The following is a 144,179-nucleotide window of genomic DNA, read 5'->3' as shown; positions in this document are numbered from 1 at the left end:
AGTACAGGGCCATACCTACAGACATACACTTCCAAATCTGCAAACCAACCCACCACCCTCCTTAGGCCCTACAGTGACTAGGCATGCTTACTGACATCATGTGGGACATGCTGTAGCAACCTGACTGATATGTGAGCCACTATGAGTCACATCACAACTCTTGTGGCTTCTGAAGGGTAAACTCCTTAGGCATGAATAGACCAACATATTCACACTCTGTGAGAATGACTCTCTGCATACAGTCCCAACAGGCTACTGCTAGACTACAATCTTCAACATTACACATGGGTAATAATGAAGGAACTGGCATGATGGGTACAGAAAGTGTCTAGCCTGTCCATGTGTGGACATTTGCAATGACAAATACAGACTCATGCCATTTCAGGGGTTGATGTTCTGTGTCATGTACCTGGACCTCAGAACACGCTTTTGAACATATGTGTCGTCCATCCTACAGAGGTGGCATCCAACAAGCGAAGGCATGTATTGTCCATTTTCTGCTATGTAACCAAGCTACAGAGTCACATATCATGGTCTCCCAGAAATCAACACACTGTCTGCAATGTTGAAATGTAATTTCATGAAATAAGCCTGCACAGGACAAATGTGACCTGTGTGAAGGTGACAACAGGGCTGTGGGGGTAAGGGACCTTTCATGAGTCAAACACACACATTGACAATGATGCTAAGTGCACACGTGTAAAAGATCAGTTACTCACCCCTATACCCATTTCTAATCTGATCAAAGGAATTAAGCATTCTGGGCAGCATATTACACCAGAGCCTCCTATTGGCCACATGGCAGGATCTGCTAGAGTACAGAGGGGGCAGTGCCACAGTGACTCCACCCCAGCCTAGATTAGGACTATACTGAGAGATACATGTGACATGCCATGGTCTCTACAGGCTAAGCAGAGAGAACCTAAATGGCACTACATTCCCATCACTTCCATGCATGACAGTCCATCATGTAGCCAACAGCTAATTGCTATGTGGTGTGTGTGGCAACATGAAGGGCAGAGAGAGTGATGGCATGCCTAACAAACCATAGTCTAGCAACTGCAGATATGTGAAGAAATCTCTGTGGCAACATACACATATCTCTCATTACTCAAAACTGACATATACAACATGCATACTCAGCTCATGCTGCCATGCACATACATGTTGTCTCAGATATACAGCAATCGTGAGGAAAGAGATGTTAGTGCATGGCTGTAATGTTACCTCACCTTGTTATGAGCATCCAACACAAAGATGATCTAGTTGCATCAAAAACACACACAATAATGTGAATTACCTCAACCAGCCATACCTGCACATTGACCCTCCCATTGAAGCTACACAGACTGCACCTACAGGCAAATGAGTAGTCAGTCTGGCACATATGAACACTATCTAGCCTGTGAGGACAGAAGGGATGGTGAAGTACAGGGAAAAGTGTGCACATGAGGCACTTACCAGCTCCTCTGGTGCACCATAGAGCTGTTCATACAGGGGTAGGACCCATTGATTAGCCTTTGGGGCCCTATCACCTGCTGGACATGGCATGATTGCTCCCAGAGGCAGTACACAGCTGCTCGGTAATGGAGGTCTTGCTGGCAGCAGTGTCAGGAGTCAAGTGAGAGAACCTTCAGAACATGGCGGTTACATTCACCATGTACAAGCTCGTCACCGCCAGCAAATGCAGCCATTGACTCACGACCGCCAATGGAAGCAATGTTAGTCTATGGCTGTGTCTACCTACAGCCATGACCACTTCTTCTGGCGGTCGCAACCGCTTCCGAATGTCCAGTGGAGTAGGTCAGGCTTCAAATACTGCATCACTCCTCCGAAAAAGTTTTTTTGAACACACAAGCATGCCTATTGTGTCATGTATGTCCTAAAACTCAAACACCATTGTAATATGTTGCAGGGCACAGATGGCAATTTACATTGGGACACAGTCCACCCCGTCAAAGGTCATTTTTGCTCTCAGGACATCCAGTCACATTCTGAGTGGCATTTGTGATGCACATATTTGTTTTAGGTCCAGATACATGATATATACACGTGTGGCAAATCAAGAGGGTAACATCTGTGATGTGTACTGTTTGCTAAGTCTATCCCTTCCTCATTACCTTGTCACATTTTATCCTTGACATGCATCACAATGACTAATGTCAGAACTCATTTCTTGTCATATGTAGGTACCAAGGGAGAGGAAGAATGCAGCTACCACCTGTCTACCGTCCACTGCTAGACCTTTAGACCATGAAGGAAAGACACATCATCTTCCTGTATTGTCTGAATTGGCAAACAATAGTGTACTTTTGTCGTCAGTTGGAGCCAGATCTGATGCCAGCTATTCGTAATCCAACCAGCATACCACCCATTGCGCAAGTCATGTCACTGTAGCCCGAGTGTCCATCCAAGACACTGTGGCCCAAACTGGTGGTACGTCCCAACCTATGTTCAATCTGGTATTGAAGTATGTCCTCTCAGCAATGTTGAAACACCTGGACAGCTACATTCAGTTTCCACGACGTGAGGACTTAGCCTATGTGAAGGTTGACTTTTATGGTTTTGCATGCAACCCACATATAGTGGGGGCTATTGATGGCACAGATGTTGGTTTGGTACCACAGCATACCAATGAACAAGTATATTGCAACCAAAAGAACTTCCATTCCATCAGTGTTCGAGTTGTATGTTTAGCGTTATCCGGGTTCAGTCCATGATGCCTTCATTATGCGGAACAGCAATATCCCCCAGCTGATGTCACGACTGTACCCAGAGAGGACCTGGCTAGTTGAGTGTTTGCATTGTCTGGTGCAAACATTATGAAAAGAGGGACTCATTGTTGCACATATGTGCCATTCCTTAACAGGAGACTCTGCGTACCCAAACTGTTCTTGGTTGTTGATCCAAATTCGCTAAGGGAAATTCACTTCAATGAAGCCCATTTAAGAACAAGGTGGATAGTGGAGTGGGCTTGTGGGCTCCTGAAAACCAGATTTAGGTGTGTGGGTCAGACTGGTAGAGCTCTCCTCTACTCACCCGGAAAAGTTTGTGAGATCATTGTGGCCTGCTGCATGCTCCACAAGAGTGCCCTGAGGAGGAATATCCCATACATATCAGAGGACGGACAGCCTGCAGTGCCACCGGGTGAGACTCATGAAATGCCCGGTGAGGATGACAGTGGTGAAGAGGCAGGAGCTGACCTACGGGAAGATCTCATGAATAACTACTTTTCCTGAGTATAAATATGCCATGTAATGTAATGACTCTGACTGTACGAAGGACTGTAGTTTTCAGAATGAGTAGAGTGTGTTGGCATAATACTGGGGAGCTAATGCTCAGCAATATTGAGCTAAAGGGTGCTACATCAAAGTGGAACATATTCCCACTTTGATGTAGCTGCTTTGTTTGTGTCAATCTCATCGCAATGTACCTTCATTTGCAGATGCTTGCTAATGAATTGTGTAATAGGTATGTTTTCAAATCTATAATCCCTGTTTTGTCTTTGTGCAGATACCTTCAGCATGACATCCTCATGTGGGCATTTCAGAGTTGTGACATTGGAAGGTATCTGATGCTGTTCTGACATAGGAAGTGGACATGGATTGTTCTAGGTAATGTAGGTCACAGATTTGGGTGTATGAGACCTGTGCCAAGTCAGTTTGGACGGTGTTTGGGTGGAACGTTGTACTTGTGGTGGGCTGATTGCATCATGTGTGTGATTATGTGGGCACCAAATATATTGTCATCAAGCGCAAGCCAGGCATTCACCTTTCACGTAGTCTAAACACTCTTTTTGTATGACCTGTTTATAGCTGTTGATATGTTTCATCATTGCAGGCCACCTTGCATGTGCCACAACACTAATATATGTTTGTGTCATTCCACCAGATGCTTGGTCATTTGAATATGATGAACCTGTGATTGGGGACTGTTGTACTGCCCTCTATCTATATCTTGGTTTATGTGATGGTGGATTACTTGGTTTGGGTATGTGATAAGGCTCAAGCTAGTGACACAATTCACTTCTCTGTTTGCCTATTCTACAGGACTATGTCTGACAAGGGTCTTCCTTCTGTGGTCTGGGGGACTGTACCTCTGTATATCTACCTTAACACAATATGAGTTAGCCATTTTTGTCCCAGACAGCCCAGTAATATGAACAGTCTATGTGCTGCACAATGAAATAAAGGCCCATATTTATACTTTTTGACGCAAAACTGCGCTAACGCAGTTTTGCGTCAAAAATTTTTGCGCCGTCTAACGCCATTTGGATGCGCCGTGCGGGCGTCAAATTTATACTTTGACGTACGGCGGCGCAACCAACAGGTGGGCGTCAGGATATTGTGACGCACACAGCGGCGTCAAGTCGTAAGGAAAAACCACGTAAAGGCGACGCACATCACCGTGGGCCGATTTACGACAGCGCAATCGTGAAAGCGCTGGTTTTTCTCACGCAATTGCGTCAAATTCTAGCGCGAAAACTGCAGTGTTACCAGAGAGCCAACATGGATCCCAGTGGACACAACAGAGCCCAGGATGATGACAGCAGACCAGGAACCAGCCAAGAGGTCCCACAAACAAACCAGGATAACCAAAAAAAGAAAAGAAAGTGTCGCTTCAGTGAAGAGGAGCAGGAAATCCTGGTGAGAGAGGTGACGGAACACCAGCACCAACTTTTCATTACATCCAAATTGCCACTCAGTAGGAGAGAGGCCATATGGAAGCAAATAGTGGACAAGATCAACAGTGTGGCTGAAGAAAGCCGCACAGTCACTGAGTGTAAGAAACGCTGGCATGACTGTAAACGCAGGACCAAAGAGAAAATGGCCAGGAACAGGAAGGCAGCAATGCAGACTGGAGGTGGGAGTCCAGCACAACAGGAGGCCCTGGACCACATGGAGGAGATGGTTGCAGCCGCCATCCCCGAGGAGATCGTCACAGGGATTCAAGGGCAGGACAGTGCAGACTACCAAGACACAATGCACATGCAGGGTAAGTCGCATGGGGAATTATAATGCACTAATGTTAACTGCAACCAGGGGGGGAATACCTACTACACAATGCATGTAAGTCAGCATATACATAGAGTGGCATGGGTAAAGGAGCACAGTAGGGGGGCATGCCTAGCACACACTGAAGCTGGGGCACCACCAAACACAGCAACAAGTACAGCCCCATGGGGACATCCTGTAAGTACAACAATAGAGCCAAGGGAAAGCAGCGACAGGTAGGAAGGCCACTACAGCAAACTCACATCCAGGCACTTGTTTTGTAAAATCTATCCTACAGCAACTAGGTCCCTATCAGTAACCCAGTAGGCAAAGCAACAACTGCAATGTAACTGCCACAACACCTTACAATAACGCCTCTCATCTCTGTGCAGCTACAGTACCAAATGGCAGCAACCTCCCCATGGAATATACATACACAAATTAGGGGGTGACATTGACATCCGCAACAAGTCAGTGTAAAAATACAAACGCACCAGTACACTCAAATGCCCAATGTCCATACCTGACACATACATAAGCCAAAGTAAACAGCAATAGGACCCACACAGCACCAACCACACACACATGCTGCATACGTCAGGGTCCCTCACATGCCTGGATAACAAGGCTACATCACTAATGTCATACTGCTCAGACAACACCTGAGGAGGAGACATAGGCAACTGGTCACTCAAACACACCTGCAAAGTCTGACAAACAAATCGGACCTTCATACGATAAACAGGCTTATACAATCAAACACACATGACCCACCTTCATCTTCAAACATCAACAATGTTTACATCCACACCACATCCAAACATGAACATGCATAGGAAATGGCACGGAACATGTACACTGCATGCAATGTGAATCAAAAGTGAATGGGGCAGGTCCTGAGAGGCAAGTGTGTTGGCAGGGCACTCACAACACCCACAGTCAGTCAATGTGTATTCTGGCAAGTGTAATGTATACTTTGCGCATTAGCCTCAGGCTGTAGGCCTTTCTGCACCTTACCCTGAATGTACTCTTACGCATATGCTCACATCTAAGAGCCTCTGAGCACTTTGCACTACATGCTTCTCATTGGCCTTCCTATCAGGAAATATACCAAATAGCCAGTCCTAGGGTGTTGTTAATAAGTCCAATCACACTGTTTTGCCTACATCTGCACTGGAGTGTGCCAGAACAGATACACTCTGTGCCCCAGTCAAGGATACAGTCTGGTACTTTGCGGATAGATGGGGTAGGGGTTCTGATTTGCCATTCCTGCGTAGGGAAACTATCTCATCACCATGACTTATGACTTATAAAATCACTTCCTTGTCCCAAGACACACAAGAGGGAGTCTCCAAACAGAGAAACACCAGACGCTGCCTGCCTTGCTGCAGATGCAAAACCAGATCACAGGCCATTGCTCAGATATGACGGATGAAGTCTCCCCAGTGATTCAGACAGGCAGGCTAGAAGCTTAACATGCTGTGCTATAAATAGAACAAGCAGAGGGAGAGTACAAACTGTTAGGCACCATGATAGCTTTCGACCAATGTCTTACTCTCCTGCTGACTATTTCAAGTCTACCATGTTGAAGTATTTGGGTTATTGTGGCTCACACCTAAATATAGACAAGTCAGTTGTTCAAAGAGATCATCATATGAAACAAATACTGTCTTTGACTTTTGTGTATGAGTTCATACTGGAAAAGAGTGAAGATGTTGGGATCTGAGTGACCACAACTTCCCTGAAAAGTTCCAAAGATGTCATGCGCTCGGATGTATAATCATTCCTTTGCTGTGGGAGACATGAGCCAATGCTAGTTAGCTAGAGCAAAATGAAAGAATCAGGGTGACAGAGTCAATTAAAAGTGGGTCAGACTCAGTCCATCACACCATTAGCTATCCTGCTGCCTCGTAAGCAAGTCAGCTCAGGTCGGATAATGAGAACACACCCTCGAAAATGTCTCTACATAAGAATAGTTAATCACGGAGGGACTAGTAGGACACAAAGATGCCTATTCACAAAATGTTACAAAGCAACACCTAGCGGCAATTAGGCAGACAAGTCTGGTAGCTCCACATCACACATGTGACACACAGGTGGGCCATAGGCCTACAACAATGCCCATATGAAGGACAGCAGATACCCAGAAAAAAACAGACACCAAAGATAAGGCATCCAAACGCCTGTAACTGTTTGCAAACTTGTTACAACACAGACACACTAATTGTACCCTGTTTCATTGCAGAGGAACATGGATCTCCTGCCGATATGCCTGACCCTGATTTCCCTGATGACATCAATGACGACCCCATCAACCTCTCCCCACAAACCCTCAACATGGTCTTAGGAAGCCTCCAAACCCCACCTTCAGTCCCAAGGAGGAGCCCAGAAGAAGCAGCCACCCCAGTAGACCCACCTGCCACCCCAAATGTAATACCTGCCAGCTCCAACACAGCTGAGGACTCCGACGACACTGGAACCAGCTTTGAAAGAACCGTCGTTGGGGTCCAGCGGGAGCTGGCCAAGGAGGTGCGGGTGGGGATGCAAACTATGGCAGCCAGCCTTGAGAGGGTGCGTTCGTGCATGATCCCTCCTGCTGATCAGACAGCTGTGATGCAAGCACTAACATCGCACATGCAGGAACTTGTAGAAACACAAAAGCAAATCGCCACAGCTGTCATCCAGTTGACGGAACAACTAAGAATGCAAGCCAGTCAACGGGTGCACGAATGCAACATCGAACCCCTCAGGGCTGACCTGGCTGCCTACCATCGGGATGTGGCTGCCATTCTGAGAAACCAGCAGGCCCTCCTTGCTGCAGTATTGCCCTTCCTAAGTCCACAGGGACTAGCCCCCGGGATGTCTGCCTCCATGTCTTCTAACACTGAGGTGTGTGTTGCCCCTTCACAACCAACAACAACAAGGACAGAGGAGGCAACACACACATCAGAAGAAGAAGACGTGGAACAGATAACCTTCACACGGAGGAGTACCCGGAAGCCCTAGTCCCTGCACCATGGCCTACTCTGACCAAGGTCCTGCGTTTAGTCAAAGCCCAGTTTCTGAACACCTACACTCAATGACTGTTTGGCAATCCACTGTTTGACTTGTCCACATTGCCAGTGAATGTCTCTCTCCTACAATTTGGTAATCCTGTCCCTCTGCACTGACACCTTCTATAGGCTCACCAAGAAATGATGCCCCAGAACGGACTCAGCCAAAATGTTGAATGGACAATTTGCACTACAACACCTGTAAATAAATCGCACTTGCTCACCTATTGTGTCTCTGTGTCATTTCACACTTCAACTGTGCAGTACCTAACTCCAAAGTGGCTGTGTGGCAACCCTGTTGAATCTCTATACTACTGTCCTGATGTCATATATTCAGATCCATCTGTGCATTGGCCAGGATTGCATCATAGCCCTACCATACTGAGGGAAATAACTGAGGAAGGAACTAAGCACACACAATCATGCTGTGTTGGTCAGAATGATGCACCATCTATCGCTATTCCAGAGAGCAAATGGTGTCTGGGAAATGTAGGCTCCATGCAAGACTTAAATAAGAATGGATGCCGCTTAATGTAATGAATCGTGTACAAATCACACTGCATTAACTTCCCTTACAGAGTAGGCTTCCATGAAGGAAATTCATGCTGCTTCAGTACACACATGATGTAGCTCAGCAATGAAAGCAGCAATACATGAGTGTGAACAACTCCTCATCTACAAAGATCTCCCTGAGCTTCACACTGCTGTCCGACCTAACAATTAACCCACATTGACATGTAATGAAGCACTCTTTGTGAAGTTGGACACATATCATAACAAAAGCTTGGTGTACAATGCACACTACCAATGGGGAGTCTCCCAATTTGAGGATACTTAACAAGTGAGCACACGGGTAGATGGGATGTTAAACATCCATTCCCAGGGGATGCTGAGCATAGGACACAAATGTCACACTAAATCATTCTGCAACATGGATGTCAAGGCCATGATAAAGTAGCACCTAACGCATCAAGTAAAGGGTTAACAAAATATTTATTTATATCTAGTACTACAAGAGGCAACTAAGGGAAAGGTACACCTACACTAATCTAACCTGACTACTAATAACCCACAACTGTCCCTATCTAACCTAAGCTAAACTTACTCTACACATGTAACGAAACGATCTAAACATCAACCCCCCACCCACCATTATGAGACAGGACACATGCAGGACAAAACATACTAACCTACACACATACTACACTATCCTAAACAAGCAGATATTTTTTTTTTTATTTTTATTTTTTAATTTTTTTTTTTGTTTTGTTTTATTATACATGAATCCCAACATTGCCCCCCACCCACCCACCCACACACAAATATTTGAGAAAAATAACAAGGACCCCCCACCCTCTTCCCTAACACTAACTAAGCTACATACCTATCCTAATCCTAATACTAATCCCCAAAGCCCAACTAACAGGAGAAAAAAAGGAAAGAGGTGAGAGGGGAGGGATAAAAGTTTAAGAGGGCAAACGAACTAGACGTTTGCACTCCTTAGTGTGCGCCTGATGTCGCGGACCCGGGTCTTTACATAGTTCATGTCATCAGTCAGGTTGTCCACCTTCCTCAAAAGTTTGTCCACTTTCTGGGACAATGCCTGGAAGGCTGCAGGGTCCACGGGAGGGTCTGTGGGGAGGGTTTGTGTGCCAGCAGAGGTCGAGCTAGTGGCAGCTGTTGGTGGGACATGTGACTGTCCTGCTGCCAGCACACGGCTGGGTCCAGGTCGTGCTGCATGCGGCGGGTCCATGGCAGCCGAAGTAGATGGGACCACTGGGCCAGACCTGGTGGCTGTGTCGTTGGTGACTGTAGGTGGCACACTTGTTGGAGGCTGTGGTGTGGCCCACCACGCCCCGGAGGCCCTTTCGGAGTGATACCTGCGGCCCATCCGCCGATACCCAGACTGCACCTGCAGGATGTGCCTGTAACGGATGGCACGCCGCTCAAAATGGATGCGATCGGCCGCCCTCATGTTAGCAGCTGTGAAGAGAAAAGGCAGATATTTACCTTTGGCTTTGCATTGGGTGGGATAGCACAATGGGTTATTTGTACATTACTAGAAATGTATAGGTTGCAGCAATTGTCACAACATAGTTCACAGAAGGGCTCAGAGGAAGTACATGTGAAGCATGCGTTCATAAGGGCATATCACACCTAGAATATCCAGGTCTCTACATGATGGATGACATCACCCTACACTACTCATCCTAATCATCCCTACGGTTTTGTACATCATGGCTGCACCTCTTCCGCATACTTACTTCACTACATATGTCACTATATGTGATAACTATCACACTCCTCACTCTAAGCCATCTGGAATTGGTTGTGTGCTAAGATTGAACCAATGGGCTATAACCCAATGTCTACACTAGGGACCAGATGTAGGAAGATGGGAAATGGGACGAACAATCTGCAATGCAGAATGGGGTATCTGACACCGTCTGTGAGTTGCTATGGGGTTGCTAAGAGCCACCTCATTTACATCAATGATGTGGGTTGCAAGTTGCTCCACCTTTGCAACTATGGGCACTCACGGGGATGGAGGCCTGCTGGGAACAGCAGACCTCCATGTCCGTGACCGCTTGGAAATAACGCAGAACATGTTCCCCAAGTGTAGGCCGTTTACCTCAACGGGAAATGAGCAGCACTTAGAAATAAATTACGACAATTTCAATATTGAATAATTTAAGGCACTTAGGCCCGTATTTATATTTGTTGTTGCGCCGCATTTGCGTCACTTGTTGACGCAAAAGCCGCGCAAACTTGCAAATTCCAATTGTAATTTGTAAGTTTGCGCCGTTTTGGCGTCAAAAAGCTGGGCAAATGTGGTGCAAAAAAATTATAAATACGGGCCGCAGTGGTCCCAAGGACCACTGCCTGTTTTGTACAGGATTATTTTGGTACACTCGGAAAGGTGATGGGTTACAATGGGGACCCCTTACTGCTAGCAAGTGGGTTACCATCCACTTAAAGTGGATGATAACTGCGACTCACTTAGCAACCACAAACTCCATTGCAAATGGACTTGCATACCACTGTCAGTTGCAAATAGGACTGGAAAAAGCCTTCATATTTAGGATTAGGAATAAAATCTCCCATATATTTTCATGATCACCTAATACATTTCGGAATAGGAAACAGATGTTTGCAACTCACACACAATAATTATGAGTTTATCAACTTGTACACAGTTTGGCACATCTGGCCCTAGGTTCTGACTCACGACACAAAAGGTGTCAAGTAAGTGTGAGATACTGGTTGCTACAGTCCAAGGTAGCCTGTTTCACATTAACATCCCAGTCGTTGAGGGTGGTGTGGGAAGAACAACCACCAATCCCATGTGAAATGCACACCCAGGAGTGTATTGAACGTTCACCAAGTATGTGCCTTCACACACAAGACCTATGAATGGCTAGCAACACGTTGGACTTAGGCAAACATTGTGACATCCATGGACCACACATGTCACAATGATATGACTTTTGCCAACATGACATACTATCAGTGAGGCATGTTTTACTACACACACAGAGGAGGTGGAACACCCATTCTCATGATTCAACAGAACACATAGGCCATTGCACTCAAGTCACACACACTCCTAGTTCAGCTTGTGTAAGTACATGCCCCCGGAAGATCCAACCTACAGTGTGCACAGTCCATCCTCAACTAGGAAGATGCACTTTTCATCACAGCCATGTGCCTAAGCTATATGGGAGAATGTCAGTCTGATATGCAGACTCAGTTCATGTCAAGTCCCCGACCAAGTCTTACTTTGACCAGTGTATTCTAAGTAACTCATCCCATTCCCCATTGCGGCCCAACTGTAATGTCCTACAGCCCCTCAATCTCAGAGATGGCTAGGTGTTGCTTAACAGAAACATAAGTCCAATTTGATATCACACTAACACGACAATGGCAATGAACGGCCAGCGCATCACATCATGATTTCTCTTGAACACACAGTAGTCCATTTTGCGTCATTGGCAAATAAATATATCAAATAGCACTCAGGCAACACTCACTGTAGGTATCGGGGTCGTCGAAGTGTGCCACCTCTCCCACGGTGTAAGGCTCTGGTCCACCTGTAAAGCATGACAGGAAGAATGTACTCAGACTGGGTGGACTGACAAAATAATTCTGTTACAATGACACTGTGAGAATATGACATGGTAATGATACACTTTCACACATGCTCATACTGCATGGATGAGTTTGTATTCAACATTAACATTGGATGATTCTCCTGCTACAGTTACACACCCTACTACACACATGCAGTGGCCAGGACAGTCAGGTGTCGTCCAAGTTTACTCACAATAATTATGCCCCGACAATATTGTTATCCAAACATCTCAGCATGTGCATTCCAGAGAGACATCCAGACACTTGTTCCATGAGGACTGCATGACCACTCACAGTCAAACAGCCTATGTGGACATGTTCAACACACAGCAACCACACACACATGTGACATATCTGTGGAAAACATATCTGACTTCATGTGACGTGTATAAAACACACATGTATATCATCATCATGGGATTCAAATCAGATTTCGAGCGATGGGGTCTACATATGTAGGTATGTTGTTTCGACATGACTTACTCATTGCCCATTATGACATGTAGAGTACAAATAGAGCCATTAACGTGTTGCTTGTCTGACACAAATGCTACACTACATTACATACAGCTACAGCCATCTGGTATGTGTAGAACAACTGAGCCATCTGACTGCTAGCATAGGTCTTCATACACATTGTGCAACACGTACACATTAGGGCACATATGTAAACATTAGTAAGGCAGCATTTGCATCATTGCATCACGCAGAGATGGGCCACACCTGCCAAATACAGATATATGTATTAAGTTTCTGCTGTTTGAGGGAGAAAAAGTGTAGCCAATTTGGGGATATCAATATATATTGACAAGGGCCTAGGTTTCCCTAGCATTACACATAGGCAGCTCCTTATCTAGCAGATTGGGTAACATTCATCACATGTTCACACACAGATTACTATCATGTCCATGTAATTGATTGCTACTCACCAACAGGGCCACCAATCCTGACTCCCAGGTGGTCCAGCAGGTCCTGTTCCCTCGTGATCAGATCGGCCCAGCGGTGTTTCAACTGATGGACATTCCGCATGGTCCCATGGACCCGGACCATGTGATGGCGCACCTTCTCCCAGCGAATTTTCCAGGCCTCCGTGTGATACCCCTGTATCACACGGCCCCCAGCCTCCAGCATCAGCGGGAGGAAATGGCACACTAGCCAGATAAATCCCCCCAATTCATCTTCGCCCATCCTGGACAGGCGAGGCCTCCCTGACATTATGACTGATGACTAACAGAAAAAATAAAGTAGGAAATGGGGAAAGGTAGAGGTGTGAAGTTAAGAAAAGGAGAAAATAGCCCAACTAACCCCAATAACTACCCTAGCCACAACAGACTCCCACAGACAATACAAACAAATACAGGAATGGACAAAACTAGACTTAACAGACTGAGACAATGATACACAACAATATTAGACTGAACAAAGTACAAAAGACAAGCTACACAGGACAACAAAGCAGTAATTCACAGGACAACACTCTTCACTGAACCACACAGTCTAGACAAATCTGAGACTGAAAATTGAAAGTGAAAGTCAACTTCCAATACAGATTTGGCAAACAGGATATCCTATTACATCACTTCCTGCATAAAATGGCCGCCGTTTTTTAATCGCGGTTTGCGTCGTATTTTCACGCATACATAATTTCACGTCATTTTTTATGACGCATAATATTGCACATGCTGCTGAGTGTAAAAATATGATATGAATATTAATATTTATTTACTGTACGAGATGTCAAAAAATATGTGCATGTTGCGTCATTTTTTCCGACGCATACATGATGGGCGTCATATTTTATCCACCTACAGGAGTGCTAATGCTGCTGAGTGAAAAAATATGATATGAATATTAATATTCATTTACTGTACGAGATGTCCGAAAATATGTGCATGTTGCGTCATTTTTTCCGACGCATACATGATGGGCGTCATATTTTATCCACCTACAGGAGTGCTAATGCTGCTGAGTGAAAAAATATGATATGAATATTAATATTCATTTACTGTACGAGATGTACGAAAATATGTGCATGTTGCGTCATTTTTTCCGACGCATACAAGATGGGCGTCATATTTTTGAAACGTACAGGAATGCACAAGCTGCTGAGTCAAATCTGAAATATGATGTAACTTATATTTTGCTGTCTAAATCTGTGAAATTTTTGTATACATTCAGATTTGACTCTGCATTCTGTGCACTCATGTACGTGACCAAAATATGACACCCATGCTGTATGCGTAGAATTATGATCAAATCTTTTTGTTACGTCTTCATGTTTTTAACTTGGGGAAGGTGATTTGTCAGGGTCAAACGGGGCAATGTGATACACATTTGTGTTTGGATATGCCACATGTCCATTGTTGTATGTATGGCAGGCATTCACACAGTAATGGTGTGGATACGTTACATAATGTCTTTTCCATATTTGTCAACATATTTGTGGCAATTGCTGATGGCTGTTTGGAAATGATGGATGGGATACCATGATGTATTCCTTCTCCAAATTTGGTCCACACTTATGATGGTGATGCTTTTATCTGGAGTCCTAACAGGGAGTGCAATGGTCACTTACAGTTATTATGGGGCTAACCATGTCCTAGCCTCATTTTGTGTTTGTGCTTTGTGTTCTACTCTTGACATGTAGGCCACACATGTACCTTATGCATGTGTTTGGCTCACAAGTACAGGATTTGTGTATGTTTGTGGGACCGTAGAAGTGGACTTAGGCCCCCAGCACCCTAGGATTTGACCATCCTGATTAGTTACAGTATCCATGGCTTGGCTTAATATTTTATGGGAAACCTGCAGCAGCAGGCTAATGTAAGGCCATATGGTATGTATGACTGTTGACCATTCATTCATCTCATTAGCCCATTAGAAGTTTGCAGTAATGATGATTTTGAGCTGACATGCCTACCATTTCCCAATGACTATGTTTGGAAGACTCTGAGCGTTCCTGATGTTCTGGGGAATATTCTTTAGTGGGTGTCTGTGTCCCTTTCTGCATTAACTGGTTAAGTGGCATGTCACATTCTTCCTGCTAGGTTCAAACTGGGACCCGACTGTGATGGTCTACTTTCAATAATTTGGTTGATTGTATGACATATGTGTACATGTGTGTTGGTATGTGGATCCACTATCACCTGTCTGGGTGTATGTTGTCACTGTGACATCCAGGTCTCCTCCTGAGTTAGTGGCAGCTAATGTTGTCCCAATTGTGTTTTGCTCATATCACCCACTGGAGAGAAGCCATTGATGACATGGTGACGTACACATGGATGGTCCCACCCTGTCTCTGACCACATGTGATGTGACTTTCACATGATCTACTTTTTTTGTCTGGGTGCAAGACTGTCTCAGGTGTTTTGATGTAGCATGTGGATTTGCCACATTTGTACTCATGTGGGCCTCTGTGTATGGCAATGTATCATGTCACATCCTACCCTCTGTGCATACAATTGAAATGTTCTTTTTTGTTGTGATGATTGTTATGGCATTGTTGGTCAAGGAGACCACATTCTTCGTCAGCATTTTATAAGTAAAGGTGCTCAGTAATGCATGGACCAAAGCATGATGTGGTGTTTGATATCTGTGTTTATTTACAATAGTGTAATACAGGTGATTATTATACATTAAGCAAAAAAATTATTTACAAGCTGCTGGCGCCTACGCTGTCCTGCTGCCGTGTTGGGTTGTCCCCCCTCCTGTTGCGGCCCAGCATCCTCCTCTTCGTCATCCTCAGGCATGCCTGGGTCCAGTTCAAGGAGGGGAATGTTCCTCTGGACACATATATTGTGCAATATGGCACAAGTGAGGATGATTTTGCACACCATCTCTGGGGAATAGAGTAGGCTCCCGCCAGTGATGTCAAGGCAGCGGAACCTAGACTTTAGGATCTCAAAGGTCCTCTCCACAATGCTGCGGGTCCTCTTGTGGGCGTCATTGTATGCCCGCTCTGCAGCAGTGATTGGGTTCCCGAATGGTGTCATCACCCAAGGCTGGATGCCATACCCCTGATCAGCTGAAAGAGAAAGAGAATGGATTGAATTAGATGTAGGAGGCAGTGTTGTACGGATCTTTGATGGCTGTAGTTGTCTTGTGTTGTCTGTGACTCTTTTGTGTACTAATGTTCCAACCTATGGTTGTTATTGAAAACTTTGCTTTGATATATTTTCCCTTGGCTGAGCAAGTGTTTGTTGGCTAACCGTTTGTCAGAAGGACTGTTTTTGTTGTTGCAGTAGAGTGTTCCCTCCCTAGCATTGTGACTAGTGATACAGTTGTCTGTGTGTCCTCACTGGGGGTGTGATGTTAGTTCCATGCCGAGTTAAAACGTGAAAGTGTATTTGACACCTTCATGTGTATGAGCCCAGGCCATCCCATACCTTTTGACTTATGCATTGTATTAGTGTACAGGTTATTTTGAGACTTCCAATCTGTAAAGTGACATTTGGCCAACCACACTCATTGATGTCTTCACATTAGGCTGTGGATTAAATTCCAATGTGTGACAGGTTAAATGTTGACTTCTGACACATGGCTAGTGATGTGAGTACCTCAGTGTGTTCCTGGCTAGGTGTTGCTATTGTGGTGTATGTGTTGTTTGTCCTAGAGGGTTTGTGTGCGGTGTGTGTATGGGTTTGTTTTTTGTCCTTACCAACAAGTAGTCCATTGCCATAGCGTCCATCCTGGAAGTGTTGGTTGATGGTGGAGTGACGGAAGATGAATGCGTCATGTACACTCCCAGGATATTTGGCCACGATGTTGGTGATCAGTCCTTGGTGATCGACTATGGCCTGCACGTTGATTGAATGTGTGTGCTTCCTGTTGCGGTAGAGGTGTTCTGAATCAGCAGGTGGCACAAGGCGTACGTGTGTGCAGTCGATTGCACCAAGGACGTGCGGGAAGCCACTGATGGCGTAGAACCCCTGTTTAATTTCCTGCTGCTTCTGCAGTGTGTTAGGGAAGCAGATGTGGCGGGGTGTCAGGCGAATGATGGCATCCAGGACTTTAGGCAGGAATGCAGAGAATGATGGTTGGGATATTCCACCAACCAGGGCACCAGTTGTCTGAAAGGAGCCACTTGCCAGCAGGTGTAGTACGGCAAGCAGCTTTGTTTCAGTTGGGATAGTGCGGGGTGTCACTAAAGTGGGGGCCAACTGTTGTTCGATATTTGCCAGCAGCTGCTGAATGGCCTGCCAGTTCAACCGGTACCTCTGGATGATGTCCCGTTCCCTGAGGCCATGCAGGGTTGTTCTTGGGCGGAATATCCTGTCCTGCCTTCTGCGCTGTCTTTGGGGTCCCTGCTGTTGTTGTTGTAGCTGCTGTTGTTGCTGCAGGGCTCTGCGTCTACGTGCACGTTGAAGAAAAAGCACCTCCATAGCTCCCTGTTGCTGCTCTGCTGCTCTGTTGTTTGTTCTGTGTGTTCTGCTTAAGTACAGGTGTGTTTGCCCCATTTTAACGCCTGCCCTGACCCAGGCGTTAAAATTTAACGCTATTCGTGCTTTGCGTCATTTTTTTGAGCCGCCTACGGCCCGGGAGACATTTTTGCCCGGAAGCATAAATACGACGCACCGCTGTATGCGTGGGTTTTTGGACGGGAACGCCTACCCTGCATGTCATTAACGCAGGGCGGGGTGCCGCTTCCAAAAACTCACGCACATAGCGCCATTCCCCTTGTGCGCCGCATCGGGCGTCAGGGTATAAATATGGGGCATCGTTTGCGCTGAATGTGCGTCAAAATTTTTGACGCACATTCGGCGCAACCGGAGTATAAATATGGCCCAAAGTATTTGGTGTGGCCAGACACCTGTAGCAATGTGTTTGTGTGTGTTGGTTGTAATCCTTAGCAGGACACTGTACCTGTAACACATCCCTACTTGCACTAGTATCTTGTGTCTTTATCAATTCCTTCACATGGCAACAATTGAAACAGAAGCAAGCAGACACAAACTTTGTTATAAGTGGTATTTATTAAGAATGTGTGCATAGAATAATAATAAGGGACATGACGGAACAGGAAAGTGAAGGGTTCAGTAATGGTGGAAGAAATCTTTGCAGTATATGCCACAGCATAGTAAGTCCAAAGTCATGTGTACTCCTCCCATAGGGAATGTAAGGTGGCTGTAGAACAGTCAACAGAGTGCATATGTGGCACACAAAGGAGTTCTTTCAGGAAGAGGTCAGTTGCTAGCAGTGGTCGCTGTCTGGCCATCTGCACTTTCTGGATTCTTAGCTGGACATCCCCTCTTGTGTGGGGAGGTGCTGCAGCTACAGAAGCTGGGATGTCTGGGGCGAGTTCTTCCCATGATGGAGCCTGCCTTACAGTGGTTGGCACTGATGACATAGGGCCTGGTATTGCTGCGCCTAAACAAAAAGGGGTAGAGTGTTGCTGACAATCCCTGATCAGGGTACTGCTAATGTCCCTCAACACCCCTGTTAGGGAGGCCAGGTTGGTATTCCTATTAATGTCCCTCTGCAGCTGCTTCGTCTCCCGGAGTTTGGGCGTAACAGGCCCATCATGCCTTGGGACTCCTGATTGACCCCCAAGACTTGGCTGATAGTGCCTGGCCAGGAGCATCCCCAATGGCCTCAACCCGGTGGCCCACAACATCCCTCCCATTAACCTTACCCTCATGAGCCTGTGCCCTTGCCACAGGGTGCATCCTAATTCTACTTCCAGGACCATCATTGTTCAAGGTGTTGTGCTGCGACTCAGGATCCTGGACTGGGGGGGCACTAGATGGTTGTCACTGTCCTAGGGACACAGGTTGGGGAGCAAGTGGCTGCCTGGGAGGTCGAGCCAACCGGGCTGGGAGGTTTTGATATGGGCACAGTGAGACTCACTGTAGGGGTGTGACCAGGTTGTCCACGGGGTTTGCATTCAGGTCACTCCCCTGGTTCCCAACACTAGACAAGTTCGATCCTTCCAGGTGAGTAAACTTCCTTTGAGAGTTGACAGAGAAGGGTATCTGGACAAGTGTACACAGGGCTGGTGTTTGGAGGTGGAGAGTCAGAGCCTCCTGGACTTAGCAGTCGTGTCACTCCTGCTACTTCATACACTTGAGAACTGTTATCCCCCAGGTGTGTATACTTCTTTTGTGATTTCCTGAAAAAGAGTCTTTTGAGGAGAGGCACGGGACTGGTAGTTGGAGTGACAGTTAGAGACCCTCCTGTGAGTTGCAGTCATGTAAATCCCTGTACTATATACACTGTACAAATGGTATCCTCCCAGGTGAGTACACTTCAATTGAGAGTTAAGGCACAGGGGTCCTTGGACACATGAACACTGTGTTGGTGTTTGGTTTCCTAGAAACAGGGCCTCCTGGCATTAGCAGTCATGTAACTCCACGTACTGCACACACTATATAAATAGTTTCCTCCTAGGTGAGTACACTTCAATAGGGAGTTGAGACACTGGGGTCTTTTGAGGGGAGAACACTGGTCTGCTGTTTGGAGTTAGAGGGACAGTACCTGCTGTGAGTTGCAGTCCTGTCACTCTCACTACTCCCCAATACTTGGCAAATGTTATCCCCCCAGGTCAATAAACTTAATTTTGTAATTGACAAACAGTTGTCTTTAGAGAAGAGAACACTGTGCTGGTGTTTGTAGTTACAGATACAGGGCCTGCTGTAAGCTGCAGTCATGTCACTCACTCTAGTACACGCACTTGACCACTGTTCTCCTCCTAGTGAGCACACGAAATTGAGAATTCAGTAACAGATGTATTTGAGCAAGTGACCACTGGCCTGGTGTTTGGAGTAACAGTAACAGTGCTTCCTCGCCTTTCCAGTTATGTCAATCCCTGTACTAGACTCAGCATACAAATGTTATCCTCCCTGGTGAGTACACTTAACATGGTCTGACTGGCTGAGTGGAGTAACAGTAACAGTGCCTCCTGGCCTTTGCAGTCATGTCAGTCCCCATACGACACACTGTAAACAAATGTTATCCTCCCAGGTGAGTACACTTCAATTGGGAGTTGACAAACAGTGGTCTTTCTAGCAGTGGACACTTGGCTGGCTGGGTGGAGTAACAGTAACAGTGCCTCCTGGCATTAGCAGTCATGTTAGTCCCCGTACTAGACACAGTATACACATGTTACCCTCCCAGGTGAGTACACTTCAATTGGGAGTTGATAAACAGGGATCTTTGTAGCAGAGGACCCTGGACTGGCTGAGTGGAGTTACAGCAACAGTGCCTCCTGGCCTTGGCAGTCAGGTCAGTCCCTGTGCTACACACAGTATACAAATTGTATCCTCCCAGGTAACTAGACTTCAATTGAGATTTGACAAGCAAGGATCTTTGGAGAATGAAACACTGGTTTACTTTTTGGAGTTATGGGACAGTGGGTGCTGGGACTTGTAGTCATGTTGTTCCCCAGGTGAGTTTACTTCAATTGTGAGATGCCAGACAGGGGCCTTTGGACAGGTGGACACTGTGCTGGTGAGTGGAGTGGCAGTCAAGGAGGCAAAGGGTGTGCAGAGAGCATGCATGGCATTGCAATTTGGTGACATTTTTCTTGTTGAACTTACCAGACTCCACTCCCCCAAGTATTCCTGTCAACCCCTCAGGATGAAGGATAGGCAAGACCTTATCCTTCCAGGTGACCGTGACTTACTTAAGAGGGGTAGTGCAAAGGGTGTGACTGGACAAAAGTGTGTGCATTGAGGCACTTCCTAAGATTAAATGCACTGTGCCCTGCTCATTATAATTGTTGCAGGACACCGTATGTATGTGCAGGTCTGAAGCTTAATCAGCATTAATATAAATCTTTGTGTGTGTGGGCTAGAGGGAACAATATTCCTACATGTAAGATATTGATAAGCTGTTGGTATGCTATGAATCTGCCAAACTATCCTTTTGCATGCACGTGATGTTTGTTCTTCTGGAAAAGCTATAAATACATTAATAAAAAACATAGGGCCAGATGTAGCAAGGGGTTTTATCCATTCTGTGTCTATGGGAAAATGTGTTCATACATATGGCCCATAGACACTTGTTACTAAGATGCATCTAACCAAACTGAAGGGGGACTATTCACAAACAAGGGAGTAAAGCTACACATGGATATTTAAATCTAGATCTAAGTGTAATTTCAATACTTCGTGCTATTCACAAAATCCTATTAGAATCTCAATGGAAAGTATGATACCAGTCCCTCTGCACGGAGTTCTCCATGGCACAGAACTCCACACATGGGGGGATGGAATCCCCTTTGTAAATATTTTCCCTGTGGAGAAATACTTTCCCCTACACTCCCACCAAATTTGGGGTGATTCATTTCCATTCCTTTTCTGGAAAGGGATCTATGCCACCCTTTGGCTGGAGTAAATATTCTACCTTTTTGAAACGTTTGTGAATGCATACAAACCTACTTCGTTGTGGGTGTACACAAACCTCTATTATGTTGTTATATTGATTTGTATACTGCACTAATCACCCAAGAGGGTACACAGGTGCTTGGGCAGGTATATAGGTTTATGGAACCCAAGGTACTAATACAAAGAGCCAGGTCTTAAGCTTCTTGCGGAAATCCTCTCAGCCTAACTCTGACATGGACCACTCAGGAATGCCCTGAATCCCACCTTCTGGGTAGGATTTACAGGTGTAGAGATCTTCACACTAGTTAGGAGATCTCCGCATCCATAAAAGGGGTTATGCCAGATGCAAATGCGGTAAATTTGGTTGTAAACTATTTGCCCTCTGGGGTGCAAGAAAAGTAAAGTTGACAGCTATGCTCTGAAATTGACACTGCGATTGGCAGCAGCCAGCATAACTTTGATTCTTTTTCATTAAAATGTATTTTTCATGGAACGTACTGTTTTCCTAGGTTCAGTGGCAAACTTCACAACTATAAAGTTTTGTTTGAAGATGGCAGTAATTCACTTTGTCTCAAAGATGACAGCTTCCTACTGAAATTCAATGGAAATTTTAGAGAAGTTGATAATGAGAAATCATTTTTGGAAAATTGTTCATGTAGAGAGCACTTGTGGCCAATTATTTTGTTTTTTAGTACAGTACATAAGTGTTGTTCCAGATGACATTCAAGGTGGAACAAATTATAGTGTACTTTATCTCATCTCTTTTCAGTCCTCATCTACTAATACCACACCTGCAGATCTGTCAATAATAGCAAAAGCTTACGGCTCCTCACCTCACCTGTTACTTTTCAGCATGGTTTGTGCCTCAACATTTTCAGTTTCCTGACTAGCCCTCTCTCACATATGTCTGCCTCAGTTGGGATGAAACAGCACCTGAAGGATACAGTGGTGGTACAGCATAATCAAGTCTGTTTAGTTCTTTTTTAATGTCTCTATATTCTTAGGGAAATACAACTAAGCTTTTCATCCAGAGCAATTTTAATATTTTCCTCTATGTACTCCTGCACCATCTAAAAAGTCGGCATTAGTTGGTGTTTTCAAACCACGTTTGAAACTTTGAACTTTACTGATTGTAAGAAATTGGGTTATTAGCTGTGCAGGATGTGAGGCCTATGCAAGTAATATGTCCACAATTACCCCCTTACTGGTAAATGAGAATACCATTGTAGTGCTTGACTTTCTCAGGGTAGCAATGCAGAGCTGTCTAAGGCCTACTCAGGCAAGGTGGTGTGTGCTAGTAAACACCATTCACTGGCATGCAATATTAACACTCAATAAATGATTGTCCAGTCTGTGCTTTCTCTTTGAAAAAGGAAAAGTATATTTATTAAACACACACTACTAAATACTAAGCACCATTTTGCAAATAAATACATCGGGCAGATTGAAAATCCCTTAGGTGACATTCTGCCATCACACTTGACCCCTAAAGGGTCATTACTCCCAAAACCACAGTACCCTTCTCACACCTACACCAAATAGAGCATTATAATATATGAGGGAGGTATCAATTTAAATAAAGTAGGCCCCTTGGCAACAGCCTTCCTCCTGCTTCCCCCATGCAGGAACATTCTCCTTGTGCCCCTCCTGCAGGAAGCAGGCATGTTTCTTCTGGTTCCTGTGGTCTCGGACCCATGACTGCTCTTCGGGACCTGCAAAGGGGTCCTGGACCCCACTGATGAATAGGCCTGCCTGAGGGATGGGGTCACTGGGCTTAAAAGGATTCTCACCAATAAATAATTAATAAATAAATAATTACCCAACGATGCACCGACCGCCAGGCATTGGCCAACCCCAGGGATATTTTCAAGAAGATGCGGCAGAGTCTCACGTACTCCTGCAGGGGTTCAAAGGTCAAAATCCTTTAAGGAAGGATTCTCCAGACCCATTGGGCTGATTTTAACTATCTTGTACTCATTTTGCTCCTGCTGGCGAGTCCCGGAGCCTCTACAACTGGCCACCTGGTCTCAAAAACACTGTGCAGGGAGCTGGTTCCACTGACTTCCTGCAGCAGCTTTTCTCCTGGTCTTTGTCTCTGGTGCTTTTCTCCTCCTTCTGGGGGGCAGAAGTCCAGACCTTCCCCCAACTGTTGGCATTGTTGCAGTCCAGGTCCAGAGTCCAAAAAACAACAGCTCTCTCTCCCTTGAGTTTTTTAATTGGGGGTGACCACATCACCCCCTCTACCCTGTTGCAAGCCTCCTGCAGAGCATGCTAGGATAATTCAAGATGGCGCCATCAACTGGTCACTGTATACAACTCATCTGTGAACATGGACATTTACTTTTAAGGTTTACATTTCCTGGTAGTCAAAAACTCCTAAATTCATTTTTCACGACTATGGGGCCCACCCCTTCTATAGAATAACATTATGGATTCCTTATTACATTTAATAAGCTGTTATTCCTAATTGAGAGCACGTAGGTATCTCATATTTGGTACCTATGAAATTGCAATGATAAACCCTCTTCAAAGGTAAAGTTGGAATTTTCGTTACAATTTTGATAATGTCAGTTTTAGAAAGTTTGCATCTTCCTGCCCTCAGCGCTTTTGTGCCTGCAGCCTGTCTTGGGTCACATGACTGGGTGTGGCTGACAGTTAGACTTTGTGATTTCCTCCCAGTCACCATCTGCTGGCAGGATTAGGGATGGAGCTGAGCACAGTCCCATTTACAGCTGAATAGCCTGTGCTCTGCCTTCATACAAAGGGCCTAACGACTTTGTATCACCACTGTGCCAGCTTGGAGCCTGGTGAGTCAAGAAATTCCATGCACTTCAAAGAACCTTCCAGAAGCTTATCCCACCTTATCAAAGAAGGGCACAAGAGTACAAAAATAGGATCTTCAGATCCACTCTTCAGTTTAATACTGGACCTGCAGAAGGACTCGAAGAGGACTGCCTGCTGTTGTGACCCTGTGTGCCCCCTGCTAGACTGCTGTTGTACATGGAAAGACTGTTTTGCTGCCTGGAGTCTGCTTTGAACACTCAGAGCCCAGACTTGCTATTGAGCCTTGCATCTTCACTTGAACCCAGGACTACCAGAAGAGTCTTCATAGGCTAGTGTGCTGGCCTCCTGTTCAGAGCTACATGGACATAGAAGGCTCCCACCATCTTGAGCCCACACCTGGACCCAGCTTGAATGAGTCCTGAACCCCTAAGAGGTGTCCCACCAGTCCTGGACCCTTGGTTGTTGTGCTAAAGGTATCCGTATGGCCAATTTCCAAAACTGAGTACCTAGACAAAATTTAGCCAAGAAGTGCTATGAGAACCAGAAGGAGACTGAAACCAACATGCTTGCCTATCTGCCCGAGGTACATTGCTGACCGGATTGACTTTGCAGTTTCTCCCGTTACGTTCTTCTCTGCAGCAGCAAATCTGTTTCAGCGGTCCTTCGCCTGAGAGGTATCCGACCTTGTGGTACTATCTTTGGCTACCGCAGTCTGCTTTGTGCTGCTGGAGTTTTTCAACTTCCATTTTGGTGACTAAGTCCAAACGTAGAAACCGCTGCTTTGACCCAAGGCCATCCGACGTCGAAGTTACCTCCTTGGACATTTTCTGCAGCCTTGCCCCACTGAACTTTATTTTCTCTGACATTTTCCTTCAAGAATGTTTCTAAGTCTGAAGGTGAGTGCTGACCAGGCCTAATCCACTTCTTGTATCCGAACCAAGCTCAACTGCATTCGGCCTTAACTTTTGACTTTGACCTGGTCCTGCGTGACTAGATGTCTGCCGTTGGTGCTTTGGTCTTTTAGGCGCTATTTTGAACCTTAAACTTTAAAAATCTATAATTATGGTTCTACTGACTGGATTTTTGTCATTATGGTGTCAAATAGTTTATTAACATTTACTCTATTTTTCAAAATTTGTAATGTTTTTTCCTTGGGTTATGTTTTAACTTTATTACTGCTTATGTGCTGCATAAACACTTTACATAGTGCATCTAAGTTAAGCTTGGCTGATTTTTGTGCCAAGTTAATTTGGTTAAGTACAGGTCAAATTGGTGACTTTTTGTGGTTCACTCGGAAGGGATTGTGGCTGTTACTTTACCAGGGCTCACACCCCAGTGACCCAAAAAGCAAAACATCTGGACATACTACCTGAGCGGTACCCAATTGCAGCACTAATCAACTAGTGGTGCCTGAAAATACAGGTAGGCAGGTAGGCCTGAGGCTGAGCTGCCTTCTTCTTCAGGCACCTAAGCTAACTGATAGTTACTAATAAGCCAGATGTGTGGTGGTGTAGCTGCCATTGACCTCTGCGGATGCTAATCAAAAGGACATCTCTCCAGTTCTTTACGTTTAATGTTAAAGCTTTTCTGTTTCTTGAACTGAAACTATTTAATTTTCATGAAACAGAAAACCCGAAACATAGTATGCTCAGTTTTTTTGCTTCTTGGACCACCTGGTTTGGATTTTCCAAAGGGTTGAGTGTGATATTGCTATAAAATATTTGCCTCAACAAATGAAAGTGAATACGTTCGAGGGTTTCGACCACATGGGTCATAAAAGTGCATAGCAAATACAAAAAATAAATAAATAAATAAAGAATAAAATCATTACAATAAATTTATATAAAGAGTAAAAACCTGAAGACCTGAATACTCCTCATAAGCATTTGTAATTTCATCCACCACCACTCTATCCTCTTAGCTCACTATTTCAGGTTCGATTTCATCTCTGCTTTTTCTTTTTGTCACTGCTTTTCAGTCTTTCTCTTCCTCCTTTTGCCCCCTTGTTTGTTTTTCTCTGTCTAGCCGTGGGAGAAAGTCTGTTACGGAAAAAGAATTCTCGTTCCTCAAAATTTTGTACAGGTGGGTTAAACTTGTAACTATTATGTCAAATTAATCCTTTTGCTGCTGGGCCGTCCCCCCACATATTAAGCCTATTTTTGGCTATTTTGGATATTTCGCTCTTAGTCCTTCATAACGTTTTTTTCCACATAAGCTATCTATGCCAATTTATTTTCCAACTTTCAGTGGTTCCCAAAGGTATCCAGGGTTTGAGGTTTCCCCTTGAGGAGACTGAGAAATTAGCCAAAATATTGAACATTTTCATTTTTTGGGTAAAATGTGATGCAGTGTCTGCTTTTTCCTGCAAATGGCATCAATGAAAGGTTTGCAGTGCTAAAATCACTATCTTTCTGGCTTTCAGGAACAGGCAGACTTGACTCAGAAAAACTCATTTTTTACCACAGTTTTGGCATTTTACTGGAAGGTAGCCCTTTTTTCTATTTTTTGTGCTTTCAACCTCCTTCCAGTTTGTGGTGGAAATGGATGTGAAATCCACGGTGATCTCAGAAAGCTGTACATTTCTGAAAATAGACAAAGTGCTCAATTCAACAAGGGGTCATTTGTGTAGATACTTCAAGATTTGCTCAAAGAAACTGTGTTGAGATAAAAAAAAGAATTGAAAATTAGTAGGAAAAAACGTCCATTTGTGACAAAGTTTTCATTTGTAACTTTTCGTCATGATGGCCGATTTACAAAAACAATGTACCATTACATCTGCTAGACCCTTTTGGTTGTGAGAATAAATAGGGTTTCTGGGTTTTTGAAGAACTCGAGGTACCGAGAGTCAAACACTGAGTTGTACCTTGTAATGGTTTGTCATTGTATTCTGGGTATAGAGCAATTCACATGGTAAAATATAAAGAATGAGACATAGGTATCAAGGGGACATGTATTTCCAAGATGGACACAAGATATGGAGTTTAGGAGTAGTGATTATTTGCACATCTCTGAACTTGCGAGTACCCACACTAGCATGTGAATTAGAGGGCATTTCTCAAAATGCCTTCTTTCCCACACAGTGGTTTACATTTCAAAGGTACAAATGTCGAGAAATACAATTAGAAATAATACTTGCTCTAGTATTATGTGTTCTCCTAAGTCTCCCAATAAAAATGGTACCACACCTGTGTGGGTAGGCCTAGTGTCTGCAATAAGAAAGGACCCAAAACGCAACATGGACACATCACATTTTTCCCGGAAAACTGACCCTTTTTTACGACGTTCCTAGCTGTGGATTTTGGACCATGGGTCATCCGGCACCAAGTGAAACCTAGCAAAACTGCATAACTTTGAAAACTAGACACCTTAGAGAATCTGGGGTGGGGTGACCTGTGTGGCTTCTGCCAGGTACTCAGAAGCCCTTGCAAACCCCAAACTTTGACTGATAAAACACATTTTCCTCACATTTCTGTGATGAGAAGTTCTGGAATCTGCAGGGAGCAACTAATTTCCTACCATTCCTCGAAGTCTCTCGATAAAAATGGTACCTCACTTGCATGGTTAGGGCTAGTGGCCACGACATGAAAGGTGCCAAAACGCAACATGGACACATCACATTTTTCCATCAAAAACTGACTTTTTTTTTTGCAATGTGCCTAGCTGTAGATTTTGTACCCTTGCTCAGACGGCACCTAGGGAAACCTAGCAAACCTGCACATTTTTTAAAACTAGACTAGGTAAATCGAGGGTGGGGTGATTTGTGTTCCTCCCACCAGGTTTTCCTACCCAGAAGCCCTTGCATACTTCAGACTTTGACTAAAATACACATTTTCCTCACATTTCTCTGATGGGAAGTTCTGGAATCAGCAGGAATCCACAAAATTTCCTCCATTCAGCATTCTTATCCCAATAAAAATTCTGCCCCACATGTGTAGCTAGGCCTAGTGCCCGCAACAGAGACATATCAACAAGGTCAATGAGTGACCCTTTGGGATGACTCTCATTTATATTAATTTGATCAGTTCCAAGTGGGGCAGAAGTTGTATTGGGACAAAAGGGGAAACACTGGGTGGTAGGAATTGTCTGAGTTCCATATAAATCTGGAAGCTTATGTCACAGAAATACAAGAACATGTGCAACTTTTGTCAGATTTTGAGGCTTGCAGCATATTCTGGGCAAGAAAACTTTAAGGAATCCATGAAAGGCACACCACCCTGTAATCCCCTGGGTGTCTAGCTTTCAGAAATATCTAAGTTTGGTAGGAGTGGCTGTGGGGCTGGTGAACCAAGGCCCAAAACTGCAGGCAAAAGCCAGTGCACACACACCACCAGCCAAGCATCAGTCCACACATACTGCCAGGCAAATACCAGTTCACGCACACCGCCAGCCAAGCGCCAGTTAACACACACCGCCTGCCAAACACCAGTCCACACATATTGCCATCACATTTTTTAACAAAAAAGAAAACAAAAAACAATTTGAAAGAGACTAAAAAGCAACTACAACTACAAAGACAACAGGTCTAACTAAATACATCAAACTACCACCAACAATAAAACTGAACAAAATATTTAAAATGATACAGGCCAGCCAGTTCACTTTTATCCTCACGGATGATCCAAATTCTTGAGTTGAATGTGGTCCGATTTAAAACATGCAGGAACACATAGATCAGGATTAGAAGGACACTCTGGGCAGTACATATGGCTCTTATTTTGCACACCTCTTCGGACACAGACTCTACATCTCCTACAAGGAGAGTTTTTTTCGGGTGTGGGAGGGATGTAATCAGGGAAGTGGCGATCTTTCAATTTAGCCACATCCTCCATCACTCCAACTCTAGGAACACTTGCATGCTCAACTACAACGAGATTCTCTACTACAGACTGCTGAAACTGAACAAAAGTCATCTTTGAATCTGGAGAACAATCCTTGAGTACAACAAAAGCATTGAAGGTTGCCAAATGAAACAAATGTACAGCCAATTTCCTATAACAAATGTATACCTTATGAGCATCCCTGTAGGGCTCCAACCTTTGATCTACTCTATCTACACCACCCATCTGCTGATTGCAGTCTAAAATGCACACAGGTTTGTGCACTTCAGTAACCTGACCCCAAACAGCCACAGGTGAATTACTTTTGTCATGAATAATTGTCTGTATGTGGACATCTCTCCTGTCAGAAAATTTCACAGCAGCAAGATCAGCACTAGAGAAGGCACTGTACTGTCCCCTGTGAAGTTGTTTTCACATATAAGCTCTATAGGGTAACCCTTACAGTAAGAGCAGATTGGTCCACATGGAACAGTTTCCACAATTCCTTGAACAGTTGAACACCAGTATGTAAGTTATCTACGTATAAACGGTGACCTTTGTTAAAAAAAAACTCTAACAAGTTCCTACACAATTTTCTTACTGACTCCAAAAGTGGACAGACAGCCAGTGCCGTCGCATGCAGTACTGCTTTGAGGGAAGCCTTAAGAACATTTGGAAGACCGGAAAGATTTGCATCTGAAGGTTAAGCAAGTTGAGGAAAAAACATGGATTTGATGTTCTCATGACAGCTGACTTACAATCCAGAGGCTGAAGGATTTGTTATCCACTTCTGTTTTTTTAACAAGGTGTTGGTAAGTAGGGGATATAATTTGGGGATAAGATTTTCAGACAGGCTTGGTTATCATCTGCATACAGTTGATAAAGGATTCCAATGTTACAGCAACTCTCTCCAAGTGGTTCTAAATATCGGTTAAACAGGGTACCATGCATGTACCATAAAAGCGGATGTGCCTGCTGACTCTCATGTGTCTCAACTAGGCTCACGTAGTGGGTGCATGCTCTTTTTTCTATTGCACATTTGAAAGAAAAAAGAAAGAAAAATAAAAATACAAATCCTGCCGGGGAAGTTTGGCCAAGGATTAGACCGAGGCGGAGTTTGCGTAGCCGTGCTATGCGGAACTCTGCAAAGTCGTAAAAAAACTCCATTGCACTACGCGGAGTTTCACTAGCGGGTGGAGTTTCTTGACACGTTTGTTCACATGATGTTTAACGTCACTGGCAACGCAGAGTACGCCCTCGCATTACACTTCTCGCGTGAACAGCACCCTGCAGTTTGCATGGGCGCGGCCATCTTCTTTTTTGCTAGTTATGGTGCTGTGGCCTAGTTTTATATCTCTCTATATCTTTTCCATATCACACTTTTAAAACCTATTTTCCCCAGTTTCTGTTTAATATATTATCTTTTCTCTGTGTGTTTTTATATTTTAACTCTTTTCCTAATTTTTGTTGTGTTTTTTGCAACTTTTTTACTTTTTTTTTTTTTTTTTGCTTTACGTTCCTTTTTCGCCTTCTTTCTTTCTTATTTATTCCCCCCAAGTCCCTAGCATCATGGCAAAGCAGGGCAGCAGCAGCACCATGCCTCCAACCGCCACTGTCAGCCACCTTTCTTGTGGGCGGTGGTGACTTGAAGGGGTATAGCCCCCGCCATATTTTCTGAGGTGGAGGTGGCTGCTTGGTGTTTCATGTGCAAAGCCACCTCCCCTCCACCTTGGCAGCAGGCGGCAGCCCGAATCTGGATACAGCCTCCGGGAGCACCAGCAACACTGGAGAGGGTGTGCCGGGGTGCGGCTGCAGGTCTGGGGTCCCGCACATCCAGCAAAAGATAACACAACGGTGGGCAAATATCATGGACCGAGAAATGGACCTGCCAGGCCTAGAGGTTGCAGGGCTCAGTGAGTAATAATTAATTACTAGTTGTGTTCAATGCGCATAGTTTCTTCCCAAACAGCAAGCATGCTGCTCACATGCAGGCAAGTTAATTTTATGTTTCAAATATAATATTATGTGACCGTCATCTAGACAGGTGCTCAACACTACCTAATTGTACTTGTTTTTGGCGCTTGCTAGGGCTGATTAAGAAGTAATGCAGATACTCCTCCTGTGCCCTGTCTAAGATAGCCATAGTTAATATTAGTATTAGTGAGTTAGCATGTTCTCTCACTTCTCTGTGCCTTTATTTTTTGTAGCTCCTACAGTGCCAACTGCAAAGACTTTTCCCAGTGATGTTTAGTAGATTGGCATGCACGCATCTAATCTTTGCATTGAGAGATTGAGAATGAGATGAGAACTGTGGAAATCATTCATTGCAATTTATTAGCAATTCCAAAATGTACTTTAGGAAATTTGGAATAGGGTGGCCCATGATACTAGTATTATTATTATAAAGGCACTTCAAACCTCTGATGTAGAAATGTTACTGCGTTTGCCTTTTCCTTTAAAAAATAATATTCATGGAGAGATTATTTATTTACAGCGCCACTAATATTTTCTAATTTTCTTCTTACATCATCTAGCATCCAGGGGCAGGAAGAGGGCTGGTGAGAGAGGTGAAGGTGCCCCTCCACAAGTGATGTGGCAGATGGTTCTGCTGGCCCCAGTAAGTCCTCCTGTTGTTGTTAATATTAATATTATTTCTTTAACTTTTACCGCCCCACATTTAGAATTATTTTCTCCCTTTTTACTGTGCCTGTCTCCTACTTTTTTCCCAACTCCACTTTGATTTATCTGTTTCATAAATTCTTCTTATCCCTGCATTATCGTATTTACTTAAATTCTATGGTTCAAGTTTCTTTACTTCAAACTGTCTGGCTGTACTACTCTATCTGTAGCTTCCTTTCTTCTGCTTTGTCATTGAGCTTTCCCTCTCCCCTTATATATCTTATCTTGTGGAGTGGTGTTAAATCTCAGAGAACCCATGTAATGATGATTGCATGCCCATTTAAAGTATTCTATGTATGTTTTGTGAGAAGGCTTTCTTTTTCTTGCTGCAGCTCAATCATTTAAAAAAAGGAAAAAAATATGTTTTTGAACATGGTGATGTAATTGTTTGTACCCTGCAATGTTGTGTATGTATTATTATTATACCAGCAGTTGATGACCGAGCACCATGGTTGGCAGTATGAGGAGGATGGCCCCATTGCTTTAGCCCACTAAGACCATATGTCCTTCATTGAACAATTCTTGCACCCTTTTATTTCTCTCGAAAAACTCAGATTCATCAATAGCTAGTTCTGCCCTTCCATTACCAAAAGTTTCTTTTTTGCTTGACTTCCTGGCTTTTAAAAAATTGCCAACTAACAAAATGCATACCTGATATTTTAATAGAAGAGACGTTTGTAATCGAAATATAGTGATGTATTGCAGTTGTATTTTGTCATAAAAAAAAACTATGGGGGGAGGCGTATCTGGTGCCTAAATTGTGTGATTTTTTTCTAGCCACAACTACCACCAGTGCCAGGGCCAGCAGTGCCAACGCAGACGCAGCTGCGGGAGTGGATGAGAGGGGAGTCTCAACGGCAGCAGCGGCAGCAGCGGCAGGCAGTCGTAAGTCCTATTGATTGCTTAATGACAATTAGTAATATAGTCACTGCAAGGGTGAGTGTTGTTGACTCACTCATCACCACCCTGCTATAGTAGATGCAGCAGGAGTTAAGTATTAATGGCCTCTTCTATCTGCAACTCAGCAGACTAAGGTTCATAAAGTGAACTTGAACTATGATGTGTTTTGGAAAATTGAAAGAAGGATGAAAGGAGAATAGGTGAAAGGATGTGTGGATGAAAGGGTCCATAATGATCGTATAGGTGGGTGATGAGGATGATAGGATACATGGGTGGGTGAAGGATGGATGGAAGGGTATACGGGTGAAAGGATTCCTGCCCAGGTAGGTGAAAGGGTATGGATGAAAGGTTTACATGCCTGGATGGGTGAACAGACTCCTCGGGTGGGTTGGATGTCTTGGATGGGTGAATGGGTGAAAGGGTACATGGGTGGGTATTGGGTAAATGGATGTTGGTGAGAGTTTAGATGAGAGACATGTTTGGAATGTGGATGGTTTTAAATGGTGAAGGACTGGATGAGAGAATGTAAAGCTTAAATGGTGTGTATCAAAGCCAAGAGTGAAGAATGAGATTACTAGAACACATTTGCAATGATGAATAGATAAAAGCTTTGAATGAAGAAACGAGGGAGCTCTACCAGAAAGGGGCATTCTTCTCACCTACTTTACTTGCTTGGAATGGTTTTAATCAAGTGTTTGATTCAACAGGTTGGATGGTATTTCAGAATATTCCCTTCACTCACAGTATTTTTTAAGCGAAGCAGGTAATATGTATCCCAGCATCCATTAACCATCACCTCCCTCCCTCGATATGGCCTTTCCCCAGTGCCACCATGATCACCTAACAGCTGCAAGGTTCAATTCGGCTGGATCGGCATTGCAATTTTGGCTATGCAATGTGCGTCTGCATGCTTAAGTTAAGTTAATGTGTCAAACACTTTTCAATGCATGGCAATGCAGAAACGAGGTGTGTTTCCCGTCCCTCCCAGTGCCCACTGGGTCAGTCGCTTCCTAGTACTTCACTCCTTTCATCGTTCTTAAGTTCTGTCCCAGCCTTTCGAATAATTTGAAAAATCCAATCTTTGCTTGCGCTACATTTTTCTAGCCAAGTGATATAAATCTAATTCATTACGGCTCGCATAATGGATTTACTTCCGTTCACATTTTTCCCTTTCAACATTTGCCAACCACAGTGGGTCACACTACTAGCCAAACCTTAGGCACATGATGATGATGAGGAATTAACTGATCGGTAAAGTTTGTACTCTACCTACCCATCCTAATCCCCTCTACCTCACCCTGCACTTGAGTAAGTTAAGAAGATTTTTTTCCTTACTTTAAAGCAAATGTATATTTTTGAAAAAAAGAAGTTATTACAAAGTGTGGTGGACGAGGGTCATGATGAGGACAGTAAGTAAAGTGGTCCTTGATGTTCCTGATTGTGATAGTCTGTGACGAATGAGCCAAACAAAATCTATTTATATATATCCCATTCCTTACTCCTTTCCCTGTACTGCAGTGCATCGCTTTTCCTACTGTCTACATATGGCAGACAGGATGTCTGCATGATTGATTTTAGTAAACTATGTGGCGTGTTTCATTCTCAGTATTCAATGGCCTTGTAGTCTGGGTACAATTGAAAGGCATTTATTTAAGATAAGAACATAGCCATTGGAATAAGATAATTTTCTAGTACAGCTGCCCCAGCTGCAGACAGTAGGGAGTACGGATGGGGCACCAGCTGAACTGACAATGCCGCCATTAATCTAGCACAACAGGAGAGAGAAGAATACTTGTACTCCATAGCAAATAATGGCTGTCACCCTAATCACCTTAAAACTGAATGGCCTGAGGTGACCAGCAAATGTACTGCTACTGTGCCATTACACTACATGATTTTAACCAGTTCTGTGCCGCGGACGTAATGGTTACGTCCTGCAGCACAGTGCTGCTTTGCCCAGGACGTAACCATTACGTCCTGGGCACCCAGCCCAGAGGGAGCGCAACCCCCCCACCCCCCCTGTGATGTCAGCGTGCGAGCGCGTGCTGACAATCACAGAGCCTCCCCATGATCGGAAAGAGAAATGCTTTGCATTTCTCTTCCAATCACGTGGGGGAGGCCGAGAGAGGAATGTATTTCCTTCCCTTTGAAGTCTCTCTCTGCGTTTTGCCAGCCGGATTGAAAGCAATCCGGCTGTCAAAACGCCCACTAGACACCAGGGTTACCTTTTTTATTTATGCAACTCACATAAGGGAGCGACCCCTTGGGCAAGGGTCGCTCCCAGGAGGGGCATTTTTTTTTAAGGCATTTTCTGCCCCCAGGGGGGGCAGAAATGGGGACCCCCTGGGGGGCACCAAGGATTTTTTTTTTTTTTTTTTTAGTTGTGGGGTGTGAACCCTTAGGCAAGGGTCGCTCCCATAGGGGGCAAATTATATTTAGGCCATTTCTGCCCCCCTGGGGGGGCAGATTGGCCTATTTTTATGAGGCCAATCTGCCCCCAAGGGGGGCAGAAACCACTAGACACCACGGAGTTTTTTTTTTGTTCGTGAATTTCACGTAAGGGGAGCGACCCCTTAGGCAAGGGTCGCTCCCATAGGAGGCAAATCATATTTAGGCCATTTGTGCCCCCCTGGGGGGCAGATTGGCCTATTTTAATTAGGCCAATCTGCCCCCAAGGGGGGCAGAAACCACTAGGCACCAGGGATTTTTTTTCTTGTTGTTCTTTTACAGATGGGGAGCGACCCCTTAGGCAAAGGTCGCTCCTCTGGAGGGGCAAATTGTATTTAGGCCATTTCTGCCCGCTTTGGGGGCAGATCGGCCGATTTTAGGTCAATCTGCCTCCAAGGGGGGCAGAAACCACTAGGCACCAGGGATCTTTTTTTTTGCGCCATCACGCAAGGGGAGCGACCCCGTAGGCAAGGGTCGCTCCCCGGGGGGTGTGGGGGGAGCAAATTTATTTTAGGCCATTTCTGCCCCCCCTGGGGGCAGATCGGCCTATTGGTATTAGGCTGATCTGCCCCCAGGGGGGGCAGAAACTGCTAGGCGCCGGGGCACTTTTTTTTTTTTTTTTGTTTGTTTGTTTTTTTTAGAGATGGGGAGCGACCCCTTAGGCAAGGGTCGCTCACCTGGAGGGGCAAATTGTATTTAGGCCATTTCTGCCGGCTTTGGGGGCAGATCGGCCGATTTTAGGTCAATCTGCCCCCAAGGGGTGCAGAAACCACTAGGCACCAGGGATTTTTTTTTTGCACCGTCACGCAAGGGGAGCGACCTTGTAGGCAAGGGTCGCTCCATGGGGGGGTTGGGGGGGCAAATTTATTTTAGGCCATTTCTGCCTCCCCTGGGTCAGATCGGCCTATTGGTATTAGGCCGATCTGCCCCCAGGGGGGGCAGAAACCTCTAGGCTCCAGGGCAGATTTTTTTTTTTTTTTAGAGATGGGGAGCGACCCCTTAGGCAAGGGTCACTCCCCTGGAGGGGCAAATTGTATTTAGGCCATTTCTGCCCGCTTTGGGGCCAGATCGGCCGATTTTAGGTCAATCAGCCTCCCAGGGGGGCAGAAACCACTAGGCACCAGGGATCTTTTTTTTTGCGCCGTCATGCAAGGGGAGCGACCCCGTAGGCAAGGGTCGCTCCCCAGGGGGTGGGGGGAGCAAATTTATTTTAGGCCATTTCTGCCCCCCCTGGGGGCAGATCGGCCTATTGGTATTAGGCCGATCTGCCCCCAAGGGGGGCAGAAACCTCTAGCCGCCAGGGCAGATTGGTTTTTTTTTTTTTTTAGAGATGGGGAGCGACCCCTTAGGCAAGGGTCGCTCCCCTGGAGGGGCAAATTGTATTTAGGCCATTTCTGCCCGCTTTGTGGGCAGATCGGCCGATTTTAGGTCAATATGCAAAACCACTAGGCACCAGGGATCTTTTTTTTTGCGCCGTCACGGAAGGGGAGCGACCCCATAGGCAAGGGTCACTCCCCGGGGGGGCGGGGGAAGCAAATTTATTTTAGGACATTTCTGCCCCCCCGGGGGCAGATCGGCCTATTGGTATTAGGCCGATCTGCCCCCAGGGGGGGCAGAATCCTCTAGGCGCCAGGGCAGATTATTATTATTATTATTTTTTTTTTTAGAGATGGGGAGCGACCCCTTAGGCAAGGGTCGCTCCCCTGGAGGGGCAAATTGTATTTAGGCCATTTCTGTCCGTTTTGTGGGCAGATCGGCCGATTTTAGGTCAATCTGCCTCCAAGGGGGGCAGAAACCACTAGGCACGAAGGGATCTTTTTTTTTGCGCCGTCACGCAAGGGGAGCGACCCCGTAGGCAAGGGTCGCTCCCCAGGGGATAGGGGGAGCAAATTTATTTTAGGCCATTTCTGCCCCCCCGGGGCCTATTGTTATTAGGCGATCTGGCCCGGGGGGGGTAGAAAACTCTAGGCGCCAGGGCAAATTTTTTTTGTGGTTTTTTTTTTGTTTGTTTGTTTTTTTTAGAGATGGGGAGCGACCCCTTAGGCAAGGGTCGCTCCCCTGGAGGGGCAAATTGTATTTAGACCATTTCTGCCCCCCTTGGGGGCAAATCGGATGATTTTAGGTGAATCTGCCCCCAAGGGGGGCAGAAACCACTTGGCACTGGGGATCTTTTTTTTTGCACCGTCACGCAAGGGGAGCGACCCCGTAGGCAAGGGTCGCTCCCGGGGGAATTGGGGGGGCAAATTTATTTTAGGCCATTTCTGCCCCCCCTGTGGCCGGCTGAGCTAGAGGCCAAAATCCACAGGTAGGCACTTTGCAAAAAACACCTCTGTTTTCTGTGAAAAAATGTGATGTGTCCACGTTGTGTTTTGGGCCATTTCCTTTCGTGGGCGCTAGTCCCACCCACTCAAGTGAGGTACCATTTTTATCAGGAGACTTGGGGGAACGCTGGGTGGAAGGACATTTGTGGCTCCTCTCAGATTCCAGAACTTTCTGTCACCGAAATGAAAGGAAAAAGTGTTTTTTTGGCCAAATTCTGAGGTTTGCAAAGGATTCTGGGTAACAGAACCTGATCAGAACCCCACAAGTCACCCCATCTTGGATTCCCCTAGGTGTCTAGTTTTCAGAAATGTGCTGGTTTGCTAGGTTTCCCCAGGTGCCGGCTGAGCTAGAGGCCAAAATCCACAGGTAGGCACTGTTTTCTGTGAAAAAATGTGATGTGTCCATGTTGTGTTGTGGGCCATTTCCTTTCGTGGGCGCTAGGCCTACCCACACAAGTGAGGTACCATTTCTATCGGGAGACTTGGGGGAACGCTGGGTGGAAGGAAATTTGTGGCTCCTCTCAGATTCCAGAACTTTCTGTCACCGAAATGTGAGGAAAATGTGTTTATTTTAGCCAAATTTTGAGGTTTGCAAAGTATTCTGGGTAACAGAACCTGGTCAGAGCCCCACAAGTCACCCCATCTTATATTCCCCTAGGTCTCTAGTTTTAAAAAATGAACAGGTTTGATAGGTTTCCCTAGGTGCCGGCTGAGCTAGGGGCCAAAATCTACAGGTAGGCACGTTGCAAAAAACACCTCTGTTTTTTGTAAAAAAATTGGGATGTGTCCAAGTTGTGTTTTGGGCCATTTCCTTTCGTGGGCGCTAGGCCTACCCACACAAGTGAGGTACCATTTTTATCGGGAGACTTGGGGGAACGCTGGGTGGAAGGAAATTTGTGGCGCCTCTCAGATTCCAGAACTTTCTGTCACCGAAATGTGAGGAAAATGTGTTTTTTTAGCCAAATTTTGAGGTTTGCAAAGGATTCTGGGTAACAGAACCTGGTCAGAGCCCCACAAGTCACCCCATCTTGGATTCCCCTAGGTCTCTAGTTTTAGAAAATGAGCTGGTTTGGTAGGTTTCCCTAGGTGCCGGCTGAGCTAGGGACCAAAATCTACAGGTAGGCACTTTGCAAATAACACCTCTGTTTTCTGTAAAAAAAATGGGATGTGTCCACGTTGTGTTTTGGGCCATTTCCTTTCGTGGGCGCTAGGCCTCCCCACACAAGTGAGGTACCATTTTTATCGGGAGACTTGGGGGAACGCTGGGTGGAAGGAAATTTGTGGCTCCTCTCAGATTCCAGAACTTTCTGTCACCGAAATGTGAGGAAAATGTGTTTTTTTTAGCCAAATTTTGAGGTTTGCAAAGGATTCTGGGTAACAGAACCTGGTCAGAGCCCCACAAGTCACCCCATCTTGGATTTCCCTAGGTCTCTAGTTTTCGAAAATGTGCTGGTTTGGTAGGTTTCCCTAGGTGCCGGCTGAGCTAGAGGCCAAAATCTACAGGTAGGCACTTTGCAAAAAACACCTCTGTTTTCTTTTAAAAAATGTGATGTGTCCACGTTGCGTTTTGGGGCATTTCCTGTCGCGGGCGCTAGGCCTACCCACACAAGTGAGGTATCATTTTTATCAGGAGACTTGGGGGAACATAGATTAGCAAAACAAGTGTTATTGCCCCTTGTCTTTCTCTACATTTTTTCCTTCAAAATATCAGAAAGTTTGTAAAAAAGACATCTATTTGAGAAATGCCCTGTAATTCACATGCTTGTATGGTCACCCCGGAATTCAGAGATGTGCAAATAACCACTGCTCCTCAACACCTTATCTTGTGCCCATTTTGGAAATACAAAGGTTTTCTTGATAGCTATTTTTCACTCTTTATATTTCAGCAAATGAATTGCTGTATACCCGGTATAGAATGAAAACGCACTGCAGGGTGCAGCTCATTTATTGGCTCTGGGTACCTAGGGTTCTTGATGAACCTACAAGCCCTATATATCCCCGCAACCAGAGGAGTCCAGCAGACGTAACGGTATATTGCTTTCATAAATCTGACATTGCAGGAAAAAGTTACAGAGTAAAACGTAGAGAAAAATTGCTGTTTTTTTACCTCAATTTCAATATTTTTCTTTTTCAGTTGTTATTTTCTGTGGGAAACCCTTGTAGGATCTACACAAATGACCCCTGAATTCAGAATTTGGTCTACTTTTCAGAAATGTTTAAGTTTCTGGGATCCAGCATCGGTTTCACGCCCATTTCTGTCACTGACTGGAAGGAGGCTGAAAGCACAAAAAATGGTAAAAATGGGGTATGTCCCAGTAAAATGCCAGATTTGTGTTGAAAAATTGGGTTTTCTGATTCAAGTCTGCCTGTTCCTGAAAGCTGGGAAGCTGGTCATTTTAGCACCATAAACCCTTTGTTGATGCCATTTTCAGGGAAAAAAACACAAGCCATCTTCTGCAGCCATTTTTTCCCATTTTTTTGAAAAAAACGAAATTTTCACTGTATTTTGGCTAATTTCTTGGCCTCCTTCTGGGGAACCCACAAAGTCTGGGTACCTCTAGAATCCCTAGGATGTTGGAAAAAAAGGACGCAAATTTGGCATGGGTAGCTTATGTGAACAAAACGTTATGAGGGCCTAAGCGCGAACTGCCCCAAATAGGCAAAAAAAGGCTCGGCACAGGAGGGGGAAAAGGCCTGGCAGCAAAGGGGTTAAAGAAGTGTTTTGCTCAGAGCATTATTTACAATTTCTCTTTTTTCTTTCTTGATATAGCTATTCCTGCTGATCCACCATGACGGCAGGAAATAGCAGCATAGTTGCGGTGGCAGAAGCTGGAGGCCATACGGGCCGAGTATCAGGGGCCGGTAGTCCTCCAGGAGGAGGAGGCAGCAGCAGCAGCAGTCGCTGCCAATACTCAGGGCCCCAGCCAGCCCCCAGCACCTCCATCCCAACAACACCAACGCCGCAGTTTCAGGGCAGCCTGCTGCCACACCACAGCTGCTGCCCCTCCCCGGACACTGTTTTCCAACAACGCATCCTTTGTAGGCTGGCACTATTAGAGGCTCGGGAGGCATGCATGGAGGGGCTCCTCACAAGAATCCTGCCCCACTTCTAGTGCCCCTTTTTAATCTTTTATTTTGGTGGGTGGGACTTGTTGTGGGTGGAAATTGTGGGAATGGGTTTTTGGGCTCAGGGCTTTTCAAATTTGTTTTGTGTTATATGGACAATTGGGACATTGATTGGGGAAAGGGACATTTGTTTGGGGATAGGTGTGGGCCAGTTTTGGGTAGAATGGGTGGGTATTTATTTATTTTTTAGGGACAGGGAGAATACATATTTATATACATTTGTTTATGCTTAAAATCTTTTTGGGGGTGTTTTACTTTGCACTGCTGCCTTTACGCAATGTGTTTTTCAAATCTGCTGATAGTGCATTCCTTTTAGCGCAGTTTGTTTTAAACTCTGCTGATAGTGTATTACAATTAATTATGCAGATAGGTACCCTTGTCCCAATACTCTCCTAGTCAATGCAGTACATTCTGTAAAATTTGACCCATAGGAGTGGGGCAGAGAGATTTATCTTTGCCAATTATATTGCCTAAACTAAAAGTACAACAACGCTCCATAATTCTCTTACCTGAGTAGATGAAGCGAGGGCTGCATGGTTTCTCAAGGTACCTTGGTGGTGTAGTAGTAGCATGCTAGCACACTAACTGTGAAGACATCGGAAGTGAGGTCCTACTCCAACTAGATTAACTCAAATGAAGATCCTGTACACTGAGTTGGTGTTGCTTCCACTATATCCAGCCCACAAAGTGTGTGATTAATCAATGGTGTAAATTATTAAGTAACACCTCCATAAATCACACAGCCCGAGGGAACAGGATTAGGGATTTGATGAATGGATGGGAAAGGGATTTGGAGAAAGGTGCAAGAAAAAGACAAACACTACACAAACACAATATTCATCTGGGAAATGATCAGCAGCCTGTTGTGAGAGGAATAGAAAAAATGAATATGTATGACACAGTTAACTTTACATTCCGTCAGCCCCAGTGAGACCCAAGTTGTTATATATCTAAAAATGTTCAGTCACCTACGTTTGCAAAATAGTACATACAATTAATGGTGGGATGAAACTAACACACACAGTTCTAAAAAAAGACTATTGAAAGAAAAATGATAATAGTCTGTGTTGCCAAATTGAGTGGTGTATCTCCATTCTTCTTGGATTGCTCCATAAATCTTCTTGGATGCCTGCTTGAAGTGGTCCGATGAGGTAAGCATGAGTGGTGCAGGAGAAGAGAAGGCCTGCGGATTGTAATACAGAAATGATTACCATGATATTGCAGAATCAAGAAGGACTGAATGGAAGGTAAGCTTCATGAGGAGTAGTGTACCAAGAGGACACCGAGCTGGCAGAACAAGAGCAAAGACCTTCGCAATAATTCATTTTATGACTGATGTGCCATCACTGAATTAAGTGAGAACATTTACAACAACCAAAAATCACAAGTGGCTGCATGTATTGGGATAATCAAACTCCCAACTGTCATGATCATCAAAACATTTAGCCTACAGCACGTGCATAATATAACATCATCCATCACATGTCTGTCTCTTCCAGTTACCTACAACAACAGGCCCCCAACCAAACAACATAGTTTCAAGTTTGAGCAAGCCAGCACACGCCACGCAGTAGCATTACATTTCCGAAATCAATAAATCGACGCGCCTCTCATCACCAGTCCACAGATTGGAGTAGGCCTCTTAGACTCATCATCATCCATGTTGATTTCTATGAAGTTGATAACTTCCTTCTTCTGGCAGTTGTTTAAGTTGTCAGAGCTGTGAGTCCTTCCATCATCATCCAGGCTCTGATTAAAGATTATTATGTCTAACTCCATACTAACTGCTCCTGAGAGTCAGTCTCCAGATCCAATAGAGATAGAGCGACCTGTAGCGCATAGATGTGTTTATCAACAAGAGAAACATTGAGTAGTTTTTTTTTTCTAGACTACATTTTTGTTTGTTAGCTTAATGGACTGGGTCAGGTCTTCTTTGAGAAATGTGAACCAGAAATCAAAGCACCAGAAAACAAAGCAGTGTGAAAATGCTGGCAAACAAATTTCACTAAGTGTCAAAGGGGAAGGAAAAAACATCACCTTCAGGAAAAATATATCACCCATTATTAGGCCACCAACACTGTAAATCAATCACAACACGAACACAAGCATGCGTAATAATATAGTTAAACAATAAACACCCACTCTCACTATCTGCTACTATTAGACATGAGTCACATGAACTATCTCAACATTGAAACAGGTATCCCTCATATTACTCATTGGGGCATATATCATTACTTACCTGTTCCAATCAAGCATAGTGGCACATTGCTGATCCTCTTTGATTCACAAAACGAAACACACATTGGCCAGTAAGTTGTAGATCAAATATCTGGGGCAGTCCTGCAAGAGGACAAAAAGGAAGGGTAGGCACAGAATGGAGGCAGGCATTGCCTCTCAAATCTCCTTTAAGTGATTTTGGGGGTGGGGTGTTCTTCAATGAACACTAGTCCAATTCAAATCCGGCCATACATGAGCCTTAAACAGTTGGGGTTCATTAGTCATTTAGATAGAAACAATATAAAATAAAAATATTCCCCCAGCTAGCTATATATAGAAGAAAGTAGAAAGTTCTATGGTGCCCCAGGTCTAGTCAGAGAAGTAGGGTTCGTCCTCATACTCAGGTAGTTCGCCCAGATGTTGGTCAGCTAACAGACTACCATGACCTGAGTCTAACCAATCACCCTCATCCACCTCCTGATGTACTTCAGGTATGCTGTATTTCGAGTTATAAAGTACTGATTCATTTTTATCATGGTCAATCTTTCAAGGTTTTGGGGCAAGAGACGTGTCCTTCTCACTGTGACAACTGCACCAGCTGCACTGAACACACACTCAGTAGACACACTGGCTACAGGGCAACCAGATACTTTATTGCCAGACTGCTGAGCACTAGCCATTGGTGCCTTTTCCCATACCAATAAACCAATGGGTTTTGATCCAGATAGACCTCCGTTGTGTCATTCAGGTAGGCCTGGACCATCCTCTCAATAGTCATTGGTGCTCCACCTTGCTGACCTCTTTTGCCTTCGCCTCTGCAGTGGACTTAAGCCCTGCCTTCAGAAAATAATCAAATGCAGATTTTGGGGCTGCTGCTCCTGTTTCTGTTGTTGTTGCTGGTGTTGATTTTGGCTGCTGTGAGCCACTGCACTGTCCGTAGGCCCTATGGAAGTTGTAGGCTGCACCTCAGAACTTCTGCCCATGAGTAGGCCTCTAATTTCCAGCTGTTCTTTTTCTAGGTCTCTGGCTTGCTCAGTACTCCACGTCTTGTCGATTCAAACATCCCGTCCAAAAAAAGAATAAAAGTGGTCAGTGATTGTTTGTATTGTGGGTCAAGAATTGTGGCTAGGATGTAATCTTTGGATTAAACAATGGTGGTCATTATGGCATTGGCAGTAAATGCCCCTTACTGCCGCGGTGACGGGCGCCAACATACTGTTGTGGAGACGAACATCTGTTCACCATATTATCACGCACACACTAAACCGACAGAATACTGCCACAAACACAAATCCGCCAGACCAAAGGTCAGTGTTAAAGTGTCGGTACGAACACCCATACTGTTATGCCAAAAAAACAACACCCACCAAATTATGACCCACGAATCACCACTGCGGACATTCAACAGCAGTAAACCATTGGCGGTACACACTGGCGCAGTATGAATGGCCACCCAAATACAAAACAACACAACATTGGCCAAAACTAAAATCACACACCTGACACTCATACACACACCACACACACCCATCCACACCACTATAAAACACACACCCACATTACACACAACCCTTTGCCAACACGAAAAGACTGCAATAGCTAGCCATGCAAATCACAACTACAACTACACACACCACAACCACCCATACATCCGTCATGCACTCCACATCCCACACCGCACCACATTACTCAACACCCTCTGCACAAGACACACCACACAACACCCATGACCCCACTAAGGCACCCCCGTTTCACAGATGAGGAGTTGTGGGTCATGGTGGAGGAAACAGTCAGGGTAGAGCCACAGCTGTTTGGAGCAAAGGTACAGCAAATCTCCATTGCCAGGAAGATGGAGCTGTGGTGGAGAATCGTGGACAGGGTGAACGCTGTGGGACAGCATCCAAGAACAAGGGACGACATCAGGAAGAGGTGGAACGACCTACGGGGAAAGGTAAATTCCGTGGCAGCAAGGCACCAGCTCGCCATCCAGAGGAATGGCGGTGGACCTCCACCTCCTCCCCCACAGCTGACAGCATGGGAGGAGCAAGTCATGGCAATCCTGCATCCTGAGGGACTCACTGGAATAGCCACCCCATAACTGCATGCAATCTCACCCCCTCACCCTGACTCCCATCACTCCACTCCATCCCATACAGTGCACCTTCACATGTGACTAACCCCAATGCCAAGCCCTGCATGCCATACCAATGCATGTACAGCCCTCCGAGCCCTGCATGTACACCCATAACCAAAGCATGCACAGCATGGAGAACTAATAATCCCACAATACATCATCATACACAAAGGAGGCAGGGCAACAGCAATGATATTGGGGAAGCTAGGGATGTACAATATGTCACAGACATGAAGCATAATGCATTACTTACATCCCCACAGGTGCCCCAACCAATCCCAGCGGGGAGGAGGCCCTACGACTATCCAGTCCCCCAACAGAAGATGCCCCCGTGATGACAGCAACTCTGGACTTCTGGATCTGGATGAACCACCTGGCCCATCAGGAACCATTCATCAGTCGGCCACCCCAGCCCACTCCCAGTCTACCACAGAGCCTCCCCCCTCAGTATCCAACACCACAGCACCCACCCAACGTCCCACACCTCTGTCCCCAGGACACGTCAATCAGCAGTGTGCTCACCTGTTCAGGGACCCCAGTCCACACCTCATAGCCAAGACAATCAGGGTCCTGGGGTCAGTGGCAGTGGGCACACCGTTCAGGGGACACAGGCACAGGGGTACAGGGACACTCAGAGTACAGCTGTGCGCCAGGGGGAGGACAGGCCCAGGGAACCGACTCTCCAGGAGGCACTCATTAATGTCCTGGGGGCTTACCAACAGTCCAAGGACAAGATGGGCCAGATTCTTAATAACATGCAGGAGAACAAGCAGCTGCCGAGGTACACCATCAAGAGATCAGGGAAGAATTGCAGGCCCTCAACACCACCATGGTCTCCATAGCAGGGGTGCTGGCTGATATGGCCAACATCATGAGGTGATGTAAAGCACACCAGCGGGCCCCTTCCACTAGCCAGTCATCTGAACAGCCCAGCACATCTCCTGCAGCTAGTGGACAGGAGGCCCTGCCACAGGACCCACAGGCCACCAGCACCCCTCCCCCTGCAGAATGTGAACCACCCCACAAATGTTCCCTGTGATCCAGACAAATGCCAGAGACACTTGCCAAGGCCAAAACCACAGCCAGGAAATGAGACCCTCCTGAATGTCCACCTTGTATTCCACTCTGTCACCTTGTCCACTTTGAATTGCCATTGCTCCCCTTCCTATGACCTCTTGGACACTGGACCTGTGCTACAAACAGACTGGACCAATACCCTGGACTTTCCTCTACCATCCCCCATTCCATTGCACTATTCCTTCTATTATTTGCACTACATTAAACAGTTCAGGGGGCACAGGCACAGGGGTACAGGGACACTCGGAGGACAGCTGTGCGCCAGGGGGAGGACAGGCCAGGGAACCGACTCTCCAGGAGGCACTCATTAATGTCCTGGGGGCTTACCAACAATCCAAGGACAAGATGGGCCAGATTCTTAACAACATGCAGGAGAAAGAGCGGCTGCCGAGGTACACCATCAAGAGATCAGGGAAGAATTGCAGGCCCTCAACACCACCATGGTCTCCATAGCAGGGGTGCTGGCTGATATGGCCAACATCATGAGGGAATGTACAGCACACCAGCGGGCCCCTTCCACTAGCCAGTCAACTGAATAGCCCACCACATCTGCTGCAGCTAAGGGTCAGGAGGCCCTGCCACAGGACCCACAGGCCACCAGCACCCCTCCCCCTGCAGAAGGTGAACCACCCCGCAAATGTTCCCTGTGACCCAGACAGATGCCAGAGACACTTGCCAAGACCAAGACCACCACCAGGAAATGAGACCCTCCTGAATGTCTACCTTGTATTCCACTGTGTCACATTGTCCACTTTGAACTGCCATTGCTCCCCTACCTATGGCCTCTTGGACACTGGACCTGTGCTGCAAACAGACTGGACCAATACCCTGGACTTTCCTCTACCATCACCCCATTCCATTGCACTATTCCTTCTACTAATTGCACTACATTAAACAGTCTTGAACACAAATTGAGTGATAGTGCTTTATGTGATGAAAATGTGCACTTATGATAACAGTGACATCATGTGCAATTGACATGAACTTTGGTATAGTATACAAATGTTGAGCTGTAGCTGTCTGTAGCCATGGCATCAGTGCCCAGTAGTAATAACACCAATATCTCCAAATAGAGAATACATAGGTGACAGTCAGCTGCGATGCAAAGGAAGTGACTGCCATCCTGCTACAGCCACACTGAAAACATAAATAATTAGAGGAATGGTCAGTTCCACTGTCTTACCTGTGTGTCATTGGAAGTACTGCTGTATTACTGATGTTATGTTGTCCACATCTTCATCCTCTGCCTCCTCATCCTCACTGTCCGCAGGGTCCACTGCTGCCACAGGTGCATTTCCAATCTCCTCGTCCTACAGATATGGCACATGTCGTCTGAGGGTTGGTTGTGCAACATGCAGCATACTACAGCTTTCTGGCACACCTTCCCAGGGGAGTAGCACAGGGATCCACCTGTCAGATGGAGGCATCTGAACCTGGCCTTCAGGAGGCCGAAGGTACGTTGTATGATTCGCCTGGTTCGCACATGTGCATCATTATACTGATTCTCAGCCCCTGTCCTGGCATTCCTCTCAGGGGTCAGGAGCCAAGACAGGTTTGAGTAGCTAGAGTCACCTGCAAGAAATGAGCGACAAACATTAGCCTTACACAATGGTATGGGGGATGACTCCAGAAGGCAAACACTGATATATCTTGGGTGGTGACTCAGGGTCAACTAACAGCCCCACCTGTGCCTCTGTAATTGTGCCATCACATTTGGGATGCTGCTATTGCTCAGGACGAAGGTGTCATGCACCGACCCAGGATACTTGGCAGTGACGTGGGAGAAGTACTGGTCCGCCAGGCACACCATTTGCACATTTGGTGAGTGGAAACTATTCCGATTCCTGAACACCTGTTCATTGTGGCAGGGGGACCAATGCAATATGTGTTCCGTCAATCGCCCCAATAATATTAGGAATATGTCCCATTGCATTGAATCCAGCCTTCACAGTGGCCAAATCTTCCACTTGGGGGAAAGCGATGTAGCTGCACATGTGTTGACTAAGGCAGACAAAACCCTTGCCAGCACTATTGAGAACATTGGCTGTGACATTTCTTCTGCCAAGCCCACTGTGGCTTGGAAAGAACCAGTTGCCAGGAAATGGAGCTCTGATAGAACTTGCACAAGAGGGGGGATCCCAGTGGGATGACCGATAGCTGATATCAGATCAGGCTCCAATTGAGTACACAGCTCTGTGATTGTGGCCCTGACCAGTCTATAATTTAGTATTATATGCCTCTCATCCAGTGTAGCCAAGTCCACAAGGGGTCTGTAAACGGGGGCTTGCCTCCTCCTTCTCCTATTCCTCCGAAGTAGTAGGTATTTAAGGGACACAAGAGTGAGAATGGTGGCACAAACTGAACAATGGAACCACCACCCCAGTGCAATTGAACATGTATCTAATCGGACAATGTGAATAGCAATGTATGTATAATTCACAGCAATGATGCAGTTTCCAATTTCTGATTGTTGTCCACCACCATGAAATGGCGACCGCCTATCCCGTAAGTATGGACAGGTGGAAGTGATGTAACTCCGCCGCCGTTGGTCGTCATGGCGGAAGGTAGTCTTGCACCACCGTGCTATTCCTCATTGGCTAACATGGGGCTCTATGGAGTACAGCATTCAATGAGGATCACCGGCAGGGGTGACGGTGTACACAGCTGCGGACGTGACCGCCATTTTCTATCTATAACCTCACTTGATTCCTGACTTTCCACAGGACAACACATACACTGCGTGTCTGCTGTGACCTGTGTCTGGATCCTGCCATGGCTCTTGTGACCGGGGAAAAGGCCCCTGCCTTCACTTTGGAGGAGTTAGAGCGCTTGGTGGATTGGGTCCTACCCCTGTATGGACAGTTGTATGGGCCTCCAGACCAACAGGTGAGTACACCATGGGGACGATGCATGCAACAAGGTGTGGGGTATGCCTGGTGGTAGTGTACATGCAGGGCTCCAGGTGATGTGGGTGCCAATGGAGATGGACATGTCATTTGTGGGCCATGTGTGTGACAGGCCGGATTGTATGGTTAATGGTGTTCTCCTGTCTGTATTACCTCTGCAGGTCAGTGCCCATCAGAAGAAGGGATTGTGGTGTGCCATTGCTGAGAGGCTGGGCCCGGAAGACCGTGGGGAGCCAGCTGGGGATGGCCTCCCAACGAGGGTGGGGTGCCCGTCGGAACCTGACCCCCTGATGGCCCGCATAATGGCGGTGGCCTACCCAGCTCTGGATAGGCACTTGAGGGCAGGACAGCAGCCACAAGGGGATGAGTACAGTGAGCGTGACAACTATTTTTGTTGGCTGCCATGGGATCCTGCTGGTGGGTTTCAGTTAGTGGGTGCCCCTTGATGCCAGTTTAGGCATTGCTGCGTGGTCCAGCACAAGGTAAATGGGTGTGTAGCAAAATCTTGTATTCCAGCTAGGTGGCATTCCAGGTCAGGCAGGGCTCAGTGGGTCCCAGGAGGGGTGCAGTTGGCGGTGGTTGACTCACATCTTGCTGTGGTACCTAGCCAATGTGTAGGAAAATGGCTCCCTGTTACAGTTACCCCCCACTTTTTGCCTGATATTGATGCTGACTTGACTGAGAAGTGTGCTGGGACCCTGCTAACCAGGCCCCAGCACCGAGTTCTTTCACTTAAAATGTACCATTGTTTCCACAACTGGCACACCCCTGGCACACAGATAAGTGCCTTGTAAAAGGTACCAGTGGTACCAAGGGCCCTGTGACCAGGGAAGGTCTCTAAGGGCTGCTGCATGTGTTGTGCCACCCTTAGGGACTCCTCACCTAACACATGCGCACTGCCATTGCAGATTGTGTCTGTTGGTACGGAGAAAAAGGCAAAGTCGACATGGCATTCCTCTCTGGGTGCCATGCACACAAAATACTGCCTGTGGCATAGGTAAACTTCTCAGAATAATAAACCCACACTGATGCCAGTGTTGGATTTATTAAAAAATAAAGAGATGCCCCCTGTATTTTACCCAATCCTTCAGTGCAGGACTGACTGGTCTGTGCCAGCCTGCTGCTGAGAGACGAGTTTCTGACCCCCTGGGGTGAGGGCCTTTGTGCCCTCTGAGGCCAGAAACAAAGCCTGCTCTGGGAAGAGGTCCTTCACACCTCCCCCCAGCAGGAACTGTAACACCTAGCAGTGAGCCTCAAAGGCTCAGGCTTTGTGTTACAATGCCCCAGGGCACTCCAGCTAGTGGAGATGCCCATACCCTGGACACAGCCCCCACTTTTGGCGGCAAGTCCAGGGGAGATAATGAGAAAAACAAGGAGGAGTCACCCACCAGTCAGGACAGCCCCTAAAGTGTCCTGAGCTGAGGTGACCCCTGCCTTTAGAAATCTTCCATCTTGATTTTGGAGGATTCCCCCAATAGGAATAGGGATGTGCCCCACTCCCCTCAGGGAGGAGGCACAAAGAGGGTGTAGCCACTCTCCCGGACAGTAGCCATTGGCTACAGCCCTCCTGACCTAAACACACCCCTAAATTTTGTATTTAGTGGCACCCAAGACCCCAGGAAATCAGATTCCTGCAATCTGAAACAAGAAGAAGGACTGCTGACCTACAAGCCCTGCAGAGACGACGGAAGACTACAACTGTTTGGCCCCAGTCCTACCAGCCTGACTCGAAAACCTGCAAACAGTAACGCATCCAACAGGGACCAGCAACCTCTGAAGCCTCAGAGGACTGCCCTGAATCCCAGGACCAAGAAACTCCAGTGAACAGCGGCTCTGCTCAACAACTAGCAACCTTCTTGCAACTTTTCTACAACTTTCAAAGACTTCACTCTTCCTGCCAGAAGCGTGAGACTTCACACTCTGCACCCGACGCCCCGGCTCGAGATCCAGAAAACAAACACCACAGGGAGGACTCCCCGGTGACTGCGATGCCGTGAGTAGCCCGAGATGACCCCCCTGGAGCCCCACAGCGACGCCTGTAGAGAGAATCCAGAGGCTCCCCCTGACCACGACTGCCTCTAACAAGGGACCCGACGCCTGGACCAAGCACTGGACCCGCAGCCCCCAGGACCAGAAGGAACCAAACGTCAGTGCAGGAGTGACCCCCAGGTGACCCTCTGCCTAGCCCAGGTGGTGGCTGGCCCAAGAAGCCCCCCTGTGCCCTACCTGCACTGCTAGAGTGACCCACAGGTCCCTCCATTGATTCCTACCTGAAACCCACGCCTGCTTTGCACACTGCACCTGGCTGCCCCTGTGCCGCTGAGGGTGTGTTTTGTGTGCCTACTTGTGTCCCCCCCAGTGTTCTACAAAACCCCCCTGGTCTGCCCCCGAGGACGCGGGTACTTACCTGCTGGCAGACTGGAACTGGAGCACCCCCGTTTTCCATAGGCACCTATGTGTTTTGGGCAACTATTTGACCTCTGCACCTCGGCCCTGAACTGCTGGTGTGGTAACTTTGGGGTTGCCTTGAACCCCCAACGGTGGGCAGCCTATGCCCAGGAACTGAGACTTGAAAGTGTCTTACTTACCTCACAATCTAACCAATACTTACCTCTCCCAGGAACTGTTGATTTTTGCACTGTCTACTTTTAAAATAGCATATTGTCATTTTAACAAAAACTGTATATGATATTGCTCTAATTCAAAGTTCCTAACTTACCTGTGTGGAGTACCTTGCATTTTATGTATTTACTTCAAATCTTGAACTTGTGGTTCTGTAGTGTGGTTAGTTTTACGTATTCATTGCGCTTTAGCTTCAGGCTTTAGGCCTTTGTGCACTTTGCCCTGAATATATTTTATTCATTTGCTGACAGCTTAGAGCCTCTGTGCACTTTGCTCTATATGCTTTTTATTAGGCTTCGTACTGTTATTTTTCAAATAACCAGTTCTACGGTGTTGTTTTTTATTCATATCACACTGTTTTGCCTACTTCAGCACTGGCGTTCTCCATAACATATTTACTCTGTGCCTCAGTCAAGGATACAGTCTGGTACATTGCCGATAGACATGGTAGGAGTTTAGACTTGGCATTCCTGCGTAGGGACATTTTGTGATCACGATGACATGTTAGTTATAAAATCACTTCCTTGTCCCAATACACGCAAGAGGGAGATTCCGACCAGGGAACCACAACTAGACGCTGACTGCCTCGTTGCAGATGCTGAACCAAGATCACAGGTCTTTACTCAGGTATGAGGGCTGATGTCTCCACAGTGATTCTAATAGGCAAGCTAGCAGCTTAACATGCTGTGCTCTAAATAGAACAAGCAGAGGGAGAGTAGAAACTGTTAGACAATATGATAGCTTTGTTCTTATGTTTTACTCTCCTGGTGACTATTTCAATCCTACTGTGTTGTATCGTTCTGGTTATGGCGGCTCACGCCTTAATGTCTAAAATACAGTTGTTTTATTAAAAACATTATATAAAACTTATACTGTCTTTGTCATTTGTATATGAGATCATATTGGAAATAAGAGAGTTGGTTTGGATCTGAGTAACCACGACTTCCCTGAGAAGTTCCAAAGATGTCATGCGCTCGGCTGCCGAATCATTCCTTCCACATGGGAGAAATGAGGCACTGCTAGTTAGCCGGAGCAAAAACCGGATTTAGGGTGACAGAGTTCTTTACACGTGGGTCAGACTCAGTCCCCCACACCGTTATAGATCCTGCTACCTAGAAATCCAGTAGTCTCATTTAGAATAATGAGAGCCCACGCGACATGGCGCCGCCAACGTTTGGTCTGGCTCTAATGATTAGGTCTGACTGACTCTCTTGGTCTCATATATATTTTGACTCCTCGGTTCCGTATACGGAGACGTCCGTGGGGCAGAGGGTTTCCGCCGCCGCGGCATAGGTGCTTCCTATTGCTTAGTGGTTGGTTGTTCAAGCTTGAACTTTGAAAGGAAAAACCCCGATATTGGTGTGCCTTCTCTGACCTGAAGCTATTTTTGATAAAAATGGCGAATCCTAATGTAGTCAATATAGCAATTAATATGCGTCACCCGCTCACGGGACATCTGTTGACACATGGACTGACAGTCCAGGGGGGTCCAGTCACTTTTGTGGTGGACGCCCATGCAGCCTATAGAACGGAACTTTTTTTTTCTTGGGTCGGATTTCCAGCAGTGGATGGGGGAACATATACTTTTCACAAATACACTGTTGCGAATGTCCCTGGACAATACAGGGCTTACGCTTATTTAGAAATACCTCTATCTTATCAAGAACACCATAATTGGCTTGATGGCGCCCTCCCACACTCAGTAGCACAAGTTAGGTTAGGTCCCCTGAGTAATGATGGTCCTACCTGTCCTTTATTGGCTACATACACACCTCATCCTGCGGTTGCTCAATTGGCAGTGGTTGAAGTTCGTCGTTTATATACGGAATTAACAGCTACATATAGACGGCTAGTTCAGTTTGTCATGCAGACACTAAATACGAATGCAGCGCGTGCTGCTCCAGCGCACCCACAGGCTGTGGTTCCGGGTATTAATCCGGCCACTGTGCACTCAGTTATGGGTAAAGTACCGGCTAAACGAGAGGAGACTCCATTTTGGCTGGCACAAAAAATTAATACGCTGGAAGCAGTATTTTCCCATACGGGACCTCAGGATAAACATAGAATTTTTACAATGTGTTTGCCGTACGGGATGGTTCCTCCGGTGGACCTTTGTAATACCTGGGGCACGGTGTTTGCCGCGCTCTACACTACGGCACACGGTACACCGACATTAGCTAATTTACCGGACGTACTTAAACAGATTCAGGATGAATATGGGGCTGCCCCTGCCTTAGATTTGGGCATGCAGTTGCTGGGCAATTTTGCCACAGTTTCTTCTATTATTTTGAGTAATCTCAAAGGAGAGGCAGTAGCACTAGCAGTGCGAATGCGTCTTCGGGATGTTCCGCTGCTTAATCAGGAGCGGGAGCTTCAGAGAATAATAGCGGAAACATATTCTAGTATTGGTCGTGATAGCCTGGGGGCTAGACCACAAAAACCCCAGTTACAGGGTAAAAATAATAAAGATAATGCTAAACAGCAACAACCTGAGGGTTCGAAAAAGCGCTGGGAAAAGAAACAGCAAACACCGAAGAAAGATGTGGGCAGTCTCCGCAAACGGAGACCCCACAGAATAAGTATAATCTCAGGAATAGGGATACTTTGAAGACGCCTGATAGATATCAATATACTGATACACGCCAATCTCGTTCCTTTCAGGACTCCTCGGAAAAGAGAAGTGAGAGAGGTTGGCGGTCAGAGCGGAGGACGGAGTACGTGAAACCGAGACAGGATTCACAATGCTCAGCGGAGGTTTCTATTAAACAAGAAGAGAAACCGCTGCAACAAAAACAGCAATTTAAAAAGAAGAAAGTGGCAGCAGTCTCAGTTAGACATGCCGCTCAAGAAGAGAGTTCTCTTGACGAACAAGACATGGGCGTTAGCACTGTTAGACAGTGCGGCAGAGGTCACAATAGTTCGCCGGAGTCTTCTAGAGCATCTGGAGGTGAAAGCAACTGATGACTTCATACAAGTCGAGACGGCGGATATGTGAGTCTCTGATCCTGATAGAGTATATGAAGTGACTCTGCGATTGGAAGGGGACATTGACCGTATTATAAACGCCATTTTTTGGGACCATGTGGTAAAATCATATGATGTTCTGCTGGCCGAACAAGATTGGCCACCTGACTTTGTTCGCCACTGTCCGGTTGGGGAGGAGGTTATTACACCTTCCTTCTCACCACTTGTTCCGAGAGAACTAGCGGAGTCCTATAGTAAATCATGGGCTCTAGCACAGGATCCCGCCTTGTATAGAAATAACGTGGTGTGGGACAGACAATCACCTTATCATGTAATTCCGATAAAGGGAGAACCTCAGCCGCAACCGCAGTATCCTATCAAATTTGAAGCAAGGGCATTGATTAGAAAAATTATTACGCAACTGGAGTATCAGGGTGTACTTGAGCCCTGTGTCTCGCCGATGAATAATCCCTTATTTCCGGTTGCTAAACCGGACCATTCATATAGGATCGTGGTGGATTATAGACATTTGAATAGTCATACACGCACATATGCAATACAGAATTCACACAGCGCAGGACTTATGAATAATATAGTGCGTAAAAAATACAAGACAACATTAGATATCTCGAATGGATTTTTCTGCCAGAATATAGCGCCCGAGAGTCGGGACTATACCTGTTTCAGTGCGTTTGGCTCTCAGAATTTTTTTTGTCGTTTGCCTCAGGGGTATAAGAATAGCCCAGGACTGTTTTCGGCTCGTGTAACTGAAATACTGCATGAGTTCGACCCTGAAGCATTATCATATGTTGATGACATATATCTGACAGACGATGAGATTCTGCAACATCTAAGGCGTGTATCGCGCATTGTTGTGGGGTTTGCTGATATTGGCTATAAGTTTAATTTTAAGAAATCGAAGATTGCCTTCCTCAGCGTCATTTTCCTGGGATATGAGTTGTCGAGTGAGGGCAAGAGCTTAGCGCCACATTTTTGGGAGAAATTTTCTTTATTGCAGCCTCCTAATACGGTTCGGAAGCTCCAGTCATTGTTGGGGTTTCTGAATTTTGGCAGAACTTGCATTCCTGATTATGCGAAGCGTATAAAACCCTTATACGAGTTGATTCGTCCGAATTTTTCGAGTAAATTTTGGACGATTGAACATACACACATACTACGGGAATTACAAAGTGATCTCTTAGCAGTTAAACACTTACACACACGGGACAATAAGACACATTTAGTCATCAGGGTGATACCTGGGGCTGTTGGGTTTACTTATGTCACCTTTAATGAGGGGGAGACAGTCCCGATTGCATACAAGTCTCACTTGTATTCTGCTGCAGAACAACGTTTTGCACAGACTGAGAAAATTCTCACAGCAGTACAGATGGCTGTTATTAAAGAAAGACCGCTGGCCCAGCGTCAACGCATCGTTGTTGTTTCCCCAATTCCGGCCTTAGAGGCAGTTACAAAAGCGAGTGTTCCAAATTCGAAAGCTTTACACCCGCGATGGATACAATGGGCTACGTCTTTGACAGCCACTGATGTAGATTATGTATTTGACCCTAAACTGCAGACTCAAGAATTTCTTCAATATGAAATGGAATACCCTATTCCTGCTGGTACGTTGCCTATTGACCAATATCAAGTGGTCATGTATACCGATGGCTCTGCGCAACCAGCGGTTGGGACTAAACAACAGTATTCTGCTGCATGTGCGGTGGTGAGCGGCACTATGAAGGGGGAAGTGTTCTGCCCCGACATACTTATACTAAAACCTTGGGAGATTGCACGGCGCAGCTGGCTGAGCTCAAAGCTCTATTGTTAGCATTGGAGCACGCGGATCCGGCAACTTTAACCTTGCTGGTCTGTGACTCCTACTACTGCGTTCAGTCTTTCAATGAATATCTACACTATTGGAAGATGAATGGGTTCAGAGATTCTAAAGGCAACACCATTAAACATAAAATGTTGTGGGGTAAGGTTGCGGATCTGAAGGAAACGCTTCCTAAAGTCCATGTTGTGCATACACTTGGACACCAGCGTGTTGGAATACACGTTGCTGGGAATACTTTGGCTGATGAAGCCGCGAAATCGGCAGTGGCTGTCGCCACTGTGGCCGCAGTGACTCGTTCGAGTACCAAACCAGACACAGAAATTTTGGCTGCCATAAAGGCTACGGTTGATGGCATGCCCTTTCCTAAAGGATTTCCTTCGAAATATAGTTACTGCTTGAATGGTGCGCTGAATGCTACTGTTACAATTCCAGGCATTGGTGTGCGTGAAATTCCCAATAAAATTGAGAGACCTCGATTGATTTCTGCAGCACATGAGGGGGTGGCTTCTGCACAAGCTGGAGTTGCTGCCACGATTTCACTTTTACAGGCTCGTTACTGGTGGCCTGGTCTCTATAAAGAGACGAAGCAATATGTCCTTTGTTGTGACGTTTGTTAACAAATTAAAACATCGTCGGCTAGACGCCCGCAGCAGACGCCCCTTCTGATTTCTAATAGACCATTACAGTGTGTGTACTTGGATCATTGTGGTCCGCTGACACCAGATAGTGCATACAAATATATATTGGTTGCTGTAGATTCGTGCTCCAGATTTGTGTGGGTCTGGCCGCAACGCTCGGCTGACGCTCAAACTGTTATTAAAGATTTGCGTATCTTTGTCGTTATATTTGCAGTTGCGGCTTTTCATTCGGACCAGGGCCCTGCTTTTGCCTCTAAGGCATTCAGGGACACCATGGCTTCGTTGGGGGTCCAACTCCAATTCTCGTCTCCATTTCATCCCGAGGGAAATTCTGTCGTGGAGTGTTTAAATCGTGATTTAAAGCAGTCCTTAACGGCCAGAGTTATAGGTACGGGTCGTGGTTGGCTAGCCCACCTATATGGAGTACAGAGAGCACTTAATAACTTGCCTAGAAGGTCACTGGGGGGTCGTACTTCATATGAGTGCCTGTTTGGAACACGAATGTATGTTCCTGATCTAGATGGTCCTGGTGTGGAGGCGGCAGATACGCCCTTTGACATAAATGATTGTGTCACTGTTTTGCAGGATTTACAACAATTCCGTGAAGATAACTCTTCTGCCAGTGCTGCCTCCTCAGGAATTAAGGATGAGCCAGTGACACCTACTGGTTGGATACCCAGGATTGGGGATCTAGTGCATGAAAAGGTCGCAGTTAAAAAATAATTTGGTCCTTCTTATCGAGAACCTGTCCCTGTGTTGGGGGTGAGCGGCACGAGAACTGTGATTTTACCGCCGCTGCGAGGGGCCAAAGGAAATCGCTTTGTTTCCATTGATAATGTCAAGTTACAACATGTGGCCGATTCTGCACAGCAGACCAAGAGGGACACCCAGTAGTTCCGGAATCCCTCTTACTACTGGGGATGAAGTCCAGCTGCAGGTGATTTTCACCGACACTGTTTCCTCTCCGAGCTTGGGGAGGGTGGATGATGATCTTGCGATTGTTCCACCGACGGCGATTAATATGGAATCTTTTGATCAAATTGCTGTACGTTCTACTGACGTTTCTGAACATGTGGTTTATAGCGTGCCACGGCGAGAGCCTCCATCTGCTTCTTTGTTCACTGTTGCACCTTTTGCTAGAACTGCTTCTGGCTGCTTCAACGACGCTGATAATGATGTGTCCGGTTCCTCGTCCTCGATGTCTTCTGTCCACGGTCCACGACGGCTGCTGGGTTGGCTTAAACGCACATATTTTGTTTTTCCTTGGAACTATTTTTGGCTGTTTTTGGCTGTGATGACTCTTTTATTATGGTTGGGATTTGTGGTTACTTTTTTCTGATAATACATGGTCATTTTCTTCCTGATCGATCTGACATTGAGCACGTGGAGACTGTGTTAAAACCGCATTTTTCGTCTCATATGGTTCGAAGAGACTTGTCCACTGTAAACATTTCTGCAATACCGGTTCCGGATGGAATTGTGTGATAAAGTAATGTTTGATATATATGGTCCCACTGAATTGATTCAAATACCGTATGTCCTCAAATTATCAATGAATGATATTGTTATACCTGGCATTGTTTCTGATAATTGGGATGTGAAGACAGTAGATTCTATGCTAACGGATTTGCAATATTATACTGTCTATGACGATGAAGATGCTTACCAATTTAGAGATAATCATGGTGACATGTTTTGCTACAACTATTATGGACACCATTTTATTCATAAAGCTAGTAGCCCTAAGCCCATGCTTAATTATGTGCAATGGGAACATTGCTCAACTCCTCCACAAGGGAGTTCGAAAACATATTATGATAAATTTGCATATTTTTCTGGGCATGATCAACGGAATGCTAAGTCCTACTATTTTAAAGTTGCACCGTATTCTAATAAGCAAATGTTATTGACCGATACTAAATTACTGTATTCAAATTTGTTTGTATCTAAACTTTCGGTCGAGGGGTATGAATACTGGTTTAAAACTGTTGACTTAAAAAGTGTTTGGGGTTCGAAAAATTGGCAAATGCAAGGCAGGGACACGTTATTTAGAGCATGTATTATCCCTGTGCAGATGATTTTCCTCAATGACACAGTACAACAGACTAGCTGTTTGGGCTTAGCGACAATTAGGGAGTTGACTTTGCCTAGTATACCTGTCCCTTCTAAATTAACAAATTGGCAGCACTATGTGAATGCTACTTTTAGTGACTTTACACATTGGGTCCAGAATGGTACGCTTAACACTTCATCGTTACATCCAGGCGGGTGGTTATTATGGCCTGTAGACACTAATGTGTGTCATCAATGTTTTGTCACCTCTTCACGGGGGTTCAGGACGAGTAGGGCAGACCCTCGTTACGTATCACCAGAACATGCTGATATTATAACTACATACAGTGTGGGGAAGCTTTGTCAGCAATGGTTGAAGTCATCCACGCTGGATGCAGTTAAGTCACATCTCACGTTACTGTCTAATGATACTGATTTACAAGATTTTTTGTCAGGTCCCAAAGTACCACGGAAGAAAAGGTTCTTATACGAGGTTTATAATGAGATTTGGAAGCTTTCACAACAAGAGGCTGCAGCCCGGTTGAGGCAGATTGATCAGGAAAATCTGATGCAGACTTTGTCTGTTGTGATAATGGCATGCATACCCTTTCTGACGGTGTTTACATGATTTACAGCATTGTTTCCTCTGCCATTTACATTATTAAATCGGACATGTCTTCTTTATATCATGGGCAGAGTCAGACGCGGTCCATCATGCAGCTGGGTTGGACTCTTCAGACCTTGAAGGCGGGTCGCGTTCCATGGCAGCACGTTCGTGCCAGAGAGATCTTTCTCTCTTTTAATTTGACTCGTCAACAACAACTGATGGCTAAAAAGGAGGCGACATATGTTATGTTAAATATTGAGAAATTAGAGAAACTGCCTTTCACAGTAGCTGAGATTCCGTCAGCTGAATGGTTGATTCATGGGGTTATTAATTTGCCTATCTCTACTTTGTAATTTACTTTGTGTTTCAAGCACATTCCGGTGGGTAGATATGAACTATTGGGAGACAGTTACATACACGAGGTGTGGGACCTTCCCTTTCAGTACAGATGTGTTAATGGTTTGAAGGAGGTTTTTCTTAGCGAATGCGAAGCTTCTGTCAGCCATTCAATGGTTTGTAAACAGCTGTCCTTGCACGGGGCGTGTAACGCTTCGATTGCTAACTTAGCTTGTTATCTGAAGGGAGTTCCAGTCCCGGTTATTAAAAACACTTTCCAGGTACTTTCTAACGGCAGTTACATTGTTCTTAACAGCGAACGCTGCTGTGGCATGCGTGCCGGAATAGTTTACATCGTCGTTGTCAACAAGGCCGTTACGTGCTGCGGGAATGTGTTGTTTCCCCCCACTCAATTTAGGGAGGTAGCGGACATCTGGCCTCATATTGCTACTTCCAAGGTTGATTTCGACAAGTTGAGTCGGCTAAAAGCTTTATTGTTTCAAAAGCATGTGGCCCTTACATCTGCTAGCGAGACCTGCGCACTTCAGGTGGCAAGGTCATCGGCGGAGATACAGTCCCTTTTGAATACTAACTTTCCGAATCACTTCGGTGAACTTGTGGGACGTATATTTAATGCATCCAGCACTGCTGGTATTGCACATTTTTTCAAAGTCGTTGGTGTTGGTTTTGCTCATACCTTCTCTTCCATATTCGGTTTGATACCTTCGGCTATACATTCTATTTTCGGAAGCATTTTTGAGGGTTTCCCGATTACTTTGGCTTTACTGGCTGGAGTCTTGCTGTTGTTGCTATTTTTTCGCAATGGCTGTCCCGTCAATACGAGATCCTGTATTGCTGCTCCCGTCAGCGCGGCTGTGTCGTGAACGCATGATTCAGCATTTTGGAGCGACACTCCTGGGACATTTGGAGTGTGACTGGTCTCTGTCATTCAGACCGGTTTTGGATTGTGTGCAACCCATGTTTCGATGCCTTTGGTGCTCGTTTGAACATGCACTGGCTCTCTGTCTCTCATTGCAGCGCCCTCCAATGGTCGACACTGATCTGTTGATGTTCCCGATTAGGGCTCATTCCCAGACTTGTGCATTACGGATGCGCTTGCTTCGTGAGGCGGTTTATGAGATTCCCTTCCTGGAGGAAGATGGTATTGTCTCTTTCATAGGCCCTGCACGGGGTGCCGCCCTGAATGGTTTTGGGGCTTTGGATCACACCTGCTCCATGGTACTTTGTGGCGTGGATCTTCCGATATTGACATGTATCGAAGTGGAGGAACTCCTGTGTTCTATTGCTTTATCTGACGATTGGATTTTTACGAAATTTACACTATATTGAATTTGGCTTTATGATCACATGTTACCTAAATTTATGACTTTGTTGTCTTCTCACCTTGTCGAAATAATTGTTTTAGGTATTGTTTATATTTAGGGCATCCTTTTATATTATTGGAACCACTTGCTACCGACAAGGGGAGGGTGTAGTGTGGTTAGTTTTACGTATTCATTGCGCTTTAGCTTCAGGCTTTAGGCCTTTGTGCACTTTGACCTGAATATATTTTATTCATTTGCTGACAGCTTAGAGCCTCTGTGCACTTTGCTCTATATGCTTTTTATTAGGCTTCGTACTGTTATTTTTCAAATAACCAGTTCTACGGTGTTGTTTTTTATTCATATCACACTGTTTTGCCTACTTCAGCACTGGAGTTCTCCATAACATATTTACTCTGTGCCTCAGTCAAGGATACAGTCTGGTACATTGCCGATAGACGTGGTAGGAGTTTAGACTTGGCATTCCTGCGTAGGGACATTTTGTGATCACAATGACATGTTAGTTATAAAATCACTTCCTTGTCCCAATACACGCAAGAGGGAGATTCCGACCAGGGAACCACAACTAGACGCTGACTGCCTCGTTGCAGATGCTGAACCAAGATCACAGGTCTTTGCTCAGGTATGAGGGCTGATGTCTCCACAGTGATTCTAATAGGCAAGCTAGAAGCTTAACATGCTGTGCTCTAAATAGAACAAGCAGAGGGAGAGTAGAAACTGTTAGACAATATGATAGCTTTGTTCTTATGTTTTACTCTCCTGGTGACTATTTCAATCCTACTGTGTTGTATAGTTCTGGTTATTGCGGCTCACGCCTTAATATCTAAAATACAGTTGTTTTTATTAAAAACATTATATAAAACTTATACTGTCTTTGTCATTTGTATATGAGATCATATTGGAAATAAGAGAGTTGGTTTGGATCTGAGTAACCACGACTTCCCTGAGAAGTGCCAAAGATGTCATGCGCTCGGCTGCCGAATCATTCCTTCCACATGGGAGAAATGAGGCACTGCTAGTTAGCCGGAGCAAAAACCAGATTTAGGGTGACAGAGTTCTTTACACGTGGGTCAGGCTCAGTCCCCCACACCGTTATAGATCCTGCTACCTAGAAATCCAGTAGTCTCATTTAGAATAATGAGAGCCCACGCGACAGTTCTAAAAATAAATGAAGAAAATATATTTTTCTATATAAAATCTATTGGCCTGGAGTTAAGTCTTTGAGTGTGTGTTCCTCATTTATTGCCTGTGTGTGTACAACAAATGTTTAACACTACCCTCTGATAAGCCTACTGCTCGACCACACTACCACAAAATAGAGCATTAGAATTATCTAATTTTGCCACTATCTTACCTCTAAGGGGAACCCTTGGACTCTGGCAACACTATCTCTTACTTTGAGATAGTATATACAGAGCCAACTTCCTACATTGGTGGATCAGCTGTGGGGCCTAAGACTTTGCATTTGCTGGACTAGTCAGCCAATACCTGATCACACGACTAAACTCCAAAAATTGTCATTAGAAACTGATTTTTGAAATTTGAGCTATTTTTCTAAATTATCAAAAGTCCTGCCAGGGCCTTGTGTAAGTCCCTGTTAGCATTTCTTTTAGAGTTTAAAAGTTTGTAAAAGTTTGGATTTAAGTTCTAGAAGTAGTTTTTAGATTCTTAAAAAGTTATCTCAACTTTTAGAGTGATAATGTCTAGCACAGATGAGATGGTGGTGGAACTCAGCCTCACCCCTTACCTGCATCTAAGGATGTCAGAGTTAAGGACTCTCTGGAAGCTAAAAAAGATAAAAACTGGGTCCAACCCTACCAAAGTAAAGCTCCAGGAGCTTTTGGCAGAGTTCAAAAGGGATCACCCCTCTGAAGATAATCCTTCAGATGGGGAACTTAGTGAACAGGAGGATGAATCCCCCCCCCGTCCTAATTAGGGAGAACAGGGTCCCTCAAACCCTGACTCTTCAAATCATAATAAGAGAGACTAGTTCTTCCACAGGGGAGACCAGTACATCTGGAAGCATTGAGGGCAGCCTCAATGAAGATGGACTCCTGTTAGCCAGGATGGCTAAAAGATTGGCTTTGGAGAAGCAGCTCCTAGCCATAGAAAGGGAAAGACAAGAGGTGAGTTTAGCTCTCATCAATGGTGGCAGCAACTTAAATAGGGTCAGAGAAAACACTGACATCCTAAAAATCCCCAAAGGGATTGTAACAAAATATGAAGATGGTGATGACATCACCAAGTGGTTCACAGCTTCTGAGAGGGCTTGTGCAACCAGAAAAGTAAACAGATCTCACTGGGGAGTTCTCCTTTGGGAAATGTTCACTGGAAAGTGTCGGGATAGACTCCTCACACCCTCTGGTAAAGATTCAGAATCCTATGACCTCATGAAGGCTACCCTGATTGAGGGCTTTGGATTCTCCACTGAAGAGTACAGGATTAGGTTCAGGGGGGCTCAAAAATCCTAGAGCCAGACCTGGGTTGATTTTTTAGACTACTCAATGAAAACACTGGATGGTTGGATAACTGGAAATGAAGTGCATGACTATGTTGGGCTTTATAATTTGTTTATGAAAAACACATTTTAAGTAACTGCTTCAATGAAAAGTTGCATCAATATCTGGTAGACCTAGGTCCAATTTCTCCCCAAGAATTGGGAAAGAAGGCAGACCACTGGGTCAAGACTAGGGTAACCAAAACTCCACTGGGGGTGACCAAAAGAAAGGAGTTACAAAGCCTCCCCAGGAGAAAGTGGGTGACACTAGAAACAAAGAAAAAGAGTCCTCTGTAGGCCCCCAAAAACCAGACCAGCTGGGTGGGCCCCAAGACACAACCCAAAACAAAGGTGGGTACCAGGGTAAGAACTGGGATGCCACTAAGTCATGGTGCCAAAACTGTAGACAGACAGGGCACCACACCAAGGACACTTCGTGTCCCAAAAGCAAACCCCCTAGCAAAATCCCAGGGGTAACCAGTCTAGCCATTGGAGATGACTCCTCAGATGAGGAGGTCTTCATAGCCTTCAAATGGAAAAAGGGCCCAACAGGTGAGTTGGAGATTCCAGAGGGAAGTAGACACTTCCACCACCTACTGGTGAATGGAATCCCAGCCACTGCCCTGAGAGACACTTGTGCCAGTCACACTATTGTGCATGACAGGCTGGTGTTCTCAAACCAGTACATCCCAGGTGAGACTGCCAGAGTAAGAGTTAGCCCAGACAGGGTCACTGATAGGCCTGTGGCTTTTGTGCCCATAGAAGTTGGTGGGACGTTTAGCTGGAGAAAGGTGATAGTCAGTACAGACCCCCCCCTTGATTGCCTCCTTGGAAATGACTACCCAGAGGTTAGTCAGAGACCAAGAGAGGAACTGGTCCAGTGCCAGTTCTCTCCCAAGGATTCTGGAGGTGCTGCCCCTGCAGTTACTGCAAGTAGGCCCCAGAGGAAAAAGAAAAGAAAACAGTGTAGGAAAGGTGGACAACCTTTAGCCAAGGTTCCAACAAGCCAAGGAGATTCTGCTCCAGTAGGGGAGAACTCCAAAAGTGGCACTGGTAAAGTCCAACCTGACCCACAAAAAGTCCTGGCTAGTCAGGCAACTGTTAAACCTGAGTGGGTGGCTCCTCAGTTAATAGAAGAAAGAGTGGAAGAAGGGTGTTTACTACAAGATGTAGTAACCCCCCACTCTAACACAGCAGACAGGCACCCTGAACCCAAAGAAGCCTGTAACTTAGCCCCTTCCCTTGTAGGTGAAGAGCTAAAGGTGTGGTTCTGGGCACTGACAGCTGTCAGTGTCCTCTGCTGGGTGTTATCCTTTATGGCTGCACTATCCTTGGCATGATGGTCTGACCCCATGTCAAATAGCAAGTTAGGCCCCCTGATCCTGTTGGTCATGGTGGGGTTACTCCAGCTCTGGGTAACCTCTTTGGGTAAGCTAGGGGTGACCCTGGCTAAGATAAGATTAGCAGAGGTGGATATCTCTAACCCCAAAATAGAGAGAATGGGTGAAGACATTAACAACACAGACCAGAGGCAATTCAGACTAGGTCCTATCACTGTGGAAGTGGGTCTGTTCCCCAGAGGGAATGACCTGAACAGGAGGATGTAAGGCAGAGTACGCCCTGCAACAAACCCGCCTGTTTTCCCTACTCTTCCTCGCCTGACAGACTAGGAAGACTCTCCCAGCTTTGGCTGAGTCTCCTGGCCTGTGGGCTGGGGAGGCTTGTGTAGGAAAATGGCTCCCTGTTGCAGTTACCCCCCACTTTTTGCCTGATATTGATGCTGACTTGACTGAGAAGTGTGCTGGGACCCTGCTAACCTGGCCCCAGCACCGGTGTTCTTTCACTTAAAATGTACCATTGTTTCTACAACTGGCACTCCCCTGGTACACAGATAAGTACCTTGTAAAAGGTACCAGTGGTACCAAGGGCCCTATGACCAGGGAAGGTCTCTAAGGGCTGCAGCATGTGTTCTTCCACCCTTATGGACCCCTCACCTAACACATGCACACTGCCATTGCAGATTGTGTCTGTTGGTACGGAGAAAAAGGCAAAGTCGACATGGCATCCCCCTCAGGGTGTCATGCACACAAAATACTGCCTGTGGCATAGGTAAGTCACCCCTCTAGCAGGCCTTACAGCCCTAAGGCAGGGTGCACTATACCACAGGTGAGGGCATAGCTACATGAGTAATATGTCCCTACAGTGTCTAATTCTATTCTTAGACATTGTAAGTACATGGTGGCCGTATTAAGTATATGGTCTGGGAGTTTGTCAAAACGAACTCCACAGCTCCATAATGGCTACACTGAATACTGGGAAGTTTGGTATCAAACTTCTCAGAATAATAAATCCACACTGACGCCAGTGTTGGATTTATTAAAAAATGCACACAGAGGGCATCTTAGAGATGCCCCTGTATTTTACCCAATCCTTCAGTGCAGGACTGACTGGTCTGTGCCAGCCTGCTGCTGAGAGACAAGTTTCTGAACCCCTGGGGTGAGGGCCTTTGTGCCCTCTGAGGCCAGAAACAAAGCCTGCTCTGGGTGGAGGTCCTTCACACCTCCCCCTGCAGGAACTGTAACACCTAGCAGTGAGCCTCAAAGGCTCAGGCTTCGTGTTACAATGCCCCAGGGCACTCCAGCTAGTGGAGATGCCCATACCCTGGACACAGCCCCCACTTTTGGTGGCAAGTCCAGGGGAGATAATGAGAAAAACAAGGAGGAGTCACTCACCAGTCAGTACAGCCCCTAAGGTGTCCTGAGCTGAGGTGACCCCCGTCTTTAGAAATCCTCCATCTTGATTTTGGAGGATTCTCCTAATATGAGAAGGGATGTGCCCCCCTCCCCTCAGGGAGGAGGCACAAAGAGGGTGTAGCCACCCTCCAGGACAGTAGCCATTGGCTACTGCCCTCCTGACCTAAACACACCCCTAAATTTAGTATTTAGGGGCACACAAGAACCCAGGAAATCATATTCCTGCAACCTGAAACAAGAAGAAGGACTGCTGACCTACAAGCCCTGCAGAGACGACGGAAGACGACAACTGCTTTGGCCCCAGCCCTATCAGCCTGTCTCCTGACTCGAAAACCTGCAACCAGCGACGCATCCAACAGGGACTAGCGACCTCTAAAGCCTCAGAGGACTGCCCTGAATCACAGGACCAAGAAACTACAGTGACCAGCGGCTCTACTCAACAACTAGCAACCTTCTTGCAACTTTTCTACAACTTTCAAAGACTTCACTCTTCCTGCTGGAAGCGTGAGACTTTACACTCTGCACCCGACGCCCCCGGCTCGAGATCCAGAAAACAAACACCACAGGGAGGACTCCCCAGTAACTGCGATGCCGTGAGTAGCCCGATACAACCCCCCTGGATCCCCACAGCGACGCCTGCAGAGAGAATCCAGAGGCTCCCCATGACCACGACTGCCTGTAACATGGGACCTGACGCCTGGACCAAGCACTACTCCCGCAGCCCCAGGACCAGAAGGAACCAAACTTCAGTGCAGGAGTGACCCCCAGGTGACCCTCTGCCTAGCCCAGGTGGTGGCTGGCCAGAGAACCCCCCTGTGCCCTGCCTGCACCACTAGAGTGACCCCCGGGTCCCTCCATTGATTCCTATTCAAAACCCGACGCCTGCTTTGCACACTGCACCCGGCCGCCCCTGTGCCGCTGAGGGTGTGTTTTGTGTGCCAACTTGTGCCCCCCCAGTGCTCTACAAAACCCCCCTGGTGTGCCCCCCGAGGACGTGGGTACTTACCTGCTGGCAGACTGGAACCGGAGCACCCCTATTCTCCATAGGCGCCTATGTGTTTTGGGCAACTCTTTGACCTCTGCACCTGACCGGCCCTGAGCTGCTGGTGTGGTAACTTTGGGGTTGCCTTGAACCCCCAACGGTGGGCACCCTATGCCCAGGAACTGAGACTTGTAAGTGTCTTACTTACCTCACAATCTGACCAATACTTACCTCCCCCAGGAAATACTGATTTTTGCACCGTCTACTTTTAAAATAGCTTATTGCCATTTTAACAAAAACTGTATATGATATTGCTCTAATTCAAAGTTCCTAACCCTACCTGTGTGGAGTACCTTGCATTTTATGCATTTACTTCAAATCTTGAACTTGTGGTTCTAAAATAAATTAAGAAAAGATATTTTTCTATATAAAATCTATTGGCCTGGAGTTAAGTCTTTGAGTGTGTGTTCCTCATTTATTGCCTGTGTGTGTACAACAAATGCTTAACACTACTCTCTTATAAGCCTACTGCTCAACCACACTACCACAAAATAGAGCATTAGAATTATCTAATTTTGCCACTATCTTACCTCTAGGGGGAACCCTTGGGCTCTGTGCACACTATGGGGGTCATTCTGACCCTGGCGGTAATTACCGCCATGGCGGAGGTCGGCGGTAGCACCGCCAACAGGCTGGCGGTGCACCGCTGGGCATTCTGACTGCGGCGGTTCAGCCGCGGCCAGAAACGGAAAGTCGGCGGTGTCCCGCCGACTTTCCGCTGCCCTTGAGAATCCTCCATGGCGGCGGAGCGCGCTCCGCCGCCATGGGGATTCTGACACCCCCTACCGCCATCCAGTTCCTGCCGGTTCTCCCGCCGGGAACAGGATGGCGGTAGGGGGTGCCGCGGGGCCCCCGTAAGAGGGCCCCAAAAGGAATTTCAGTGTCTGCCTAGCAGACACTGAGATTCGCGACGGGTGCAACTGCACCCGTCGCACCTTCCCACTCCGCCGGCTCAATTCTGAGCCGGCGTCCTCGTGGGAAGGGTGTTTCCCGCTGGGCTGGCGGGCGGACTTTCGGCGGTCGCCCGCCAGCCCAGTGGGAAAGCCAGAATGACCGCCGCGGTCTTTTGACCGCGGAGCGGTCTTTCGGCGCGAACCGCGTGGCGGGCGGCGACCGCCGTCCGCCGCGGTCAGAATCACCCCCTATATCTTACTTTGAGATAGTATATACAGAGCCAACTTCCTACACAATGGAATTCCAGTGCGATGCATAGTGCCCAATCGTGATCCCTGTGTGTGATGGTAATGTGTATGCCATCTGTGGTTTTGGTGCTGTAATTGACCCAGTGCTCCTTTTTTCTCTCCCTCCCGATTTTCTTCTGTCATCCTGGCCATGTGTGCAATAGCATCATCTGAGGGAGAAGCCGAGGGCACCAGCGACTGAGGGAGCTGCATCCTACAGGACCCAGGAGGCAGAGTCCACCAAAGCCGAGGAGACCAGTGGGACGGAGGGCGAGGGGAGCACCACAACGGAGACAGGAGGTGACAACACTGACTCTGATTCCTCCTCCGATGGGAGATCCCTGGTGGTGGTGGACACCTCTGGAACCATCCCAGCATCAGGTACAGCCACCACCCCCCGTACCAGCACTGCCCTCCCAGTAGCCCCCCACCAAGTTGCCGGTGCCCGCTCACCCAGAAGGGTGGGCATCTCCTTTGCCCCAGGCACCTCAGGCCCTGCCCCAGTCAACCTTGCTGCTCTCAGTGAGGAGGCTATTGACCTCTTGAGTTTCATCTCTGTAGGGCAGTCAACCATAGTGAATGCCATCCAGCGGTTGGCATCACAGATGCAGCAATGCAATCCATTCCTGGAGGGAATCCGCGGTGGCTTGGCAGCCCTGCAGAGATCGTTTCAGGCTCTGGTCTCCTCTCTGATGGCAGCCAGAGTCCCTGTTCCTACTGTCCCTCCTCCAACTACCACTTCCCAGTCCCAGTCTCCTCAACCCCAACCCATCCCATTCACACATACAGACAAGCAAGCACACAAAACATCAGACAAGAGTAGCACAGTCAAACACAGGCAGCACACTTTAGGTCACAAGCACTCACACAAATAACAGACAGTTGCACACACAACCACATCCACTGCCTCCACTGTCTGACCCTCCGCACCTGCATGCACTGCATCAACAGCCACCAACACCATCACCACATCATGCAGCACACACGCCTCACTTGCAGACACCTCCACATCCATCCACCCGTCCCCTTTGTCCTCTCCCACCCTGTCTACCCCCTCCTAAGAAACACAAACTCACGCACTCAGACTCCCAACAGCCATCCACCTCACACATGCACACTGTCCATGCACCTGCACCCAAGTCCAGCAGACGTACACCTCCGACAACCACTCCCTCAACCTCCACTCCCATCCCTCCTCCCACATCCCACCCCAGCGTACCTAAGAAACTTTTCCTTGCCCATCTTGACCTCTTCCCTCCTCCTCCACCCCCGTCCTGTCCGTAAAAGCAGAGTTTCAAAGCCCCAGCACAGCACCTCAGCCAAACAGTCTGCCACTGCTCCCATCAAATCCTCAGAAAGGGAGGACTAAGGTGGTGAAAACCAAGGGACTGGAGACGGGGACAGTGGAGGCACCTCCTAGTCCTGGAGGCAAGAAAGGGAAGGTTCCCACTCCACCACCCAAGAAAGGGAAGGTACCCACTCCACCAGCCCAGAAAGGGAAGGTTCCCACTCCACCAGCAAAGAGAGGCAAGAGGCTCCCTCCACCAGCAGTGGGCAAGGAGCCCTCACCTCCAGCAGAGGGCATATAGGCTACCCACCAGAGACAATTGGGCAAGGAGCCCACTCCAGAACCAGTGAGAACGTTCCCCACTTCAGAGACTGTGGCCTTACACTCCCCAACAGGGACAATTGGGCAAGGAGCCACCTCCAGAACCAGCGGGCATGTTCCCCACTTCAGATACTGTGGCCTTACACTCCCCACCAGGGGCAATTGTGCAAGGAGCCCCCTCCAGAACCAGTGGGCATGTTCCCCACTTCAGAGACTGTGGCCTTACACTCCCCACCAGGGACAATTGGGCAAGTAGCCCCCTCCAAAACCAGTAGGCATATTCCCCACTTCAGAAACTGTGGCTTTACACTCCCCTCCAGAACCAGTGGGCATGTTACCCACTTCACCTGATGTGCCCCCATCCCCCATTCCCCATTCCCCCTGAGGTGCCTGCCCATTTCCAACATGATGCCCCTGCACAGTGGAGTCCGGATAATGTCAGGAGTCAAGTTGGGCCTTGGACTGTGCCCTGTGGCCATGTGGGCCTTTTGTACCTTGGACTGGCCATTGGCCCTTTCTGAACATTGATGGATGCTTTTGTTTTCGCATGGACAATATGGTGGCTGTTGGCATCAAATAACAGTGTCACAAAAACCTCAATGTGGTCCTTATTTTAATTAGACGTGGGTCCTGTGACATTGTTTTTACTCTGCAGCTGATTGTGTGTATGGTGTGTGTTGTGTGTGTGTGTGTGTGTCACTCTCCTTTTCTACCTTCCCTCCCTTGTGTGCTAGGCGGCTGAACTCACGGTCTTCGTCTTCGCCGACGATGGTGTTCCAGAAGGACCATGGCATAGAAGAGCATCGGGAAGACTTAAAGTTCTGATTCCATGGCGGTGGCGGTCTCCTTTGTGTCTCTGATGGTGAGTCTTTCCTTTTCTAAGCAGTGTTTCTGGCAGGCTTTTGATGACATTGGTACCGCCCCAGAAATTGTGGCGGTTTGCTATGTCATAATATGGTGGGAGGTACCTTGTCTTCCACCTGGCTGTTAATGGCTACTGCCGTGGTCAGTGGTGTTAACGGTCTGGTGGCTGGTGTTGTACATTGGCTGTCTATGGGAGGGATCATCGCCACTTTAACAGTTACTGTCAATGTCATAATGAGGGCCAATGTCTCTTTGCACCCTTGTATTTACAGATGAGCAAAGGATTGAGCTCACTGCCAACTCCTGCGCATCTGTTTTTTCATCCACACCTGCATACATTTCAGACACCTCCTTTAGCTGTTTCTGCAGCATATGCACCACTGGGATAGCTTGGTCCACAGTACAGTCCTCCTTTCTGACTTCTCATGTGAAAATTTCAAAAGGAAGCAGCATCTCTGACCCCATTGGGCCATCTCAATGATCATGCCTTTCTCAGTAGCATCTCCTCTTTGCATGACATATTCATTGATCGGTCTGTACTGCTCAAACAGATGTTGCAAAATGTAATAAGTTGAATTCCAACATGTTGGCACCTCCTGTTTGATGGCTTTAACTGGCATTTTATTATCACCCTGGACAATCCTCAACAGCTTGCAGGCTTTAAAAGAATGGCTAAAATGAGTGCAGATTCTTCTGCACGTGGACAGTAACTTGCTGACTCGGGATTCTTTTTTAAGAAAGTCCTGTACAATGATATTAATGCAGTGCACCAAACACAGGACCCTGAAATAGCCACCATCTGACATGCCCTTAACTATATTACTGCCATTGTCTGTGGCAACAAATCCAATGTTAAGCCCTCTGGGGCGCAGCCATTCAAAGACATTGTTGTTAACGTCATCCAAGATGTTTGCAGATGTATAGGATTTCTGCATGGCGAACCTAGCTGCTAATGCATGCTTCCGAGCACCATTAAAAATGCAGATATAATTTCTCTAACCTCCACAAAAGAGATCCAGTGTGCAGTGATGCACATGTAATCAGTGGCTTGGCAACTGGTCCACATGTCTGTCGTCAGTTGGATGGTCTGGACAGTACTCTGCTGCAAAGCTTGTCCAACCAATTCCGGTACATCGTGATGTAGCGCTGAAACAGTAACTCTGGCGAAACAGGTCTGGCTGTTTCGGGCAGATGGCCACCACAAATTCTAGAAAACCCACTCCTTCCATGAAAGAAAAAGGAAGGAGGTCCAACGCGAAAATTTTGGCCAGCTTCACATTGTACAAACGTGCCATTGGGTGGTTGCGTTCATACTGCCCCGCCTGCCCTAAACATGGTAGTAATAGTAGCCTGGATTTTTTTCTTTACTGTTTCCACTGATGCAGGCGACTTCAAAGTAGAAGGTGGTAGTAGGCTCAATGTGCGTCTCAGGGGGGCAGCCACTGTATGTTCTTGCCTTGGTGTTTCAACCTGACTCTGAGCCTTCCTGTGCCATTGCGATGTTGCTGATGTGGGTGAAGATACTACTGCACTGCCAGGGACAGGCCTGATTTGTGTAACGAAAATGTCACCCTCTTCTTAACCTTCACCTTCCACCATGATCGGATCAGATTCTCTGCTTTCAACACCTTCACCAACACCACTTGCAGGCTTTTGGCCGCTAAGGTTCGTCTCCCAGCGAATTGCATGGTGTTTTCTCAAATGGGTTGTTTGGCCTCCTGTTCCATAGTTTGTACCAAGCTTACCCCGACAGACACTTACTCGGCAAATAGAGCATACAGCAATGCTTGTCTCCTATGCCCTAACCGTAGAGAAGTCCCAAACTGGGGAGGTCAACTTTCTAACACTGGGGCCACTGCCAATGTCTGAAGAAGTGGAGGTAGGTGGATGTTATTTAGATGACGTTTGCCTCTCTGAAGTACCTTCTTCTACTGAGGTGGCTGTGGATGTATGAAGCAGCTGGGGTCTGGTAAATATGGAAGCTAGTGGAGGTGGTGGTATCTGTGCCCCATACCTTTGAGCAGGTTGAGAAGATGGGGTAATGTTTGACTCTACTGGGGCTGGGCTAACATCCATGATGACTGGCTCATCGTCAGACCCGTCATCCTCCTCTTCTTCATCAATAACTCTAAGGCTTTCAGGAACCTTCTTTTTCACTCCTTGCCTCTCCTGGTGTGTCTCAGATGACTGAGATGGCATCCAAGTGGGATCTTGATCATCAGAAGGGGGGCTTGAAGAGGAGATCTGGAAGACAGTGGATCTTGTGAAAGAGGGCCTTCTTCGGCTTCTTCAGCATGAAGCTCAACATCCTTATGTGCTCCTACTTTGGGAGGAACTGCTATTGCTGACTGCGGCTGTTGTTGTCCACTGGCCTGAGTTTCCAGCAACGATTGGTTACTACTTTGAGAAGGAGATAAGTCCAATTGAACTTCACTGCTCGTTGGCGTTCCTGTTATTAGTGAGGCTGCCTCTATGCCAGACATGGGCTTAGGCGTAGTTTGGAATGGGGCCGTTGATGCAGGAGTGCTGCTCCCAGCTTGCTCCCCAGAGGCTGGTGAGGCAGGCACACGTTTTTGCCTAAAAAAGGTCTGGGGGCGACATACCAGTGGTGGGAAGCTCCTTTTTATCACTGGCCGCTTTCTTGGTAACAGCTCTCTTTGGGGCCATCTTGAAGCTGTCAGTTGGCAGTAGCACTTAGCTTCACAAGCTGAAGAGATGTCTGTGTGGTCGTGAGTGTGGTCACATGTCACATTGTGCACAGGCCTGTGTACCTAGCTGTGGCCTAGCAGTACTGTGGGTGATGTCTCTTTCTCTTCGTGCACCTAAAAGTAAACATGCAAGAAGGATCGGTCAAACGTGGTATTGTTGCAGTTGCATTAGAAGTACAAACAATATCATTTAATGGTTACTTAGCTTATAAATAATTATGAAATAATACAGTGTATCCATTCCTAAAACCACACCAACATTAACTTTCATTATCATGTACACTCATGAAGGATAAGAAAGAGCAACAACTACAACATACAGAATGTAACTGTTAGCTTTATGTGCATCAGGTTGGCATGTGCCACTCAGGGAGGTGCTGGTGACAAATGGAATAATCATTGACTAATGTAATGTAGTGCAACTGCACACCTATGGCAGACATCGAGCTAATTGAGAAAATGTAATAAAAATAAAAATAATGGGGAAAAAACAAAAATGTAATTTATTTATTTTTAAATCTAAAACCAAGATTTTTTTTTAAATTACATATTATTATACTATTGTTATGAAATTAAATTAAATAAAGTTTGTGAAGCAAATTATTACACAAAAATATAGTATTCAATTGCTGATGTACTAGGGGAAAGGTACCGCCATGAAAACACACAGGGATTTGGGAGACAAGGAGTGACCCAGGTGAAAAATGCAAACAAATAGTATATAATAAAATACAAATCACTGCTCATACAGTACATTTAGTAATAAGCATTGACCTACTAGGCCATACAAAATGGCCGCTAGCCAGATGGGGTTCGAAATGGGGTCTTTGGTTGGCAGTCAGGTTACCCCCTGCCCAAGCAAGGACCCTCACTCTGGTCAGGGTAAGTCACACACAATCCAAATTATCCTGTGCCCACCCTCTGGTAGCTTGGCACTGAGCAGTCAGGCTTAACTTAGAAGGCAATGTGTAAAGTATTTGTGCAATAAATCATGCAATAACACAATATAGCACCACAAAAATACACCACACAGTGGTCAGAAAAATATATAATATTTATATGGATATTTGCAGGTCAAAACAATCAAAGATGCAATAAGTAAATGTAGAGATATCACTGAAAAGTGATATAAAGTGTCTTAAGTCTTTTAAAAGCAAACAAAGTCTCTTTTTAGCACAAAGTACCTGGTTCTCGTGAAAAATCACCGCAATGGGCCGCAGAGGAGGAGAAGTGTGGAAACAAAGGGGGTGTGCGTCGATTTCTCGGGCCGCACACGGTGATGTGTCGTTTCATTTCCACGCAGGGTCGGCTGTGCGTCGATTTCCGGCACTCGGTTATGGATCCTCTTCAGGTTGCGGGGTTTTCAGACGCTCCGGGGTCTGTGCGTGGAATACTGGGCTTGTGGAGCATAGTCACAAGCACTGCGTCGTTCCGGTGGGCGTTGCGTGGAAATTTCTCCCGCACTGCAGGCGCTGTGTCAATTTCCCCTCTGGAAGTCAGGCCGTGTCGTCCCAGGTCGGCTGTGCGTCAAAGTTCCGGTCGCAATGCAGGCGCCGCGTCGATCTTCTCCTTGCAAAGCCGGGGTGTGTCGGTCCGGCACGGCGTGCGGTGAATTTCTCACCGCAGGGCAGGCTGTGCGTCGTTTTCAGCAAGCTGTGCATTGAATTTTCGCCGCACAAGGAGTCCAGTTGCAAGAGAGAAGTCTTTTTGGTCCTGAGATTTCAGGGAACAGGAGGCAAGCTCTATCCAAGCCCATGGAGAGCACTTCTTCACCACAGCCAGGGAGCAGCAAGGCAGCAGTCCTCCACAGAAAGCAGTCTGGTGAGTCCTTTGGGCAGCCAGGCAGTTCTTCTTGGCAGGATGCAGGTTCTGGTTACAAGTTTCTTCTCCAGGAAGTGTCTGAGTTGGAAGGGGCAGAGGCCCTGTTTAAATACCCAAATGTGCCTTTGAAGTGGGGGAGACTTCAAAGAGTGTCTTAGAAGTGCACCAGGTCCCATTTCAGTTCAATTCTGTCTGCCAGGGTCCCAGTAGGGGGCGTGGCAGTCCTTTGTGTGAGAGCAGGCCCTCCACCCTCCCAGTCCAGGAAGACCCATTCAAAATGCAGATGTATGCAAGTGAGGCTGAGTATCCTGTGTTTGCGGTGTGTCTGAGTGAATGCACAAGGAGCTGTCAACTAAACCCAGCCAGACGTGGATTGTAAGGCACAGAAAGATTTAAGTGCAGAGAAATGCTCACTTTCTAAAGTGATATTTCTAAAATAGTAATATTAAATCCAACTTCACCAGTCAGCAGGATTTTATATCACCATTCTGGCCACACTAAATATGACCTTCTCACTCCTTTCAGATCAGCAGCTACCACTCAAACAATATATGAGGACAGCCCCAATGTTAGCCTATGAAGGGAGCAGGCCTCACAGCAGTGTAAAAATGAATTTGGGAGTTTTACACTACCAGGACATGTAAACTACATAGGTACATGTCCTGCCTTTTGTCTACACAGCACCCTGTCATATGGGTTACCTTGGGCATACCTTAGGGGTGCCTTATTTGTAAAAAAAGGGGAGTTTTTATGCTTGGCAAGTACTTTTAAATGCCAAGTCGAATTGGCAGTGAAACTGCACACACAGGCCTTGCAATGGCAGGCCTGAGACAAGGTTAAGGGGCTACTTAAGTGGGTGGCACAACCAGTGCTGCAGGCCCACTAGTAGAATTTAATCTACAGGCCCTGGGCACATATAGTGCACAGTACTAGGGATTTATAAGTAAATTAAATAGTGTTAACAATGTTACAATGTTTAAAGGGAGAGAGCATATGCACTTTAGCACTGGTTAGCAGTGGTAAAGTGTGCAGAGTCTAAAAACCAGTAAAAACAGTGTCCAAAAAGTTGAGGGAGGCAGGCAAAAAGTTAGGGGTGACCACCCTAAGGCTGTCAGGTCTAACAGATGGTCAAACAACAACCAGCAAGGAGGCATGGCCACCAAAACAAAGAACACATGCAGGCCTGAAAGCACACTCACTGCCTACACAAAATAGCCGCCAGTCACACAGTCAAACAACAACCAGCAAGGAGGCATGGTCACCACAACAAAGAAGAAAACATGCAGGACTACTGGCTGCCTACGAAAATGGTCACCAGCCACATGGTCAAACAACAAGCAGGATGAATAGAAAACAAAAAACACATATAGGTATATTACTATCATTTACTATACAAAAAGGGCCCCTGGCCACATGGCATGGGGAACAAAGACAAATGGTGGCCTACGACAAACACTGGGCCTACAGCTGAAAGGACTATTGCATTAGCAGACTAGGCCACGTAACATTAACATAGTGAATTAAATGAATATTGCAAATTTATAATACAATACATGGAGAAAATGTAGTGAACTGTAAACATTTTTCCTTTGTTGAACAAAAATTAGAAGTAAAACTATAACTAGGCCCCAAATGCAGGCCATCCACCACAATAAATTCTAAAAATTGAATAAAAGTACGAGATAAATCCTGGTGCATGCCATTTATCAAACAAACAAGTTGTACAACACCCTTATACAAGTCTTTTATAAACTCACTTGTGAAATCTCAAATAAAACAAAGTCGTTAAATCCAATGATACATTCAGGAAACAAAGAAAGTGATCCTTCCAGCTGGAAATACGAGTGAAAAGTCACAAGAAGATGGACAAAGCACTGGGAGGAGCCTGCTGGTCAGGAACAGGAAGTTGGAGACTGTGGGGCACTTCCTGTTGTTGAAAAAAGAAATGTAAAAGTACTCCTCGCAAATGAATCAACGCGAACGGTCCACTAGAGAATATTTTTAAATCAAAGCTGTAGAATTTAGCTGCTTCAGCTTCATCAGGTTGCAGCCACAGTTGATCATACTCACTCATGCTTGCCTACGTCACAAAAGACATGCCAGAAGTTGCTGGTGCAGTGCTAAATCTCGTGGGCAGGTAAAAAAATCTTGTTTGTGCTTGCGAGTGACCGGAAGTCTCTTGTCTCGCTTCCCGTGCGCAAAAATTGACATTAGGTGCGCCAACGGTGGGAAAAACAGAAAAAAACTCTGCTACATTGCGGAGTAGGGAGTCTATCGGCAACTCCGGTTTCTTTGCGGAACGCGGAGTTGCAGAATTCCGCAAACTCTACCAGCGGAGTTTTTCACCCGAGCCAACCAAGGATGCTCAGGGTGGAATAGCGATTGTTGAAACCTATAATTAGTGCCCTAGTCTTACAAGTGAAGTAACACGACCACTGAGGGGTTATTGTACTAGGAAAATAATAAGTACCACAGTGGAATTTATGAACATATAACTGGGAGTCGGAATTACCGACTCCGCCAGTAATTCCACATTTCTAAGTGAACCTTTATGGTCAAACTCATGAGCTGGATTTTCCGAAGTTACCGGTGCATAAAAATCAGGCCATTCCCTAAACTACTCAAAAATGATGGTCTAAATATATGTGTCTGTGGCCGAGACATAAACGTTGCTTTTTGCAACGGGGGGTGGGTGTGCGTGTGTGTACATCAATCAGTATATGTAAATTACATTATTATCAAATCTCATTTTTTAAGGAAATGTATACATTATAAAATAGTGCTGTGGGTCTGTGAATACATGGATGTGTATACCTGTGTAGCATAAACTGCGATAGATTAACAGCGGTATGGAGAAAAAGTCAAAGAATGTTTCAAATACATTCAACCTGTTCCTTGCGCTATCGGAAAAAACACAAGCGATGTTCTCACTCGGAGGGGTATTAATTTATTTTATACTCAACTGTGAGCGAGCTGCTCAAGTGTTTTGTGAATTGATTAGCTTTCCATACTGCTAGAAGAGCTATCAATAGCATATGCTGTTTAATTGTGGAGAAAATGGACATTTCGTTTCCGGTTCATGAGGGAAGTATTGATTGATGCACATAAATGTAGCTTAAATGGTACACAGTGCCTGAAGCCAAATTAACTCTGATGTGACTGACGTGGATTACAAAAATAAATCAATTCTGTGAAATCTAGTAGCATGCCTTCTGGAAGAGTCAAGACACAGACTTAGGACCAAGGAAAATGTAGGCCAATATTTAAAGAATAATAAGTAAAGGAACAGGATTAACACGAGCGTACTTTAGGATAACAGTTGTTTGATTCAGCTAAGAGTAGAAATAGAAAGAAACATACACAATCTTTTTTAACTTGCCTTTACTTTAAGAATAAAAATATGCCCTTAAGGCCTTTTCTCCAATAAATAAATTGGCAGGTGTGTTTTGGGTCTGATAAATCAGTGGATTGAAGCAGCTGGTTCAGGGATTTGGGTTTGAACCCATCGTCCGAGCTGTGAATCCAGGCCCACTCATTACATATGTATGTATATATGTTGCATACATATAGTGCAAACCTAGCCGATAGTCAACAGAGCGCTGTACAGGGGCAAAGGTACCGTTAAGGTGTGAGAAGAGGGGTAGCTGGATTGTGGCTGTATCACGATGTAGCGTTTTTTAAAGAGGTGAGTCTTCAGGACTAGCGTTCTTAAAAGAGGTGAGTCTTCATGTCTTTCCTAAATTGTAGCAGGACTGGGACACTCCTGGCCTTAGGTTCAGAGATGAAGAAGGTTTGTTTCCATGTTTTTTCTTATTTTTGTCTGCACTTCTTCGTCTATAGTCTGATAGTGTCCTCATTGCTGTGTGTGAAGACCCACCAGCAATGGTGTGCTTGCCAGCCAAGGGAACAGAGGTACCAGTCATGATGTCTTTGTAGCTTCGGGAACTGGTTTTGCATATGGTGCACAGGTTGCTTTTTCAATGAGCTTTTCGGATGAAGGGTACATGAGTGATGAGCTGGTAGAAGACCAGGTTGTCAGTATCTAGAATGGGTTTATTCTGGAGTCTGAGGAGCTTCAGGTACAATACATTGCTTGAGAATGGTGAACAATAGTGAACAGGAGTAGGAGAGCTTCTGCAGAGGGGGCTTTGAAGAAGGATGAGAGCAACAGGCTATTTTGCTTTGTGGTGATTTAGAGGGATTTGAGGATGCCCACAAGTTCTTTGCTAGTGTATGGTTTGAAGGGTGACCAATATGGCATGCAGCAGGTGGAGGTGAGAGGAGAAGTAGGTTTAGTGTTGTCAATGTGCTCACAAATTTTCTATATTTCTCACTGAGGAAGTGGTTGATGACATTGTGCTTGTCAAAGGAGTGTGAGATAGGAGGGTTTGTCAAGAAACTGATGCACACTTGCTCAATGAGTGTCTTGGCTTTGGCTGATGTTATACGCTGCCTGTATGTTGTAAAGAGGGACTTGAGTAGCGTAAAGATTTCTGAATTGCTTCATTTGTAAATGTTCTTACTTTTCATTGTAACCTCAAAAGGGAGGAAACACATGTCTTCAAAATTCATAATAAATCTTTTATTTTTATAATCATGGTTCTAAAGGATATTTTGTGTCTAAAGTCTACAGTTCTTTGCCCGTCATATCTATTTTTTAACTTTATGTATTTTATTTATGAAATTCAAATCATAGAACCTAGAGAATGAACATGTGTTTCACAGCTGTATTTCACTTCCTTCAAGCTCCACATAAGTGTAAGTGCAGTTAACTTCAAATGTGAGGGAATGTAGGATATAGATTCTCAAAATGTCCATGATACATCATTTTTGTTTGATGAAAAGGAAAATGTTCCCTGTGTTTGTGACCAAAAAATTGAATTAGTTGTTTTTTGGGCTGGCGAGCGCAGGGAACTTTTCCAATCATGATTATAAGAATAAAAGACTTTAGGTGCTTTCTCCTTTTTTTGATGAGTTTTGTAAAAAGTTTTTGGGTTATTATGGGATGTGCGAGTGCACCTTTCAGCTCCTGCGCTAAGTCTCTGTTCCCCATTTGAAAACCAATTCTTTCTTTGCTGATTAAAACATTGCCAAATTACTCTCAGAAGTTACTAAGGGCATTATTGAGAGTTTGGCAGATAGTGTATTGTGGCATAAACGTGGCGGAGTATCCTGTCTTTCAAACTCTTTGTTTGGCTGTTCTGGCCACAGTTAGGTGAACCGTCATGCTTTTACTGACGGAGGTGCTTCTCACCCCGCCTTGGAAGCCATACACAAGTGGCACCACTGATGACGGACTATTTGTCTACGTTGCTCAGACCATGCATCCAATTTAGCGCACACTCTCTGACTATATTTTTTCCTGTTCAAGACTGCCAGAGAAAGCCTTTCCTCAAGGGTGCTGGTGGGCTGAATTTCAGCCCAAACCTGGGATATGAAAAGAGAGGAGAATCAACACTATAGATCAAGAACATTGTAACCTGAAGTCCAGAAATAAAAACTCCACTATCAAATAACCCAAAAGAGTAATAAGTCTTGCAGTCTTCCAACATTCAAAATCTTTTTTAACAAACATTAATAATTATTTCATTCTCAGTACAATATTTCAGCACTTCAAACTGCCATTACAATCCTACTGGGGTATAATAACACAGCACTGTTGAACAAATTTTGGGGTAGATCTCTAGTCAGTAAATAGATGATATGACATGTCAAGCAAAAAGAGGGCAAAAAGAATGGGCAAGAGTGCTGACTTGCTTCAGGCCATTAGATGTTTTAACACAGTCAGTTAAATCACCCTTTACTGCCATGGTTCATTACACATGGAAGAATACCAAAAGACTCAAGTTTTGCCAGAGAATGCAAAGATCCACCAAATGAAATGTGCTTTGGAAGTTCACAAATCAAGATTAAATGTTAACATCTAATATGGACTTCTGCATCTTACTGTATACAAAAATTGTCTGGTACTCAAGCCAGTATTGAAGACGGCTCGTTCCATGGGTAGAGATTTAGATTGCAGAACCTATTCTTTTAATATTTGCAGGAAGAAATGCCTAAAAATATTTGCTTTTGCTTTGAGATCCTATAAATAATATTACTCTGTAAGAGCCAGGGCTTAATCTACTGCCTTTTTAAATTTCAGTTTGGTGACAGAAGCCCCCAGGTCAAAAGGCATTAAACTTGTGCATTAAATATACTCAAGTAATGGGAGGAAGGTTTGTGCCCAGCACAGCAGAAGGGGTTGTACTTAATTAGGTTTGAGAGTCCTTTTGGTCCAGGGTCTTAACTGGTATTACTGGTACTACCACTATTAGAATAGATTACTTCTTTGAGGGTCCATTAGTCAATTTACGAGCAAGGTTCTTCTTGTGATGATAATAAATATTAGGATATATTGCAATGGCCTTCCCTCCATATAATATGTTTTTTTTTAAAGTCACACTCCTGTTCAGGAACGTGCATATCTGTGTTAGGTGGTCATTACAACCCTGGCGGTCGGTGTTAAAGCAGCGGTAAGACCGCCAACAGGCCGGCGGTAAAAAATTTGCATTTACGACTGTGGCGGAAACCGCCAACATAGACAGCCACTTTAACACACCGACCGCCGCAGCGGTACAAACAAACAGCGCGGCGGTCACCGCCAACAGACAGGCGGAGGACAAAGTACCGCCCACAGTATCACAACAGGCCAATCCGCCACCTTTTCCAGGGTGGATTCACCGCAGATAAAAACACGGCGGAAACAGGATTCCGAAGGGAAAACGCTCACCTCTACACACCCCACGAGGAACTAGGACACCATGGAGCCGGAACTCCAAATTCTCCCTGCGATAGTCTTCCTGCTCCTCTACCAGGAGCACAAACGCCGGCGGCGAAGACCACGGTGAGTACTGCACCTACGACACAGGGGAGGGGAGAGGGAAAAAACAGGAACACACACTCGCAACAACCCCACCCCCCCCCCTCACCCACCACAACACACACACTTATCCATATTGATACATCACAGTTACACCCCCACAACCCCCCCCCCCCCGGAAGAATGCAAAGAGAAAAGAAAATGAGTGTAACCATTGTAATCTATAAAAATCAAGTAGGCAAAATATATATATATATATATATATATATATATATTTATATATATATATACACCATTAACAAAATTTACACCAAGCATAGTAGTCCAGGTAGTGCTCCAATTAAGTCTGTGGAACACTGGGCCCACACGGTATGGGCGAGGCCCACACAAGATCCCCGACCATGACGGAGAGAACACTGCAGGGGCATCAGATAGCAAGAAAACAGGCACCTGAGGGGGAAGGAAAGGGGGGGGCACCTCAGCCGGTTGAGTGCACAATGCCAAATCCACGAGGGGGCCACATGCCCACTGTTCAATCCTGGGGAGTGCAAAGCCACAGTCTCTCAAGCCTCTACAGTGGGTGGGTTGCCCACTGTTCAATCCTGGGGAATGCAAAGCCACAGTCTCTCAAGTCTCAACAGTGGGTGGGTTGCCCACTGTTCCATCCTGGGGAGTGCAAAGCCACAGTCTCTCAAGTCTCTACAGTGGGTGGTTTGCCCACTGTTCAATCCTGGGGAGTGCAAAGCTACAGTCTCTCAAGTCTCTACAGTGGGTGGGTTGCCCAGTGCTATATCCTGGAGAGTGCAAAGCCACAGTCTCTCAAGTGGATGACAGTCTTCACTGGTTCTGGAGGGGGCATGGTGCCCAGAGTGCTTCATCCTGCTAAGGACAGAGGTAGTGGATGACAGTCTTCACTGGTTCTGGAAGGGGCATGGTGCCCAGAGTGCTTCATCCTGCTAAGGACAGAGGTAGTGGATGGATATCTCCACTGGTTCTGGAGGGGGCATGGTGCCCAGAGTGCTTCATCCTGCTAAGGACAGAGGTAGTGGATGACAGTCTCCACTGGTTCTGGAAGGGGCATGGTGCCCAGAGTGCTTCATTCTGCCCGTGACGGACTCAGTAGCGTCAGTGCCCTTGGCGGTCATGGGCCAGCGTTGCTTGAGACGGCGGTGCCCTGTTCAGCAGTGGTTGAGACGGCAGTGCCCTGTTCAGCGGTGCTTGGAGCGGCAGGCTCCTTTGCAGTGACTCAGCTGCTGACCGTCCTTCATGGCCCAGCGGGGCTTGTGCTGGCGGTCCTCTCTGTCCCAGCGAGGATGACAGCTGTGGCCTCCTGGGCAGCAGGGCTGGTGCTGGCGGTGGCCTCCTGGGCAGCAGGGCTGGTGGCGGTGGCCTCCTGGGCAGCTGGGCTTGTGCTGGCGGTGGTCTCCTGGGCAGCAGGGCTGGTGGCGGTGTCCTCCTGGGCAGCGGGGATGATGGTGGTCTTCTCCGCCGTGCTGCTCTTCCCAGACTTGCTGAGTTTCTTGTGCCCCTTCCCCACCTTGGAAGGTGTCGCAGCTGACTCCACACTCCCACCTGTACCCCTGGGAGCGGCTTTGGTGGCTGGAGTCTTCCCCCTCTCCCGCCAGGCACTGGCCAACTTCTGATGCTTGACAGGTGGGGGACTGTCTGTGCTGTGGCTCCGTGCCACACTGGCTGCCCTGGTGGCTGGTGCACTCCAGATTCCGGTGACTACAGGCACCACTGGTCCCGGAGATGTTGTGGCTGAGGTGCTAGTTCGGGACCTAGGAGACGGACGGGGTGTGGGAGGTGTGGGAAAGAGGTCAAGGTTGGACAGGAAAAGTTTCTTGGAGACACTGGGACGGGTAGCTGGAGGGGGTATGGGAGTGGAGGAAGAGGTTGTGGTTGTAGGAGGTGTTCGTTTGCTGATTTTGGGTGAAGGTGCATGCGCTGGAGGCTGTCGTGAGGTGGATGGCTGTTGGGTGGGTGTGTGCCTGCGTTTGTGTATCTTGGGAGGGGCGTCACAGACACACTGGGAGAGGACACAGGGGACGTATGAATGGTAGTGGAGGTGGTGGCTGCACGTGAGCGGGGTGTGGTGCAGGTGTGAGTGTAGACGAGACTGGGAGGGAGGAGGGAGACGAGGAGGAGGGGGACACAGTGGAGGCAGTGGATGTTGGTGTGTCTGCATGTGTGTGATGCTTGCGTGAGTGCCTGTGGGATGTGCAGTGCTTATGTTTGCCTGAGCTTCCCTTGTGTGTTGACGTGTGTGCATGCTGGTCTAGAGGTGTGCTTGGGATAGGCTGGGGTACAGGGTATTGGGTCTGGGTGGAGGAAGTTGGAGGGGGGAGGCTAGAGACAGGGACAATGGCTGCCATCAGTGCTGAGGCCAGAGTCTGAAAAGCTCGCTGAAGGGCCGCCTGACCAGAATGAATACCCTCCAGGAATGCATTTGTTTGTTGCAACTGCCTTTCTACACCCTGGATGGCATTCAAAATGGTAGACTGCCCAACAGTGAGGGACCTTAGGAGGTCAATGGCCTCCTCACTGAGGGCAGCAGGGGTGACTGGGGCGGGGCCTGAGGTGCCTGGGGCGAAGGTGATGCCCACCATCCCGGGTGAGCGGGCACGGGGCAAAGGCTGAGGGGCTGCTGGGAGGGCGGTGCTGGAAGGGGGGGTGGCGGCTGTACCTGTAGATGGGGGGCACAGATGTTGCCGCCACCACAAGGGAGCTCCCATCAGAGGACGAGTCTGTGTCACTGGTCTCAGCTCCTGTCCCCACCGTGGAGCTCCCCTCACCCTCCGTCCCACTGGTGAAGTCTGATTCCGTAGTGTGGCCCTCCATGGCTATGTGGGATGCAGCCCCCTTGTGCTCCGGTGCCACAGCTCCTCCGCCTGATGATGCTAATGCACACAAGAACAGGGAGACCACAAAAAGGGGGGAGGGTGACAGAACAAAGACATGTTGAGTGCATGCATTACCGCTACCGTTGGCAGACACGACAGACACAGAAGCCCACTGCACTATGCCGCGCTCTTGGGCTCCACTGTTCAATTCCTGGGAAATGGCCTACTAGGCTATGGATGACATCTGCACACATGGCTGACACAGGTGCATGACTAGGTGTAGTTGGCACTCTACAGAGGTGCGGTGGGGTGCCACATGGCCTGCCTTACGGAGGGACCTTGCCTACGGAACTCGCCCTGGCCTAGGGAAACCCACAGACCACCTCCCCCACCCAGACCCCTCCACTGCGCACAAAATCAGCAGAATGAGAGTGTACTCACCCCCTTGTGGCTGCTGTGATGCCCTCAAGCGCCCATCCAACTCCGGGTACGCCACCGCCAGGATCCTGAACATCAGGGGGGTCATGGTGCGACGGGCACCCCTCCCACGTTGGGAGGCCATCCCCAGCTGAGCCTCCGCCGCCTTCTTGCTCCAGCGGCGAATGTCCTCCCATCTTTTCCAGCAGTGGGTGCTCTGTCTGTGGTAGACCCCCAGGGTCCGGACGTCCTTGGCAATGGCACGCCAAATATATTTTTTCTGGTGGGCGCTGACCTACATGATTTGTACAGTGGGAAGAGAAACTTATTACCAACTGCACCGTCACTTTCATTGGCCCCCATCCCTACCCTTGGCATGTGGCACATGCACTCACCGTCGTTTCATGCACGCCGCATTCTCCCCCCTTCCTTCTTACATCCACCCCTCTCCACACAGGCATAGCCCATACCGCATGCTCCCAGTGTACTTACCTGTTTGTCTGGAGGACCGTAGAGTAGCGTGTACTGGGGGAGGACCCCAGCCACGAGTTTCTCCAACTCCTCCAATGTGAAGGCAGGGGCCCTTTCCCCAGACACTCGAGCCATTGTCTCTTCCAGACCGAGGTCACAGCAGCACTTGCAGTGTAGGTCCTCTCCTGTCGAAGATAAGGTATCGAGTGATTGAAGTGATAGAAAATGGCGGTCACGTCCGCGGCGGTGCGTACCGTCACCGCCGGCGTACATCGTCATTGGTTCCTGGGACCCATAGGGACCAATGTTAACCAATGCAGCATTGCGCCGTGGACTTCGACCGCCTACCACGACGGTGTACAACGCCAGCGCAGTTACCTCACATCCCATTGTCCCACATTACAGGTCAGGCAGTCGCCATTTCAGGGGCCCACATGGCTTCATTTTCAACTGCGTCACACATACCTAGGCCCGGACTCAACACACATACAGGCCACTTTTTGAGTATGAATGGTGTTCTGTGTAAGCTGGGGGTACGTACCTCTGAGTAGTTTGACTCTGTGCTCGCTGTTGTCCTTCATAGGCACCGTCCGCTGAGACATGTGAGGAGATGGCGCATCCTCCGGTGTACCGACCGTTGGTGGACCTGTCGACAATGGAGGAAAGACATATGATCATCACATACCAGCTTGACCGTGCCAAAATCCAGGAACTGTGTACCCAGTTGGAGCCAGACCTGATGTCAGCTATCCGCCATCACACAGGAATTCCCCCTCAAGTGCAGGTGCTGTCAGTGCTCCATTTCCTTGCAAGTGGGTCATTTCAAACAACAGTGGCCATAGCATCAGGGATGTCCCAGCCTATGTTTTCCAATGTTTTGTCCAGTGAAAGGTGATTTCTATGCCCTGGGACATATCCCCAACATCATAGGTGCCACTGATGGGACACATGTGGCTTTGCCCCACCCCCCCCCCCACAGGAGTGAACAGGTGTACAGAAACCAGAAGAGTTACCATTCGATGAATGTACAGATGGTATGTTTGGCCGACCAGTACATATCCCATGTGAATGCCAAGTTCCCTGGCGGAATAGCAGCATCCCTTATGTGATGCGTCAACTCCAGAGGCACCGTGTGTGGCTATTAGGTGAGCACCTGGAAGCTAGTCAGTGGGAATGGTTGTGTGGGTCTGGGGATATCCCTCCAGGTTAGTGTGTGTCTAACAGTTGTCCCTCACTATTTGCAGGTGACTCTGGTTACCCCAACCTGTCATGGCTACTGACCCCAGTGAGGAATCCCAGCACAAGGGCAGAGGAACGCTACAATGAGGCCCATGGGCGAACTAGGAGGGTGATCAAGCGGACCTTCGGCCTCCTGAAGGCCAGGTTCAGGTGCCTCCATATGACAGGTGGATCCCTATTCTACTCACCAAAGAAGGTGTGCCAGATCATCGTGGCCTGCTGTATGCTTCACAACTTGGCTTTGCGACGACAGGTGCCTTTTCTGCAGGAGGATGGTCCAGATGGCAGTGTTATTGCAGCTGTGGAGCCTGTGGACAGTGAAGACGAGGAAGCAGAAGAAGAAGACATGGACAACAGGGACTCAGTGATCCAGCAATATTTCCAGTGAAACACAGGTAAGAATACAAACCTGCCTACTACATGTACTTAAACACTACTACCTCTCTACTGTCTGTCGTTTTCACCCAGTGTATGGTCACTGAGTTGTCACTTTCCCTTACGATTTCACAGATGTGGGTCCCACTGTGTGACATCTGCTTTGATTCCTCATGGACTAGAGCTGTGTGACATAGGTATGTTGACATTACAAATGAAAGAGCTTTTTGCCACAGTAATTGCTAATACAGTATTCCGAAATCACAGACTGACTCCAGATTGTTTTGTGCTTTAATGGTGTTTACTTTAGTGCTCAAAATTGAAAGGGGTAGCAAAATAGTGAGGGGTGATGGCGGGGGAATGTCCATGGCAGGGTCTAGTCTATTAGTCTCACAGGTGCATTGCCCAAATGGGCATTGGAAGTGGAGCTGGGGCAGGTTAAGGATGGATAGGGTGACACAGTGGGACAGTAGGATGACAATCAGGGTGGTCTCATTTCTTGGCGGGGGTCTTGGCATCGTTCTCTGTCTTTGTCCTGGATCTCAGGGACCGCTTGCGGGGTGGTTCTCCCTCTGCAGGGGGTGGGGTGCTGCTGTGGTGGTCCTGTGGCGGTGCCTCCTGTCCACTAGCGCCGGCGGAGGTGGTGGGCAGTTCATCGTCCAGGCTAGTGTCAGGGGCCCCTTGTAGTGCCACAGTGTCCCTCCTGGTGTTGAGTACTTCCTTCAGCACCCCTACGATGGTTCCCAGGGTGGAATTGATGGATCTGAGTTCCTCCCTGAAGCCCAAATACTGTTCCTCCTGCAGGTGCTGGGTCTCCTGAAACTTGGCCAGTACCGTTGCCATCGTCTCCTGGGAGTGGTGGTATGCTCCCATGATGTTGGAGAGGGCCTCGTGGAGAGTGGGTTCCCTGGGCCTGTCCGCCCCCTGTCGCACAGCAGCCCTCCCTGTTCCCCTGTGTTCCTGGGCCTCTGTCCCCTGGACCGTGTGCCCACTACCACTGCCCCCAGGTCCCTGTTGTTGTTGGGGTGGTGGGTTAGCCTGGGTTCCCTGTAGTGGTGGACACACAGCTGATTAACGTGTCCTGGGGACGGAGGTATGGGCGCGCTGGGTGGGTGCTGTGTTGGTGTTTCCAGAGGGGGGAAGCTCTGTGGTGGCCTGTGACTGGGTGAGGGGAACCGACTGTCCCGAGGTCCCCGATGGGCCGGGCTGGTCATCTAGATCCAGTTGGACAGAGGTGCTGTCATCACTGTGGGCCTCTTCTGTTGGTGGTGTGGACATGTGTGGACCCTCCTGTCCGGTGATGTTGGGTAGGGGTCCTGCAGGGGTATAAAAGGATGTTTATTACATCTGTGTGTGCCACAGTTTGCAATGGGTGGGTGACCGTGTACTCCAGTGCTTTCATTCCTGTGTGGGACCTTGTGTAATGATGGTTTAGGGGGGTGTATGGGTATGTGCAGTGGCCATGCTTTAGTGATGGGTGTCCATGCTTTGTTGTTGCATGCAGGGCTTGGGGTTAGGATGTGTGGTTTGTGATATTGGGACATTTGTGAGGAGTTAGAGTGATGTGGGTGAGGGTGAGGGTGGGGGTATGTGCTGGCATGCAGGTAGGGTGGGGGATGTAATAGTTAAGATTTGACTTACCAGAGTCCATTCCTCCACCTACTCCTGCAAGGCCCTCAGGATGCAGAATCGCCAAGACCTGCTCCTCCAATGTTGTTAGTTGTGGGGGAGCAGGTGCGGGTCCGCCGCCAGTCCGCTGAACCGCAAGGTGGTGTCTTGAGACCACGGAAAGCACCTTCCCCCGTAGGTCGTTCCACCTCTTCCTGATGTCCTCCCGATTTCTTGGGTGCTGTCCCACTGCGTTGACCCTGTCCACTATTCTTCGCCATAGCTTCATCTTCCTTGCAATTGAGGTGTGCTGCACCTGTGATCCGACTAGCTGTGGCTCTAGCCGGACGATTTCCTCCAACATGACCCTGAGCTCCTCCTCTGAGAACCTGGGGTGCCTTTGCTGTGCCATGGGGTGGTGTAGGTGATGTGTGGGGTGGTGTGTGGGGTGATAAGTGTGCTGACATGTAGTGGTGTGTAGTGTGAGGTGCGTGGAAGTTATGTGGGTGATGGTGTTGTGTGCCTGTGGATGCTGGTATTGTTGATGGTGGTGTCTCTCTCCTGCCTTCATTCGTGATTTTTGGTCATAGGGGTTTGTGGGTTATGTGGGTGTGTGTTTTATATTGTATTGGGTGTGTGGTAGTGGTGTGTGTATGTGTATCAGGTGTGTGTATTTCGAATTGTCCAATGTGGCTGTGTTTTGTATATGTGTGTGTATTTTGAGCGTGGCAGTGTGTACCGCAATGGAATACCGCCGTTGAAAGACCGCCGCGTGGATTCGTGTGTCGTGATAGTGTGGGCGTATTTCTGTTGCCGTGACGGTGGAGTTTTTTTTTCTCGCCAGTTTATCACTGACCTTTGGTGTGGCAGACTTGTGTGGGTGTCTGAATTTTGGCGGATTCCGTGCTGTGGGTCATAATAGCTGTGGCGGTTTTCCGCGGCCACGGCGGTGTGTTGGCGGTCTTCTGCATGGCGGTATGCAACTTTTACCGCCAATGTTGTAATGACTGCCTTAGTCCTTTGGCTAAGTTTCCTTTATTTACATCTGTGTACACTTCTTCATCCATCATACTACTGAGCATGGGTTCCCATAACGCTATACCTGCACCTCGGTGGTCCTCCAACACAACATGGAAACACTTCCCACATAGTATCAAAAAAAGACAACATTCTCCCAGCCACCTATACACCCTCTATGTTATAGCATGCTGTCCGTGTAGGCAAGTGCCTCAGTGCCTCAAACGGGGTAGATTTTGCAATGCAATAAAATACAACACCAAGGCATATCTGAGTGCCTCAAGAACACACTTACTGTTTAAATTACAGGCTGACCCCCTTATTTCATTCACTTTGCATGTTGAGTGTGGCTTCATATCTAGCACACATCAGATATGTGTGTTTGTAGTAATATATATATATATATATATATATATATATATATATATATATTTATATATATATATATATTCAAATCAGAAGCGCAGTAGGATCTTCAAGATAGCTTTATTGTCACGAACTCCTCACATGCCATCTGCCTCTCACAACTCCAACATTCTAAGGTAAGCTCCCGGTTAGTCCATTCACCTTGAGATTCCAAGGTGACTCAGGAGTGTACCATTATTGAAATATAAGTATACATATACTTACAATGGAAGATTGTTCTTAACACTTTTATATAATGATAACAAGGATGTAAACATTGGTTACTTATAACAAGAGTTGATAAATGGGGTTGACTTCATGTTCATTCCACATTATAAGATATGTGTTTATACACTATGCTTACAACAGTGTTACTCTAAATGGTCTTCCCTTATAGATATATTTCAGTTGTTCCTGGTCCCAAAATATCAGCGGCACATACCTGCTCAAGTTGAGTGAGATGCTTTTTGTCATTTTGCCCAAAGGAGTCCTTTCTCTTTGCTGCCAGAGGCCATTTTCCACCGCCCAGGCAATAATCTCCACCACTCACTGTTAAGGCTGTCAGCACAGGTAGACCTCTGCTGGCCATGGAACCCCACCTTCTTGTTCTATCCACCTTGTCTCTCCTGGGGTCTAGATGGGTCCCTTCATTTTGTGAAATGTAATATGTCCTATGTTCAGTTTCCCACCTGGATTCCTGTGGGATTTGAAAATATCTGAGTGCCCATTGTCTCATTCTGGCGGTAAGCTGTAATTGTTTTCTGAAACAGTTTCAGGATTGCCTGGGTCCTGACTTTCCAGCTCCTTTCGGTTGAAGGCACTTCTTGCATTACTACTTCCTGTCTGGCTAGTCTTTTGGTTGTATTCTATTAATTCTATTGTAGAATGGGACTTGTCTCAGTGGTCCTGCAAGCGCCTCGACAACATTGATGAATCACGCTGCTTTGACCAAAGAGGTACACGACCTACAACCAGGGCTGACTCAACCTCAGGCTGCACTGGCCAAACAAATACAACAATGACAGGCCAAGCTCAACAGGGCACGAGGTCGCCCCTTCCTGGAACACGTGTCCCCATCTAGTTTCAAATGTCGAGCTTTCTTTGACACCCCCAGAAAGGTTTCATTGAGATCCTGGCAATTTAAAAAAAATATTTTTACCTAATGTATACATCATTTTTTACGCTTTTATTTAAAACACCTGAATATTCTTTCGTCTTTTCTATTTAAAAACGCAGCTACATGTGCCAGTCCATTACAGAAAACTAACGATCCGTTGCACTGGTGTTTTGCACTTCCGCCATTTGAGATAGATTTTGACACCGTCACCGGGTGCAGGCTTCAGATCTAGAATGTTTACAGATAATGCACGGCAACGTGAGTCAGTTAATCTACTTGGTTAAAGTGAAGCATTTAGCAGCTGAGTAGCCACAGTGCGGAGGCTCTCAAAGAATCATTCAATATTATATTCGCTACATTAAGCTTTAGCCGGCACATTGCCGCCATTTCAGATTTGTTTCTGCAAATAATTAGCATCGATGAGGGTGGCATGAGAAAAAATCAAGAGTCTGAGACCTGTCCTTTTCATTCTGATATCCTGCAATCTTGGCCACACATGCCTTCCCAAAAGCTCGTACAAATAGAAGGCACCAGGGAGCCTTTGTCTAAGGCAGAGGAAGAACAACGGTGCCTACTAATGTCTGTTTACAAATGAGGAGCACTGCTACCAGTTGCCTGTGTGGCATTTTTACATATTTGGATTTCCGTAATGCTTTAAGTGTGACATCAGTATAACAAAACACTTACGTCCACGGAATTAGTTTAATTTAAGAAAATACCTCTAGAAGGAGCCTGGAAATAAATGCAACAATCCTGAAGTGCTTACATGAAGTTATTAACCAAGTTTTCTTTTTTTTTTACAAGAGAGGACAAGCTACATATTAACCATAGCACGTAGGTAGTACCGCTTATTAATTAAACTTTCATTGAGCTGCAATATTTACACTCTTAGGTACCTATTCAAATGTATCTTGTGAAACGATTTTTAGGGACAGTTCCTCCTTAATACCTATCTTCTCAGCATACTGTAAATACCAAGCATGCATAGGTCCATACTGTTGGAAAGTACCATCTTTTTGGCATGTTACCCCCAATTTCTGCCTGTTGTCAGTGTGTTTGACTGTATCACAGCGATCCTGCTAACCAGGACCCCAGTGCTTATGCGCTCTCGAAACTGGACGAAGGAAAGGGGAGTGACCACTCCCCTGTCCATCACCACTCCAGGGGTGGTACCCAGAGCTCCTCCAGAGTGTCGCTGGGTTTTGCCATCTTGGATTCCAAGGTGGTAGGGCACTCTGGGAGCATCTGAGTGGTCAGTGCCAGAAGGTGATGTCAGAGCCCTCCCCTGATAGGTGCTCACCTGTGTAGCTGACCAACCCCCCCCTTTCAGGGCTATTTAGGGTCTCTTCTCTGGGTGTTTCCTCAGATTGGGATTGCAAGACTCCAGCAGGAATCCTCTGCATCCTTTACTTCATCTTCCACCAGCGAAACTGCATCTGGACCCTCCAGGAACTCTACAAACTGCAACAAAGAAGCATTGACGACTTCAGCAACATTGTAGCTTCAGCTCCTGCCAGCAACTGCAACTGTTTCTAGGTCGTGCATCCTCCGATGACTGCCTGTCTTCAGTCTGCACCAGAAGAAGAGAAGGAATCTCTCTTGAAGTGAAGGAGTCACTTCCCTGCTTCAGCTGGCACCCCTCTGCAGCGACGACCGGTGTTGTGGGTCCCCTCTCCTGATGATGAGCATGGATCCAGCAACACAGGTGGAGGACTGAAGTGACCCCGACTGTTCCAACTTGCAGCTGTCCAGCTTTGGTGGAGGTAAGAGCTTGCTTCCCTACGCAAGACAGTACCCCCATGCACTGTGAGATTCACAGTTGCCAAGGCTTGTGTGCGACCTTCCACAAAGTTCTTCATGCACAGCACAACTTAGGCCCCCAGCACTCCATCCTGCAATTCACTGCTTCCTGAGTGGTTCTCTGGTGGCGTGGGATCCCGTTGTGTCATGCTGCATGGGCCTCCATTTGCACCTTCTTTGTCCCCGTGCTGCTGGACTCCTTTGCATGCTGCCTGGTGTTCTAAGGGCTCTCTGAGTTGCTGAGAGTCCCCTCCTTCTCCCTCTCCTGCGTAGAGGCCACCAGGTCCCTCCTGGTCCCGAGCAGCACCATTTTCCGCTAACTGAAGGCTTTGCGTGTGCCAAGGATTGTTGGCAGAATCCAGTGACACAAAACAGACTGCAATCTTCCATCCAGCGTGGGACATCATGTGCACCAACCAGGAATCCGCATCCATCTTCTTGGGTGCAGTACTGACTGTTCTTCTTCACTGGTGGTTCTTCTTTTGCACCTTCTTCCGGGCTATTTTAGTATGTGGTTTGTGTTCCCCCTAGGCTGTAAGAAAGTACCATCTTCCTTGGCATGTTACCCCCATTTTTACCTGTATGTCAGTATGTGTTTGCCTGTCTCATTGGGATCCTGCTGGTGAGGACCCCAGGGCTTATAGTGTGTGGACTAATGTGTGTGTTGTCAGTAGTGCTTAACTGTGTCACTGAGGCTCTACTAACCAGAACCTCAGTGCTTAGGCTCTCTCTGATTCTAAATTTGGCTAGGCTTGTGACTTCATTTACCAATTCTAATTGGCACACTGGACCCCCCTAATAAGTCCCTAGTATATAGCACCTAGGTACCCAGGGGATTGGGTTCCAGGAGATCCTTATGGGCTGCAGCATTTATTTTGCCTGCATAAAATAGTGCACACACTATTTCACAGCCATTTTCACTGCACTTAAGCAACTTATAAGTCACATATATGTCTAAACTTCATTTACTGAAGGCTAGGTGCAAAGTTACTAAGTGTGAGGGCACCCTTGCACTAGCAAAGGTGCCCCCACATAGTCCAGGGCCAATTCCCCAGACTTTGTGAGTGCGGGGACGCCATTACACGTGTGCACTACATATAGGTCAATACGTATATGTAGCTTCACAATGGTAACTCAAATATGGCCATGTAAGTTGTCTAAGATCATGGTATTGTCCCCCTATTCCAAATATGGTATTGGGGAGCCAATTCCATGCATCCTGGGGGCTCCACCATGGACCTCCAGTACCTCCAAACCAGCTCTCTGAGGCTTGCACTGCAGCTACAGCTGCTGCCACCTCACAGACAGGGTTCTGCCCTCTTGGAGTCTGAGCAGCTCAGTCCCAGGAAGGCAGAACAAAGCATTTCCTTTGCAAGGAGGGTGTTACACCCTCTCCCTTTGGAAATAGGTGTTACAGGCTTGGGAGGGGTTGCCTCCCAGAGCCTCAGGAAATGCTTTGAAGGGCACAGATGGTACCCTCCTTGCATAAGCCAGTCTGCACCGGTTCAGGGACCCCTAGTCCCTGCTCTGGCACCACACTGGACTAAGGAAAGGGGAGTGACCCCTCCCCTGTCCGTCACCACCCCAGGAGTGGTGCCCAGAGCTCCTCCAGTGTGTCCCAGATTTCAGCCATCTTGTTTTCCATGGTGTCGGGACATTCTGGGGGCCTCTGAGCGGCCAGTGCCAGCAGGTGACGTCAGACACCCCTCCTGCAGGTGCATACCTGATTAGGTAGCCAATCCCCCTCTCAGGGCTATTTGGGGTCTCTCTTGTGGGTTTCTCTTCAGATTCTGCTTGCAAGTTTCCATCAGGGATCCTCTGCAATTACTGCTTCATCCTCTGACCTCGGATCAACCGCAGACTGCTCCAGGAACCGCTGTAAGTTTCCATGGTGTGCAGGCTCTGGGGACTCCCTGTCTTCACCCTGCACCAGAAGGACCGAAGAAATCTCCCATGGAGTGACGGAGTCACTTCCCTGCTCACGCAGGCACCTTCTAAGATGACAACAGGTTCTCTTGAACTCCTCTCCTGGTGACGAGGGTGCTCCTTGGAACACAGGCGGTGGACACCTTCGACACAGACTCTCCTAAGGTCCTGCTGTCCAAAGTTGGAGGAGGTAAGAGCTTGCCTTCCCCGTTTGCGACAGTACCCCTGTACATCGTGTCATCTTCACCTCCTGAGGTCTCTGTGCACTATTTGCAGAATCCTTCACGCACAGCCTGGCCCAGGTCCCCAGCACTCTATCCTGCGACGCTCAACTCGCTGAGTTGTTCTCCGGTGGAGTGGGACCTCCTTTCTAGTGCTGCAGCAACCGCAATTTGCACCTTCTTTGTCCTGGTGTCCTGGGACCTCTGTGGGTGCTGCCTGGTCATCTGTGGGTTCCCTCCAGTGTTGGGAGCCCCCTCTGCCTCCTCAGTCCAAGTTGAGGCCCCCAGGTCCCTCCTGGGTCCAGGCAGCACCATTTTGACACAATCTGCGACATTGTTTGAACCAAGGCTTGTTGGACGAATCCAGCACTGCAACTCACCTGCATCCAACATCTACACGTGGGACATCCTTTGCATCATGCAGGAACCCGCATCCATCATCTGTGGTGCCCTTCTGCAGACTTTTTCCAACCAGAGAATTCTCTTTTGCACCATCTTCCCGGTTGGCAGGGGCTCCTGTCCTTCCTGGAATCTACCGTGACTTCTGGACTTGGTCTCCTCTCTCTTTAGGTCTTCAGGTCCAGGAATCCGCCATTTGTTGCTTGCAGTCTTGCTTGGTTCTTGCAATAACTCTAATCATGACTTGAAGTGTGCCCTAAGGAAACTTGCAGTACTTTACTCCTACTTTCCTGGGCTGTGGAGTGGGGTATTTTACTCACTTTTGTGATTTCCTTCTCTCCCAGCGATTCTCTACACACTACACTTGTCTAGGAGGGAATTTGTGATTCACATTCCACTTTCTTAGTATATTATTTGTGTGGCCCCTAGACCGATTTTCTCCTATTGCATTCTATAGTATTTCCCATTGTTTGCACTATCCTATGACTATTTACTTACCTGATTTTGGTGTCTAGTGTATATATTGTGTATAATACTTAACTCCAGAAGGAGTTTTGACTCTAAGATATTTTTGGTCTTGTGTCACTAAAATAAAGTACCTTTATTTTTGGTAACACTGAGTACTGTCTTTTATTGTGTAAGTACTGTGTAACTATAGTGGTATTGCAGGAGCTTTGCATGTCTCCTAGTTCAGCCTAAGCCACTCTGCTACAACTACCTCTATCAGCCTAAGCTGCTAGACCACTACTACATTTCCCTAATAAGGGATAACTGGACCTTGTATAAGGTGTAAGTACACAAGTTACCCACTACAAACCAGGCCAGCCACCTACATAGGCCAATTGCAACCTATTGTGATTTTCACTGTTTGCACTGTTTTCTAACTGATTTTATAGCTATTTCTGCATTTTTGTGTATATACTGTGTATATTACTTACCTCCTAAGGGAGTATAGTCTCTAAGGTATATTTGGCATTTGTGTCACCAAAATAAAGTACCTTTAGTATTTTTGTAACACTGAGGGGCATATTTATACTCCGTTTGCGCCAGATTTGCGTAGGTTTTTTTTACGCAAATTCGACTCAAAACGAACTCCATATTTATACTCTGGCGTTAGACGCGTCTAGCGCCAAAGTCCATGGAGTTTGCGTCATTTTTTAGCGTGGACACCTACTTTGCGTTAATGATATGCAAGGTAGGCGTTCCCGTCTAAAAAAGTGACTCCGAGGCATGTGCGCCGTATTTACACTCCCGGGCAAAAATGAGGCCCGGGAGTGGGCAGGTCAAAAAAAATGACGTCCAGCCGCTTTTGCGTCGTTTTTTAGCGCCTGGTCAGGGCAGGCGTTGAGGGACCTGTGGGCTCGGAAGGAGCCAAGAGGTGCCCTCCCATGCCCCCAGGGACCCCCCTGTCACCCTTGCCCACCCCAGGAGGATGCCTAAGGATGGAGGGACCCATCCCAGGGAACATAAGGTAAGTTCAGGTAAGTTTTTTTTTTTTTTTTTGTGGCATAGGGGGGCCTGATTTGTGCCCCCCTACATGCCACTATGCCCAATGACCATGCCCAGGGGACAGAAGTCCCCTGGGCATGGCCATTGGGCAAGGGGGCATGACTCCTGTCTTTGCTAAGACAGGAGTCATTTAAATGGGGGTTGGGAGTAAAAAAAAATGGCGCAAATCGGGTTGAGGCGAAAATTTTGCCTCAGCCTGACTTGCCCCATTTTTTGGCGCCCAAGCTCCATATTCCCCTACGCCGGCGCTGCCTGCTGTACGTAATTTTTTTTAACGCACACCAGGCAGCTCCGCCGGCTAACACCGGCTAACGTCATTGAATAAATACGGCGCTTCAGAATGGCGTTAGCCGGCGTTAGATTTTTTGACGCACAACAGCGTTGGCGCAGTTGTGCGTCGAAAAGTATAAATATGGCCCTGAGTATTTTCTTTCATGTGTGTAAGTACTGTGTGACTAAAGTGGTATTGCATGAGCTTTGCATGTCTCCTAGATAAACCTTGGCTGCTCAGCTACAGCGACCCAAAGACAGCCTGGCTTCAAAAGACTGACTACATTTTATCAATAAGGGATAACTGGGCCTGGTATTAGGTGTAAGTACCTTTGGTACCCACTGCAAACCAGGTCAGCCTCCTACATTCACATTTTTAAGTTTTGCCTAAGACCCTGCGCATGTGCTGCTAGCAAAATCTTTTTTTAACAAAAAAACTTACAACTAGCTTAGAGCTCACCCATTACTTACCATTGCTTACCAATAGTTGGCTTCCACATCACTCTCATTTTCTTGCTTCTTACTGGTCGGCGTCTCCTGCTCACCTCATGCCTTCTCCTGGGGCTTCAGTGTTGCTCCTGCCATGCAGCATGGACCTAGTACAGCTTCTTGGTTGTGGCTGGTGTACTTACACTGGCCACGCATTCCTGAAGGCACTTTTGAAACTTTTTGCTATGGCACTCTACAGTCCATCTACCTTTTTTGTGTCTTCCTCACTTTTCTCTCCGTCTGTTGTTGCTGATCCCTCCCTTCTCCCGTGCACCTCCCTAATGTTGCTTTCCTCGGCCCTCTTTCCACTAACTGTTGCTACTCCCTCTTCCCCAGTGTTGCTTCCCCGTGTTTTTCTAGACATATTGCATGGCAGTACAGGTGGCTGTGTAACAAGACTTTAAGAAAAAAAAGATCTATGGCACGGCCAATACTGACCATGTCATACAGCTTTTAATTCCTTTACTTTAAACCATGTTGCACAGCAGCACAGATTGCTGGGTAACATGGCTTAGAGAAAATGAAGCACTGTGACGTGGTCAATGCTGGTTGCATCATGTTATTTATGTTCTTCAAACCATGTTGCATAGCAGCACGCACTTCTGTGCAACATGTCTAAAAAAGCCTGGGGGTAACCAACACAAGGAAGTGCTATGCACATGTGTAATAAAACATTGAAAAGGCAATAGATCTTGGAAAGGGGAAACCTACTGGCTTTGTCAATGTTTGTTTAAACTCTCAGTCTCCTTCTATATCTTTCGCATGAAGGTTGGCTTTCTCAAATTCATAAATATGGTAATTTGTTTCAGCAGAGCTCTAAGGCTGGTGGTTCTTTGTGTTTCCAACTTTTAGCCATGCGTATTAAATAAATTCAGGATTTGTAAAGCACAGCAAATTACCGCTGATGGTCTCAAGGTGCAGAGTTGTGGACATAGGGAGATGAAGTGATTTGCCCACATCACAGGGTGTTGAGCCAATGCCAAGACCTGAACCTGGTCCACCCAGCTCTGAAGTGAGCAGCTCAAGCCATTACGCCACATCATTTCAAGATACAAAAATTGCAATGAACAATAATCCTTGATTCTTATTGTTTGCAGGTGCATGCAATCCCACCATCGCAGTTTCAGTATTATTTATCACTATCTGCCTAGTTATTTGAATACATTTATGAGAGACAGCATCCCAAAACTGTTTCTATTTTTGACAGTTAGATAATATATGTACGTCTTCAGCATCCTCAACTTCACACCTTGGACAGTTGGAATTCATCCTTAGTTTCCATTTAAGTAATTGTTAGGGAGTATGCAGACCTGCCAACACACATGGTGCCATCGTGTGACACACTATATCAGCTCCCATTACATGATCATCCAGTGAAAGGGAAAATGAGCTGAAAACCTCTCTAAACAGTAGTTTTCAACTCCTTTTCACAGAATCTGAACTGTTGATGTCTATTAATGGGTGTGAAAACATCAGCCTCAAAAACCATTTTTTGGGCGGAGGAGGAGGGGCCTTGGGGCAGGGTGGGGCAAGAGTGTTACTTAGGTACTTCTTGGCACATGGCCCTGCCCCCTCCTCACAAGGTCAAAATTTGTTTCAAGTTGTCGGGTCTGGGAATGATATAGAGTATTAATCATTTTTAAATGTTAGATTTGTTGTTTTGAGCACCTTATGTCCCAAAATAATAAAACAGAAGATCTCTTCTCTGGTGACTGGTCTCTGCTCCAGCATGATGCAAGTGATTCTAAACCATTGTTAAATGTGTTATTAAATACCTGATATATTTTTTGAATTGTGATGTCTGTATTCTTTATATATAATATATTCAATTGTGGCATAGTCTGTGTATTATGTTGGCCAGATGATTGTGGTTTCTATATGCCCAAATCTGGAGATATTTGAGAAACCCAATCTGAGGGAGTCTGTATTTATTTTACATTTGTTGGTGACAATAAGAAACTCTGTTAATATATAAATCGTCCATAACCCTAATCCCCCTATATGCCAACACTTTACAGTAATGATCTTAGAAGGTTTCATGGAGTAATTTATTATCCCACAAAGGGATGTAAAGCGTGATTGGGGTAATATTTAGCACGCAGCTTCATCCAAGCCTTCAAAATCCACATAGCTTCTTTCATAATATTTAATTTTAACTTCCTTGTAGGCACTGGGGTTCATATTCCTGCTAAAACATCCACTAGCTTTATTCCCAAGGCAGACATTGTATATCGAAGAATGTTTCGCTATCATAGAAGATGATGCTAGTGAAGGGATTCTTCTATCTGTTCAAACCCAATAGCAAAACAAACAAGTATTGGCAAAGCCAATAGGTCTCAGCAATCCAAGAGCTATTGCTTTTGACAATATCAATGAAATGTATCCGTAGTTTATTTATTTGGTTAAAACATCAGTTATGTGCTCCACGTTGCTAAGAAGAATGTTGAATTAAGCTCAATCCAAACAGGAACTATGTGAAAATATATTAATTGGGCAATTAGAACTAGGAGCTTTTACAGCCCTTTTTGACAACACTGAACTACATCGGTAAAAAGCAATTCTTTTGTTAGTGCTGTTTAGTATGCCCTAAGAAAAGGCACGATAATGGAGCTGAAGTTGGGTGCAGCATCATTCTGTAGGCCAATGAATGCAGCAACATGTGTGTGTGAGTGCATACAGAATGACAGTAGCACCTTTTTTTAAGTGACCAAACTAATACGGTGGGTGCCACTTAGAACAGGTGAAACTTGGAACAAACATGTTCTCAGTAACAACTTGCTAGAAAAAAAGGGAGCTCCATTTGCCATTCTCTCACACAGCTCGCGTAGTAAAATTTGTAAAAAAGTTTGTCTAAAGAATAATGTCCTTTTTAGGCATCACTAAAACACAAAAAACTTGGGCCCATATTTATACTTTTCAAGTGCCGCATTTGCGCCGCTTTATGACGCCAAAACGGCGCAAACTTACAAAATACCATTGTATTTTGTAAGTTTGCGCCGTTTTGGCATCAAAAAGTGGTGCAAATGCAGCGCTAAAAAAGTATAAATATGGGCCTTGGATCTAAAAGTTTTGTAATAAGAATGCTACAGTACTGATTTCATCTTCTTCAGTATGATGAAACGCTGAGTCAGCCCAGCTGGGGTTCAAACACCTATCCCAGGCACAACAGTAACTTAGGTGAAGATAAACTTATCTTTAATATTCTTGTTTGCCAATCAGGGCAATCCACGGCTGTCGCTTCCTACATTAGATAACTTTTATTAAAAAAACAAGTATCGACAACACAAATGTCTACCTTACAATTGGCTATGCCTCTTCATTGGCTGCTGAGTTAGTCTGTTGAATTGATGTTGGGCCAGTGGCGGAATAGAAGAATGAGTTAATTGTTAGAAGAATGGCTTCATGAGTGCAAGTAAATGATTGTATGGATGAGGTGCGGTGAGTGTCTGGACTCACAGGCCCATTACTGGATTCACCCATTCGCCTATCCACAACACCACTCACAAAATATTACCCAACCAATCAACAATTAGGATAAGTTTTCAGTTACATGCAAGGTCTACAGGCTTTGCCAATGTCTGATTATGTTGATGCAGCAATCAATTTACATTCTGCTGTTCAGCCCTCTGAGCCCCAGTTTTGTGGAGTAAAGCACTGTATAAAAAAATCAATAACAGGTACGGTTCTCAAAGGGTCCACTTGTAACTAAAGGTTATTCTCAGATAGCCGCTCTATGCACTGCACACCCGAAGAAGAATTAAAACAAAAGAGTTTCTTAAGGTTACGCTACTTAGCCATGCCACTCTCGGTCAGTCCCACCTCCCCTTCCCTTTCTCTCTGGAAATTGAGGAATTCCAGAAATATGAACCCTGGGCTCTAAAACAACATTTAGGAAGGGAGCAGTGAATCTTCACTGTACATAACTCTCAGGGAGCTTAAGCAGGAAGAATGCAAAACAGCGCCTAAAAGTTTAGGTAATGCAGCTTTTGCTAACAGCACTAGATGGCATGCATGAAACATGAATATGCAGGCGGGTGGCATACACCGAATACAGTGGTTTAATTTCCATGTGCTATTTAATTTCTGAATAAAGGTGAACACGTGTGACCCAATTGCTTATGTTGTGTTTGTAAGAACAATGCCACTAAAACAAATAACTCTTTTTTCAACTCTAGCACTATATACCTCTGCTGTTCCTAAGCACTATAACTAACAGATAATACTATCTCCAAGTGCACGGTTCTCAAGGCACCAAGCTCATGTACTTTTAAGTTTTACATGTCCTAGTAATGAAAAACTCCCACAGTAGTTTTTCATCGCTGTGAAGATTGCTCCTTTCATACGCCAACATTGGGAATGCCTTAATATCCTTTTAAGCTGTAATTCCTGATCAACAAGGAATAGTTGTATCATATTTGGTATAATTTGAATGGTAATTATAAATCCTCTTTACTGGTAAAGGCAGATTTATTATTGCTATTTTGGAAAGGCCACTTTTAGAAAGTGGGCATTTCTCTGCTCTCCCTGCCCTGTGTGCCTACAGCTTTTCTCCAAAACACGTCTGGCCTGGGCGACTGCTAGACTTGTACATTTCCACCCACAACACAGGATACTCAACTGCATCTGGATTCATCTGCATAACAGAAGGGCCCGCATTTACATTTCAAAGGGTTGTGGCTTGAGCCCACACAAAGGGGCTGATTACCTCCCACTGATTGTCTGGACCGATTGTGTTTTCACAATGTGAGCGCGATGCTGACTTGCAACTCCATGGCCCATTAGAGTAAAGAAAACCTTCTCTGGCTGCTTCCCCCCTGTTGGCAAGGAGAGTGCTACACATCTGCCTTGTAGCGCCTTTCATTGGGAAGCCATCCTCTTATCCGAGAGCCTCCCCGGGAGCGCCAACCTCCGCGCAGTGACAACAAGCATCCTGGCACGTGCAGTGGGCTTGGGGCCAGGCTTTCTCAAAGGATCTCACTGTATGCCTATGACTGCAACCCTGCATCCTGCACGGCACCTCTCTTCACTGCACTTTTAAAGTGCAACAGAACTTGAAGGAACTCACGATTTCCTTGACTCCCGTATCCTGGGAAGCATCTCTCCCCACCACGCTTGGGGTTCCTAGATCCTCTGGCTAACTGACTGCTCCCCCGTGGCCTGAGCACCATTTTCCCTCCCTCGCTGGGGAGCCTTAACAAAGATCACAATACCTGGCCACTCTATAGAGCAGAGCTCAACCTGAGATATTACCATAAACTGTCTAACAGACGTGTATTAACTCTTCAAAGTACCTGAATTGTTTGAAACATACAATTTGCTAAGAAGCACTGCATGAGAGTGAATAACTTGACATATACTTAGTGGATTTTTGTTGTTTTAGTCTTCTTTTACTTAGATGAATAATCTCTATTTTCGAAAGCCTGTGTGGAGCCTTTTTGTGGTGTTTTCCTGGTGTTGCTGTGCGTTGCACAAATACTTTACACATTGCCTCTTAAGTTAAACCTGTCTGTTTTGGGTCAAGCTACCAAAGGGTGAGCACAGATTAATTTAAAGTGTGTACCTGACTTACCCTGATTAGAGTGGTGGTTCCTGTCTGTACCAAGTATATACTCTGACATCCAGAAACCCCATTTCTAACACCAGGCTACTGATTTCCTGTCACAGATTAGGGCCGCAGTGGGACCCTTCACATACCCGTAGGAGTGCAGTTAACCAACACCACACCCTGAGAGTTTTTAAAAGCCAGTCCTTTGAACTATAGCTTTCGGGCATCACAGTGTTCTGGCTTTCACTAAAATTGTACAGCCAAGGTACAATCGTATTAGCAAACCTGTCATTTTCACAAGTGGATCCCACCCAGTAATCCAGAATAAATTAGGATGGTACCAAATGGTGAAAGGCCTGAGTCACACTCTAATGCATGGATAAGGCCTGCTGATCCCCTGTGATACAGAATAATTTCTATTTGAATGCTCAGCAAATGTAACAAGATAAGAATAAGATTTACTGAGATGTCGGTGTTGGGAGCGACTGAAAACACAGAGCGCTCGTATTAAGTGTTCAAAACAAATTTAAAAAAAGTAGTTCTTGAAACATGTCCTAAAATGGCAGCTGCTGATGGATACTAGTACTTGGTCCCTGCTCTCAGGGTGGAATAAACACAGGAAAAGGCATGACGCATGCATGTCATGGACAAATGGGGAGAAAGAAAAGGAGAGTGACAATGCAGCCAGCGAATGGGAAGCTTATGGGTGGACTGAAGCCCACAAACTATATACAACATGTCCGTTCAAGACAGCACATGCACTGTCTAGAGCCAAGACCATAAAATCAGGTAGTGTCCTGTTCCCATTTTTAAGTTCCTTCAGGAATTCAAGTGCCAGTCTGCTTTTCACATAGTCTTGCAGTCCCATATTAAACTATTAATTGAAGGATCTGGTTTCTTGAAAAAAAGAAATTGGGAACTAGCAACAGTAGTGAGTGAAATAAGTAAAGAAATTTAGGAAGAATCAGCATCTTTACCAAATTCCATCTACCAATCCAGCGGACAGGTAATCTATGCCAGTGGTGGAGTGGGGATCTCAGTTAAATATCAGTATATGAAATAAAGCTTACCAACTCATCAGGGTAGAAATCCCCACGTCAAAGGCCAATGCACCTTCGACACCAAGAGCTGCACATCAATTAATAATCATCACAATTTCAATTATTATTTTTCAGTCAATGATTAATGTTGGTGTGAGTTCAAAAGCTTTATTTATCAGTTCTTTTAATTGCATAATCTTTATTGAACTCAGCATGGAATATAATAAAATTGATCTATAGTTAATAAATCATGATACTCAATAACAAAATAAATGCATTAAGCATGTTCCATGAAGGAAAAAGTTCCTAATCTAAGATTAAGAATGGGTTGGGAAAGGTGAGAAAAAGGTGTCAGTCAGAACCCATAAAGTGCTCCAACTACAGAGGTTAAAGCATAAAACTTTAGAGTCACATATAAAATATCAATCACACAGAACTTCCCATAAAGAGATGTTCACAAAACTCAGTAGAGTTTCAGAGCAGCACAAATGTGGGCAAAAGGCTGTGTGGCAAGGAATGAGGGTGATTAGCAGTGAGTCATCGAGAGAGTCCCCGGCAGAGAGAGGGTCTGCAAAAGTGTCTCAGTAAAATACATGTCTGAGCCTACTCTAGAAATATGCATTAATATAAAAATAAATCTCTAAACTTCTGCAACATGTTTCATCTTCCACTCATCAGCAAATCACCAATCAGTGTATTTATGGGAATATCTCCTCCTTGTCTCACTCTAGAAACACTAGTCCAATGACAACAATGTTTAAGTGAATCATTTTTATCAAATACTTTGTATAACTCCATGAGAGTTGTCACAATTCAAATTGCTTAAGAAGACTTCAGTTTCATGACTAGGCTTTTACATCATTTTATTAAAGCATAAGTTATCTATTAAATCCTTATACTAAGTCATTGTATAATTAGAAACATTTTGAAGAATTAAACTTAAACATTTTTAGACATTATTGTATTCTATGACAAATATGCCTATGGGAAGGTCAAAATTAACTTCTTTTACATTAAATCATTCCACATCACGCCAGCTTGTCTAAAAATTAACATTTCACAATCTTAATCTAGGTCAGCTTTGCAGAAATTGCAGTTTCAGCTATTCAGGTTTAATACATGTAAATGTGACAGCTTACAGCTTTTACTTGAATTAAAAGGAATTGCTTTTGTCTAAGGCCCACATGTTAATTTTACATGTTATTGCATTATTTTTCATTATTTTATAATGTGTCCACAACCTTTTCCCTCTAATGGTTTCTAACCATAACAAATTATTCACAGATGAATCTTTAGTGGTCACTCTCGTCTTCAGTGGAGTCTTTTCTTTTTCTTTTTAAACTCTCAGATTCTTTCAGCTTTTTATAATCTCTATGGATGTTATCATTTAATTCTAATTCTATCTTTGTCTGTGTCTCTCTCCGTTTTTTCTTTTCTCAAGTAGCTTTGTATACTCCAAATCAGGAAAAAAAACAAAAAATTAATAGGTGGTACCAATATTGCTTTGAGAATCCCTCCTCCAGCTGTTGCAAACCAGTTGCTAATTGCAGACACTTCTTTGCTAAAACTTTCTAAAACACTAGTGGTTTCTAAAGATTCTAATTCAGGTTTCAGGTCAGTAAGGTTACCCATGTATTCTAAAATTTTCGTATTCTTGTCTGGAACGTAAGTACAGCAATGCTGAGCTTTCAGCATCTTGCAGACTCCACCTATTTCTGCGAGTAAAATGTCTAATGCTAATCAATTCTCCAAAACTATTGATCTAAGTGCGTCTAATTCTGTGTTAACCACTAATAAATCTCCAGAAGCACTAGCTGCCAATTTGCCCAGTACCGTTGAAAGGTTTCTAATCTTCTAGTCATTTAAAATCACTCCTACAGGTGGGAGAATTGCACCAAAAATATCTCCCACTTATTGTGTTCCATCACTAATACTACACATGTGTCTGTGTGCTGGTGGCACTGTTAAAGCATCTGTACTGTACACATGATACATTTTTGGAGAAAGCAAAGTTAAGTAGCAAATACCCTCCCAATGAGCAGGTAATTTGAAATAATCGTCTTGTTCACAAATTATATAAATTCCTGGAATTGTTGTACATTCATTTTTTTAACACCTTGCTTGGGCACACATATGTTAGTCTAGACCTGTGCCCTTTTATCTAGTCACACACTTTGTAACTTGCTTTTGGTGGGGATGCTTTATTTCTCTAATCAGATCCTATTCTACGAAAGTGTAGTTGACTAGCTCCTTTGCACAACATTTTATGCTGTGCCTCTGCTCAAGGCTGTGCCTGATACTTTATCTAGTATTACCCCCACAAGAGTACAGAGCCATCCTTCAGCACTCACACCAAGTATCACATCACGCCTGTTCTCAGAATACACCATACTTTATTATAAAAACACCGCACAGGCCTAAGACGTTTTGAGAGAGGTCATTCCAGCCAGAAGAGCCATCCTATACTGTGTGCCACTTCATTGCAACTTTGCTGTGCTCAGTCCTGTCTCTACAGCCAACCAAGGAGATGGCAGGCAGACCTGTGTTTTCAGGTATGGGAGTTCCTTCGAGGGAATAGTACAGGAAGAGAAAGGACTATCACTGCTACTCTCACGTAAATGCTAAGAAGTGTAGGTAGGAATTTGTAGACCCATGTTCATTGCAGAATGTTGGGACTTTTTATTTGTTTCTCACTGTTGGTTACAATCAGCACTGTGATATGTTTCATCCTTCTTATAATCGCAGTTCATGTTTTTTTTTATCATAGAATGCAGTCCTTTCAATAAATACAATAAAAACTGCCCTGTGTCACTTTGTTTACCTTTGCTGGTGTGAGGCATCTGCAAATGGGAGAAAAGGGCAAGATCTGCCAACCACAACTTCACTGAGGAGTCAGAGTATCATGTGTTCTAGACTTCCACAAATCACCTTTATTTCCTAGGCTTTGGAGAGGTGCTGCTAGCTAGCCAAAATGATTAGACCGACAGTCTCCAACCAGCAGGGGAACAACTCAATCCCCCAAACATGGTGGTGCTGCTGCCCAAAAACCTGCAGTCTCACCCCCATGGCAAGAGTCCTACGACACAATAATTGGTTTGTGACCTTATAAAATCTGCCATGTACTTCCTGATAGTTCAAATGTGTGTTGACAATTACTATTTCCTACAGGTCTCTTTCGAAATTGGATTCTTCTTCTGAAAACACACATTTTTCACTTTTGTCTTTGGCCTAATTTCAATTTTGAATAAATCATTGTCCTTCTTTATTCCTCTTCATCCTTTTTCTAAACATTTTTCAAAAAAAATTATCTGTTTTTACTATTGTGCAGTGTGTGACATCCTTTCTTCTAACATCATGATAAATGTCTTCTCTAGTGGTAAGTAAATTAAAATACAGATTTTTGTTTCTCTGCTGTTGTCAGGAATCCCCAGGGTGCCTCCCACGTTGTCTGTCAGCATCCCCAGGGATTAGGGTTAAATCATATCTCTGTTCTTGGTTAAACCTTCATGTTTCTAAGTAAACATAATGTGCTGTGTTACACAATTGGTTTTATCAATGCTTGTTTGCTAATGTGAGCAGGTGTAGACATGTGCTTCTAATTGGGTGTGGTGTAGACATGTGCTTCTAATTGGATGTGGTGACTCATCCACATGTGGAAACTCAACTGCTTTCCTGATTGGCTATAAATAGCAGAGTGAAGCATGCATCCCTGCTTGGCTTTGTTTTGCTTCCTGATCTCAGCATCTGATTTGGCAGTCCAGCCCCTGCTGTCATCCTCGTATTCAGGACTTTGGAGGCAATTCTTTTCTTTGTTCCTGTACCAGCTGACACCAGGCATTCCTCCAGCACTCAGGAAAAGACTGCAGCTAAGTGACTAATATTCTCCAGTAAGTTTGTTCTTTGAGCGCCACGCTTTCCTAGAACAGCTGGTGTATTTCAGACCTCGTATTTTGGCAGAGTGCTTATCTTGAAGAGAAAAATGCATTTCTGAACATTCTACATTATTACTGTAGTTACTTCCCTAAATGTGCTTCAGGAAATCTGCTTGAGCTCAAGTACTATAAAAAGTGACAGTGCAATTTTAAAAGAGCATTCCGTGACTTTTCTTTCTCTAATAGCATAACTCCTGGATTAAAATTATGTCATTCATCCCTGTGTTTCCATTTTGAGGAATTTGCTTTTGAAGGGTTTTTCACACACACAGTGAAACCAAACCAAACTGTGCCACCCTAACTGTTTAAACCCAGAGTGGACATTTTTATTTCTTGGATTGTTTTTGTTCCTTTTAGTTTAACCCTATGCATGCAGGAAAGTTATACGTGATATAAAAAATGCCCTTGTTTGTCTTTCTTGTGCATGATAAGTGCAACCACAGTTCTAATTGAAGTGTGCAACAGTGAATCTCTGTGAAGCCAGCCCTAGCGTCGCAATACTTATTGTTATGGTACTCAGTTTGGGTTTTTGGTAATGCAGTGTTAGTAATTGTGCCAACAGTTATTATTATCCAAGAAAAGTGCTGGAGCATCCCGGTGTTCTTCTACCGCTCCCGTGCCCATATCAGAAAGAGAGATTCAGTTTCAAGGAAGTTGAGTGCACTAACTCTACTATCATTCTGTTAAAAACAACCTGCCCCCCCTAAGATACAGGGTGCCTGGCTGGACCGGCAAGACATGGCAGTGTTTTATCTCTTTCTCTTCCACTCCCCCTTTCCTTTTGGGACACCTGCCGGCATTTCTGTGTCCACCAGGAAGTGCCGAGAGGTGTTCCAGGAGTTCGGGGGCATACCATCGCCCCTGCAGACATCCTGCTTTTCAGGTGAGTAGCCCCCTCTCGATAGCTGTAAAGTGTATTACTAACAATGATACTATAGCTACTAATACTACTACTAAAAGAGTAACAACCATATAAATCTTGCATCTAGCTCTAGTTAAGAAACACATGGTTGTCTAAAGTCATATCTTTTCAAATGGAAAGTGTAACAGCAAAAATGTTAATACTTCATTTTCAAAGTTAATTACTGCACAGTTTAAAAAAATATATTTTCTTCTTTTCTTCTAGTACAGCAATCTTCGGATAGTCATCCTTAATCCTACTGCCTTCATCTGAAATGTTATCTCTACACTTCTACTGCAGCCTTGGACCTAGGGAAATCTTCTTCATTCTTTTTGTTTAGCACCTCATCAATTTATTTCAGTCTATTGCATTTTCTCATTCAATAAAGACATTTTGTTTCTTTCAGAAATCTTTTTCAGCAGCTTTTCCCAATCACAGACTCAATATAACATCAGGGTGGTTCGGGCAGCAATTTACTAAAATCAAGCAAATCTGATATTGGGACATTTAGCATTTGAGCCAGTAGTCAGTCCCTCCAGGTGCCGAATACCTCAGTCAAGGCAATCTTGCTATTTGTTATCTCCTGCATGTTTGTTGATCTTCTCCTTCTGTGTCAATTATACAGCTTGACTCTTTCTCCTCAGCAGTTGTTGGCAGTATGCCTTCAACTGGCACACTTGGTCTCAATTTCTTTCAATCAAATGTTCGTGGCCATTAAGTATTGTAAGTAACTCTTCTTGATTCAGTGCTTATCCCTTCACCTGGATTTTCTGGTTGTTCTGGTGATGACTCAACTGTCACTTCAGGTTGAGCTCTTGCTTCTCTTTCTTCTTCACCAGAAACTTCAATGCCACTTTGTGAGATATCAGGAAACTGGATTGATGCACCTTTTTCTAGTTCTTCACCCATTTCTCATCCTTGCTGTTGTGCCTCTTGCGGTATTGTTCCTTGTTCCTGTACAACTTGCAGTAGTACAGTCACCAGTGCTCTCTGTTCTGTCTCAAAGAACACTATTTCTTCATATAGATCTCTGGTTCTCTTTTTATGTGTTGCATGGACCCAGTTTGGTACTCCAGCACATTTAACGACATTATTTGTGATTAAAATCACCTGGTATGGGACTTTTTATCTCAGCTTTAAGCAGGACTTTCTTACATGCTTTTTTATAAGCACCCAGTGACTGGGGCTGAGGTTGTGGCATTGATCATGATGCAGATTTGTAGTAATGTCCTCAACCAGTCGAGAAACAGAACACACCACATCAGCTAATCATTTTCAGTAATCAAGTATCATATAATCTGTAATGTTCACAAATGCATTCAGAGGTACAGCAGGCAATCTCATTGCATGCCCCATCAATATTTCATGCAGCAATAATTCTGTCTTCCTGTCAGGTGTAGTTTGAAGGCTCATCAACACCAAGGGCAAAGCATCAAGACATCTAAGTGAAGTGGATGCACAATCTTTCGCCAACCTGGATTTGATGGTTCTATTAAGCTGCTTGGCAATCCCAGATGCCTCTGATAGCTACAATATAGTTTCTGCTCCACTTGTAATGTTACACACAACAGCCTAAGGACCTCATTATTGAAATCAGTTTCGAGTTCTGACTCCAGAGAAACCGTCATTCCATATTAACCCCCTCAACAGCAGTATGGCTGCAGTGAGACTGTCAATCTCCATGTAGGGTAGGCTTCCACCCATCGAGAGGAAATGCACATTATAACAAGGACACATCTCAACCTCCTGCACACTGGCATCTCAAAAAAATCCCTATGTGACTCAGTGTGACTTAATGTGTCTGGTGTTCTCTTTCCTACATTCATCTGTTGGTGTGTTAGACAGCTTTGACACACTTCTTCTGCCAGCACCCTGAAGCTGGCGTTAAAACAAGTTTTGTCTCAACAATTTCACCAGAGCATTCCTCCTTAAATGTGTGGGGCCATGGAAATGTTGTGCCCTGGAAGACAACATACTGTCTGGCAACACTGGTCTCCCATCCGCTGTAATCCAAATGTCATTCACGTCTTTTCCACATCCTGCTCTAATCCAACCCTGCTGTTCTGCTTCTGAACCATTTTCCTGCAATCTCTTAAACTCCTCCCATGCATCAGTTATAGACATCAGGATTGAAAAGACAGTGTCCTCTTCAGATTCACCAGGGTATTTCCTATTAAATGTGCAGACCACGAGTGCACATTAAAGTGCATCTTCATCAATGTATTTGTTTCTGACTGTGACACATTCATTGCACTTCTATGAGCTGCACATTTAACAACCAGAATTTCAGTTGGAAGCTGAAATGCTTTTAGCAATCTCTTTACATGATCACCCTTTCTAAGGGACGATCCAGATAAAGTCATAAAACACCTTTGTGACCATAACTGTCTAAAATCATGGACCATACTGACTACCTGTAAATATAGTCACTCATTTGAGCGGTTAGACTGCAAGCTCTGGTCAGGGCAATCGGTTCTGCAGCTTGTGCTGTGGAAGCACCTTTAAGCCATGAAGTCTCCACAACGTTTTGAATTGTACAGACGGTGCAAGCTGATCTCAGGACATCTTCATTGGTCCTCAAACGTGAGCCATCTACAAAGATTACATAATCAGGTTTAATCAATGATTCATCTTTTCTGTTTTACCTTGGCTTAGTGCATAAGTCCTTGACATCTAGACAGTCATGCTCAAAATCATCATCATTTACACCACTCTGGACAATGGTAGCAAAGTGGACATATTTAAATTTTAAAGTAAAATTTTCTGATGTGAGGATTTGCTGCTCATATTTTGTAAGTCAGGTGTTTGTCATGTACTGGGTTTTCATTCTGCTAAGCACAATTTCCACTGAGTGTGGGTCCATAACAGATAAAGGATGTCCCATCACTATGCTTTCGCACCTCTCTATGCTGACACCAATAGCCAATTTAAGATAACTGGGAAGCCCTGCAGCTACAGGGTCAATGGTAATTGAAGAGCAAGCTCCAGGTCTTCTTGAGTCACCATCCATCTGAGTAAGCAGAGAGAGAGAGAGCAACCCTTCCTCTCACTGCAAAATAATGTGAACATTTCACTGCAACCTGGCATTCCTCATTCGCTCAGCTCTAGGAAAGCTTTTAAGCAGCCATTGTCCCACGGAAGTGGGTCAGGCACATCTTTGAGTGTCAGCCTCAGTAAAGGCTTAGCCACTAAGGAAAAGTTATGTATCTACTGTCAATAGTAGCCAACCATTCCCAGAAACATTCCAATTTCTCTCTGTATTTTGGGGAGGCTCATCCTCAAAATTGCCTCTATTCTTTCCTGTGACACCTTTTTCATTTCTTTTTCAATGACCTGCCCAAATATTGGGCTTCTCTTTGACAGTATTGCAGTTTGCTTGGGGACACTTTGAGCCTCATTACAACCTCGGCGGTCTTCTGTGAAGACCGCGGAGGCTGTGGGCGCCAGAATACCACCAGTGCTGGTAGTAGCCCTGGCTCCTTATTTTGACTTTTCCGCTGGGCCAGCAGACGGTAACAGCATTACTGTCTGCTGGCCCAGCGGAAAAGTCACATCAACATTGCTGCCGGCTCGTAATAGAGCCGGCGGCAATACTGATGTGCAGCGTGTGCAGTAGCACCCATCGCGCATTTAACTGCCCGAAATTCGAGCAGTGAAATGCGCAAAGGGGCTGTGCCTAGGGGCCCATGCACTGCCCATGCCAAGTGAATGGGCAGTGCAGGGGCCCCCAGGGGCACCTTGAGTCCCCTTACCGCATGCATTTCCATGGTGTTGTCTACCGCCATGGACAGGCTGGCGGTAAGGGGAGTCGAAATCCCCAAAGCAGCGCTGCTTGCAGTGCTGCCCTGGCAGATTATAACCGCCGGGACTGCCTTGGCGGTATCCCGCTGGTCCCGGCAGTATTACCTACAGTGGAAATGAGGCAGGCAGTACCGCCAGCCTGTTGGTGGTACTACCGCCACAATAGCCCTGGTGGTCACCGACCGCCAGGGTTATAATGAGGGCCTTTATGTCCCTTCTCAGCTAGATGAGCCGTGGTATCCTGTTTGCAAGCTTCTCTCATGCTTGATGCCACAAGTAGGCCATTGATATATTCCACAAGAACTAAATCACAAGGCGTCTGCAGGGACTGAAGATTTTTCTTTAAAATTTGATTGAAAATAGAAGCACTTTTGGTATACCCTTGTGGAACTCGGCACCATGCCAAAACTCTCTTTCGAAAAACGAAAGATAACAGGAATTGTCTATCCTCATGCAATGGTATGGAGAAAAAGGCTTGGCAAAAATCCACAACAGTAAAACATTCTGCAGTGCATGGAATTTGGAAAAGAATGGTGCTGGATTCAGTGCTACAGGACAACATGGAACAACTAAATCATTATTTTTTCAGAGACCTTGAACAATCCTGTACTTGCCATTGGGTTTCTGCAAGCCCATGATTGGCGAGTTACAAGGACTCTTAACGATCTCTCTCAGGGTCCCTTTCCTCAATATGTCCTCAATTATTGGTGTTATTTCTGCCCCAGTTTCTGGGCTCAATTTGTATGGTAGTATTCTTGGAAAAACTTCATTGGGCTTCACTGTAATATGGACTGATTCTACACCTTTGATAATTACGAAGTCTTTTACTGTAAAATCACATACTTCTGAGTTCAAAGTCTCTCACAATTCAGGGAGCAATTCTTCTACTGTTCTCATTGGGTACAATGCTACAGCATCTTGTTGGACCAACTTAAATTTCACATCCTCATCATGTGCCTGGAACTCGACTCCATTTGGTGTACAATAGATTCAACTTGCACAACAAATCTTATCCCTAGCAGATTTACAGGACTTAAATCACACAGAACAAACTGGTGTTTCTCTTCAAATGAGCCTATTTTAATAGGTACTTACTATGAAACTGGAGTTGTAATCTCTCATGTCTAATGCCTACAACTCGGATCTTCTTTCCTGTGAGGAGTAGGTCTGGGACTTCCGCTGTACTAAATGTGGAATGGGTAGCACCAGTGTCAATAACAAATGACACTTGGTGGTCTTTTAATGCACCTACAACAAACGGTCCACTCTGGTATACCTCTAAGACTATGGGGGGTCATTACAACCCTGGCGGTCGGTGACCGCCAGGGTTAAAGTGGCGTTCGTACCGGCAACAGGCTGGCGCTACGAAAACCCATATTTTGACCGCAGCGGTACCGCCACGGTCGCACCGCCGGGGCCGGCGGTATTCCGCCATTTTAGCCCCAGCGGTGATAATCCACCAGGCAGCGCTGCAAGCAATGTTGACGTGCCTTTTCCGCTGGCCCAGCGGAAAAGTCAAAATACGGAGCCAGCCATACCGGCGGTATTTTGGCTCCCGCAACCTCGGCGGTCTGCAAGGCAGACCACCGAGGTTGTAATGAGGGCCTATGTCAAGTACGCAATCTTACTACCCCCTCAGTCACTGAGAATTGTTACAGCCAAAGCTGTCACTTGCCAACATAGAGAACGTTTGAAAATGGGTTCTGGTTCTGAAATTAATTTTTATTTACTCTGGGCATCTGATTCATGCTAAATCTGGGGTTGCCCCTATTTTGTTAGGCCACTGGGGCTTCAGGAACCTGCATCATTGGAACCTGTGTCTGCATTGGCACTTGTGTTTGCTGATTTCCTCCTTGCATTCCATCTGGATTCAGCCTACAATCCCTTTTCACATGCCCAATCTTGTTACAAAAGTGACAAGGAGTCATTTTCTTCAATATAGCAACATCCACACCAGAATTCAGGTAACGCTGAACTCCTTGACCTCTTCCCTGTGAAGTCACCATACTTCCTTGGACACCTTGAAGTCCAGCTTGTAAACTAACTCCCTGCCTGTCATTCTGAAAACCAACACCTTTCATTGCACTAACATTTCCTGCAAATGACTGATTCTGAAAACCGTTCTGTGTCATTTTCGTGTGGGTTAACATAAACATTTCCTTAAGCTTCCTTTGCTTCATCTCCTGTTCATCACTACCATATTTTGGGCACTTCAAAATCTCATCCAGTCACTGTGTCTGCCAGCAAAGCACATTTTGTTGAATATGCTGACTAATCTCAGGTCTCAATCCAATAACAAACTGTGAGACAAAGAATCCCATATCACTTGGCTCATAGTGCGATTTTCCAGTGTGCTGTTGAAATGCCTTCAACAACTGTTCATAATATTCATGCAGTGACCTTCATCTCTTGCTGAATTCTATTTAGTCCAACATAATTCAAATCCTATGAACTGTGCCTTTCAAAAAAGTTATCACCTCATTGTATTTATCTATCACTACAGGAGTTGGTGCATTAGTGCGAGCAGTTCTCTGTGGCTCTAGGCTTGGCCAATATACAGCAATATACAGCAATTTTGCATTCAGCCCACAAACCATTTAGAACAACGATGTCAAAGAATGTATTCAAATCCCTCCACTGCACATTTGAAATTTTAACAAATCTTTCAACTTGAGTATACCACTACTTAGGTTTCTCTCTTAATTTTGGGAAATTGTTTGTAAATGCTGCAAGATCTTCCCTACCCCATGGCACATGAACATATTCTCTACCTGGTACCTCTCTCAATGGATAAGCCAAAGCGCCTCCTTCTACCGGGGGGCCTGGAGGTTGCTTTACTCTTACTTCAGGGGAAACATCCTTTTTTACGACTTTTTTATTACGAAAGTCGTGGTTAACGAAAGCGTAACAACGCTTTTTTTAACCACGACTTCGTATTTTTGTGCCTTAACTACGTATGTTCTGAACAACGAACATGCGTGGTTAAGGTACAAAGAAGAGAGTTGGCGAAGGTAAGTGGTGGGTTTAGGTTTTGGGGTGGGGGTGGGGGGTCAGGGGGTTTTAGGTTTTGGGGTGGGGTTGGGGGGGGTGGGGCGTTTTTGGTTTTGGGGAGGGGGTGGGGGTTAGGGGGTTTTAGGTTTTGGGGTGGGGTTGGGGGGGTGGGGCGTTTTTGGTTTTGGGGAGGGGGTGGGGGGTTAGGGGGTTTTAGGTTTTGGGGTGGGGTTGGGGGGGTGGGGCGTTTTTGGTTTTGGGGAGGGGGTGGGGGGTCAGGGTTTTTTAGGTTTTGGGGTGGGGTTGGGGGTGGGGCGTTTTTGGTTTTGGGGAGTGGGTGGGGGTCAGGGGGTTTTAGGTTTTAGGGTGGGGTTGGGGGGGTGGGGCGTTTTTGGTTTTGGGGAGTGGGTTGGTGGTCAGGGGATTTTAGGTTTTAGGGTGGGGTTGGGGGGTGGGGCGTTTTTGGTTTTGGGGAGTGGGTGGGGGGTCAGCGGGTTTTAGGTTTTGGGGTGGGGTTGGGGGGGTGGGGTGGGGTGAGGGATGTAGGGTGAATGGAGCCTATTGCTAATGATTTTATCAGGAATGCCTTTACAACGAAATATCGTTGTTAAGGCATTCGTGGTAAAATCATTAGTAGTAAGGACAAGGTCGGTGTTCCGACCTCGTTGTTAAGGTTAGTAGTTGTTTTTAATTCGGTGTTCCATCATATAATCTTACTTCAGCCGTCTCTGACTGTGTCATTTTATTTTCCTGTTTCTTTCCCCATTTGCTCTCAAAATTCTCAAAATCACATTTTATGAATTCAGTAATGTGTAATCACAGTCCTGAAGAACGCAATGTCTCATTTGCAACATCTAATTGTACCCTAAAACTTCATATTTTCTGGCAAATTTATCATGTGTTACTGCAGCATGCCTCGTAATTTCTTTGCTCAAATAAATCAATTATTTTTCCTGGTAGTGATTTACATGTTCAAGATCTAAATATCCTCTGATTATTTCTTCTAGATTTCCTGTTGTCTCTGTCTTCGTACTATTCTTCACAGCTTCCTCAAACCATGGGGGAAAAAGCCCATCTGCAAATAACTTTTCCTCGCCTTGTGTTGTTTATGTCATAAAGACAATTATTCTTCCTTCCTTCTCATAATGATTGAATAGTTTGCAGTGGTGTCCATGCAAAAATCTGTGAATTCTGTGTGGGATAAACCCTGTTGCATGTGCAACATCTCCTTGAACTACACATTTGGGACAATATTAACTAGAGCATTTGATGTGCAAATCTCACCTGGCTGTGCTGTTATTACTCTCGCAACAAGTGGCGGTACAATCACAATCGAAGCAGTAACACGTGGATGCATCAGTATCGGGACAGTCTCAACTCAGGAAGGCATGATTCGGTATAACATGCTGTGTCATTTGTAATGGTCTCTCAATCTGAATTGCATTCTGGTAAATAGGGGCTGTAGCCACTGTTACATTATTAGTTTGAATACTCTCAGTATTTGTAACAGGAGCCACTTGAGGTGGTGGACATGCAGCCAATATATCACCTTGTGAATCACTGACTCCATTATGTATTTTTCATTTTTTTCTCGTTTATCTTTTGACCTTTTCGGTTTCTCAGAATTCTTAGATTTCACATTAGTAATTACAGGATATCATCTAGTAAACCTTTCCTCCATCTCTGTTGTTTCTCATTCAATATTGCATCTGCATAATCTTTCTCAGCTCTCTTTGGAATTCTCTGAAATGTCTTTCTCTAGTTTGAGCCATCTTCTTCCAAGCACTTAGGGGCATATTTATAAGCCCCTAGTGTCACCTTGTGCCACATTTGCGGCATTTATTTTGATGCAAATGTGGCTTTAAGGTGGCATTCCACACAAGCCATATTTACAACGTGGCGTAATGCTTGCATTGTGCCACTTTGTAAAACCCTGCGCCACATTATGCCTGCTCCAGGCATAATGTATGCAAGGGGGGGGTTCCTTTGTTAGGGGGGCTGAAAAAACGCACAAGGAAATCTAGGAGATTTCCTTGTGCCATTTCTTTCAGCACTTTTAACGCCTGCTCAGAGTAGGCATTAAAAAGGGGCATACCCTTAATTAGAATGGGCACCTATGTACTCTGCAGGAGTAGCACCAACATTTTGGCGGTTCTCCTGCAGAGTACATCAATACCGTCACAAAAAATGATGCTATTGCCCCCAATCCTGCACCATGGTGCACCGTATTTTAAATACGGCACACACATGGTGGCAGTACGAGGGCACAAGGAAAGTGGCACAGCACTGGGTGCAGCGCCACTTTCCTTAAATCTGCCCCTAAGTGCTTCATATTGTGTAAGTCTAGGAGGTGGCTTCATGTCACAACGTTTGTCTTTTAGTCTGTCAATAATGCTCAATTCAAATGTACCCCATCTAGGAAAGATCAATGGACCCTTTTTTTCAGGGCTCTTGCATGGTGAAGCCATACACATGTATGTAACCCTTCCTTGATCATCATATGATAGACAGGCACACCCTCAGGAGGCACCCATTCACGCTCCCGTACTGCGATTGTCACACCATCTCTCTTCAAATTTTCAATAGCTTCAATTTTGTAATGTTTTGATTCTGTTATGTACATGTTAATTTCTCCATAGGCCCTTCTCCCAATCTCAGCATGACTCTTCACACTAATCAACCAATCACTATGCAACTCTTCACAAAGACCAACCAATTACTGCACAGCATTTTACACCAACCAACAACTCTCAACGTGGTACAATATGACGCAACAATCTGCTCTTGGCAGCGGTTCACCCTCCTCTAAAATGTATTCGTACACACACACAGCTACAATTCTACAACTCTAGGCAACGTAAAATAACAGTCTTTGTCTGCTCCTCTAAAGAAAACAAAAAAAAATCAACAACTGGAATATTGAGGTTTTGACACCCGTCGACTTTTGTCCCTCAAAAAGATTTTCACATTTGCAAATTAAATTTCGACAAGTGGGAAATCACCCTGATGAATGCAGCATCACCTTTGCGCATTAGGCTCCACTAACAATAGAAATATTAGTACATTCACAACAAATTGTTATGTTACAATCCCTACCTCAATTGTGCAGACGGTACCTCATGACCTGCACCACAAATCTTTAGTAGACAAGAAAATCATAAATCAACCCTTATTTATCTTTATCCCGGGATCTTGGACTACTTCCTAGTCTGATAATCTCTTTAACTTCTTTGTCAATAAGTGCATAGGCATCAACAACTCATTCAACATGCATACACCAATACTTAAATAAAACCACAATAACTGAAACAATGGTGATGCATAACCCTATTAATACTCCCACCTCAAATTCTGCAACCGCCTTAGAAACTGTACTCCTCCAATCTTCAAACTTCGGGCTTTGGGCTACGGAACATGGGCATCTCTCTTATATCAGAGCAATTAATTACAGCTTTATTAACCACAGCACCTTTTTCCCATTACTTAAACCATCCTTTCATTACCAACTTTGGTGGAGCGGGGATCTCGGTTAAATATCAATTTACAAAGTAAGGATTACCAGCTCATCAGGGCAGAAATCCCCGAGTCAAAGCCCAATGGACCTTGGACATAGTTGAGATTAACCAGGAGCTGCTCATCAATTACATAGTCATCACAGTTTCAATTATTATTTTTCAGTCAATGATGATAGTTGGTGTGAGTTCAAACGATTTATCAGTTATTTTAATTGCTCAATCTTTATTGAACTCAGCATTAAATACCATCAAAATCAATCAATAGTTAATAAATTATTATAACCAATCAACAACAGAATAAATGCAATAAGTGTGTTCCATGAGGGAAAAAGGCCCTAATCTAAGATTCAGAACAGGTTTGTGGAGGACGAGAAAAAGGTGTCAGTCAGAATCCATAAATAGCTCAAAATAGAGAGGTTAAAGTGTAAAGCTTCAAAGTCAAATATCAGATTTCAAACAAAGCAGAACTTCCCATAAAGAGATGTTTACAAAACTCAGTAGAATCTCAGAGCAGCATAGATTTGGGCAAAAAGCAGTGTGGCAAGGAATGAGGGCAATAAATAATGAGGCAGAGAGAGAGAGAGAGTCCCTGGCAGAGAGAGGGTCTGCGAAAAAGTCTCAGTAAAAACACATCTGAGACCACTCTACGAACATGCACTAATATAAAACAACATCTCTAAACTTTTGCAACATGTTTCATCTTCTACTTCTCACCAGCCAATCAGCAATCAGTGTCTTCATGGGAACAGAAACATCTTGTCATTATCGCAGAAACAATAGTCCAACAATGTTTAAGTGAATCATTTTTATCAAATACTTTATATAATTCCATGAGGGTCCTCACCATTCAGTATGCTCAGGAAAACTTCAGTTTCATGGTTAGGCTTTTTCAACATTTCACTAAAGCATAAGCTACCTGTTGATTCCTTATAATAAGTCATTGTATGATTACAAACATTTTGCAGACTTAAACTATAACATTTCAATACATTGGGGTATTCTATGAAAAATATCCTTAAGGGAAGGTCAGAACTAACTTATTTTACATTAAATCATCGTTTTCACATTATGTCAGCATGTTTAACACTTCACATTCATAACCTAGGCCAGCTTTGCAGAAATTGCAGTTTCAGCTATTCAAGCAGCCGCAGATCGGAGTCGAGTTGATCTTTACCCCGCACGGCGGTCTGTGCGTGGATTTCTCACTCTTGGGCTGCCAGCTTCTCTTCTCAGTGCCCCAGGAACTGGATGGGCACCACTTGGCAGAGTAGGGGTCTCTCCAGAGGCTCCAGGTGCTGGACACTTCAAACAACAGAAGGCAAGCTCTAAATTAAGCCCTTGGAGATCTTCACAAGAAGGAAGGCAACACAAAGTCCAGTCTTTGTCCTCTAGCACAGGCAGAAGCAGCAACTGCAGGATAGCTCCACAAAGCACAGTCACAGACAGGGCAGCTCTTCTTCCTCAGCTCTTCAGTTCTTCTCCAGGCAGAGATCCCTCTTGGTTTCCAGAAGTGTTCTCAAGTCTGTGGTTTTGGGTGCCCTTCTTATACTTATTTTGCCTTGGGCCTACTTCAAAGGAAAGTCTCTCTTGTTTGTGAAATTCTGCCTTGCCCAGGCCAGGTCCCAGACACACACCAAGGGGTTGGAGACGGCATTGTGTGAGGGCAGGCACAGCCCTTTCAGGTGAGAGTGACCACTCCTCTCCTCCCTCCTAGCACAGATAGCTCATCAGGAAATGCAGAATATACCCCAGCTCCCTTTGTGTCACTGTCTAGTGAGAGGTGCAACCAGCCCAACTGTCAAACTGACCCAGACAGGGAATCCACAAACAGGCAGAGTCACAAAAATGGTTTAAGCAAGAAAATGCTCACTTTCTAAAAGTGGCATTTTCAAACACACAATCTTAAAATCAACTTTACTAAAAGATGTATTTTAAAATTGTGAGCTCAGAGACCCCAAACTCCATATGTCTACCTGCTCCCAAAGAGAATCTTCACTTTAATCATATTTAAAGGTAGCCCCCATGTTAACCTATGAGAGGGACAGGCCTTGCAACAGTGGAAAAGGAATTTAGAAGTATTTCAGTGTCGGGACATATAAAACACATTACTATATGCCCTACCTTAACCATACACTGCACCCTGCCCTTGGAGCTACCAAGGGCCTACTTAGGGGTGCCTTACGTGTAAGAAAAGGGAATGTTTAGGCCTGGCAAGTAGGTACACTTGTCAAGTCGAATTTACAGTTAAAACTCCACACACAGACACTGCAGTGGCAGATCTGAGACATGATTACAGAGCTACCAGTGCTGAAGCCCAACAGTAGCATTTTATTTACAAGCCCTGGGTACCTTTAGTGCACTGTACTAGGAACTTACTAGTAACTCAAATATGCCAGTCATGGATAAACCAATTACATACCCATTTTGTATAGGAGCACTTGCACTTTAACACTAGTTAGCAGTGGTAAAGTGCCCAGAGTAACAAAAACAGCAAAATCAGAGTCCAGCACACATAAACAACCTGGGAAACAGAGGCAAAAAGTTAAGGGAGACCACGCCAAGGATGAAAAGTCTAACAAAGCATAATAGGTGTAAATGTACAGTCTGCTGCTCTTACTTGAATTAGAAGGCATTGCATTTCGTCAAATGTCTACATGTTACGCATCAATAAAAGGGCTTTCGTGAATAAAGTTTTGTATCTAATCATAATGCCTAAATATAGTGCTTTGCTAACAACCATCTCACCATCCAAACTGAGAAGCCTCCCATTCCAATGTACCCATCATAGTCTCTACGTTAGTGGTATACATAGTGGTATATATAGCCACATCATAAGCTTTCAGGACATATCCATATGTTTCAACTAGTACAATATTATCTAATGTGTTTTAAATATGGTTCCAGATAGACGGCTAACAATAGCAGAGAGACAAAGCACCTTTGGCATGTTCCTGCCCTCCTGCTGGTTTACCCATTTTTAAGAAATTACACTATCTTCATTGTTTCCCAGGATTTCTGACTGCCTTGCCACTGTAAGTACTCATAAATAGCCATTGTAATATTGGAATCAGTACTCTCCCACATATTATATGTAGTTCTGAAGGCAGAGACTTGTCTCCTGTAGCCTTTCCTCTGGGAAAATTTTAATAGCAGTTTGGATCTCATCTGTGGTAAAGGGTTTTGCCAGGGTTCAGGCAGTGGACTATTTGAAATTCTTAACAACAGAGTTTAGCCAATACGTATCTAGATTACCCTTAAACGTCCCATTATTTTTTTTCATATACGTTCTACTAATATGAGCGAAATTTATCAAATATAACTGTAGAATCTTGCACTGAATTACCATTGTCATTGATTATATATAGACACATTTTTGATACAAGATAACTTTTCTTTTGTTCAAAATGTCAATGAGTCTCATACGCATCCTATATTCATAAGTGTGATTTAATGCTGCATTACTAGCATGCCCTCCAAATATCTAGAAAATCAGAATTCATAATCTTTCTATATTCTATTGTTAAATAAAGTATGACACAAACATAGCTCAAAGTTTAAAAAGTGAAACTGTCATCGCTTTTGCTCTAGGGGGTGAATACTGTTCATGAGATTTTCCTTAGTGTCCAATTTACAGAAAACTATTTGTTAGAACAATTCAAAGAATGCTGCCCATTAGCGCTATTGGCTAATTCAAAGATTGCCAGGTTTCTGAATGTATTCAGTCAATACATTAATTGATAATCTTCTCCTTGCAAGCACTCAAATAATGACACTTTGTTTGTTCTCGAGCCTAATCTAAGAAAACAAGGATATAGAAGTTTTCTGCATAAGCTCAGCAAAAGAGGGCAAGTACATATAATATAATGACTCAGTATGAAAACTATATAATCTGCAATATTTCTATTCTTGCTGTTTGATGCTCTGGTCCCATATTTCAAATATGTGAGTGAGACCAATAGGAATCTGAATCTCAAATTTGATTCGGCATGCATGGTTCCGCTTAATTTTCATGTAAGACTGGGCAGATGTAGTGTTGAATGTTCATAAAAGTAAGCAACCTCGAGACAACTTGCTAAATTCCTTAAAGTTTTTAATGTGTGATAACGCTACTGCTGTTGTTTTAGCAATGATTCTAAAGTCTTTATATAGTACATTACTGTCCCATTTTTCTTGCAGGATTATAGATTTTAGTATAGTATGTAGATTATCAATTCCATTGTGTTGATGATGGTTTACATGATCACTTACTTCTCTCCAAATAAGATTATTTAAGATACCAATTGCTGAGTTCTTAAGCATGTGGCAAATTGGCTTTTGGGCATGCACTGCAAGAGACCAACGACTGAACGAATTACTGTTGAAAAAATATTTTCTATTTCAGTATTTATCTGGCCCCCTTAACTAGATGAATCATAAGTGAGTGTGGGATAGAGTTTTGCTCTAAAAAGATTAGGATTCGAGAAACCAGTTGGGTTGTGCAAATTACAGTAAAGTTTCTGCAGATTTGATTATAAAACTTTGTGCGGTAATTTATGGCTGACAATCAAACGTTGGGGTTCATTACGAGTTTGGTGGACGGTTTATACCATCCACAGAACTTCAGATGGGGAGGTTGCCACCATACAGGCTACCTCACTGCTGGCCACATTAAGAGTTTCCCGCTAGATCAGCAGGTGGAAACCTGAGTTTCGGCCCACTGGCCTAGTGGGAAACAGCTACAGCATTGTCTCCAGCTCGTAATCCAGCCAGCGGCAATGCTGTAGAGCGCAGGGTGCACCAGCACGGGTGCTGGCCAGGGGGGCCCCTGCACTGCCCATACCCAAGTGCATGGGCAGTGCAGGGACGGACCCCTTCTGGGGCCACCTGCACCCATTCTCCGACAGCATTTTCATGGCAGTGGTACCGCCATAACACCACTGGCAGAGAAGGGGGTCATAACCCCTAGGGTAGCACTGCTTGCAGCACTGACCTAGCGGCTTAGGACTGCCGCCAACTCCGGACTACCGGGATCTCGGATACAGGCGGAGCTGGAAGTTCCTTGGCATCCCAAATGCCAGGGTTGTAAAGTGGCGGTCCGACCGACATCCGCGAGTCTGGCGGTCTAGTGACCACTCGGCTCGTAATGAGGCCCTTTATGACTAAGGTTTTCATCCTGTCACAGTCCTAGGTACTGGTAAGCATAGCTCATAGTTAACTTTTCACCACCAATCAATCAAGAGTTATTACTGATGGTTTTGCTTAATTGGACAATCCTTATTTTTCCCAAAAAAGCCTAGGATCATGAAGTTCATTATATTTGTGGATGGCTGTCAACGCTCTTTGTAATCCAACTGGTGTGCAATCCAGCAACACAGTATTGCCAGTATATCGCAGAGTTGGAATGTTGGTATAACTCTGTTTAGGGGAAAAATGTCTTTCTTTCTTTAGGATAGGGATCCAGTCAGCAGTTTAGAGGATTGAACAGTAGCGGTACCAGTATAAATCCCTGTTTTAATCCTCTAATAGTATAGCTGTTTCCTGTACCTGTCCTACCTGAACCGATCTTCATCCTGACCCATGTGTGTAGTATTCTGATGGTACTAAAAAAAAGTTGGTGGGAATCCCAAGAATGATCATTATTTCCACAGAGCTCCTCTATTCACCATGCCCTGTGGAAAGTGACACTATAAACTAAGTAGCAGACATACAAGGTTGTTCCTAGTTTCATGGCACATTGTGCCAACTAAATTAATCACTAACATTATTTCCAGGGTCTCTGTTCCTTATCTAAATCCTGTCTGTTGCAACGGCAGAATTCTGTTGATAATGGCCCACTCATTAAGTTCCTTTCATGTCATACAAGGAATTAAGTTAGCATCACTATCCAACAAAGCTATTTGTGGAAAAATTATTGGAGTTACTCAAACTATCCTTTTGTGTACAGAATGGAAAATGGATCCCCTCCAAGAATCTTATATTATATAAAACTCCATAATTCTCGAATAGAGTTGATATTAAGAATCCTTTCAGCTGTCTATGTTTTACAATAACATTTGCACTAGTACATAATTAAGGCCTGGTGCATACATGCATCTTAAAGAGGATAGTGCTCCCTATATCATTTCACCTGTAATTTCCTTTTGCGTTTTTCATACACAATGCGTATTCTTCTCTGCTCTCTTCGAATCTAAGGGACTCCCTGCGGAAGATGGTACGTAGGACTTTTGATCAATCTTATCTTGGTTTCGTGTGGCCACTGGATCAAAGTACAAATCCGCAGACAGATCCTTCATGTTGCAGCATTAATGGTGTTAACTACTGGGAATGGTTGCTCTAGCTTTGGTATTAGGCCCCAGAATCTTTTTGCGTCACTTTGTGCTGCTCAGCTCGTGACATAATCTTTTTGCGTCACATTGTGCTGCTCAGCTCTTGACAGAATCTTTTTGCGTCACATTGTGCTGCTCAGCTCGTGACAGAATCTTTTTGCATCATATTGTGCTGCTCAGCCTGTGACAGAATCTTTTTGCATCATATTGTGCTGCTCAGCATGTGATATTATGCCACCGTTTAGCCTTGAAAGGACAACTTTTATTTCCACTTTGTAAGCAGCCCTATATGTAGACAAGGTATTATAGGCCTCAGTCATTCAAAGCCGTACAAAATGCTTTCTGAGCCTGTTAAATTGTTTCTTTATTACTCTTGGAGCTGGATTATATTCACAGAGTATTGGGTAATTATTTCATGAATTTTGAAAATTAGATGAACGATTACCCCAGTCAAGCAAACACCTATCAATCCGAGAGGCGACAATGTTTTCCCTGTCGGAAATTATCACTACTGTTTCTAAGCCTTGTGAGACAAAAATTCTCAAGTTCTTTTGCCCCAACAGGGTTATCCTTCCTTTCACTGTGCTGGTTCCATCTAAATTTAGGTAAACTGATATAATCGTCTGGATCGGCGGTGGTCTCCAACTGTTCATTATATGTAATGCCCCAGATGAATTCAGTTACTTGAGGCCAATGGTTACTACCTACTCTCTCAATAATATAAAAACAATAAGTTTGCTCCAAGAGTTCCTGAAGATGCCAGCTATTAATCTAGCAGGCTTAATGTGTCGGCGATGCTGGCACGTCCAGGGCTAATCGACATTTGAGATTAAAACCTGGAAGAATAAACTATTTCTTGCCTAGGTTGCTTTTATTTTTCCCAGAAGGTCTGTATGCCAATGTCATGTTCGGAATATTTAAGTAACTATGACGTTTGTCAAGCAGATTGGTAATTAGGCTTTGAGGGTCCGAGAATTCATGGAGATCTCCAGTCACGACCAGTTGCACTGTGTACCTTGCTTGCTGTAAGTCTGTGATGTGCTTGATTAAAAATATTTTGAGTCCTGAGTTTATGAATACGATCGGGGAAATGTATATGGTTTAAAGAAAAACAACTTCTTGGTTTATTGCTCCATTCCAAGTAGGTTTCAAAACTAACATATTGTTAGAATTTATCCAAATCTCTGCCTGTATAATATCCAATTTAGGGGAAATTGAAGTCAATAGCACCCTGACATTCGCTCTTTATCTGAAATTTTATCTCGTACTTGTTCCATGTTGTATAATTCAGGAGACAAATTTCTTACTTTGACCACTTTTCTTGTAAGCAAAGAACATGATAGGAGTTTAAGTATTTTTGCAATGATGATCTTTAGTTTGTTGATCCCACCTTTGTTACATGCTAGTACACTCTTAATGTGCTTGAATCTTTTTTTTGTTTCTCTTGGTATATTTGCTATTTGCCGTATGTGGCAATTCCTTCCTTTTGTTCCGTGGCATGCAGTCAGTAGATCATTTGCGCAATCAGAGTCCAATTTTTTCCCATGAGGATTTTGTAGTAGTGACCTGCTTACTCCTTCTATCACAGATAAAACTTTGTATGACCCTGATTAAATTTTCAGAGAGAATCGGGATCACTGGTCTTTTCAATTTCCAGGTCCCATGTACTTTCTTATGGATTTGTTCCCATCATACCAAGGTAACAATCTACTTTTTTTATCCCCAGAGACTAAATTGATCACTATGCGACCAGAACTGCAAGTTATCTTGCATGATCTCTCAAACAAAAAATCCATTGATCTAGATTTTTTTACTGTACCTGAGGATGGGTTCACTTGTTCCTTAACCGAGCTGATACCGGTTTTTTCATATGTAGGTCGAAACAGGTTGCACTAGGTTGACAATCACTTTTTCAGTTTGGTGGTTTTGTACCATTGTTGACCTCCACTGCTTAGCATCATTCTCTGTCAACTTTACAGGAGTGATCATGCCTACAGTTCTTGTCGGATTCTGATTATCTGATTCAAGACTGAAAGCCTGATTTAGAGTTTGGTGGACAGGATTGTAATATGGCAGATGGGATATCTGTCACATCTGTGGCACAGTAACCCCTTCCCCAAACTCTAAATCAGGCCCTGAATCTGGGATTGCCTTTTTTTCATGTGTCGGTCGAAACAGGTTGCACTAGGTTGACAATCACTTTTTCAGTTTGGTGGTTTTGTACCGTTGTTGACCTCTACTGCTTAGCATCATTCTCTGTCAACCTTACAGGAGTGATCATGCCTACAGTTCTTGTCGGATTCTGATTATCTGAATCAAGACTGAAAGCCTGATTTAGAATTTGGTGGACAGGATCGTAATATGGCAGATGGGATATCTGTCACATCTGTGGCACAGTAACCCCTTCCCCAAACTCTAAATCAGGCCCTGAATCTGGGATTGCCTTTTGTAGGAAGTTGGCTCTATATGCACTATTTCAAAGTAAGGAATAGTATACACAGAGTCCAAGGGTTCCCCTTAGAGGTAAGATAGTGGCAAAAAGAGATAATACTAATGCTCTATTTTGTGGTAGTGTGGTCGAGCAGTAGGCTTATCAAAGGAGTAGTGTTAAGCATTTGTTGTATACACTCAGGCAATAAATGAAGAACACACACTCAGAGACAATTCCAGGCCAAGAGGTTTTTGTATAGAAAAATATATTTTCTTAGCTTATTTTAAGAACCAAAGGTTCAAGATTTACATGTAATACTTCAAATGAAAGGTATTGCAGGTAGGTACTTTAGGAACTTTGAATTAGCAAAATAGCATATACAGTTTTCACATAAATGACATATAGCTATTTTAAAACTAGACACAGTGCAATTTTCAACAGTTCCTAGGGGGAGTAAGAGTTTGTTAGTTTTTGCAGGTAAGTAAACCACCTATGCGGTCAAGTTTGGGTCCAAGGTATCCCACCGTTGGGGGTTCAGAGCAACCCCAAAGTTACCACACCAGCAGCTCAGGGCCGGTCAGGTGCAGAGGTCAAAGTGGTGCCCAAAACGCATAGGCTTCAATGGAGAAGGGGGTGCCCCGGTTCCAGTCTGCCAGCAGGTAAGTACCCGCGTCTTCGGAGGGCAGACCAGGGGGGTTTTGTAGGGCACCGGGGGGGGACACAAGTCCACACAGAAAGTACACCCTCAGCGGCACAGGGGCAGCCAGGTGCAGTGTGCAAACAAGGGTCGGGTTTGTAATAGAAAGCAATGGGAGATCAAGGGGTCTCTTCAGCGATGCAGGCAGGCAAGGGGGGGGGCTCCTCGGGGTAGCCACCACCTGGGCAAGGGAGAGGGCCACCTGGGGGTCGCTCCTGCACTGGAGGTCGGATCCTTCAGGTCCTGGGGGCTGCGGGTGCAGTGTCCCTACCAGGCGTCGGGTTCTTAGAAGCAGGCAGTCGCGGTCAGGGGGAGCCTCGGGATTCCCTCTGCAGGCGTCGCTGTGGGGGCTCAGGGAGGGCAACTCTGGCTACTCACAGTCTCGCAGTCGCCGGGGAGTCCTCCCTGAAGTGATTGTTCTCCACAAGTCGAGCCGGGGGCGTCGGGTGCAGAGTGTCAAGTCTCACGCTTCCGGCGGGAAACGCAAGTTGTTTCAAAGTTGCTTCTTTGTTGCAAAGTTGCAGTCTTAGGTGAACAGAGCCGCTGTCCTTGGGAGTTCTTGGTCCTTCTAGATGCAGGGCAGTCCTCTGAGGCTTCAGAGGTCGCTGGTCCCTGTGGAAAGCGTCGCTGGAGCAGTGTCTTTAGAAGTGGGGAGACAGGCCGGTAGAGCTGGGGCCAAAGCAGTTGGTATCTCCGTCTTCTCTGCAGGGTTTTTCAGCTTAGCAGTCCTCTTCTTCTTAGGTTGCAGGAATCTGAGTTCCTAGGTTCTGGGGAGCCCCTAAATACTAAATTTAGGGGTGTGTTTAGGTCTGGGGGGTTAGTAGCCAATGGCTACTAGCCCTGAGGGTGGGTACACCCTCTTTGTGCCTCCTCCCGAGGGGAGGGGGGCACATTCCTATCCCTATTGGGGGAATCCTCCATCTGCAAGATGGAGGATTTCTAAAAGTCAGAGTCACCTCAGCTCAGGATGCCTTAGGGGCTGTCCTGACTGGCCAGTGACTCCTCCTTGTTTTTCTCATTATCTCCTCCGGCCTTGCCGCCAAAAGTGGGGCCGTGGCCGGAGGGGGCGGGCAACTCCACTAGCTGGAATGCCCTAGGGTGCTGTAACAAAGGGGGTGAGCCTTGAGGCTCAACGCCAGGTGTTACAGTTCCTGCAGGGGGAGGTGATAAGCATCTCCACCCAGTACATGCTTTGTTACTAGCCACAGAGTGACAAAGGCACTCTCCCCATGTGGCCAGCAACATGTCTGGTGTGTGGCAGGCTGCTAAAACCAGTCAGCCTACACGGGTAGTTGGTTAAGGTTTCAGGGGGCACCTCTAAGGTGCCCTCTGGGATGATTGTTACAATAAAATGTACACTGGCATCAGTGTGCATTTCTTGTGCTGAGAAGTTTGATACCAAACTTCAAAGTTTTCAGTGTAGCCATTATGGTGATGTGGAGTTCGTGCATGACAGACTCCCAGACCATATACTCTTATGGCTACCCTGCACTTACAATGTCTAAGGTTTTGCTTAGACACTGTAGGGGCATAGTGCTCATGCACTTATGCCCTCACCTATGGTATAGTGCACCCTGCCTTAGGGCTGTAAGGCCTGCTAGAGGGGTGACTTATCTATACCTGTAGGCAGTGTGAGGTTGGCATGGCACCCTGAGGGGAGTGCCATGTCGACTTAGTCTTTTTATCCCCATTAGCACACACAAGCTGGCAAGCAGTGTGTCTGTGCTGAATGAGGGGTCCCCAGGGTGGCATAAGATATGCTGTAGCCCTTAGAGACCTTTCCTGGCATCAGGGCCCTTGGTACCAGGGGTACCAGTTACAAGGGACTTACCTGGATGCCAGGGTGTGCCAATTGTGGAAACAAAAGCACAGGTTAGGGAAAGAACACTGGTGCTGGGTCCTGGTTAGCAGGCCTCAGAACACTTTCAAATCAAAACTTAGCATCAGCAAAGGCAAAAGGGCAGGGGGTAACCATGCCAAGGAGGCATTTCCTTACACAACCCCCCCCCAAACGAAAGAGGATGAGACTAACCTTTCCCAAGAGAGTCTTCATTTTCTAAGTGGAAGAACCTGGAAAGGCCATCTGCATTGGCATGGGCAGTCCCAGGGCTGTGTTCCACTATAAAGTCCATTCCCTGTAGGGAGATGGACCACCTCAACAGTTTTGGATTTTCACCTTTCATTTGCATCAGCCATCTGAGAGGTCTGTGGTCAGTCTGAACTACAAAGTGAGTACCAAAGAGGTATGGTCTCAGCTTCTTCAGGGACCAAACCACAGCAAAGGTCTCCCTCTCAATGGCACTCCAATGCTGCTCCCTGGGGAGTAACCTCCTGCTAATGAAAGTAACAGGCTGGTCAAGGCCATCATCATTTGTTTGGGACAAAACTGCCCCTATCCCATGTTCAGAGGCATCTGTCTGCACAATGAACTGCTTGGAGTAATCTGGAGCTTTGAGAACTGGTGCTGTGCACATTGCTTGTTTCAGGGTGTCAAAGGCCTGTTGGCATTCTACAGTCCAGTTTACTTTCTTGGGCATTTTCTTGGAGGTAAGTTCTGTGAGGGCTGTCACTATGGATCCATATCCCTTCACAAACCTCCTGTACTACCCAGTCAAGCCAAGGAATGCCCTGACATGAGTCTGGGTTTTTGGAGCTGCCCAGTCCAGAATAGTCTGGACTGAACTTGGCCTCCACCTACAAGGCGACCCAAGTAAACCACAGTTCCCTGCCCTATCTGGCATTTGGATGCCTTGATAGAGAGGCCTGGTGATTGCAGAGCCTTCAAAACCTTCTTCAGGTGGATCAGGTGATCCTGCCAGCTGGAGCTAAAGACAGCAATATCATCGAGATAAGCTGCACTAAAGGATTCCAAGCCAGCAAGGACTTGATTCACCAACCTTTGGAAGGTGGCAGGGGCATTCTTTAGACCAAAGGGCATAACAGTTAACTGATAATGCCCATCAGGTGTGGAGAATGCTGTCTTTTCTTTTGCTCCTGGTGCCATTTTGATTTGCCAGTACCCTGCTGTTAAGTCAAAGGTGCTTAAGAATTTGTCAGGACCTAATTTGTCAATCAGTTCATCAGCCCTTGGAATGGGATGGGCGTCTGTCTTGGTGACAGAATTAAGTCCTCTGTAGTCCACACAAAACCTCATCTCTCTCTTTCCATCTTTGGTGTGAGGTTTGGGGACTAAGACCACTGGGCTAGCCCAGGGGCTGTCAGAGTGCTCAATGACTCCCAATTCCAGCATCTTGTGGACTTCTACCTTGATGCTTTCCTTAACTTGGTCAGACTGTCTGAATATTTAGTTTTTGACAGGCATGCTGTCTCCTGTGTCCACATCATGGGTACACAGGTGTGTCTGACCAGGGGTTAGGAAAAAGAGCTCACAAACTGTTGCAGGATCTTCCTACAGTCAGATTGCTGTTGGCCAGAGAGGGTGTCTGAGTAGATCACTCCATCAACTGAGCCATCTTTAGGGTTCGTGGAGAGGAGATCAGGGAGAGGTTCACTCTCAGCTTCCTGGTCCTCATCTGTTACCATCAACAGATTCACATCAACCCTGTCATGGAAGAGCTTAAGCCAGTTCACATGGATCACCCTCTTGGGGGTCCTGCTAGTGCCTAGGTCCACCAGGTAGGTGACCTGACTCTTCTTTTCTAGTACTGGGTAAGGGCTACTCCATCTGTCCTGAAGTGCCCTGGGAGCCACAGGCTCCAAAACCCAGACTTTCTGCCCTGGTTGAAATTCAACCATTGCAGCCTTTTGGTCATACCAAACCTTCTGGAGCTGTTGGCTGGCCTCAAGGTTTTTGCTTGCCTTTTCCATGTACTCTGCCATCCTTGAACGTAGGCCAAGTACATAGTCCACTATATCTTGCTTAGGCTCATGAAGAGGTCTCTCCCAGCCTTCTTTCACAAGAGCTAGTGGTCCCCTTACAGGGTGGCCAAACAGAAGTCCAAAGGGGGAAAACCCTACTCCCTTCTGAGGCACCTCACTGTAAGCGAAAAGCAGACATGGCAAGTGGACATCCAATCTCCTTTTGAGTATTTCAGGGATCCCCATGATCATGCCTTTTAATGTCTTGTTGAATCTCTCAACAAGGCCATTGGATTGTGGATGGTATGGTGTGGTGAATTTGTAAGTCACCCCACACTCATTCCACATGTGTTTTAGGTATGCTGACATAAAGTTGGTACCTCTGTCAGATACCACCTCCTTAGGAAAACCCACTCTGGTAAAAATACCAATGAGTGCCTTGGCTACTGCAGGGGCAGTAGTCGACCTAAGGGGAATTGCTTCAGGGTATCTAGTAACATGATCCACTACTACTAGTATGTATAGGTTCCCTGAGGCTGTGGGAGGTTCAAGTGGACCCACTATGTCCACACCCACTCTTTCAAAGGGGACCCCCACCACTGGAAGTGGAATGAGGGGGGCCTTTGGGTGCCCACCTGTCTTACCACTGGCTTGACAGGTGGCACAGGAGACACAAAACTCCTTGACCTTCTGGGACATGTTGGGCCAATAGAAGTGGTTGACTAGTCTCTCCCACGTCTTGGTCTGTCCCAAATGCCCAGCAAGAGGAATATCATGGGCTAAGGTCAGAATGAACTCCCTAAACTCCTGAGGCACTACCACTCTCCTAGTGGCACCAGGTTTGGGATCTCTTGCCTCAGTGTAAAGGAGTCCATCTTCCCAATAGACCCTATGTGTTCTTGTTTTCTTTCCATTGGACTCTTCAGCAGCTTGCTCCCTAAGGCCTTCAAGAGAGGGACAGGTGTCGTGCCCCTTACACAACTGCTCCCTTGAGGGTCCCCCTGGGCCTAAGAGCTCAACCTGATAAGGTCCTAACTCCATAGGCTCAGTTCCCTCAGAGGACAGAACTTCTTCCTGAGAAGAGAGGTTCTCTTTTTCTTGTTGTGTTGCAACTGGTTCCCCAGTTGTCTTTCCTTTTCTCTTGGTAGGTTGGGCCCTTTTTCCAGGCTCCAACACCACTTTTTCACCCTGAGCCTTGCACAGTGCCCTTGTCTTGACACACACCAGTTCAGGGATACCCAGCATGGCTGCATGGGTTTTCAGTTCTACCTCAGCCCATGCTGAGGACTCCAGGTAATTTCCAAGCAAACAGTCTACAGGGATATTTGAGGAGACCACCACCTGTTTCAGGCCACTGACCCCTCCCCACTCTAAAGTTACCATAGCCATGGGATGTACTTTAGTCTGATTGTCAGCGTTGGTGACTGGATAAGTTTGTCCAGCCAGGTATTGACCAGGGGAAACCAGTTTCTCTGTCACCAAGGTGACACTGGCACCTGTGTCCCCCAGGCCTTCTACACTTGTCCCATTAATTAAGAGCTGCTGCCTGTATTTTTGCATGTTAGGGGGCCAGGCAGCCAGTGTGGCTAAATCCACCCCACCCTCAGAGACTAATGTAGCTTCAGTGTGACACCTGATTTACTCTGGGCACACTGTTGATCCCACTTGGAGACTGGCCATTCCAGTGTTAGCTGGAGTAGAGTTTGAAGTGGAACCTTTCTTGGGACAGGCCTTGTCTCCAGTTTGGTGTCCAGGCTGATTACAGCTACGACACAAAGCCTTTTTGGGATCAAAGTTTTTACCCTTGTACCCAAAATTGGATTGTGAAGAGGCTCTGGGCCCACCCTCATGTGCTGGTTTTTGGGGGCCTGTAGAAGACTCTTTACTACTTTTCCCTTTGGATGTCTCAACACTCTTCCCCTGGGGAGGCTTTGTGACCCCTTTCTTTTGGTCACCCCCTGTGGAAGTCTTAGTCACCCTAGTCTTGACCCAATGGTCCGCCTTCTTTCCCAATTCTTGGGGAGAAATTGGTCCTAGGTCCAGATGCTGATGCAGTTTATCATTTGAACAATTACTCAATAGGTGTTCTTTCACAAATAAATTGTACAGCCCATCATAATCATTTACACAACTGCCTTGAATCCAACCATCCAGTGTTTTCACTGAGTAGTCAACAAAATCAACCCAGGTTTGGCTCGAGGATTTTTGAGCCCCCCTGAACCTAATTCTATACTCCTCAGTGGAGAATCCAAAGCCCTCAATCAGGGTAGGCTTCATGAGGTCATAGGATTCTGCATCTTTTCCAGAGAGTGTGAGGAGTCTATCCCTACACTTTCCAGTGAACATTTCCCAAAGGAGAGCACCCCAGTGAGATCTGTTTACTTTTCTGGTTGCACAAGCCCTCTCAAAAGCTGTGAACCATTTGGTGATGTCATCACCATCTTCATATTTAGTTACAATCCCTTTAGGGATTTTCAACATGTCAGGAGAATCTCTGACCCTATTTATGTTGCTGCCACCATGGATGGGACCAAAACCCATCTCTTGTCTTTCCCTTTCTATGGCTAGGAGTTGTCTCTCTAAAGCCAATCTTTTGGCCATCCTGGCTAGCAGGAGGTCATCTTCACTGAGGCTATCCTCAGTGACTCCAGAGGTGCTGGACCCTCCTGTGAGGGAAGCAGCATCTCTGACTATCACAGTGGGAGACAGGGCTTGAGGGGCCCTGATCTCCCTAATTAGGACTGGAGGGGGGAATTCTCCTCCAAATCACTAGCTTCCTCCTCTGGGAGGTCATCCTCAGAGGGGTTGGCTTTGGCAAACTCTGCCAACAGCTCCTGGAGCTGTAGTTTGGTAGGGTTTATGCCAGCTTTTATATTTTTTAATTTGCAGAGAGACCTTAACTCTCTCATCCTAAGATGGAGGTAAGATGTGAGGTCGAGTTCCATCACACTCTCTTCTGCATTAGACATTATGGTGGTCATTCCGACCTCGGCGGTCTTTTCTCCAGACCGCCGAGGCCGGGGGAGACAGAATACCGCCATTGCCGGCGGTATTCATGCCTCCCTATTCCGACATTTCCGCTGGGCCAGCAGGCGGTAACAGCGTTACCGTCCGCTGGCCCAGCGGAAATGGCACATCAACATTGCCGCCGGCTCGTAATAGAGCCGGCGGCAATGTTGATGTGCAGCAAGTGCAGTAGCACCCGTCGCGCATTTCACTGCCCGAAATTCGGGCAGTGAAATGCGCGATGGGGCTATGCCTGGGGGCCCCTGCACTGCCCATGCCAAGTGCATGGGCATTGCAGGGGCCCCCAGGGGCACCCCCAGTCCCCTTACCGCCAGCCTTTCAATGGTGGTGTTTACCGCCACGGACAGGCTGGCGGTCGGGACTCATAATCCCCAGGGCAGCAGTGCTTGCACGCTGCCCTGGGGATTATGCCCGCCAGGCGGAAGCCTGGTGGGAAAGTGGAGGGGCCGGCGGTATGACCGTGGCTTTTTCGCCACGGTCAGAATTGCTGGCGGAACACCGCCAGCCTGTTGGTGGTGTTACCGCCAACATACCGCCGGCCGCCAGGGTCGGAATGACCCCCTATGTTTCTAAAAGTTGGAATATTTTTTAAGAATCTAAAAATATCTCTCTTACTTCAAACTTTCACAAAACGTTTAAACTCTAAAAGAAATGCTAACAGGGACTAACACAAGGCCCTAGCAGGACTTTTAAAATTTTTGAAAAATAGCTCAAATTTCAAAAATCAGTTTCTAATGACAATTTTTGGAATTTAGTTGTGTGATCAGGTATTGGCTGAGTAGTCCAGTAAATGAAAAGTCTTGTATCCCACCGCTGCCACCAACGTAGGAAGTTGGCTCTGTATGCACTATTTCAAAGTAAGGAATAGTATGCACAGAGTCCAAGGGTTCCCCTTAGAGGTAAGATAGTGGCAAAAAGAGATAATACTAATGCTCTATTTTGTGGTAGTGTGGTCGAGCAGTAGGCTTATCAAAGGAGTAGTGTTAAGCATTTGTTGTACACACACAGGCAATAAATGAGGAACACACACTCAGAGACAATTCCAGGCCAAGAGGTTTTTGTATAGAAAAATATATTTTCTTAGCTTATTTTAAGAACCACAGGTTCAAGATTTACATGTAATACTTCAAATGAAAGGTATTGCAGGTAGGTACTTTAGGAACTTTGAATTAGCAAAATAGCATATACAGTTGTCACATAAATGACATATAGCTATTTTAAAACTAGACACAGTGCAATTTTCAATAGTTCCTAGGGGGAGTAATAGTTTGTTAGTTTTTGCAGGTAAGTAAACCACCTACGGGGTTAAAGTTTGGGTCCAAGGTAGCCCACCGTTGGGGGTTCAGAGCAACCCCAAAGTTGCCACACCAGCAGCTCAGGGCCGGTCAGGTGCAGAGGTCAAAGTGGTGCCCAAAATGCATAGGCTTCAATGGAGAAGGGGGTGCCCCGGTTCCAGTCTGCCAGCAGGTAAGTACCCGCGTCTTCAGAGGGCAGACCAGGGGGGTTTTGTAGGGCACTGGGGGGGGACACAAGTCCACACAGAAAGTACACACTCAGCGGCACAGGGGCGGCCGGGTGCAGTGTGCAAACAACAAAATCAACCCAGGTCTGGCTCGAGGATTTTTGAGCCCCCCTGAACCTAATTCTATACTCCTCAGTGGAGAATCCAAAGCCCTCAATCAGGATAGCCTTCATGAGGTCATAGGATTCTGCATCTTTTCCAGAGAGTGTGAGGAGTCTATCCCTACACTTTCCAGTGAACATTTCCCAAAGGAGAGCACCCCAGTGAGATCTGTTTACTTTTCTGGTTGCACAAGCCCTCTCAAAAGCTGTGAACCATTTGGTGATGTCATCACTATCTTCATATTTAGTTACAATCCCTTTAGGGATTTTCAACATGTCAGGATAATCTCTGACCCTATTTATGTTGCTGCCACCATGGATGGGACCAAAACCCATCTCTTGTCTTTCCCTTTCTATGGCTAGGAGTTGTCTCTCTAAAGCCAATCTTTTGGCCATCCTGGCTAGCAGGAGGTCATCTTCACTGAGGCTATCCTCAGTGACTCCAGAGGTGCTGGACCCTCCTGTGAGGGAAGCAGCATCTCTGACTATCACAGTTGGAGACAGGGCTTGAGGGGCCCTGATCTCCCTAATTAGGACTGGAGGGGGGAATTCTCCTCCAAATCACTAGCTTCCTCCTCTGGGAGGTCATCCTCAGAGGGGTTGGCTTTGGCAAACTCTGCCAACAGCTCCTGGAGCTGTAGTTTGGTAGGGTTTACGCCAGCTTTTATATTTTTTAATTTGCAGAGAGACCTTAACTCTCTCATCCTAAGATGGAGGTAAGGTGTGAGGTCGAGTTCCATCACACTCTCTTCTGCATTAGACATTATGGTGGTCATTCCGACCTCGGCGGTCTTTTCTCCAGACCGCCGAGGCTTGGGGAGACAGAATACCGCCATTGCCTGCGGTATTCATGCCTCCCTATTCCGACATTTCCGCTGGGCCAGCGGAAATGGCACATCAACATTGCCGCCGGCTCGTAATAGAGCCGGCGGCAATGTTGATGTGCAGCGGGTGCAGTAGCACCCGTCGCGCATTTCACTGCCCGAAATTCGGGCAGTGAAATGCGCGATGGGGCTATGCCTGGGGGCCCCTGCACTGCCCATGCCAAGTGCATGGGCATTGCAGGGGCCCCCAGGGGCACCCCCAGTCCCCTTACCGCCAGCCTTTCAATGGTGGTGTTTACCGCCACGGACAAGCTGGCGGTCGGGGACTCATAATCCCCAGGGCAGCGGTGCTTGCACGCTGCCCTGGGGATTATGCCCGCCAGGCGGAAGCCTGGCGGGAAAGTGGAGGGGCCGGCGGTATGACCGTGGCTTTTCTGCCACGGTCAGAATTGCTGGCGGAACACCGCCAGCCTGTTGGTGGTGTTACCGCCAACATACCGCCGGCCGCCAGGGTCGGAATGACCCCCTATGTTTCTAAAAGTTGGAATATTTTTTAAGAATCTAAAAATATCTCTCTTTCTTCAAACTTTCACAAAACGTTTAAACTCTAAAAGAAATGCTAACAGGGACTAACACAAGGCCCTAGCAGGACTTTTAAAAATTTAGAAAAATAGCTCAAATTTCAAAAATCAGTTTCTAATGACAATTTTGGGAATTTAGTTGTGTGATCAGGTATTGGCTGAGTAGTCCAGCAAATGAAAAGTCTTGTATCCCACCGCTGCCACCAACGTAGGAAGTTGGCTCTGTATGCACTATTTCAAAGTAAGGAATAGTATGCACAGAGTCCAAGGGTTCCCCTTAGAGGTAAGATAGTGGCAAAAAGAGATAATACTAATGCTCTATTTTGTGGTAGTGTGGTCGAGCAGTAGGCTTATCAAAGGAGTAGTGTTAAGCATTTGTTGTACACACACAGGCAATAAATGAGGAACACACACTCAGAGACAATTCCAGGCCAAGAGGTTTTTGTATAAAAAAATATATTTTCTTAGCTTATTTTAAGAACCAAAGGTTCAAGATTTACATGTAATACTTCAAATGAAAGGTATTGCAGGTAGGTACTTTAGGAACTTTGAATTAGCAAAATAGCATATACAGTTGTCACATAAATGACATATAGCTATTTTAAAACTAGACACAGTGCAATTTTCAACAGTTCCTAGGGGGAGTAAGAGTTTGTTAGTTTTTGCAGGTAAGTAGACCACCTACGGGGTTAAAGTGTGGGTCCAAGGTAGCCCACCGTTGGGGGTTCAGAGCAACCCCAAAGTTACCACACCAGCAGCTCAGGGCCGGTCAGGTGCAGAGGTCAAAGTGGTGCCCAAAACGCATAGGCTTCAATGGAGAAGGGGGTGCCCCGGTTCCAGTCTGCCAGCAGGTAAGTACCCGCGTCTTCGGAGGGCAGACCAGGGGGGTTTTGTAGGGCACTGGAGGGGGACCCAAGTCCACACAGAAAGTACACCCTCAGCGGCACAGGGGCGGCCGGGTGCAGTGTGCAAACAAGCGTCGGGTTTGTAATAGAAAGCAATGGGAGACCAAGGGGTCTCTTCAGCGATGCAGGCAGGCAAGGGGGGGGCTCCTCAGGGTAGCCACCACCTGGGCAAGGGAGAGGGCCACCTGGGGGTCGCTCCTGCACTGGAGGTCGGATCCTTCAGGTCCTGGGGGTTGCGGGTGCAGAGTCCCTACCAGGCGTCGGGTTCTTAGAAGCAGGCAGTCGCGGTCAGGGGGAGCCTCAGGATTCCCTCTGCAGGCGTCGCTGTGGGGGCCCAGGGGGGGCAACTCTGGCTACTCACGGTCTCGCAGTCGCCGGGGAGTCCTCCCTGAAGTGATTGTTCTCCACAAGTCGAGCCGGGGGCGTCGGGTGCAGAGTGTCAAGTCTCACGCTTCCGGCGGGAAACGCAAGTTTTTTCAAAGTTGCTTCTTTGTTGCAAAGTTGCAGTCTTTGGTGAACAGAGCCACTGTCCTCGGGAGTTCTTGGTCCTTCTAGATGCAGGGCAGTCCTCTGAGGCTTCAGAGGTCGCTGGTCCGTGTGGAAAGCATCGCTGGAGCAGTGTCTTTAGAAGTGGGGAGACAGGCCGGTAGAGCTGGGGCCAAAGCAGTTGGTGTCTCCGTCTTCTCTGCAGGGTTTTTCAGCTTAGCAGTCCTCTTCTTCTTAGGTTGCAGGAATCTGAGTTCCTAGGTTCTGGGGAGCCCCTAAATACTAAATTTAGGGGTGTGTTTAGGTCTAGGGGGTTAGTAGCCAATGGCTACTAGCCCTGAGGGTGGGTACACCCTCTTTGTGCCTCCTCCCGAGGGGAGGGGGGCACATTCCTATCCATATTGGGGGAATCCTCCATCTGCAAGATGGAGGATTTCTAAAAGTCAGAGTCACCTCAGCTCAGGATGCCTTAGGGGCTGTCCTGACTGGCCAGTGACTCTTCCTTGTTTTTCTCATTATCTCCTCCGGCCTTGCTGCCAAAAGTGGGGCCGTGGCCGGAGGGGGTGGGCAACTCCACTAGCTGGAATGCCCTGGGGTGCTGTAACAAAGGGTGTGAGCCTTTGAGGCTCACCGCCAGGTGTTACAGTTCCTGCAGGGGGAGGTGATAAGCATCTCCACCCAGTACATGCTTTGTTACTAGCCACAGAGTGACAAAGGCACTCTCCCCATGTGGCCAGCAACATGTCTGGTGTGTGGCAGGCTGCTAAAACCAGTCAGCCTACACGGGTAGTCGGTTAAGGTTTCAGGGGGCACCTCTAAGGTGCCCACTGGGATGTATGTTACAATAAAATGTACACTGGCATCAGTGTGCATTTCTTGTGCTGAGAAGTTTGATACCAAACTTCACAGTTTTCAGTGTAGCCATTATGGTGCTGTGGAGTTCGTGCATGACAGACTCCCAGACCATATACTCTTATGGCTACCCTGCACTTACAATGTCTAAGGTTTTGCTTAGACACTGTAGGGGCATAGTGCTCATGCACTTATGCCCTCACCTATGGTATAGTGCACCCTGCCTTAGGGCTGTAAGGCCTGCAAGAGGGGTGACTTATCTATACCTGTAGGCAGTGTGAGGTTGGCATGACACCCTGAAGGGAGTGCTATGTCGACTTAGTCTTTTTATCCCCACTAGCACACACAAGCTGGCAAGCAGTGTGTCTGTGCTGAGTGAGGGGTCCCCAGGGTGGCATAAGATATGCTGCAGCCCTTAGAGACCTTTCCTGGCATCAGGGCCCTTGGTACCAGGGGTACCAGTTACAAGGGACTTACCTGGATGCCAGGGTGTGCCAATTGTGGAAACAAAAGTACAGGTTAGGGAAAGAACAATGGTGCTGGGGCCTGGTTAGCAGGCCTCAGCACACTTTCAAATCAAAACTTAGCATCAGCAAAGGCAAAAAGTCAGGGGGTAACCATGCCAAGGAGGCATTTCCTTACACCTTTTTACTCCACGTGGGCACCATCTCTTTCAGACATGTCTAATAAGCATCGTGGTTCAGGTTTGCATCCTTCTTCTCATGTTATGACTTCCCCTACTATGCTTACAGATACTTTCTTTTGAAAGATAATGTCCATTTTTATATCCTTTCAATTGGGTTTCTTCATCAACTTTCTTTAGCCTTGTTTTTTGTACTTCCTTGACAATCCTGCTAAAAGCGTGTTTGAGGCTGCTGGTATCTGAATATCAGATTTTACTTTGTTTTCTATTTGTAACTATAACTGTGCCCTTGTTATAGCTGTTGTTCTTTCTTTAGCAACTCACTGGCTGATTCTGGGTTTTGATAATTGTGTACTCGTTCAATGATATTTCTTTGTTGTGATGCAAAGTCAGGAGCATGGTCGGACTGGAATCGATGTGACTCACAGTTTATTTCTCAAAAAGATTCTGGTGTGCTTGATTTATTTGGGTTAGAGCCACGATGTTCTGGACAATTCCCAGCCCATCAACAATGGCATGGTCTATTATAGCCTATTCGATTCGTTTCCATGAGCTAATCATTCTATTCACTAGGTAATGTGCCCAGGGGCGTAGCTTGATCAGTGAGATTATGGGGGGGGCAGAGGGAGGGTTGCAACTTCAGATTTCCCAACAATCACACTGACATATCTTGTGAAAATACTGTGCTGAGCAAGGAATGATAAGAAAGGAATGTGTGGGTGCATGACAAATAATTGAGTCGAGAGTTCATCAGCTTAGTTATCTTTCTTCTATAGAGCCATGAGTGTCTAAGTTCTAGTAGAATGATGCAAGCCCTAATACAAGTTTCCTTGTCTCTGTCTTTTTTACCTTGTATGAGGTATACTTGATAGTTAAATCCCGACTGTAAGCTTTTTTGGAGTACTAGGCAATATTAAGACATGCTGACCCTTCATTAATTTCAATGAATCTAGTAATCTCTTAATTCATATACTTTGTGTACTCTGGATCACTACGTAGCCTTCTGTTAAGTCTCCAGCATTTGTTGTGATAATTTATTGACCCATCCTCAGTCATGATTGTAATGTATAAAGGATTCGGATCCAAAATAATTTTTGATAATACCTCAATCTTGACTGGTGCAAATTCAAGCCAGAGGTACAGGAAACATACCAATCCAAGAGTACTTTTTGTGCTGGAGCGTCACTTTACTAAAGTAAAAGTTCCCCAAAATTTGCAGTGCCGCGCTGCATCACTTTAGAAATGCAGGGATGCACTGTATTTACTAAATCCCTGTGTTTCCCCTGCGCCGGCGCTAAATTTAGTTCCCAGCACCAACGCAGGCATCCTGGCACCATAGTGCAAGGGTGTCTGCATTGAGGGTGTTAACGCGTCCGTCTATGTTAATTTATACACATCAGGACTCGTTTTAGGCCGATGAATCTTTGGGCCCAGTGGTGAGACACCGTAGGACGAGATAACTGATCAAAATATCAATCAATATGTCAATAACATTGTCAACAT

This window comes from Pleurodeles waltl, chromosome 4_1 (genome assembly GCF_031143425.1).
Source record: "Pleurodeles waltl isolate 20211129_DDA chromosome 4_1, aPleWal1.hap1.20221129, whole genome shotgun sequence".
NCBI classification, from domain to species: Eukaryota; Metazoa; Chordata; class Amphibia; order Caudata; family Salamandridae; genus Pleurodeles; species Pleurodeles waltl.
The sequence above is the reverse complement of the archived record's forward strand: the minus strand, read 5'-3'. Positions refer to the sequence as shown.